General features: G+C 54.5%; 3 protein-coding genes across 19 annotated transcripts; 2 read left to right on the top strand and 1 right to left on the bottom strand.

Moving 5' to 3' along the window:
- Positions 1-28119: 28119 nt before the first annotated feature.
- IL2RB (interleukin 2 receptor subunit beta) lies at positions 28120-52354 on the top strand. Of its 2 annotated transcripts, XM_016938807.4 has the most exons (10): positions 28120-28371; positions 34008-34128; positions 34575-34689; positions 35671-35749; positions 38968-39073; positions 40441-40589; positions 41782-41947; positions 42733-42847; positions 45739-45823; positions 49344-52354. In XM_016938807.4, exons 2-10 carry the CDS (start codon positions 34041-34043, stop codon positions 50094-50096), a joined length of 1656 nt encoding a protein of 551 aa, XP_016794296.2. In that variant the 5' UTR covers positions 28120-28371; positions 34008-34040; the 3' UTR covers positions 50097-52354.
- Positions 52355-68456: 16102 nt separating this feature from the next.
- Positions 68457-112558, top strand: TMPRSS6 (transmembrane serine protease 6). Of its 2 annotated transcripts, none has more exons than XM_016939109.3 (18): positions 68457-68667; positions 74747-74949; positions 79616-79749; positions 81167-81234; positions 81791-81975; positions 82286-82327; positions 88101-88305; positions 91980-92116; positions 93560-93672; positions 93995-94104; positions 102978-103123; positions 103550-103648; positions 104613-104726; positions 106967-107083; positions 107359-107527; positions 108658-108929; positions 111037-111173; positions 111761-112558. In XM_016939109.3, the coding sequence occupies exons 2-18, from the start codon at positions 74748-74750 to the stop codon at positions 111917-111919; spliced, it is 2409 nt and encodes an 802-aa protein (XP_016794598.1). In that variant the 5' UTR covers positions 68457-68667; position 74747; the 3' UTR covers positions 111920-112558. The 2 variants fall into 2 exon arrangements, with proteins under 2 accessions (XP_016794598.1, XP_016794599.1); XM_016939110.3 differs by lacking the exon at positions 68457-68667 and adding an exon at positions 68733-68831.
- On the bottom strand, positions 110496-126247 carry KCTD17 (potassium channel tetramerization domain containing 17). 15 transcript variants are annotated; one of them, XM_016939111.4, is made up of 9 exons: positions 126001-126247; positions 124742-124850; positions 121578-121669; positions 120496-120591; positions 118556-118681; positions 117072-117171; positions 116819-116890; positions 116231-116455; positions 114604-115469 (listed from the first exon to the last, which is right to left on the bottom strand). In XM_016939111.4, the coding sequence occupies exons 1-9, from the start codon at positions 126208-126210 to the stop codon at positions 115255-115257; spliced, it is 1245 nt and encodes a 414-aa protein (XP_016794600.1). In that variant the 5' UTR covers positions 126211-126247; the 3' UTR covers positions 114604-115254. The 15 variants fall into 15 exon arrangements, 12 of the variants coding, with proteins under 12 accessions (XP_016794602.1, XP_016794600.1, XP_063664104.1 ...); XM_063808034.1 differs by having other exon boundaries at positions 116365-116455; positions 116610-116890; positions 126001-126245; XM_001160046.6 differs by having other exon boundaries at positions 116365-116455; positions 126001-126244.
- Positions 126248-139399: the final 13152 nt, after the last annotated feature.

The raw sequence follows: 139399 nt of genomic DNA, 5'->3' as shown, positions 1-139399 counted from the left end.
GGTGACCTGCTGTCTGGATAGATGGGCTGGATCCATTTCATGGGCTAGGTTAGGTTGTGTCTGGAAGTGTTCAGCCTTCCTGGGGAGATTTGCACAGGAGCTCCTCTGCCACATAGGAGTGTGGGGAAGGGAGTAGATAATTCTTATGTGGTGATCTGGGAAGGCTTCTTAGTGGAGGGGACATGTGGGAAGGGCCTTGGAGGGTCAATAGGAGTCTCAAAGGCACTTGACATGGGGCAAGGAGCTGATGAGAGGAAAGGGTTGCAGGCGGACCAATGTAGTCTATGCTCTGGGCAGTGGGAGAGACCAGTAGGTTGGATAAATGTCTGGAAAGGAGGCAAGGAGAGCAGAATGGGGTTTGAGACAGGAAAGGCATGGAATGTCAGGCTAAGTCTAGGATTGACCTCTTAGGTGCTGGGGTGCCTTTAAGAGGCAGATCACTCCGCAGCCAGGTGGAGCATAGGCTGCAGAGGGTGAAGCTGGAGGCAGTGAGGGGGCCTGTGCCGTGGTCCAGGGGAGGACATAGAACGCCTAGAAACTGGGTGAATCATGATGTCATCCTGGAGGGGGAGGCATGTCCCCAATTGACTTTGAAGTTGGTGAGAGATTCAACAGCAGAGAGGAGGCAGGAGGGCAGCTGGGGGGTGTTGGGGGGGCGGGGTCCAGCTTGGATTAAGGGTCTACCAGGGTGTTTCTCCCACAAGGCTTTCGTTAGCCAGTGGGAAGCCAGCAGGCTGGGGTGCCAGGAGCTGGGCTCCTGTGGCAGCTCTGCCCTGGAGAGTCCCTTGTTTGGCTGGAGGACTGGAGGGTGCTGGGTAAATCGTTTAGCCTTTTTGGGCCCCCATATTGTCCTTATCTGTAATATCAGATGCAGAAGCCCTTCTCTCTTACCCCACTGAGGACTTCAGGGTATCCAAGGCTGCAGGGGCATGGCTATTTTCAGAACCCCAAATCAGGACCCATGGAGAAGTGGCAGTGGGACAGAAAACGTGAAATTAGCAGCAGTTGTCCCAGAGAATACTAAGTGTACGGGACAGGGCTGGGGAAGCCTGAGAGAGGTGGTGAGTGCTCAGACGCTGGCATGTATGGAATCTGGAGCCAGGCTGCGGGTTCTGACCCCAGCACACCCTTTCCTTAGACCAGCTCCTGGTTCAGGGCGCACAACATTATTTTTCCTATAGTATGACCTGGGCTTGTCACTTCCTCTCTGTGAGTCTTGGCTTTGTTCCGATAGAGGACTCCACGTGACGATGTATCTCGGTATTAGCAGTGTCTGGCACACAGCCGTGCTCAAATGGCATGGGTTCGATGAGTGACCTCTCTGAGCATCGTGGGAAAGGTGCGGGGCGAAGTGAGAAGCAACAGTCCCTGGCGAGGGAGGAGGCCCTGCAGCCCCCCTGTCCTCTCCCCGCCTCCTCCTCCACTTGGCAGGCCCGTCACAGTAGCCACATACTGCCACGTGTGCGTCTGGAGGAAAGGAGAAACACAGGCAGAAACTTAACATGACCAGAAACAGATGTCAAGAACATTATGGGTGAGGCCAGCGGGTGGCCGCAGGAGCCAGAGAGGAAGGAGGGATTTCCAGGACACGAGTCAAGGGTGCGCGGGGCTAAGCTGGCGTGGCTTTGGAGCAGCTGGCCTTCAGACCCAGGAGGACAGGAGGCGGTGGTGACCAGCACCTGGGGGCTGGGGTCGTAGCATACAGTCAGGTGGGCTGTGGAGTTGCAGCCTGGAGGTGGTGGCATTGGCGGCAGAAGTAGGGTTGCTTTGCGGGAGGAAGGAGTCATTGGAGAGGGCTGGCTGTAGGCACGTAGAGGAAAGAGGTGACCCTCTGCAGGTCAGCAGTAGAGTGGGAGGGTGGGGCGGTTCCTGCAGGTGGCTGGCTGCTCTTCGCTTCTGGTCGGAAGGAATGGATGCCACAAATGCAGATGTATACAAAACAGGCCGTGCTTTAGTTCTCTGAGTAAATTTCACTGCCATTAGGCATTTCCGTGGGCTGAAGTCAAAGAAATGTGATTTTGGCAGCTGGGATTCCTCCCCGCCCCCCGATATTTCCCTGCGGCTGCATCTAAGTGCCCCTCCCTGCCAGCAGGGAGGAGCTGGGGCACTCCATGTCCACGTTTCCTCTGCGAGTTTGGCAATGTCCCATCTGCTCTGGGCTCCGGGTCCCACTCCCATACCTCCTGATTCATGCTCACTCCCACAGCGCCTCCCGGGTCCTCATCTCTCTTGGGACACCTGGGTGCTTCCTGTACGCAAGTTCCTTGCCTCTCTGAGGGCTGTCTCACCCAGCCCTATCTGCCCGGATATACCCTGGGGCCATTTCTTCCCTGGGGTCTCAGCCGCCTTCCTAGGGTTCTGCCCAGGAAGAGAAGAATGGCTCCTCTGAAGCTCGGATGTCCCAAACCTGTCGGGGGTCTGCCTGGGAAGGAGGAGACAGGATCACTTTGGCCAGGAATCCCAATCCTAACTCATTTCTTGTTTCCCCTCTGCACCTCCCCACCCCGTCACCCGGGGATGACGCTCCTTGAGCTCACCTGAGCTCCTCTGAGTGTCGGGAGAGGCACTCAAGGCAACCTCTCCCAAAGCTTCTGGTGGGGCTCTCCTTGTTCTGAAACCTAAGAACGTGCAGAAGTCTCCCTTTCCCCCTCTGCTTTTTGCTTCGTAGCCTCTGTATTTGTTAAGATGCTTTTGGGTGCAAGGTACACATATTCAACCCAAAGCAGCAAGAGAGAAAAGTAACCCTAAGTCCCAGGTAGGGCGGCTCAGGGTCCGTCAATTCAGCAGCTCAGCAGCTCAGCAGCTCGCTAAGGACCTGGGTCTGCCCCATATCTCCACTCTCAGCACAACAGCTTTGCCCTTAGGCCAATGATATATGATCTGGCTCTGTGTCCCCACCCAAATCTCATCTTGAATTGTAATCCAAATTGCAATCCCCACATGTTGGGGAAGGCACCCGGTGAGAGGCGATTAGATCATGAAGGCGGTTACCCTCATGCTGTTCTCGTGATAGTGAGTGAGTTCTCGCGAGTTTTGATGGTTGTATAAAGGACCCTTCCCCCTTCACTCTGCACTTCGCTCTCCTGCCAGCATGTGAAGGTGCCTTGCTTCCCCTTCGCCTTCCACCATGATTGTAAGTTTCCTGAGGCCTCCCCAGCCATGTGGAACTGTGAGTCAATTAAACCTCTTTCCTTTCTAAATTATCCAGCCTCGGGCAGTTCTTCATAGCAGTGTGAGAACGAACTAATACAGCCAGCTTCCCTCGGGGCCACAGGATGGCAGTCCCAAGATGGTGGCCATGAGATTTCTGTTCTGGGTCCAGGTGTCTTATCTGGGTATCACCCGCCAGGTCCCAATCTGTTCTGCCAGTGTGCAGCCAATCACTGTGACTTGGGATTTGCAAAAGAGAAAAGATTGATTCACAAGCCTGCCAAGCAAGGAGGTGGGAGAACAGCGTTCAAATCTGCCTCCCCAAAGACAAGGTTTAGGGATATGAATGGGTTAGAGAAGTGGGGTGGTCTAAGGTTGGGGGACAGGTGATTGGCAGTGGGGAACAATGATGTAACCGGTTTGTTCTGTACAAGCATAGTTGGGGTTCATGGCATTTCATAGGACACATACAGAAAACGGATGCTTTGGCCTGATCTGAGGGTGGTGCTTTTGGTCCTCCAATATCAAATGGCCATCTCTTGGGCACATATACGGGCCCAGCCGAAGGGTCTCAACTGGTTTCAGCTGGCCCAATTCCTGAAAAACAACCGAAGCCACCATTACCATGGTGACCTATGAATGTTATCTCTAAAGTAGCCAGTGAAGGTTGTTTCAGCATTCAGTGGCAAGGCTTTCAGCTCCCTTGGCCTTCAGCTTTATGGAAAAAAGTCTCAAAACCCAGCGACGAACCCTTCCGTTTCATGGATGTGGCAAGGGTGGGTGAAAGAGAATCAGAGATCCTTCTGTCCAAAAGCCTCTTCTCGCTTCTCATTGGCCGCAGCTGGTCACATAACCATACTTAACCCAACCTCGGGGAAGCGAGATTTACCCCTGAACCCTGAGGGGCTGGGCTGGAGCCCCAGGCAAGATCAGAGTCCCACTCACAGGTTGGGGTGGGGTGGGGAGAAGCTGTTGAGAGTCCAGTTGGTTCACATTTCGTAAAAGCTCTCTGGCCATATTGTCAGATGCGGGTACCTGACTCAGCCAGGGTGTCTTGGTTCCAGGAAATCTTCCCAGATGTGAGAGGCAGCTGGATCCCTGAGCGTCCCCTGGTTATAGTGTTTAGCAATAGTTGGCTCTGCTCACGAGGCTTCAAGCTCTTGGGGCAGCAGGGCTACAGCAGCGCCAATGCTACCACCTCCAGGACCCCTCCCCAACCACCCCGGCAGTTTAGTGTGTGGTTAATGCTGAGGCTGCTGGAGGCACTGCCTGGGTTCAAATCTGAGTAAATGAGGGGAGGTCACTGAACCTCTCCGTGCCTCAGTTTTGTCACCTGTAAAATGGGGATGATATTAACACTATCTGGGCTGTTGTGAGGATTAAAGGAGTAAGTATATGTAAAATACTGGTACGTAGGAGGTGCTCTATAAATGTTAAAAATTATTTTAAGGTAGACACTTTCTTATATTTATTTTACAGTAGAAGAAACCGTGAAGTACAGAGAAACTGATTAATTTCCTTCCTTCATGTGTCATTTGTTTACCCAATCAATAATTCTGGATTGATTCCTATTCTATAGGCTTGGCCCTGTGCTAAGCACAGGGGACAGTGTGGTGAGCCAAAACCCCACACGGTCCCTGCCCTCATGCGGCTTCCAGTCTAATAGGGGAGAGAGACATTACACAGTCACAGCAGGGCTTCAGCATGGGGTAAGTGCTGTCAAGGGAGAAGCAAATTTGGGAGGGAGAAGTGGTCAGGGAAGGCCTCTCTGAGGAAGAGGTGGTTCAGCTGAGACCCAAAGATGAGAGACACAGCACAGCTGGTGGAGGGGCCAATATGGGTCAAGGCCAGGAGGTAGGAGGCTGCTCAGCCCCTCCCAGGAACTGAAAGAAAGACCCAGAGGCCGGAAGAAGCCAGGTTTTGCAGGACCTGGGATATTCGATCTTGTCCAGTGGGCCACACCAGAAGGAAGGGATGGTTCCTGGGAAAGAGGGGAGGCTCATCCAGGACCTGAGCTATGACTTCTCAGAGGATGGCTGGAGGATGGGAAACACTCTCAAGCTCTTTCAGTGGTTCTCAAGACAGGGCAGGGCTCCTTACAGGAGTCTATGAGGAGGCTTGTGCCCTCAGCCCCACAGCCAATGGTGGCTGGAGCCAGCTTGCACCAGAGCCGACTGCATGCATGTCTTCCCGATCGCAGGTTCAGAGACATCACGATGCTAGCTTGAAATGGGTCATGGTGGCAGGATATATACTGCTAGAAATGGGCAGATGTTGCAGTTTGCCAATTTCTAGTTAAAGCATTAAAAAATTCTTACAAAACAAAGCCTTCATTAGAAATGCGGCTTGGGTGGGGGCTGGGACCAGTGAAGGAGGCACTTTGGGTGTGGCCCCAGGCTCACAAGTTCCCCTCTTCTCCAGGGACCTCTCGCCACTGCCCACCCCCAAAACCTCAGCCCCTTACCCCACCCTTGGGCCCATCTCTCTACCTCATTCTGGGCCCTATTGGATGGTTGACGGCTCCAAGGGAGGCCCCAACCCTAGCAGGGCCAGCTTGAGTCCTGCTCTGCAGATTTGGGAAGCAGAACCACAGCCAGGAGCTGATGGAGCTGAGTGCACTAGGAGGTGCAGCCAGGGATCCCAAGCACAGCGGGCGCCAAGGTACTGGGGCTACCCTGGCTTTTCCTTCCTGCGGGTTTGGTTGGGGCTCTAGCCCCTTGCCTCCATCCCCAACATCACTTTTTTTTTTTTTTTTTAACTTTACCTTTAGTTAATAGGAGTTGAGTTTTCTTGCTCACAACCAGAGAGCCTCAACTGAGGTGCCAAAGGTCCCAGAAATGCAAACCACCTACTTGAGAGGGAGCATTAAAACAGTAACAGGTCATTTCAATCCTGACAACGTTAACCGAGCATCTGTCCCAGGAGCTCTGGGGATCCATAAATAGCTCAAACAGGTCAGATCCCCTTGCGGGTTCTCAACCCAGGGGAAAGCTCTGACCCACAGTAAAACGAGGGAAACACAGTGTATTGGGGCTATAAAAGAGGTTTATATAAGGTGCAAGAGTAGCGAGCTCAAAGGAGGAGCAACCAACTCTGCCCATATGTGTTTGGGTCTTGAAGGCTGTGTAGGAGTTTTCTAGGAGGAAAGGTGAAGAAGAGGATTGTGAGCAGCATTCTATTCTGTACAGTTGCATCTATAAATCCCATAAATACTTTCTGAGAACAAGTCAAGCAGTCTCTTCTCACGTGGAGCTTGCAGTCTAGCGTAGGCAAAGGCATGCATTGGGAATCATGTGGCACATTTCAGGGAGTTATAAATTGCCTCGCATATTCAGGAAGCATTCCATAGTTTTCATCCTTCCTCCAGTTCTGCCTGGCTCCCTCCTTCCTTCAGATTTTCCCATCGCCTTCTGGTGAGGTCCATCTACCCTGACTGCCTTGTTTAAAATTGTGCTCCTGATTCTCTGTCTCCCATTTTTTCTCTTCTGATAGCGTTTTTCATCTTTTAACCTCCTATGAAACTTACTTAGTCCTTATGTTTATTGTCTGTTTCTCACCCCACTCCCCACTAGACTGTAAGCGTCACAATGGCAGGTGTCTTTGTTTTGTTCACTGTTGTGTCCTAAGCCTCTAGAAAAAGGGTTTGGCACATAGGGGCTCCTCAATAAATATTATTTGAATGAAAGAGCGTGAGGCCAAGTGTGATGACTCACAACTGTAATCCCAGCACTTTGAGAGGCCGAGGTGGGTGGATCACCTGCAGTCAGGAGTTTGAGACCAGCCTGGCCAACATGGTGAAACCCTGTCTTTACTAAAAACACAAAAATTAGCCAGGCATGGTGGCCGCGCCTGTAGTCCCAGCTACTTGGGAGGCTGAGACAGGAGAATTGCTTGAACCCGGGAGGCAGAGGTTGCAGGGAGCTGAGATTGTGCCACTGCACTCCAGCCTGGGCAACAGAGCGAGCCTCTGTCCCGCCCCCCCAAAAAAGAGCATGAGTCCTAGAATTTGGGAGGTAGTAAAATCCACCCTCATCCATAATATCGGAAGTTCCACAGGCTGGCAGGATCATCCCACCACGTGCCCAGCTTCCAACCACAGAAAGGCGCTCCCAGGATTTTGCAGGATTTCTTTGGATTTGCTTCATGTTTATCTTTGAGATTCCTTCATCTCTTTGGAGATCAGCAGTAAAGTCTTAAAGGCAGCAGGAATCTGTGTGTTTGCGGAGACAATGAGGAAAGGAACTGAGGGAAGTGTGTGTGGCCCGTGCAGTGAGGCTGGGAGGCCATGAGCCACGTCAAGCAGTGACTGCGTGGTGGAGAACCCCAAATGTGGCACCCTTGGGACTGAGAGGTGGCCAGAAGGGGCAAGTCGACTCCCATGATGCCTCCACAGAGAGGGATGGAGGCTTGGGTTCTAGACTCTCCACCCCCAAGAGGCCACGCTTGTCATTCCCCCAGCCCCTGGGTGGCGCTGCTTCCCCTGTGGCAGACACGCATCTCTCCACGGCTGGGGGCAGCGGGGACAGTGCAGAGTCTGCCCCCGCTGCTGGCCTAGCTTGTCCATCCCTGTCTATGAGGAGCTGTTGCTCTTCTCAGCTGCTCTCCTGTTAGGTCTTGGGACCTGCATCTTCTGTGATGTCAGCTGCTAAAACACACCCCATCTCTTCTGCAAAACAGGTAGCTCATTTCACCCCCAACCTTGGCAAACACCAAACTTCCTGCAGCTGCTTTGGTTTTCTTCAGGGCCTTTCTGCTGTGTTCTGGTCTGCCTGAAAGAGTCTTGTTATTCTGTCCATCCATATCCACTGTCTGTTCATCCATCTGTCTGTCTGTTCATCCCTTCATCCATCCATCCATCCATCCATCCATCCATCCATCCATCCATCCACCCACCCTTCCTTCCTTCCTTCTCCCCCATCATTCCTTCTCTCCCTCCATCATTCCCTCCATGATCCCCCTATTCATCCTTCCTCTGTTCATCCATCAGTCCATTTTCCATTCACCCATTAACCACCCTTCTATCCACATCACAATGACTAAGCACCTCCTATGCTCCAGGCACATACCAGGCAGCATAAAGAAATATAGAATGAATGGGATTCAGTTCCTGCCCTTGGGGAGCACCCACTTTAGTTGGGGAGAGAAGGAAGGCCTCTGGCAGGTACCTAGCCCCATCAGAAAGCAAGGGTAAAGGCCTGGGAGGCTTCACGGAGGATGTGAACCCGGGGCCTGAAGGATGATGAGTCCGCGGGATAAGAAGGCAAAGGAAGGATGCCATATGCAGGGCAGGGAGGGGGCAAACCCTTGGAGGAGGGGGAGGCATGCAAGTGATTCTGCGTTCTGTGTGGCCAGATGATTGGATGCAAAGGGGGATCTTCAAGAGGGGGCCCAGTTAGGGACGGCCTTGAAGCCAGACTCAGGATGCTTGGATAGGGTCTTGAGGGCAGTGGGGAGCCCCTGAAGAGTTGTGTGCAAGGATGCTCTGGATGCAGAGTGAAGGATGACATGGCAGGGTCCCGCTAACAAATATGAACCCCTCTGTAAACAGAACCCCTGTGTAAGCAAGAACCCTCTGTAAACAGAATCCCTCTGTAAACAGAACCCCTGCGTAAGCAAGAACCCCTCTGTAAACATGTAAACAAGAACCCCTCTGTAAACAGAATCCATCTATAAGCAAGAACCCCTCTGTAAACAGAACCCCTCTGTAAGCAAGAACCCGTCTGAAAACAAGAACCCCTCTGTAAACAGAACCCCTCTGTAAGCAAGAACCCCTCTGTAAACAGAATCCATCTGTAAGCAAGAACCCCTCTGAAAACAAGAATCCTTCTATAAACAGAACCCCTCTGTAAGCAAGAACCCCTCTGAAAACAAGAACCCTTCTGTAAACAGAACTCCTCTGTAAACAAGAACCCCTCTGTAAACAGCATCCCTCTGTAAACAAGGACCCCTCTGTAAGCGAGAACCCCTCTGTAAGCAATAACCCCTCTGTAAACAGCATCCCTCTGTAAACAGAACCCCTCTGTAAGCAAGAACCCCTCTGTAAGCAGAACCCCTCTATAAGCAGTGCCCCTCTGGCACTGGGCATGGAGGGAAGGAGATGGAGCTGGGGAAATATTAGGCTCTGGTGATAATTGTTGTTCCCCAACTGCCTTCAGCCACCTAGTCTGTGCCTTGGCTCTTGCAGCTCCCTCTGTCTTGGGCCCTTTCTCTCGACCCATTCCGGCCTATGGAACACTCATCCCCATCCTCCCAGAGAAGAGGAAGAACCTAGCCTTCCTCAGGTGCCTCCTGCATGCCAGGAACTGTGGGTGATGGCTTCTCTGTGTGCACAATCTCATGCCATCCCCATGAACCTAAGAGGTGGGGAGTAGTCCCATGTTTCAGATGCAGAAACAGGCTCAGAGAGGTAAAGGAACTTATCCAAGATCACACAGCTAGGAAGTGGCCAAGGTGGGATGGGGACCCAGCCCTCACTGCCTTTGCACAATGACCCACTGCCCACAGCACCGATGCCACATCCTCTGGAGCCTCCCCTATGGCTCCAGCCAAGCCACGTTCTATTTTTGGGTTTGTGTTTTTGTGTTTTGTCATTTGCAGGCGTTTCAAACTGGGCATGCTCTATGCCTCTCATACTCATTATGACCACATTTTCTAAAGACAAAATTGCACAGACAGCCTGAAAAAGTATTTTTTCTGTCTTGTTACTTTCTTTAATAACATCTTAGCCAGTTTAGAATCAAATCACATGTATTTACTCTTCTCACGTGATACCAGGACTGTTCTGAAAGTTCAGGCCAAGGGTCACCACATTGACACGATTTCCTTAGTTATAATCATTTGCATATTTGTCCTACCTCCATACCAAGAGAAGGTACTCTAAGTTAGAGTTCAAATCCCACACATCCTTGTCATTCCCACAGTGCCCAGCATGGTGCTGCCAGCAGGTGCTCAGTAAATCCTTACTGAACTCATGCAAGGGGGACAGACACCACCTCAGCCCGACACCAAGATTGTCCTCCCTCCCTCCCGCACCCCTTCCCTTCCTCCCTTCCTTCCCATCTTTCAACAAATGCAGTTTGAATGCATTTGTCACACAAAGCTTTAGGCTCAGAGAAGCTGTGGGACTCCATGCACTTCACCTGTGGCCTTGAGGCACCGCAGTCCAGCCAAGAAGACAGACACCAGGCAAATCCTCCCACCTATGCCCAGTCAATTAGGAATATGAGCACCTGATCCAGTGATGGGCAGGGCAGCATCCACTTTAGATGTGCGGGGTGCTGGGAAGGCTGCCCTGAGAAAGTGACCGCAGGCTGAGGCCTGGGGCAGAGAGAATGTGGGCAGGGGCTCGAGGCAGGGAAGAGCTTGGAGACTTCCAGGAACTGCCAGACAGCGAGGGGCAGTGGGGCAAGGGAGAGAAGAAGCCAGAGAGGCCGCAGGCCTGGGCTTTCCATGGCGAGGAGGCCTGGATACTGCATAAGTGCAGCAGGAAATGTTGGGTGGGGTCTGATTTTCACTTTACAAGGGCAGTCGCTGGGACAGAGGGCATGGGACTCAGGGAGGGACTCAGGAGGCAGAGAGATGGTGGGACGAGACTGAGGGTGCCGGCCGGGGCTGGGGGTAGAGGACTGTGAGTGCTTGGCACTTGGAGGGAGTCAGAGCTGGTCTGGGCAGGGGTGCTGTCACCCAGGGCCGAGGAAAGGGATACAGGAGGGGCAGAGGGTGGGTCGGAGGCTGTCCTGGGAACCCTAAACGTGGGGGCCAGGAGAAGGAGGTGCTCCCGTTTCTGATCTGTACCAATTAAGGGGAAGGTGAGAAACTGCTTGGGTGGAGTGTCCTTCTCTGAGTCTGGGGGTTAGGTGGGATGAGGGGACCTGGGAGGCTGGAGGCCAGAGTTCACACTCCTGCCCTGCTGTGTGACCTAAGGCTGAGAGCTGCCTCTCTCTGGGCCCAGATGCAACATTACCTATTCAGCAAGCAGCTGAGCCTGAGAGCCTCCGAGATCCCTTGCAGATCTGCTGGTCTCGGCTGTCTTTCCTTGGTCTGCCCTCATGCTGTCTTCCCAGAAGCCAGGGGCCCAGTTTGCTTCCCGTGCTTGTCCTGTGGGCACTTGCGACTCCCAGGGAGGCAGCAGACACGGTCCAGCGTGGCCACGCTCCTGGCCGCGACTTCACCTCCCTCCTGCAGCACAAGTCTCGAGGAGGCTGGGGAGGTGCGCGCACTGCCCTCTGGTGGCAACTTCTGGGCCCACCTGTCATTGTGCCCTGCTGTTTTCTAACTCAATTATTCTTGAAGGGATGATTGAGCGCCTTTTGCATGCAAAGTCCCGAGGTAGGCATGAAGTAGTTGGGCAGTCCAGATGGGGGAGAAGGCGTCCTGGATGTGGAGCCCAGGGTGTGACTCTACGCGCTCCCGATCCCTCCCAAGGCCTAGGCGTCCTCCCTCCACCGTGGGAACGGAGCAGGGGTGGCACAGAACTCCGGTGGCTGCAATGAGGGTTCAACGGTTGAATGCGTGGAGTGCATCTTAGCTTCACTTCTGGCCCAGGAAGCGCAGGCTCCGTGTACAGCACACGCAGCGGCGCGGTGCCTTCAAAGGGGGTGTGTGGCTGTGTGTGTGGATGTGCCAGTTTTGGGCTTCCTCTCGGCAGGAGGTGGGGGGGCGGGGAGGCTCTGGCGCTGAGTGCCCCCTTTCCATTGCGGTCCTTTGGTGCAGTGGAGGGTCCCCCTAGTAGCAGGGGCATTTCCAAGGAGCCAGGACTTCAAGGGCCTAAGGCTGGAGGGGCCCTGTCCAGTGCAACAGAGAGACCTTGAGCATGGGCGGTGAGGTCACCTCTCCCGGCCCAGCTATCAGCTGAGCTGGATGTGCATGGCTCAGGTTTGCACAAAGGAGGCCCACCTGTTCACAGGAGTTCTGGAAAGAACACACCTGTGGCAAAGACACACACACGTGCACACCAGACAGGCCATGATCTCGCTCCCCTGGCAAGGAATGACTTCCTTGCCGTAGGGAGAATTCAGGGGAGTCTGGCCCTCTTGAGGAGATGCTGTGGAGCGGAGTTGTGGACGGTTGGATTCAGGATGTTTTCAGCTCCAAGTGTCTGCTTTAGGCCGGTCTGCACCTGTGTCCTCCCCGCCTCTGTCCTTCTGGCACTTGCCCTGGGTAGGCCTGGCTCAAAGCCCTCTTCTCCCCTCCTCCCCCAACCCCACAAATAATTAAAATAAAATAAAATAAAATAAAATTAAATAAAAAAAAAAAAAGCCCTCTTCTCCATGAAGCCTGCCCTGAAGAGGCAGCTGCCCAGGAGCATCTGCACATCTCATACAAACTTTAGCTGTGATTATATTGCATTCGTTCCCATGCCTATTTCCTGTCCCTGCAGCTAAACTCTGGGCTCCTTGAAGGCTGGGTGGAGTCTTGGGCATCTTTTGTGGCTGCCATAACTCCCAGCCCTGAGCCAGGATAATACAGACGCTTGACAAACGCTCCATGCTGACTGGCAGGTGTTCCTACCTTCCATGCCTGGGAAAATCATGATTCAGACTCTCCCTGGAGAGGCCACAGTCAGAGAAACAGTAGGAAGGACAGAGTGGGTTCTGGAAGGCCAGAGGCGCACAGCCAGAGCAGGCACAGATGCAGCCAGCCATAGCTCAAATTCTCATGGCTCTCTTCTTCCAAAGGTGGCGGCAGCCTGGCAGTTAGGAGCATGTGCTTAGGAGCCAGCTGGCCCAGGCCCACATCCCATCTCTGACACTTATCACCTACCTGTGTGTGGCCCTGGGCGAGTTATTTAACCTCCCCGTGCCTCAGTTTTTTCATCTGCAAAATAGGATAAGAGTCCTAGTCTGCAAGTGCTGTTGTCAGGATTCACTGAGGTAACATGCGGCCTCTCAAACTTCTGTGCACACTCAAGTTGCTTGGGGACGTGGTGAAAATGCAGATTCTGGCTCGGGAGGGCTGGGCTGGGGCCTGAGCATCTGCATTTCTGACCAGCTCTCAGGGAACGCTGATGCTCTTGAACCTGAAACTGCCCTCAGCATAGTCGGGAATCAACATGTGTACTTAGAATAGGGCCTGGTGCATAGTAAGGGCTAGAGGAGTTACCTAGTACCTCCCTGGGAAGGCTATGCTTCTAGAACTTTCTGCCCTGTAGCATTCTGCCCTCTGCATCCCTGGTGGCCCTCTGCTCTCTGGAGCCTCAGTGATGCTGGAGCCTCTGATGTCTCTGAGGTGGGCTGATCAGAGCCTCCTTGGTGCTCTGCATTCTGGGCCTGAGGAGGGACAGACAGGAGGTGACTTCAAGAGAGAGAGAAACAGGAAGAAGGCCCAGTGGGGAGAGGTGGCTTGCCCGGCCCACTCACCTGAATGTCCAGGCTTGATGTGAGCTTCACAACTTAAACCACACATCTTGCAGCTTCCACCATCCCCCCTGCCCACCCCCCCCACCACCCGGCCCCTCACCCCTCACTCCTGCCACACTGCTTCATGCAGGAACGGCACAGATGACTTCAGCCAGAGTGTCAGCAGCACCTCTGGGCTCAAACCACAGGCCTGAAGCCGCTGACCACATCCTCCCGATCAAAGCACCCCCACGCCCCCTCCTCACTCTGCTCCCCTCCTCTGACCCCTTGTGCACTGGCCAGGTCTCTTCTGGGCCCTGATGCCTGGCTTAGGGAGGAGTGAGGCTGGGGTTCTCGGGTACTTTTGGAGAGGTGGAGGAGGTTGGGGGTGAAGTAGTGGGGCCGAGGGGCAGGTAGCGCAGAGGGAGAACCCTGTGTTGACAGGCGACATGGCTGACTGTTGCTTTCCGCTCTGCTCTGCAGGCCGCCTCTCCTCACGCACCCTCACGTGTGATACAGGTGATGGTCTCCGGGCTGTTTCCAGAGGTCCCATGTGCAACCCACAGAAATGGTGTGGGAACAGCAAAGCACCTTCATGCATGAGCAGCAGCCATGGCACTCTCGGCCTGTGCTGCTGGCTGCCACCTGAGCTCCACTTTGGGGCCGTTTCTCACAGAGCAGCTCCACGCACTGAGGAATGAGCTGGTCTCAGTTTCCTCCAGCCTGGCCCAGTAAGAGGGTGACAAGCCTGGGGCCCTTCGTCCCCTGCTGCTTTCAGGTTTGCTCATGAGTTCCCGGAGGCCCATGAAATCAAGGTCACAGGCTCAAGCCCATGTGGGTGGTGGAGACGAACATCCCTCTGCTCCACTCAGGTAGCAGCCCCGACCCTTCCTGGCTTTCTCCCGAATGGGGGGCCTCAGGGCGGGGGTATAAGGCATCCTCATGCCAGGAGCCCCTCCCAAGGGCCGACAAGAGTCCCTCCTCCCTCGAGGGAGGCAAGGTGCCCAGTTTGGATTCCTCCAATCAGAGGATGACTTTCCTGGAAGAGCTTCTGGGATCATCCAACCCAAGCCAGTCCTTGTGGGGCATCTTTGGTTCCTGCTTGCTCAGTAGGCATCAGGCCTCCTGCTTCTAGAAGCGGCCCCCCCATTTCTCTTTGGGGTATCTACCTTCCTGCATTTGGTGAAGTCTTGGTTGAGCTCTCAATCAAAGTACCCCACCCTTTCCAGCTGGAGGGTGGGCATTTGACGTGATCTTAGCCAATGAGACTCTTTGAATTCTAGTGAATGAAGCCAGCAAACAGCTGGAGGTTGGTGCCTCAAAGGGGTCTCTGCAGCTGGACCACACTCAGCTGCAGGTGCGGCTGGTCTGGAGTCTGCCCGTCCCTGAGGTCTGGGTCTTCAGCTCCCTCCAGAACCTGAGAACCACTCCAGATCCTTTAACTAGTTCTGTTTGGCTCAGGTTAGCTACAGCCTGTTCCTGCGGTCTGTAGCTCCAGAGCAGTGATGACTGCAGGGAGCGACCCTAGTGAGTTGGAGGCACTGCTGGGGCTCAAACTTAGGTCTCCAAACCCTCAGTCCAGTGCTCATGCCCCTGGGGAGAAGCCTCTGGCCTGGGGACAGGGGTGGGACTGAAATGAAGTGGAACTGAAGGGAAGAAATGAGTGTTCTCATCTCATGGTCTGGTGCTGGGGTGTGGGTGTTGGTGGTTTGGCTGCTGGGCAGAGTGTGAGGAGGTGTATAGAACTAGGCAGGCAGGGGTAGGATGCGGTCAATCAGACAGGTAGCCTTTGGCCCTCACAATCCCCTGCCTCTTCCCCAGTACCCCTGGCATGTGGTAGGATCTCTGATCTGGGGTAGAGGGGTGGGGTGGGGGTCAGGGATGCAGGGCCCTCCAGGGAACAGGGATTTGGTAAACAGAGCCTGTGCCTGACCTGATTCAGACTAACCAGAATGGGTTTGTGACTCCGTGTGGTAGAGGGTTCACAGTGGGACTGTCTCTAACTCACTTTGAAAGTGAAACCAGCCACTCACCAAACATGGGGGCCCCTGCTGGTTCTGAAAGCTCTGGCAGCCTCTTTATTCACCAGTCACCCAAAGTATAAACCAGTTAGCAAGACAGCTTCAAGGTCAGCCAGCCAACTGGTGTGTGCATGGGCCTCACCAGGCCTTCCAAGTGCGCATTTAGGTAGCCTTCCAGCAAGTCGGTGGGCTGTGAGCTCAGGGTCAGCTCTCCCCCATATTTGGGTCACCTACCCCACCAGTACATTAGGCAGAGGAGGTTTTTATCAAAGACCTCCTGTACTGTCCTTGAGCATCCAATGCTCACACTGGCACCAGGGCCTGTGGTACAACACTGGTCCTACTCCAAGGCCCCGCAGACAGAAAACCGTGGGGGCGGGCACTCTTCCCCTCGCTGCCCTCTCACTCGATCGCCATCACCCAACGTGGTCAGTCATTGCTGTAATTAAAGACGATTTCAAATCTGAGATCTGTACTAAATATATGCATGCCCCTGTACTTGGCTAAGGCACCTGTGTCAGCCAGGAACTTCAGTTGCAAAAACTCTACTGGCTACTGTCATTAGAAAAGGAATCATTCAGGATATTCTGAAGCTCAGGAATCTCTGGCAGGACCCGCAAATCAGGCTTGGAGAAGCTTGGAGAGGCTTGGAGAATTGCTGCGTCCTGGACACGATGTTCCAACACCACCCTCGCCAGCCTCCAGGTCCTGGAGTTGAGGCTTCTGATTGGGGGAGCCTAATTACACGCGCACACTTCAGGACTGAGGTCTGGAGCTTAGGCTTCTGATTGGGTGAGCCTGGTCACATGATCATATTCCCAGCCTGTGGTCTGGAACCCAGGCTTCTGACTGGGGGAACCTGGTCACATGCTCTCCCAGTCAGCAGTCTGGAGCTGGCTTCTGATTGGGGGAGCCTGGTCACATGCTCACTTTCCCAGCCTGTGGTCTGGAACTGAGGCTTCTGATTGGGGGAACCTGGTCACATGCTCTCCCCGCCTGAGGTCTGGAGCTGAGGCTTCTGATTGGGGGAACCTGGTCACACGCTCTCCCCGCCTGAGGTCTGGAGCTGAGGCTTCTGATTGAAGGAACCTGGTCACATGCTCACTTTCCCAGCCTGAGGTCTGGAATGGAGGCTTCTGATTGGGCAGCCTGGTCACATGCCTATGTCCCAGCTGCAAGGGAGGCTGGAAACGCAGTTTCAGCTTACTGGTTAGGGTAGGAGACTCCTAAAAAAGGAGATAACTCCAACACAAGAAAGATTTGCAAAGATGCAGCGCACCCAGATGTAAACTAAATATCCAGGACAGCACCTGAGAAGAAACAGGGCTGGCAGATGGTCCCTTTGTCAATGCCACCCTCAGCTGCACTCCTCCCTCTGAAAGTGGCACTTCCTCACATATGGGCCGGCTGTGGTGGTGGAGTTTTGTTGCATGTTTAAGTTAGAATTAATGGCAAGTATTTTAAATGGGAGGTTTTCACGTTTTTTTGTTTTGGTTTCTTTGAGATGGAGTCTTGCCTGTGGCCCAGGCTGGAGTGCAGTGGCACGATCTTGGCTCACTGCAACCTCCACCTCCTGGGGTTCAAGCAGTTCTCCTGCCTCAGCCTCCCAAGTAGCTGGGACTAAAGGCATGTGCCACCATGCCCAGCTAATTTTGTATTTTTAGTAGAGACGGGGTTTCACCACGTTGGTCAGACTGGTCTCAAACTGGTGACCTCAGGTGATCCACCTGCCTTGGCCTCCCAAAATGCTGGGATTACAGGTGTGAGCCACCGCATCCAGTCTTTTGTTTGTTTGTTTTTTTGAGACTGAGTCTCGCTCTGTCACCCAGTCTTGCTCTGTCACCACGATCTCACTGCAACCTCTGCTTCCCAGGCTCAAGCGATCCTCCCACCTTAGCCTCCCGAGTAGCTGGGATTACAGGCATGCACCACCATGCCCGGCTAAATTTTTTTTTTTTTTTTTTTTTTTGGTATAGACAGGGTTTCGGCATGTTGGCCAGGCTGGTCTCGAATTCCTGAGCTCAAGCAATCCACCCACCTTGGCCTTTCACGTTTTTAAAAATACCAATTTTAGCTTCTTTTGGAAATTGAGTTTCCTGGTAGTATGGTGCAGACATCTCCATCTGCCATTTCTCCTGTAGCTGGAGTCTCCAATGTGCCATGGTCCCCACCTGTCCACCTGATGTAACTTCACTTCCTACCTGGCCCCCATGGGCATCTCAGTTCCCTGCCCAAACCCTCCCAGAAGGAGAGACTAGGCTTCCTTAGTGATCATGCTGCGTGGTACTGGTTCTTTTAGCCCCCACCTTCTCCTGTACCCACTGGGCCTGCCTGGAGAAAGAGCGAGGCCCCGCTGAATCTCATGCACTCCAGTGATGCTCCCTTAGCCACGGATAGGCTGCCATCCCTCTGCTCCCCACAGGGAGCTGCCGTCACTGCATCAGCCAATCAGTGTCCTGGCCAGTCAGACACTGGGTTGTGTTGTGTTGTGTTGTTAATCAGTAAGGGTGTGCCTGGTTACCTCTGGCCACAGATGTGAAGAGTCTTTGATGTTGGGAGGTCAACAGTAGGATATATTTTAGCTAACTGTTGATTGTCCAAAAATGCTATTTACTCAAGGAGGTCTTTACAATGCATGAGGTCTTTACAATGCAGTGGCCCTCGCAATGTGCCCACAAACCTGTATACGCAGAAATGATATCAAGAGAATCATGTTTTAAACTTGGCTGGGAACAAGGCTGGGCACTATGTGAGCACACAGGTGGAGAAGGCTTTGGGCTGCAGATGCAGGGACCATGGGAATAACAACGGGTGGCCCCCACGCCAGCATCCCTGAGTGCCAACCAAAGTGGGGGGTCCTTCTCCATGAATCCTTGTCACTGGTCAGGCACTTTTGGGGGCTTTGCCCTAGTCCAGAACTTCCCTTCTGCAGGCTCAGTTCAGCCCCTTCGTTCTGGGGAGGTCTTCCTCTGCATCCTCACTGTGGCGTGTTTCAGGATCTGCCAAAATGCACCTGCCTCTGTCCCCTCGGCCTCACCTTGTTTAGATTCTTGAAGTGGTAATGGAACACAAATGCTAGGACTCCAAGAGGCAGAGACCAAGAGGCAGAGGTTTTACAGTTTCTCTCTCTATATGTTGTAGGGCCAGGTGATACCCAGATCTAGCCTGCCTTGCTCCTTCCCCCTTCCTGAAATGGGCATCTTTCCCGCTCAGAGGAGTTCAGGGTCCCCTGTTCTCAGCGAGCCCAGGGTGGCCGCTTCTGGTGCCAGGCCTGACGGAGGGCATCGTCACTCTTGAGTGAGAGCATGTTTCTGACCCCATTTTTTGCTTTTCCCCAAGCAGATTTTGCAGGCAACGGTGACAGCCAGGCATAACCTTCTTAGAGGGACATTTTAATTTTTTCCGATTCTTTAATAAAAACACTAAGAAAAAAAAAAGCAAGCAAGTGTTACTTCTTGATAGAGAGGAACTTCTCACAGACACTTTTCAAACATCACACGTCCTTTTTCCTCACAGCAACACCTAGATTGTCTTCTGAGAAAGATCGCAGATTTTGGTGAAACCTGCCCAAGAATAAGAAAAAGCAAAGAGAATGTTTTCACTCTACCTGTTTCCCACGGGAAAAGCGGAAACCGTTGTGGGTACTGGCTTTCCTGACTGTCCCCATCACAGGACACTGGCCTGGCTGTGAAGAGACCTGGGTTAGGAGTCCGCCTTTTTGCCAACCAGCGTTGTGGCTGTGGACAAAATGCTTTCCTCCCTGGGTGCTCTCAGCATAGTGAAGATGGCGGAGGATGGGTGGTTCCACAGGCCTGGTGACTCAGGGACAGTTTCAGGTAGGAAACTGGCTGGAGGACTTGGCTGCTAGCAGTCTCCAGGGATTCCTGCCTGAGTGGCTCAGTGCAGGTACATGCTAGTTCACAGACATGCTCCCACGCACCTTCACAGACATATGCCACACTCATGCCTTCGAACACAGGGCTTACTGCCTTTATGTTTACCTGAGCAGTGGTGCACTCACATGTATTCTGAACTTCGTTTTTTGTCTCTTCTCCGTACATCCTGGAGATTGCTCCATATCAGGACCCAGAGAGCCTCCCCTTCCTATGTTTTTTAGATGGAGTCTTGCTCAGTCACCCAGGCTTGAGTGCAGTGGTGCAATCTTGGCTCACTGCAACCTCTGCCTCCTGGGTTCAAGTGATTCTTCTGCCTCAGCCTCCTGAATAGCTGGGACTACAGGTGCCCACCACCGTGCCCGGCTAACTTTTTTTTAATTTTTATTTTTGGTAGAGACGTGGTTTTGCCATGTTGGCCAGGCTGGTCTCGATCTCCTGACCTCGTGATCTGCCCGCCTCAGCCTCCCAAAGTGCTGGGATTACAGACATAAGCCACCGCGCCCAGCCCTCTCCTTCCTATTTTGGCGTAGCTACGTGGCATTCCACTGGATGGAAGTTCCCTAATTTGCTTATCACCTGTCCCCTATGGATGCGCATTTTGTTGGCCTTGGGTCCCGTGACTGCAGGAGTTACTTCATACACACATGTTCAACATGGGTCACTCTGTTGATGAGTTTTAGGTGTGGAATTGCTGGGTCATGTGTCAGAGATGTTGGTAGATGTCAGATTGCCTTCCAGGGAGGTGCTTGAAGCCCACGCCAGCAGGGTGACTCGACTTTTCAACCTGCCTTTGATGGCAAAGCTTTTGAAACTTCAAATATGCTATCCTGGTGTTTTTAATGTGTATTCTCAGGACTCTTCAGGGTATTAGAGACTTAGCACTTTTGATTCTTTCTCTCTTCCTTTTTTCCTTCCTCCCCCTCATATTGACACTGTCCGTATGTCAGGTAATTTTCTGGGTTCTGGAGTGGTGTGGATGAATCCCACACTGTTCCTGTTGTCCAAGAGCTCCTGGTGTAGACTCATAAGCAAGGCTCTGACATGAGATACGGTAACTGGCTTGTGCCCAGAATCTGCCTTGGCCAGAATGGGAGATCAGGGAAGGACTGGTTTTAAATCGGGGAGCTGATTAGTCTGAGTAAGTAGGGTGGGAATATGGTGACCAACTTTGTCCTAGGAATATCACTGTAAATCTCATGTTCTGGAAACCCCCCTCAGTCCCAGGCACAGTGGGACAGCTGGTCACCTTGGCGCGATCCTGGTAAGGAATGGCATGGTTTGCACGAGATAGGAGCTGCTCAGGGCGCTGGTGCTGGTGTGGCTATGAAGCAGGCAGCTCCCGGATGAACAGGGAAGAACGTGGGGCTTCAGGTCTGGAGCCTGGGGGGCTGGCGTGGAGGTGGCTGCTGTGGCAAAGCAGAAGTAAGGGTGATGGCTTGGAAGGAGGGGGTGAGGGAGGGAAGGAGTCAGGGAGAATGGCCACAGTCTGTCTTGGGGACTGGTGGGTGGGGCGCCTCCAGTGAAGAGCAGGTGTCAGCAGAGGGGCATGCTCGGAGGACAGCCCTCAGGGAGTCGGCCGCTAGCCTGCTCTTTCTCCTTGTTCTGCTCTGGCCCCTCTGTGGGCCCCTCCAGCTTTGTGATCCTCATTTGTCATGAGCGGTACCCCACAATCTGATGGCGACTGGGCGGAGGGTCAGACACCAAATTATGTATACCATAGTCCTCCTGACCAGGGACCAGGACTCAAAACCAGGTCACTGGTGAGGCCTGGCACTGTGGGGGCAGGACTTTTTTTCCAGTTGGGGACTCGGCTACCTGCTGACTTTCCAGAAGACAGGTCACAGCACCGAGCAGGGGTGGGCGGAACACAAGGACTTGAGGGTGGGTGACAGTGTCAGCTGGCTGGGCCAGGGAGGGCAGGAAGGGAGGTGGCCCTGGAGATACTGGAGGTCTTCACAATGGCAGAGGACAGGCGGTGGCAGAGACAGTGAATGGCACCCCCAAACCTGCTCTCCCCTGCCCGTGTGCCCTCTACTTATAGCCGGCTACATCTCCCAGCCTCCTCTGCAGCTTGGTTGGCTATGTGACTCAGGCGTAGCCAATGGGATGTACATTAGAAGTGGCTACGGCAGCTTTGGGGAAGGGTCCTTAACAGACAGAGGCAAGCCCTCCCTCTCTCCTTCCTTTCCCTTCCATCTGCAGGAACGCAGAGGTGATGGGTGGAGCTTGAATAGCTCTCTTGGTCTATGAGGAGATGGGAGAAGGATATTGAAGAGACCCTAGTAGCAAGACAGATTTAGCTCAGGATCCTGACATCATAAAGCCACCCCACCTAGCCTGGGTGGCCTCCCTTTGGACTTCTTTTATGTAAGAGAGAAATAAAGCCCTCTCTTATTTTAGGTCACTGTTTTCTTCTTCTGTTCTCTTTGGACACACGCAGCTGAACTTCATCCTAACTGGGACACTGTTGTACAGTGGAGGCGGTGATGGCAGCAAGGGGGTGAGCTGAGGTGGAAGTTCAAGGGGTCTCGGTTAACACAGGTCAGAATGATGGCAGGGTGCAAGTGCGGGCCTGGGCGTGGGACTGGTATGGAGCAGGTCAGAGGGAACAGGAGGCTGGAGGCTGCAGTGCGGACCCTGACATCTCCTGGGAGGTGGAGTGGAGAGGGAGGCTGAGCGCAAGGGCCAAGCACTCCAGTGAGCAGAGGGAGGACGGGTAGGGCGTTTGGTAGATACCAGGACTGAGGAGGATGCAGTCTGGCTTGGCCCCAAAAAAGACAGCCCAAGGACATCAGGGCTGGAAGACCCCAATATGCCCTTGTCCCATGGCCCCTGTGAAAGAGGGGTCTGGGTCCAGTGGTGGGAGGGCTGTGGGACTGGGTGCATGGAGACAGAGGGTATGAGGCGGTTTGTTCCCAGTGGGACCCATGAAGACGCAGCACAGAGGGTCAGGTGGGGATGTGGAAGACGTAAGAGAAGTAGTTATAGGAGCAAGGCGTGGGGCCTCCTGGAGGAGGCTGGGTCCAAACCCCAGCACTCCTGAGACCCAGGTCTGGGTAGGCCCGAGTGGGCTCTGTCAGGGCCCTGCCATCAGAGAAGCTTCTGGATTACATCTCAGGTTGCCTCAGAGAGAATCGGATGTCCTCTGGGACAGACCTAGGTTCTAATCCTGGCTCTGCCACATTCTGGTAGGATGACTCATGAGCCCCGGTTTCCTGGCCTATAAAATGGCAAGGGAAGAGCAGGCTCAGCATGCACAAAGCCCTGACAGAGTGAGAAAGCACAGGAGGCAGGGTCAGAGATGAAGATGGGGCAGTCCCTGTAGGACGTGTGGGTCAAGACTGAGAGTTTGGATTTTACTGTGAATGCACTGGGAAGGTTTGAGTGTGTATGATGGGGAGTGGCTGGGGGGTGAAATGACGTGATTTGAGTTTGGGAAAGGTTGCTCTGGCCACTGAGTGGAGAACAGACCAGAGAGTCAGGAGTATTAATAGAAACAGGGAGACCAGGGCGGAGGCCACCATGGGCCTGCTGAGGTGGGAGATGACACGGCTCTGAGCAGGGCAGGGGCTGAAGAAAGCAGGTGCACCTCTCTGCACACCCCTGCTGGCCACCCATGCCTCTGGGCTTCTCCTGGCGTCCTGTCTCACCCCTCCTCACCTGGTTTTATGTTCAGCTGTAGCACCTGGGGGACAGACTGTATGAGTCAGAGAAAACAGAAACAGCAGTCCCCAGGTCTCAGAGGCCCAACAATAGAGGTTTATTTTTCATTCAAGTTATAGCCCAGTGTGAATTGTCTGAGGAGGGGTGAGGGCCTGTCCTTCAAGGGACTCCAGCCCCTCTACCCAAAACTTCACTGGATTCTGGCAGGGGAGGGGAGAGAGAGAAAGAAATAGAGGGATGGCCGGGCGTGGTGGCTAACGTCTGTAATCCCAGCACTTAGGGAGGCCAAGGCAGGCAGATCACGAGGTCAGGAGAACGAGACCGTCCTGGCCAACATGGTGAAACCCCATCTCTACTGAAAATACAAAAATTAGCTGGGTGTGGTGGTGTGTGCCTGTAATCCCAGCTACTCGGGAAGCTGAGGCAGGAGAATTGTTTGAACCAGGGAGGCGGAGCTTGCAATGAGCCGAGATCGCGCCACTGCACTCCAGCCTGGCTACAGAGCAAGACTCCGTCTAAAAAACAAAAACAAAAACAAAAAAAAAAAAAAAAAGAGAGAGATAGAGGGATTAAGAGACACAGGAGATCATAGGTGAGATTTTTTTTAGGCCTAGAAGTAGAATAAATCACTTCCTCCCACATCCCATTAGCCAGACTTGGCTCTGGAGCCCTAGCTCACTGCAAGGGAGGCTGGGAAGCAGACCCTAGCTGATGCCGGGAGGAGGGTGCACGCCATGGCCTGGGGACCCATTCCACCAGGTTTCCCTCCTACGTGCTCCCACATGCCATGAGGTGTTACATAGAGGATGTGAAGGAGAATCATTCTCTGCGTAGCCCCCTCCCTGCCTCTCCATCTGAGGTGTTCTGGGCTAGGACCCTTGACAAAAGAACGAACCGGCTCCATCCCCTGTCTCCTGGGGTGGGAGACTCTGTATGTGGGGGCTGCACCGTCCCCCATTCTGCTCCCCACTTTCCTGGCTGCTGCACATCTCGAGGCACGAGGGTGGAGAGTGGCCTACCTCCCTCCCTTCGTCCTACCCCGCTGGCCTGGGCTGCGCGCCTCAGGCTTCCTGTGTCTGACCTGGTCTTTGGGGCATCTGGGGTGCTCAGTAAATGTTTGTTGAATAAATAAAAGAAGGAAAGCAGGATGAGGAGGAAGAAGAGTCTTGGGCAGTATGTGCCAGGCAGACTGATGCTGTCTCATGGATGAAATAGCTGTACGTAGCTGCTCCTTGCAAGCTGGGTCTGTGGCTTCTGGCTTTGGCTGCGGATGCATTTTTCTTTTCTTTGTATGTGTGTGCTTTTAAAGTTTTAACTGAATTCATTTATTTGGGGGCAGGAAATATGTTCATGCCATACAAAAGGGTCTACAGAGAAAAGCGTCTTTCCTAACCCTTCCTCACCTGGCTCTCCTCCCTGAGACAACCGGCGTTCCTAATTTCTTGCAAAGCTTCTGGGAATATTTGAGGCTTAATAAATGTTGGCTGTTATTCTCATGGTTGTGGCTGTTGTGTTTAGTATCCTCTCCTGCCGCCAGACAGCCTTACTCTAGAGGAGAGGGAAGGGCAGTGTGGAAGGAACTGGCCCTTACAGCAAGCCTGCAGTGCGTGGTCACATTAAATGCTTTATACACACCTTCTTGTCCAGTTCTCCCTTCATTTGGTAGGTCTGCACACGGAAGCACAGGGAGGCCTAAGTCACAGCCTCAATCTCCAGTCCTGCCCCTCCTGGGCAGCAGTGCTCCACGCTTCTTCTTTTCCAGCACCGGGCTTCGCACATGGGAGTTGGGCCTGATTCTCTTTTTGGAGTCTTGAATTCCACTTTCTCACATTTGCAGAGCTGCCGTCTCTGCTCTTCTCTCTCTTCTTCTCAGAAGAGGTGGCAGGTTGGGCGCAGTGGCTCACACCTGTAATCCCAGCACTTTGGGAGGCCGAGGGAGGTGGATCACCTGAGGTCAGGAGTTCAAGATCAGCCTGGCCAACATGGGGAAACCCCGTCTCTACTGAAAATACAAAGATTAGCCGGGCATGGTAGCACGTGCCTGTAATCCCAGCTACTCGGGAAGCCGAGGCAGGAGAATCACTTGAACTTTGTGGGCAGAGGTTGCAGTGAGCCGGGATTGTGCCACTGCACTCCAGCCTGGGTGACAGAGCTAGACTATGTCTCAAAAAAAAAAAAAAAAAAAAAAAAAAAAGAGGCCGCAGCTTGCAATAAAACCCCTCTGAAGCAGGGAATCAGGAAAGGGAAGAAGCAGAGCTTCTGCTTCTGGGCTCTGAGGATGGAACTTCACAGGGTCTATGGGGCTGTGATGTAGCACGTAAATAGATGTGCATTTTTCTGAAGACCAATCCATAAGTTTCCATCATTTAAAAAAAAGAGCCCTGAGCTGAGCTCCCACACCACCCTTCTCCCCCGCCAAAAAAGGGGGAAAAGGGTTAGGAAGCATGACTTGAGAGGAAGAGGAAGGTTCTAGAATGTTCAGTAAGTGACCATCAAATTGTTCACAAAGACCTGATAGTCATCTCTGGGAAGTGCTAGCTAGAACAAACAGACAAGAGAAAGAGTAAAGGGCATCCAAATTGGAAAGGAAGAAGTCAAATTATCCTTGTTTGTAGACGATATTATCTTATATTTCAAAAAGCCTAAAAACGCCACCAGAAAACTATGAGAACTGATAAACAAATTCAATTAAGCTGCAGAATACAAAATCAACATACAAAAATTAGTAGTATTTCTATGTACCAACAGCAAACAATCTGAAAAAGAAATCAAGAAAATAACTCTATTTGGAATAGCTACAAATAAAATAAAATACCTAGGAATAAACGTAACCAAAAAAGTGAAAGATCTCTATAATGAAAACTATAAAACATTGGTGCAAGAAACTGAAGAGGACACAAAAAATAAAAAGATATTCTATGTTTATGGATTGGAAGAATCAATATTGTTAAAATGTCCACACCACCCAAAGAAATATACAGATTCAATGTAATCCCTATCAAAATACGAATGACATTCTTCACAGAAGTAGAAAAAATAATCGTCAAATTTATATGGAACCACAAAAGATGCAGAGTAGCCAAAGCTATCCTAAGCAAAAAGAGTGAAACTGGACAAATCACATTATCTGACTTCAAATTATACCACAGAGCTACAGTAACCAAAACAGCGTGGCACTAGCGTAAAAACAGATGCATTGACCAATGAACCATTGGTCAGAATAGGGAACCCAGAAACAAATCCACACACCTACAGTGAACTTATTTTCAACAAAGTTGCCAAAAACATACCTTTGGGGAAAGGCCAGTCTTTTCAATAAATGTTGCTGGGAAAACTGGATATCCATATGCAGCAGAATGAAACTAGACCCTCATCTCTCTTCATATACAAAAATCAAATCCAAATGGATTAAAGACTTAAATCTGAGACCTCAAACTATGAAACTACTAAAAGGAACATTGGGGAAACTCTTTAGGACATGGGACTAGGCAAAGATTTCTTGAGCAATACCCCACCAGCACATGCAACCAAAGCAGAAATGATAGATGAGATCACATCAAGTTAAAAGGCTTCTACACAGCAAAGGATGCAATCAGCAAAGTGAAGAGACAACCCACAGAATGGGAGAAAATATTTGCAAACTATCTGACAAGGGATTAATAACTGGAATAGATAAGGAGCTCAAACATCTTTATAGAAAAAAATTATAGAAATCCCATCAAAAATTGGGCAAATGATCTGAATAGACAGTTCTCAAAAGAAAACATATAAGTTTATGAAAAGGTGCTCAACATCATTGATCATCAGAGAAATGCATGTCAAAACTACAATGAGATATTATCTCACCTCAGTTAAAATGACTTTTATCCAAAAGGCAGGCAATAATGAATGCTGGTGAGGGTGGGGAGAAAAGGGAACTCTCGTACACTGTTGGTGGGAATGTAAGTTAGTACAACCACTATAAAGAACAGTTTGAAGAGTCCTCAAAACACTACAAATAGAACTACTATATGATCCAGCAATCCCACTGCTGAGTATATACCCAGAAGAAAGGAAATCAGTATATGGAAGAGACATCTGCATTCCCACATTTGTTGCAGCACTGTTCACAATACCCAGGATTTGGAAGCAACCTAAGTGCCCATCAACAGATGAATGAATAAAGAAAATGTGGTACATATATGCAATGGAGTACTATTCAGCCATGAAAAAGAATGAGATCCTGTCTTTGCAACCACATGTTTGAAACTGGAGGTCATTATGTTAAGTGAAACAGGTCAGGCACAAAAAGACAAAGCTCACATGTTCTCACTTATTTGTGGGAGCTAAAAATTAAAACAATTGAATTCATGGAAATGGGAAGGGCAGTGATGGAGATGGGAAGGGCAGTGGGGGTTGGAGGGGTGGGGATTGTTGTTGGGTACGAAAACAGAATTAGATCGAATGAATAAGATCTAGTATTTGATAGCATAACAGGGTGACTTTAGTCAACAATAATTTATTGTACATTTAAAAATAACTAAGAGTATAATTGGATTTTAACACAAAGAAAGGATAAATACTTGAGGTGATGGATACCCCATTTACCCTGATGTGATTATTATACATTGTATGCCTGTATCAAAATAGCTCATGTGCCTCATGAATATAGACACCTACCACATGCCCACAAAATTAAAAACTAAAAAAAACAGTCATCTCTGAATGCTAAACGGAGTAAGGGGCTTCCTGGAAGGCTGGGTGAAATGGGAGTCTCGGAAAGATGGTGTGTTGCAGGCTGGGAGGCGGGTGAGACGCTGGGGTCACCTAGAGGGACCTGCTTGTGGGAAGCCTCCGTATTAGTGGGTATGTGTGTGACCGGATGGAGGCGTCAGAGGTGTTGGGTAGCCTGTGTGAGTTGGCGTGGGGGTGATGTAGAAGGGGAGAGAGGGAGGGCCTGCGTTCCCTTGGCTCCTGTGTGCAGCTAGGCCCCTATTTGACAATGTGTGTGTGTGTGTGTGTGTGTGTGTGTGTGTGTGTGTGTGCCGCCCCCAGCGTAGGAGGCAGATCTTTATCTGGCCCTGGGTGCTTGAGGAGTTTCAGGCTTTCTCATAAGCCTCGTCTCCCCGCCTCTCCACCCCAGGCCTTGCCCCTCTATCCTCTGCACAGGAAGTGGGCTGGCTCTGGGCTTTTAGTCTTTGCGGCCCCAGCAGCCGCAGCCGTCTCCTGGGCCAGAGCTGAGCAGGGCCCTGGAGAGATGGCCACGGTCCCAGCACCGGGGAGGACTGCAGAGCGCGCGCTGCCACCGCCCCATGTCTCAGCCAGGTGATGTCCCCCTGCCTCCCTCCCGGCCCCTGTGGACCAGCCAGAGGGCTGGGAGTGAAAGTCACAGAGAAGACTTTCAGCTCTGACTCAGTTCCCCCAGCAGTTTCTGCCTGAACTCCCATCCCCCAACTTTATCTTAGAATTCCCCTAGGGAGGGGGTGGGCCCAGCTCTCATGGCTCCCGGCTGGAGGAAAAAGCGGTCCCCAGTCCCAGGTCAGCTCTCCTTCCCAACCCATTCAGGGGAGGCTGGGGACTGCTGTGGGATGAGGGGCTTCCCTGGGCCCTGTGTGCTGGGCCCCCAACCCGGAGAGGTGGAGAAGGGATGGGTGGATAGCCTGGGTGCCCGGAGAGGGTACGGGATATGGGGTGGGACAGGCGGGAGCCCCCTCCTGACCTCTGTGGAGTGGGGCCCATATACCGGGGGAGGCAGCCCTGTGTTGCGTGCTCATCAGGAGGCTTGCAGAGTAAGTGGGGAGAGAAGGGTCCCCTTGGAGAGCCATCTATGAAGTGAAGTTGCTGCGAGGCCTCTGGGAGCCCCAGGCTGGAGGCAGAGCCCTGGGTTTGAGTCTGGGTTTGTCCTTCCCTTGGCTGCATGACTGGACAGGTCAGAAGCATCCCCAGACATTGGGGATGGGACCCTATCTTTGGGGCTGCCTGGAGCTCATGCTCTCTCCTCTCCTGGGGGCCGAAGCCTCCCACTCTTAACTGTGTTTGTAGCACCTCGGGGGAGGGAGGTGGAGTGAGGAGCTGAGCTATCCCCAAGGGTCCCCTTCCTTCCCCCACAGCCAGGGTCCCGCACCCAGCTGGAGAAGCCCCTGAAGTTAAATAGCAAGAGACAAGCACTGGGTATGGGAGCAGGGGGGTGGCAGGTGGAGGTGGCCAGAGAGGACGAGGGGACATAGGCCCCATTGAGTTCAGAGGTCAGGTTGGATGCACCATGGGCTCCCGAGCTCCTGCTTTACCACCCTGCCCCAGCCACCATATACCCCTGATGGCAGCAGGGGCCCCGAACTGCACCTGACCAGGTTCAAATCCCAGCTCTATGCCCTTCTCGCCTGGGTGAGAGGTTGACCCGTTTCTTAGTCTCCTCATTTGGCAAAAAGGAGGCATACTAGAGCCTCCTCATGGGGCTGTAGCGAGGGCTAAAAGCTGAACTACCCCCGAGCGCTCAGGGCAGGCAGTGTAGGCAGAGAGAGAGCAGGCACCAGTCCCTGTCCCCAGCAGCATCTCTCTGAAAATCAGATGGCTGGGGTCAGCCGCTCCGGGCTTCAGTTCTGGCATGGATCAAATGGGGCAGCAAGACCCACGTTGCAGGGCTGTGGTGGGGACGTAGGCATCCGTGGGTGTGACCAGTTTCAGAGTCATGAACGACAGGGCACGTGTGGGTGTGCCTGAGGACCCAGGAGGGGGTGCTCAAGCTCGAGGTCCTGGGCTCCACTTGCTGTCACCCGAGGCTGGGCTTCTCCTCACTGTGCAACCTTAAGTGGGTTCCTTGGCCTCCCTGAGGCACAGCTTCCCCGTTGCAGAATGAGGGTGCAGCCTCAGTGACTGCCAGGCGCTCCCTCAGCTCTGTGCCCCTCTGGCACCCCCACACCATCCTCCCATGGACTCTGCCCTCTCTGAGCATCGCTGCACCTCTGAGCTCCAGGCGGCGGGAAGCAGACTCCAGATGGCGCTTTCTCCTCCTGCCTGGCTGCCTCTAGGCTGGGCCTGTGGTTTGCCCCTAACCTTCCTTTGACCTTGCACCCCTTTGTCCCCCAGCACCTTCCTCACACACTGGGGTTCTCTGCAGTTCCTGTCCTGGGCATGGGGTCATCCTGAGGCTGGGCCCGACCTGGGGTGACACCCACACAAAACATTGATGGTCCCCTTGCCCCAGGGCCAGGTTGGCATGATTGAGCGTGAAGGGGCACAGGGGCTATGGGAGTCCCCTGGTTGGGCTATGCACTCTTTGGGGTCCCAACCCTGTGCCCTCTGCTATTGGGGGATCCCAAGAAAGAGGTGAGCAGCCCCCACCCTGGGGAGCTCACCCTCCTGTGGAGACGGTGGGCCAGGCAAAGGGGAGCCCATGGTACCCCGAATAAGCACCTGCCAGTCTGTCTGTGAGCTGCTGGGTCCTGACTCCCAGGACAGAGAGGGTGGCAGCCTTACCTCTGGGACCACTGTTACCTCTGGGACCAGTGTCTGGCAGGGTGGGACAGCATGAGAGAGTGAGCCTGGAGCCCTAGCTCCACCTCTTACTGTGTATATGACCCTGGGCAAGTTAGGGACTTGGAGCCTTAGTTTCCTCATCTGTAGAATGGGATAATAAAGCCGTTGGGCAGCTTAGACGAGCTGGCATATGTGAGGCACTTGGCCCCAGGCCTAGCATAGAGTATGTGCTCAGTACGCAGAACGAGTATTATTAGTTCACCAGTGCATATTTACCGTCGTGTGAGCTGTCGTGGTGGGAAGATGCGTCTGGGGAGTTCCAGGAGGGGAGGATCCCTGCCTGGGCACTGGGCAGTCTGCCCTGACTCAGATTCCAGAAAGGCCTCTTATCCACTGCATGACCTTAGGCAACACACTTCACCTCTGTGTGCCTCCGTTTCCTCATTGGAAAATGGGGATAATAAGAGTATCCCCGCCAGAGGCCCTGATTGCTGCATTTAAAGAGTTTTAAATGGAGCCTGGCTTACAGTAACCTGTCAGCTGATGGTTTTGGTGTGATTAAGGGGGTGGCAGAGCGGCGTGGAGGTGGGTTCTGATCCCAGCTCTGTGCTGGGCTCCTGATGTAACCTTCAGCAAGTCTTTCCCACTTCGGGACCTCAGTGTTCTCAAATGTAGAACAAGTGACTGTGCTTGCTCAGAGAGTCTTTGCAGCTTTGACAATGCGTGGGCCTCTGACTCTCAATCCTGTGACATCTGCCTTCGGAGATGGAACCCATGGCTCTTGGGGCCAGGGCGTGGGTCCCTGCTCCATGCTGGCTCTGATGTAAGCCACGAGACAATCCAGGGCCACCTAAAGAGCTCTGCTTTTTTTTTTGCCGTACTGAGGCCTCTGACCACACTCATTCATTTCACTACATTTATTGAGCACCGACTGTGTGCCCGGCCCTGTGCTCAGCAGTCCCTGGAGCGAGTGTGCTGGTGGGCCAGCCCCTGGTCAACGCCGGCCCTGCTGCTGCCAGCCTAGAGGGAGGAGCAAGGCGCTCAGAAGAGGAAGCCCTCGCCCTCCATCACGGAAATCAGGGAAGGCTTCATGGAAAAAGGCATGAGGGCCCATTTGAAATGGGCTTGAAGGATGGCAGGATCTGTAGGGGACCCAGGGAAAGGATAGACTTGGGAAGGACCTTTGGAGGGTGAGTGTCGGTTTCCTGGTCACCTGGAGCCACTGGCTTGTGCAGGCAGGTAGGTGCGGTGTGTGTGTGCTTTGGCCTGGGTACATGCACCTGCTCCTGTGAGGGCAGGGTCTGGAAGGGTGGGCTGACCTCATTCCGGTCCCAGAAAGCCTCGAAAATGGGAATTTAGGCTTTGATTGCAACAGGGCCACTGCAGGTTCCTGGGCAGGGATGTGGGAGGTTGGAGGCGGGCTTCAGGGAAGGCAGGTGAGAGCCTGCAGATGGGGTGGTGCCATTGTCTGGGCTGGAACGGCACGAGGCTGGCCTGGTGAGGGTGGGGAAGAGACAACAAGTAGTCATTGGAGTGTCCGGCTGTCTGAGGAGTGTCCTGACTGGCTAGGTATGGGGGCAAAGGTCACCTGGAATAGGAAGGGTACAGTTGTCCCAGAACTGAAAGTCAGACAGGAGAAGAGCTGGGGATGAGCTGGGTTTTTGCCGGGTCCAGGAGCATCCCCTGTGAGGGGGTCCTGCAGACCATCGGGAGGGACGTGGAGGCTTGGGGCTGAGCTGGAGAAAGACCCTTGGAAGCTGAGGTCTGGAGCCAGTGAGAGGCTCAAGAGAGAGAAGGGAAGGGGAGTGAGAGCTCGAGTTTGGAGCTGCTGGAGAAGGGGGAACAGCGGGGGAAAAGCCCAACGCTCAGGAGCCTTGGAAGCTCTCGAGATGGAAGAGCAGGAGGGAGGGAAGGATGCTCCACCTCCTCCACATCTCTTGACTCACCTGCTCCTCTCCTCTCTCCCCCTGCCCCTCTGACTGAGGCTACCCTCATCTTTCCCTGGAAGCTCCCTCCTCATCTCCCTGCCTCCCCCTTTGCCTGCTCCAAACACCTCTCCTGGAAGCAGTCCCCTTATCTTCCCGAGGTGACCATGTGCTCACTTTCTCATTCCCCTCCGCACACCCAGCCCCTGCAGAGGGTGGGGGCAGCTACTTTTCTTTCCCATTTCCACTGCGACAGTTGTGGTCTTGCCTCACGGGAGCTTCCACGGTTGGCTAGAGGTTCCCTGAGAAGCAAGGCTTTGTCTCAAAAATAAAGAAATAAATAAATAAAGCACTGGCCAGTGGCCAGTGCATAATAGGCGCTCCGGGAAAACTTTTGAGCCTCCCTCTGACAGGGCTGGCTTAGAGATTTCATGTCTCTTTCCTCCCTGGTGTATAATCTGGGTGACCAACCTGGCCCTGCCTCCAGGGAGCTTCCAGGCAGGTAGGGGAGTACGAGCGTGGACAAGGTTCTCCGTAAAGGCTACTGCAGCCCTCTGTGCCTCAGTTTCCCCTGTCCTCTAGGGCTCTTCAGTGTTGGGGTCAGAGCTCCTATCTGCTTTTCTGCTTTTCCGAGTTCACGTCCTGATGCCTTCACACCATCGCCTCAACTCCCTCGAGGGACAGTGAGGGGCAGAGGCAGGGGCTAGCCTCAGAGCCCTCTGGAAGCCCCTCTACCTGCTGACTTTAGCTCTGTCTATATTTATTCCATCACTTGTTTGTTCAAGAATTTTTTTTGGCCAGATGCCTACTATGTGCCAGGCACTGTTCTAGGAATTGTGGACCTAGCAATGAACAAAACACAAAAATACCTGTCCTTAGTGAGCTTACGTGACTCTGTGTGTGTTTGTGAAGAGAGATAGAGGAAAACATGAATCAGTCAATAAACGATGAATAAATAATGCTATGATGAAAATGTAGGGGGGTGGTGAGTAACAAAGGGTGCTTCTTTTATTTTTTTCTTTGAGACAGAGTCTTACTCTATCGTCCAGGCTGGAGTGCAGTGGCGCCATCTCGGTTCACTGCAAACTCCACCTCCAGGTTCAAGCAATTCTCCTGTCTTAGACTCCCGAGTAGCTGGGACTACAGGCACCCACCACCTTGCCCGGCTAATTTTTGTATTTTTAGTAGAGACAGGGTTTCACCATGTTGGTCAGGCTGGTCTCAAACTCCTGACCTCAGGTGATTCGTCTGCCTCGACCTCCCAAAGTGCTGGGATTACAGGCATGAGCCACACGCCTGGCCACGACGGGTGCTTCTTTATGTAGTCTAGTCAAAGAAGACCTCTCAAAGGAGGCTGCAGTTGAGCAGAAACTTGAAGGAAGGGTATGAGCATGTGTGGGGTGGTGGGATTAGCAGGTGCAAAGGCCCTGGGGCTGGACTGAGCTGGCACTGAGGAGTGCAGACCATGCACACTGAGGGGGCGGGCCCAGCCTGCCTCTAGGGGCAGCGAGGCCTGGGATGTGTATTTACGTGTGCTCTCTCTTTCTCCTCTCCCACCAGGGCTTCCTTCCTCGGCTCCACCCTGTGGATGTAATGGCGGCCCCTGCTCTGTCCTGGCGTCTGCCCCTCCTCATCCTCCTCCTGCCCCTGGCTACCCCTTGGGCATCTGCAACGGTGAATGGTAAGGACCCTGACATCTGAACAGTTCCGCTTTCCCTACGGAGAGATGGCTAAGGCCCTGCTAAAGCCTATTCCCAGAAGGGGACGGGGCCAGAGACCAGGTGTCCACCTCCCGCCTCACCCTCTGTCCTGGACCCCTGCCCTGGCATGCATGCATGAATGCGCGCGCACACACACACACACACACACACACACACGCCTCTCCAAGCCACAGGCTTGTGCTACTTTCTGTCCCTGCCTTGCCTTAGTTTGCCTGTAGGAACTTGCAGGCTCTGGAGCTCCATTTCCTCCTCTCTGAAGTGGGTCCATGAATCCCTTCTCTGCTTGCCAGAGTTACCCACCTCCTCCTCTGGCAGGTGTGGGTGCCAGGTGCAGGGGCAGTGGGCGTGTCTTGGGGGGGGCTGTGGGCACCTACAGTCAGCACTCACACCTCATCTTGCCCGGCAGGCACCTCCCAGTTCACATGCTTCTACAACTCGAGAGCCAACATCTCCTGTGTCTGGAGCCAAGATGGGGCTCTGCAGGACACTTCCTGCCAAGTCCATGCCTGGCCGGACAGACGGTGAGTCCACGGGCCACACTGCAGAATCTTAGGATGGTGGGATCTCATATTCTGGATCCTATGCATTGGACTCCAAGGAGTCAACGTTTACAGAATCTTGGACTAATGGGACCCACAGACTCTTTGAATCACAGGAGTTGGGGCCCAGGCCTGGAATCAAGGGATCATTTAAGAGAATTTGGAAGTCAGCTATTTAGACTTCTAGAACCTGGGTGGAGTCCAGGCTGCAGTGGAGGGGCTGGGGATGAACTGGACAGGGTAGTTTGGGGACACTGAGCTGCAAGCCTGCTATGCCAAGGCTGCACTCCACTCTAGAGGCAAGCAGAGAGGAAGTGGAGAGAAAGGAGGGTCCCCAAGCTTTTTGGATAAGCTCGGATTTTGAGAGACCCTGTAGGCAGCTGTGGGGACAGGGAACCTGGGAGTGGTTGGGGTGCCTGGTGGATGGGAGAGAGATGTCACTGTGATGTAAACATCCAGGTGTCCAGTGAGTGAGGGACTGACCCCAGGTAGGCTTGATGGGGTCAGGGAGAAGAGGAAGACCACAGATAGGGTGTGGGGTGGGGGAAAATGGGGAGGGAGATGGAGGGGCAAGGCAGGTTCGGGCCCTGGCTTCTGGGTGGGTGGCGATTCCACATGGCTCTGAAGGCCTAATTAAGGATCTATCTTCATCCTAAGCCTCATGGAGCTTTGGAGGGCTCTAGGTGGGGAGGACTGCCTGTCTTGAAGTGGTTTGTGTTTCTAGATCACTCCAGCTGCCGTGGGACCAGGCTGGGATGAGGGAGCAGGACAAGGTGCCCATGAGGGAGGAATGCCATGGAGGCAGTGGGGGAGGCAGTGCCCCTCACAGTGGTTGGCACAGGGGCCCCAGCCTGGCCTTGCTGCCTGGTGCCATCCTGGCAGCAGAGAGATCTGAGAAGAGTCCCTTGGGCCAGCTGTGTGGGTCCTTCCTGTTCTTCTAAAGAGGGTCTTTTGCCATGAAAGGCGGTGGAACCAAACCTGTGAGCTGCTCCCCGTGAGTCAAGCATCCTGGGCCTGCAACCTGATCCTCGGAGCCCCAGATGTGAGTAGCCCACCCAGGGAGAGAGTGCAGGGAGAGGGTGGTCTCCCAGCTCCGGGCTGCGATCTCAGGGTGGGCCGGATGCCAGGGGAAGAGCTGAGGCCCAATTGCTGGGGCTGTGGCTAAGCAGGATGCCCAGGGCTGAGCAGGAGGCAGAGAAAAACAGGTGACACCCCAGGGAGTGGACTCAGGCCTGCCCCAGGGCCGACGGACCCTCTGTATGTGAGGCATCTGCCATTCTGCCTCTGCTCCTGCTGTCTCCCCTGCGCTTTGTGGGTCCTGTGACACTTGTGTTCCTTATCAAGTAAGACAGCACTCCAGTAACTGTAATGACCACACCCAGCTCTTCCCGGGGTCTTGGCAGTGCAGTGCAGTGTGGGGGGTGAAGGGTGTAGACTCCGGAGCTGGATGCTCCAGCCCTGGCTCACCAGCTGGGTGACATTGGGCAACCCCTGTGCCCCAGTCTCCCCTTCTGTAAAATGGGCATAATAATGGCACCTACCTTGTTGGGTCAAGGCCCAACAAGGGCCTTGTTTTTCAGGCCCTCCCCAGCCTGAAGGTGGGACCTCACCAGGGACCTGCCTCCTTCTGCCCAGGCTGCTCGGGCCAAGGGGCACCTGCAGGCCAGTGCCAAGCTGTCCCCTGCACCCCCGTGGCTTCCCATCCCCCTGTGCTCATTGGTGCCTAAAGTCCAGAGGGGGCCGAGGCAGCTGGGGCCAGTGAGTCAGTGCTGCCTCGAGCGTGCCAGGCTGTGGTAGTGCCTGGGCTTGGTCCTGCTCTGAGATTGGAGTGGGCACTGGAGCAGGAGGAGGCCAGAGAGTGGGAGCAGACACCCCTGAGCTTGCGGGGGCAGTAGAGATGCCTGGGTCCTGGCTTGGGCAGCTGCAGCTGCCCCAGGAGAGCTCCTGGCTACCTCGGAAGGGGCAGGGGTCCCGCTTGTCCCCGACTCACACTGGATCCATGGAGTGCGTAGCCCCGACTGTGCCTCCAGGATCAGATCGGGTGCCAGAAGCAGGGGAGAGGCCAAGCAGTGGGAACAGACAGCTCCGAGCCTGCGGAGGCAAGGGGGGACATTCCCAGTCCCTGAGAGTGCAGGGATGCCTGGGTCCACAGCCACAACTTGGGTAGCTGCAGCTGTGCCCGGGAGGGTGGGTCTCCTGCGTGCTCTCTGCTTGCAAGGTCACCTGGAGGCTTGGGTTTGGACCAGGGCCCCCGAGAGTGCAGGGACACCTGGCTCTGTGGCCGTGACTTGGGTGGCTGCAGCTTCACCCAGGAGAGCGGGGCTCTTGCCTGATCCCAGCCCCCAACAGCACCAGGAGGCCTGGGTCCACAGCCAAGACTTAGGCAGCTGCAGCCCTGCCTGGGAGGGCAGGGCTCCTACCTGCTCCGTGGAGCAGGAGACCCCAGCTACGCCTCCCTGCTGCAGCCAGAGTTTTAGCAGCGGCCACTCCGGATGGGCAGCTGCCGCCTTCACCTACAGCCCCATGGGTCAACATCAGCACTGTCCCCTTCTTACCAATGAAGACACTGAGGCTCAGAGAGGTATGGTCCCTGCCCAAGTCACACAGCCAGGAAGTACACAGCTGGGATTGAACCCAGGCCTGCGGGCTCCCAGTTCAGGCTTCTCACCGTTGCATTAGGCTGCCTCTTGCAGGGCATATGGCCATGTCCATATGAGTGTACATCAAATTATTGTCTGTCAAAGCCTCCTGGGCAGCAGCGGGCTCCAGGGACACCCGGACCACATCTTCCAACCATGATCAGGTTATATGTCTTCTTGAGGGGCAGGAGAGTGTGAAGATGGAGTCACACAGTGTAGCTGATAAAATCACAGCCTCTGGAACCAGATGCTGTTCCCCTTGCAGGGAGCTCTGTCGGTGGCCTGGTTTCTGATCCTGGCTCCACCATTTCTTAGCTGTGTGACCTCAGGCAAGTCCCTAAGGCTCTCTGTGCTTCAGTCTCCTCAGCTATAGAATGGAAATAGTGACAGTGCCTGTACCCAAGGGAGTTGAGAGAATTAAATGAGACAATATATGTAAAGTGCTCTCAAGAGTGCCCGGCACAGTGTGAGTGATCACGCGAATGTATGATTGGCAATATTTTTATAACAATAATAGTAATAATAATAATAATAATAATAATAATAATAATAATAATGAGACTACTATCATCGGGGAAAACCTAGCCCCCATAGCAGCTATAAGAAGGCTAGGACAGGGTCTATAGGGTGGAGAGGAACTGGCCAGTTTGGGGAATTCCAACCATCAGGTTTAAGGTTTGCTCATAGTGGGTCTTATGCAGACCAGAGGGACTGTGCCCAAGGTCCTGGCCCTGAAATCAGCATCCTGGACCCCAGATCCTAAGAGGCCTGCACTAGAGCTTCCTCCCGCAGGGCTGCCGGGCTGTAGGGTTGGCACCTGCACAGTGGGAGGATGCCTTAAGCTGCTCACTCGGCAGCCCTCTGTCAGGCATGACAAGCCAGGACTCGGAGATGCAGTCACCCTGTAGGGGGACACACAGGGCCTGGGTTTAAACCTGGGCTCCCCTGCTGTTCATCTGCATGACCTGGCGCAGGTTCCTTGACCAGCCCAAGCCTCAGGCTTCCCACCCATACCATGGGATGGATGCTGTGTGCATTGAGGGGCTAAGGCATCTGAGCAGTGACTGCTCATAGGAAAATGCTCAATACCTGGCCATTTTCTTCCAGAAAATTCAAGGCGTAGGGATGGGGAGAGATAGGGGAGGGGAGGGCCTCTCACACTAAAAAATGTTAAACAGGTATAGTTCCAGAACTGTACCTTTGTGGGGGCTTACCAGCTTGCATGCCTCCCGTAACAGGGAGCTCATTCCCTCTCAAGGTAGCTCACTTCATTTTAGATCAAGTGTTGGTAAACTACCTTGACCCACAGGCCATATCCAGCCCACTGCCTGTGTTTCTAAATAAAGTTTTACTGAAACATGGCCCTGATATTCATTTACATGTTGCCTATGTCTGCTTCATACTACAGTGGCGGAGTTGAGTCATCGTGACAGAGACCGTGTGGCCCCGTAAAGCCAAAAATAGTTACTATGTGGCCTTTTACAGAAAACGTTTGCTGCCCCTGCCTTGGGTGGCGGGGCATATGGAGAGGCTGCCATCCTGCCCGGGTCATCCCGGTGGCCTCCCCCTTCCCCTGCCCCCAGCTGCTAGAAGTTTCACCCCTGCCCTTCTTCCCTTGCAGTCTCAGAAACTGACCGCAGTGGACATCGTCACCCTGAGGGTGCTGTGCCGTGAGGGGGTGCGATGGAGGGTGATGGCCATCCAGGACTTCAAGCCCTTTGAGAACCGTGAGTGAGGAAGCCAGGGTGGGGCTGGGGCAGGGCTGGGCACCTCCTTCCTTCCACCTCCTCTGGGATCTTCCCTGCTCCAGCCTCTCTCCCCCGCAGCTTCCACACCCACATCTGACCACCTCACCGCCCGCTGTTCTCGGGATGACGTCCTGGCTCCTTCCTCTGGCATTCAAGGCCGCTCAGGATCCAGCCCTGGGCCTCCTCCCTGGCACTCCTCCTCTTGAGGCCTATATTTCTGCTACAGCCAAAGGCCAGCTCTCCAAACCCACCTTGCCTATCCCTGCCTCTGAGCCCTTGCACATGCCAATCCCACTGCCTGGAAGGCCCTTTACACCTGGAAAATTCCCACTCACGTTTCGAGGCTTAGTTGAGAGTCACTTCCTCCAGGAGGCCTTCCTAGACTCCCCTAGCCCTTGGTACCTCCTCTTTCTGGGAATGTATGTCCTGGGTTGTTACTGCCTGATTGTAGGTCTGTCTCTTTCACTGGGCTGTGAGCACCCTGAAGGCAGAGTCTCTGCCACCCCTGTGTCTCCTTGCCACGCAGCCAGCACTAGGTCTCATCAGGACAGTGGTCTGGGAAGGTTTGTTTAATGCCTGAGCGACTGCCTGCTGACCTTGGGGGCCATCTCCAGGGAAGCAGTGGGGTGGAAAGTGAGAGTCAGGCCTGAACTGGATGTGATCTGACTGGCAGACCATCGAAACTTTCTGAGCCTGAGTTTTGGGGAGAATCGGAGTCACCTACCTACCAGGCTTGTAAGGCATCTTTGAACTGAGACACAGAAACTGCTTACCATGTAGTCAGCACTCAGCATCTGCTTATCACTTATGTGGTTCTATAGAGTCTTAGAAGTATAGAAACTGAGATTCATTTAACTTCAGCATCACAGTGTTATAATCATCACACTTAAAATAAATGAGATGATCCATGGAAAGCTCTCAGGTCAATTGTAAGTGCAGAGAAAAGCTGCCATGACTCATTCATCCAGCAGCTACTGAATCAAGTGCCAGGTAATCTTCCAGGCACCAAGGACACAGCAGACAACCAAGTCCCTGCCCTCAAGGAGCTCACAGTCTGCTGGGGGAGGCAGAAAATGAGTAAAGAAACCAAACCATATATTTCGTAGGTCAGGTGATGATAAGCACTGGGAATAAAAGTGAAACAGGCAAGGGGGATGCAGAGTGGTGAGTGGTCAGGGAAGGCTTCTCTGAAGAGGTGAAGGAGGCAGCGAGGGAGCGGGTCCTGGGGCTTTGGGTCGGGGGGGTAGGGGAGGTGGTAGCATGTGCCAGGAGGGAGGAGTGGCAGGTACAAAGTGGGAGGTGGAGGTCATGGCTGACTGCTCTCCCGTACCCCCTCTTGTCTCCAGTTCGCCTGATGGCCCCCATCTCCCTCCAAGTTGTCCACGTGGAGACCCACAGATGCAACATAAGCTGGGAAATCTCCCAAGCCTCTCACTACTTTGAAAGGCACCTGGAGTTCGAGGCCCGGACGCTGTCCCCAGGCCATACCTGGGAGGTGAGAATGTGGCTCAGTCCCCACCTGCCCTGGTTCCTCCTTCCTGTCCTGGTCCATGTCCTGTCCCTTTTTCATTGTGTCGAGGTCCCTTCAGCCCCAGGTGGATGGTGGGTGGCTGAGTCCAGTGCTCTTTCTGCACTGCCTGGGGCTGCCTCCCCGACTTCCACGTCCTTATCTAGCCCCCTTAACCCTGGGGATCCGGCTGGCAGCAGGTTCCAGGCTGACACCAGGGAAAGAATCAGAAAGCCAGGAGACAGGCAGCTGCCCAGCCCCATGGGCTTTCAGAGGCCAGGGAAGCCACCCCTCCACGTGTCAAAGCCCATCTGCTCCACATCCGTGCGGGCCTGTTGCTTATTCATTCACTTACACTCATTTCTTCATTCACTCAACTGCTCACTCAACAAATATTTGCTGAGCACCTACTATGCGCTGGATGATGGGGAGAGAGCGGAGGGTGAGCTCAGCAAACTTCCACTCTCAGGAATCTCAGACTGGGGCAGGGCAGGCAGGCAGTCAGTCAGCAGATGTAGCGACAGGGTCTGGGATAGTGAGGCACCCGGATAGTGATAAGTTCCATCAAGAAAACCCAACGGGGCAAGGAATTTGACAGTGACTGGCACAGGCTACTTCAGACTCAGGTGACCAGGGAAGGCCCCTTGGACACCTGGGTGTCCAGAAGGAGCTGACCTGCAAAGATCTGGGGAGAAGTTTTACAAAATTAGAAAGACCTGCCACGGCAAAGGCAGGATGCTGCTATGTGTCTGGGGAGCAGGAGGAGGCAAAAAGAGTGACCCAGGGTGGGAGAGGTGTGCGGAGGCGTCCCACTTTCTGGTCCTGTGGAGACTAGACTGCAGCGGGGCATGGGTGGGAACCAGAGACCAGCTGCAGGCTTGGGAGAGGGCGGCAGCTCAGGCCTGGGGTGAGTGCAGCGGGGAGAGAGGGGGATGGTTCTGGAATGGCTGTGGAGGTGGAACCAGGTTCTGGAGGTGGAACCAGCTGATTAGCTGATGACTTGGGCTTTAGGGGATGACCCTGGGGTTTGAGGCCCCAGCAACTGGGTAGTGAGGGAGCTTTGGGTGGCAAGGAAGTGGGGGTGCAGCTGGTGGGGGTTGACGGGGGTGCTGTGGTGCTCAGCCTCCTGGCCCTGCCATGGGAGGTGAGGTGGGCGCTGAAAGTCCTGTCTCTGACCCAGGAGGCCCCCCTGCTGACTCTCAAGCAGAAGCAGGAATGGATCTGCCTGGAGACGCTCACCCCAGACACCCAGTATGAGTTTCAGGTGCGGGTCAAGCCTCTGCAAGGCGAGTTCACGACCTGGAGCCCCTGGAGCCAGCCCCTGGCCTTCAGGACAAAGCCTGCAGGTACTGGTGGGCGGCAAGGGTGGGAGGGGTCTCAGGCAGGAGGGGGCGGCTGGGGGAGGAGCTGCTCCATTCTCTCCCTGCCTGGGGTGAGGGTACAGCAGTCAGCTCCATCCCTCACTTGCTGTAACCCTCCAGGGGGCTCGCTTTTCAGACAGGAACAGGGGTTCAGTGAGGGGACGGGGCTTGCCATGGGCCTTGTGAGTTGGGGAGGGGTCGAAAGGCTGTTTTCACTTTTCTCCACCCTGAAATCTCCAACTCCTGGTTTCTTCTGGGGCTGCGGGTGGCTGCTTTCACCTCTCGGCCTGATCTGTGAAATGGGTACAGTGACCGCGAGGCAGAGCTGCTGTGAGGAAGGCGTGTGATGTCCCGGCAGCCTGGCCCTCAGCAGGTCTGCTGGGCGCCTGTCCCTCATCGCATCACAGTTTGAGTTCAAGCCCAAGCAAGACCTGGGGTCCCCTAAGTGGTGCTTGGAGGGAGGTAGAGAGAGGGGTGCAGCCAGCTGGAGCCCAGGCTGCTGTGGGGGTGGTGGGGGGCTGTAGGCTCACCAGGGGGGCCCATGGGATCTGTCTGGAGCTGGAGGAGCTCTTAGAATGCCACCGTGTCATTTCTTTTTAGCATGAAATCTGGCTTCCCAGAGGATGGGCTTAGCAGAACCCTGTCCCCAGCCCCCCAGACGCAGGCCTGCGTGGCAGGGCCCTGGATGGGGGTGTTGGGGTGACCGACCCAGGGTGAGTGAGGGCACTTCTCTAACCCCTCTCCTTGCTGTTTCTCCCACCCCTGGGCAGCCCTTGGGAAGGACACCATTCCGTGGCTCGGCCACCTCCTCGTGGGCCTCAGCGGGGCTTTTGGCTTCATCATCTTAGTGTACTTGCTGATCAACTGCAGGAACACCGGGCCATGGTAAGAAGGTTCTCCTCCCCTTCCTTCATGCTCCCACCCCTCCAATGTGCACACACATACGTACATGCACATGCACACACATGCACACACATGTACATGCACACACATGCACACAAGCACACATACACACACACACACACACACTTACATGCACACATGCCACCTTGCCAGGTCAGATTCTGGACCGAACCCCCTGCTCTGATACACCCGTGCTTTGTCTACCCTCCAAAGAGTCCTCCCTGTCCAAAACCTGGCCTTTCCCTGTGTCGCATCCCCACAGGGGGAGCCTGTGGAACCAACCCGAGGGGAAGGTGTGAGGTGCAGCCCTCCAGGGAGAGCCCCGGGACCCTGTCCAGAACACTGCTCTCAGGACTGGGGATGCCCGTGTGCACATGTCAGCTGTCTCTGTGTCTGGGTCCCCGCCGGTCCATCTAGGTCTGTCATTCGCTTATTCCCATATTCACTGAGTATGAGCTGCATGCCAGGTACAGCTCAAAGAGCTGGGAACACAGTGGCAGGCCGCATGCATGCGCCCCAGCTCCAGGCAGCTCACGGCCCAGTGGGGGAAGGCAGACAATCATGCAGGTGTGTAATGACACACCGGGATCAGGATGGCAGAGGAGGATGTCGACGTATTGCCATTCCTTAGGATCCATGGAAACCAGTTCCAGGACCCTCCCTACCCCCTACAGATACCAAAGCTGGTGGATACTCAAGTCTCTGATTTTTATTTTATTTTATTTATTTATTTTTTGTGAGACAGAGTCTCACTCTGTCACCTAGGCTGGAGTACAGTGGCGCAATCTCGACTCACTGCAACCTCCACCTCCAGGGTTCAAGCGATTCTCCTGCGTCATCCTCCCGAGTAGCTGGGACTACAGGCACATGCCACCGTGCTCTGCTAAGTTTTTGTATTTTTAGTGCAGACGGGGTTTCACCATGTTGGCCAAGCTGGTTTCAAACTCCTGACCTCAGGTGATCCACTCGCCTTGGCCTCCCAAAATGCTAAGATTACAGGTGTGAACCCCCACGCCCGGCCTCAAGTCCCTGATTTAACGCAGCAGAGTATTTGCGTGTAACCTACACACACCCTCCCAGAGACTTTAGGTCATCTCCTAGATTACTTATAATACCTAATACTATGTAAATGCTATGTAAATAGTTGCTATGCTGTATTTTAAAAATTTGTATTATTTTTTATTGTTGTATTGCTATGAGGGTTTTTTTTTCCTGAATATTTTTGATCAGAGATTGGCTGAATCTGTGAGTGCAGAACCCACGGATCCTGAGTGCTGACTGTATCAGGAGCAGAAAACAGGGAGGGGAACCTTGGCTGGGGCATGGCCAGGGCTGGTTTCCCTGAGGAAGGGATGATTCTGTTGAAATCTGTAGCAGGAGCCCATGGGGGGTGTGGAGGGGATGGGGAGAGTGTCCCAGGCAGAGGAAACAGCATGTGCAAAGGCCCTGGGCAGGGAGGAGGGAAGAAACTTCCAGGAACAGAGTGCAGGGGCACTGGTGTGGCTGGAGACAGAAGTGGGTGGGGCAGGAGGCTGAACTTGAGCCTGGGCATGTGGCGGCAGTGACGCTTCCTGGGGCCTCAGGCCGTGGTGAGGACCTGGGCCGTGTGCCGAGCAGTCATGGAGGGTTTCCCCAGAAGTGGGACAGGATCCACTTTGCCCTCTGTAGCCCTGGCTGCTGTGTGGAGTGCGGCCTGGTGGAGGGCAAAGCGGTGAGGAGGTGACACTTCTGACCAGGGGTTGTGGTCCCCTGATGAGAGCCCTGCTTCTCCCAAGAGGTTTGCAAAGCGTGCCTAGCTGTGTCACCTCACTCGACTTTCCCCAGCACTGGGAAGATGGTGAGTCAGGGGCTACCATTGCCTTTTAACTGATGCCAGGACTGGCCAGAGAAGTCAGCTGACTTGCCCAAGGTCACATAGCCAGTTAGGAGTGAGTGCCGCTCTCCTGACCCTCGTCCTGGAGCAGTGGTTCTTGGCAGTGTTCGGAGCCCCGTTTCCTCTTTCCTCCCAAGAAGACAAGCATTCCTCCACCCACCCGTCCCCTCCGCCCACAGCTCCCTGCAGGCCTTCAGGGAAACCATGTCCCTGTAGAGGGAGAGGTCCTCTCCCAGGCATGGGTTCGGTGGCCTCCAGACTGCCCTCCTCCTTGTCTTTCTTGCGCCCCTGCAGTCCTTTCTCCACCATGTCATTCTCCTGTTTAACGCTCTTCAGAGGCCGCTCACTGCGCTGCAGTACACCCTGGCCCTTGAGGGCCTCCACCAGCTGTGTGGAACCTTTGGGCAAATCAAAAATGGTGCCTCTCTCTTCAGGGCAATGTACACAGCTTCCAGGCACTCAGCTTAGCAAGCAGAACATGGGCTGGAATTCAGCCTCACTCACCACCACCTTTCCCACTCCCTGCCCAAGCCTAATGCCCTTGGGCAGTGTACAACCTGAACCACCATCCATGGCAGCCCTGACAAGAAAGCCCATCTCCTCTCCCTCCTCCTGGTTCATTCCACTTTTTCTAGCCATCTCCATCGCTGACCACTCTGGCTTGTGTGTTAACCCCCATTGACCCCCACCTCCCCGTCTTGTGTAGCACTGTGCTCTCTGTCTCCACAGAATGAATGGTGATGTTGCAACATGCTTTGTGTCCATCTCCCCATGAGAATGTCAGCTCCTTGAGAGCAGGGACCTCCTTTGTTGGCCATTCTTGTCTCCCCAGTGCCCAACACAGCGTCCTCCCACAGTGAACACTTAGTATCGGCAGAATAAATACATAAGTAAATGTGGTGTGGCTCCGTGCCCGGCATCCAGAGCTGTGGCGCTGATGGCATAACACCATGGTCCTTCCCTTTCTCACCCTCCTCCTTCCCTCCTCTCCTCTGTCCAGGCTGAAGAAGGTCCTGAAGTGTCACACCCCAGACCCCTCGAAGTTCTTTTCCCAGCTGAGCTCAGAGCATGGAGGAGACGTCCAGGTAGGAGGCCGGGGCGGGGAGACAGAGGTGGGCAGGGGTGTGAGTGGGATGAGGGGGTGGCAGGTTAGTAGCTAATTTTGTGTTTCGTGAGAGGAGACAAAACGCCGAAGTGAGCAGCCTCCGGGGTGGGCATGGGTCTCTTCTCCAGCTCTGGCACTTTCCATCTGAGCCAGACTGCCTGGGTTCTAATCCCAGCTCCACCACATTCTGGCTGTGTGACCTTGGGCCTATAGAGCCTCCCTGGGCCTCAGTTTCCCCACCTGTTAGATGAGGAGAAAAACAGTGTTACTATGTGTCCTGCCCTGAGTACATTGCCTGGCATGCAGTTAGTGTTCAAAAGAACCCTATCAGGCTGGGTGCAGTGGTTCATGCCTGTAATCCCAGCACTTTGGGAGGCTGTGGCAGGTAGATCACGAGGTCAGGAGTTCGAGACCAGCCTGACCAACATGGTGAAACCCTGTCTCTACTAAAAATACAAAAATTAGCCGGGCTGGTGGCGCATGCCTGTAATCCCAGCTACTCAGGAGGCTGAGACAGGGGAATCGCTTGAACCCAGGAGGCGGAGGTTACAGTGAGCTGAGATGGTACCACTGCACTCCAGCCTGGGCGACAGAGTGAGACTCCATCTCAAAAAAAAAAAAAAAGTACCCTATCTGGTATTACCGTTGCCGGTGTGCTGAACGAACAGGACCTGCCAGCACAAGCTCTCTCCACCCCACTGTCTGTGCAGACATGCTCTGTGCTTCTCCTGTCCCTGCTCAAAATTCCTGAGCAGGCTCCATAACTTAGCATGGATACTAACAAGTCTTCCCGTCACTTTGAGTCACAAAACACCGATTCATTTTTAAAGTGCCGGCCCGCAGATCAGTAATGCTCTAAACTCCATCTCAGATTCCGTCGTCTCCTCTTCCCCAGCCCATGCCCCCTTCAGGCAGGAAGCTTCAAGAATGAAGGGGGGACATGGGGGGTACTTTTTACCACCCTAGCCCCACTCTAGGCTCCCAAGATTGGGGGGTGGGGATGAGGTAGGGGCAGAGGGAGGTCAAGAAGAGTGGTGGAGGAGGAAAGCCATGCCGGACCAGAGCTGTCATGACCTGGCTTTGGAGTTCTCTATCAGGGCTGATCAAGGGCCCCTTCTGGAACTCCTTGGAAAACTCCCAAGATGAGAATATCTTAGTTGCAGTGCTTTTATTATTTATTTATTTATTTTTTGAGACGGAGTCTTGCTCTGTCGTCCAGGCTAGAGTGCAATGGCACGACCTCAGCTCACTGCAAACTCTGCCTCCTGGGTTCAACCGATGCTCCTGCCTCAGTCTCCCGAGTAGCTGGGACTACAGGCACACACCACCACACTTGGCTAATTCTTGTACTTTTAATAGAGACGGGGTTTTGCCATGTTGGCCAGGCTGGTCTTGAACTCCTGATCTCAGGTGATCTGCCCACCTCGGCCTCCCAAAGTGCTGGGATTACAGGCGTGCGCCACCGTGCCTGGCCATTAGTTGCAGTACTCTTAATGTGCGGGAATGTATTTCCTTAAAATTCTTCCCTCAGCCTTGAGGGTAGCAAGATTCCCATCTATAAAGGTATTCAAGCAAGCCATGGTTGCCTATGTGTCAGAAGCATAGAGATTCTCCCATTGAACTGGTTGGAGGCTGCGGTAGATTAGCTGCATGCTCAGATACCTTCCAGCTTCAAGTCCTGATTCTATGAGCCTACAACATCGTGAGGTGGGAGCTGCAAACCATTCCAGCTTCCCATGAGGGTATCCTTGGGTCTAGTGTGTGGAGCGGGGTCCTGAGGAAGAAGGCATGATGTGGCTGGGGGTTGGGGATGGCAAAGCAGGCCCCACCTTTTCTGCATCTGGGTGAGAGACCTACCCCTCCACCCTAGGACCCACAGGGGCCACAAGGCCCACCCCCACTTCCCAGGGGATCGTGGAATGTGTGTGTGAGTGTGGGAGTATGTGTGAGGGGCATGAGTGTCTCCTGAAGCCCCTTTCAGGGCATTGTGGGCAGAGGCTCAGGCCCAGGAAGTAGCTGGCCACAGGCAGTGGGCCCCTGGCTCACCGGCACTGGCCACAGGCCTGGCCGCTCCCTCTCTGGCTGCACATGCGGGGCTGCTGTCTGGCCCCGCCCTTGCCCTGGGTATCATGAATCTCACCCGACCAGTGCTTCTTCCTCTCTGCCCAGCCAGCGACCCTCTTTGCCATCCTCAGTTTATCCTTTCTGCCTCTCTCAGCCTTTTCTTTTGTGACATAACTCCTGGTTGCGGAAAGGGGACGGATTTAATTGAGTGGTGTGTGCACGTGTGCATGCATGTAAGCGTGTGTGTGTGTGTGTCTGCGGAGCAGCTGGCTCAGCCTCAGGGACTCTCCCTGGAGAGGAGAACTGGGCATTTGTTGCTGGTTCATTAATTCATCTGAAATAGATCCATGAGACCCGCCATGCTGGGCACAGAGGCCTGGGGAGCCCATTGGGCCTGGCCCCTGTGCTTAGGGGGCCATAGTCCAGCTGCTGAGGGTTCCCGGGACAGAGGGTTGTCAGGGCTCCCAAACTCACCCACCCGAGGCCCCTGCCACACCACCAGGAGGGCCTGCTGTCCCCCACTCTGCTGTGCAGTCTGTGTCTTACCCGTTTTGGGTGTTTACATCTCCATTTGCTTACCTGATGTCTCCCTGGTGACCTGATGGGTGACAGCAAGGAAGTCAGGAGAGACGTGGCTAACTGTTGTGGAAACTGAGGCCCAGAGAGGTGCAGGGGCCTGCCCAGGGTCACACAGTTAGTGAGTGCCAGGGCCAGGGCTAGAACCCGGGTCTTCCCACTCCTTGCCAGGGCTCTCTGGAATCCCAAGCAACTGAGAAGTGCTCTGATGGGCACTTTCCTCTCTCTGGGGATGGGAGGCGGAGGGGGTGGGGGTGGGGACTGCAGGGAACTGGGGGAAAGGTGAATCAGGAAACCATCAGCTCCCCCAAGAGACGTTCCCACCACAGTGTAAGCGGAGACCCTGGGTCCCAGCTCTGCCGCCTGCTGGTCTGTGATCGGGGCCAGGGCATGTCCCTTCTCTGGGCATCTGTAGGGTGAACAGGCTGTGCTCTCAGTGCCCTCTGCTTTGGCATGGGTGGATCGATTCCCACACTTGTGCTAGTGCCCACTAGACAGTCTGAGGATTCTCTCCTTTCCTGGGTTCCCAGCATCTAGAACAGTGCCAGGCTCATAGCAGGTGTCCAATAAACAGTCACTCTTGAGCAATCAAACATTCCTGGGCACTACTGGGAGCCAGGCAGGCCTGTGCTGGGCTGTGGGTCAGGCAGTCTCCCTGGGCTGGTGGCCCAGAGGGCCCCCAAGCCAGTGGGTGGGTTGGGGGAGTGCGGGGCTATAATCAGGGAGGGCTTCCTGGATGGGGCAGCCCTGGGCCAACTGCTTCAGGAGGAGGAGGAGTTAGGAGCTGTTGAGAGTCCAGAGGAAGGGGTGGAGGGTGAAGGAAGCCCCCACTCACCCACCCCTGGCCTTTCTCCCACCAGAAGTGGCTCTCTTCGCCCTTCCCCTCATCGTCCTTCAGCCCTGGCGGCCTGGCACCTGAGATCTCGCCACTAGAAGTGCTGGAGAGGGACAAGGTGATGCAGCTGCTCCTGCAGCAGGACAAGGTGCCTGAGCCCGCCTCCTTAAGCAGCAACCACTCGCTGACCAGCTGCTTCACCAACCAGGGTTACTTCTTCTTCCACCTCCCGGATGCCTTGGAGATAGAGGCCTGCCAGGTGTACTTTACTTACGACCCCTACGCAGAGGAAGACGCTGATGAGGGTGTGGCCGGGGCACCCACAGGGTCTTCCCCCCAACCCCTGCAGCCTCTGTCAGGGGAGGATGACACCTACTGCACCTTCCCCTCCAGGGATGGCCTGCTGCTCTTCTCCCCCAGTCTCCTCGGTGGCCCCAGCCCCCCAAGCACTGCCCCTGGGGGCAGCGGGGCCGGTGAAGAGAGGATGCCCCCTTCTTTGCAAGAAAGAGTCCCCAGAGACTGGGACCCCCAGCCCCTGGGGCCTCCCACCCCAGGAGTCCCAGACCTGGTGGATTTTCAGCCACCCCCTGAGCTGGTGCTGCGAGAGGCTGGGGAGGAGGTCCCTGACGCTGGCCCCAGGGAGGGGGTCAGTTTCCCCTGGTCCAGGCCTCCTGGGCAGGGGGAGTTCAGGGCCCTTAATGCTCGCCTGCCCCTGAACACTGATGCCTACTTGTCCCTCCAAGAACTCCAGGGTCAGGACCCAACTCACTTGGTGTAGACAGATGGCCAGGGTGGGAGGCAGGCAGCTGCCTGCTCTGCGCCGAGCCTGAGAAGGACCCTGTTGAGGGTCCTCAGTCCACTGCTGAGGACACTCAGTGTCCAGTTGCAGCTGGACTTCTCCACCCAGATGGCCCCCACCCAGTCCTGCACACTTGGTCCATCCATTTCCAAACCTCCACTGCTGCTCCCGGGTCCTGCTGCCCGAGCCAGGAACTGTGTGTGTTGCAGGGGGGCAGTAACTCCCCAACTCCCTCGTTAATCACAGGGTCCCACGAATTTAGGCTCAGAAGCATCGCTCCTCTCCACCCTGCAGCTATTCACCAATATCAGTCCTCGCGGCTCTCCAGGGCTCCTTGCCCTGACCTCTTCCCTGGGTTTTCTGCCCCAGCCTCCTCCTCCCCTCCCCTCCCCCTCCACAGGGCAGCCTGAGTGTGCTTTCCAAAACCCAAATATGGCCACGCTCCCCCTCGGTTCAAAACCTTGCACAGGTCCCACTGCCCTCAGCCCCACTTCTCAGCCTGGTACTTGTACCTCCGGTGTCGTGTGGGGACATCCCCTTCTGCAATCCTCCCTACCGTCCTCCTGAGCCACTCAGAGCTCCCTCACACCCCCTCTGTTGCACATGCTATTCCCTGGGGCTGCTGTGCCCTCCCCCTCATCTAGGTGACAAACTTCCCTGACTCTTCAAGTGCCGGTTTTGCTTCTCCTGGAGGGAAGCACTGCCTCCCTTAATCTGCCAGAAACTTCTAGCGTCAGTGCTGGAGGGAGAAGCTGTCAGGGACCCAGGGCGCCTGGAGAAAGAGGCCCTGTTACTATTCCTTTGGGATCTCTGAGGCCTCAGAGTGCTTGGCTGCTGTATCCTTAATGCTGGGGCCCAAGTAAGGGCACAGATCCCCCCGCAAAGTGGATGCCTGCTGCATCTTCCCACAGTGGCTTCACAGACCCACAAGAGAAGCTGATGGCGAGTGAACCCTGGAGTCCGAGGCCCAGGCAGCAGCCCCGCCTAGTGGTGGGCCCTGATGCTGCCAGGCCTGGGATCTCCCACTGCCCCCTCCACTGGAGGGGTCTCCTCTGCAGCTCAGGGGCTGGCACACTGGCCTCCAGAAGGGCAGCTCCATAGGGCATGGCCTCATTATCTTTTCACTGCCCCAGACACAGTGCCCAACACCCCGTCGTATACCCTGGATGAATGAATTAATTACCTGGCACCACCTCGTCTGGGCTCCCTGCGCCTGACATTCACACAGAGAGGCAGAGTCCCGTGCCCATTAGGTCTGGCATGCCCCCTCCTGCAAAGGGCTCAACCCCCTACCCCGACCCCTCCACGTATCTTTCCTAGGCAGATCACGTTGCAATGGCTCAAACAACCTTCCACCCCAGCAGGACAGTGACCCCAGTCCCAGCTAACTCTGACCTGGGAGCCCTCAGGCACCTGCACTTACAGGCCTTGCTCACAGCTGATTGGGCACCTGACCACACGCCCCCACAGGCTCTGACCAGCAGCCTATGAGGGGGTTTGGCACCAAGCTCTGTCCAGTCAGGTAGGCTGGGCCTGAACTAGCCAATCAGATCAACTCTGTCTTGGGCGTTTGAACTCAGGGAGGGAGGCCCTTGGGAGCAGGTGCTTGTGGACAAGGCTCCACAAGCGTTGAGGCTTGGAAAGGTAGACAAGCGTTGAGCCACTAAGCAGAGGACCTTGGGTTCCCAATACAAAAATACCTACTGCTGAGAGGGCTGCTGACCATTTGGTCAGGATTCCTGTTGCCTTTATATCCAAAATAAACTCCCCTTTCTTGAGGTTGTCTGAGTCTTGGGTCTATGCCTTGAAAAAAGCTGAATTATTGGACAGTCTCACCTCCTGCCATAGGGTCCTGAATGTTTCAGACCACAAGGGGCTCCACACCTTTGCTGTGTGTTCTGGGGCAACCTACTAATCCTCTCTGCAAGTCGGTCTCCTTATCCCCCCAAATGGAAATTGTATTTGCCTTCTCCACTTTGGGAGGCTCCCACTTCTTGGGAGGGTTGCATTTTTTAAGTCTTAATCATTTGTGACATATGTATCTATACATCCGTATCTTTTAATGATCCGTGTGTACCATCTTTGTGATTATTTCCTTAATATTTTTTCTTTAAGTCAGTTCATTTTCGTTGAAATACATTTATTTAAAGAAAAATCTTTGTTACTCTGTAAATGAAAAAACCCATTTTCGCTATAAATAAAAGGTAACTGTACAAAATAAGTACAATGCAACAAAATAGTGTTGATATTCATTGCCTGCGGTAAACCTGTTGTCTCTTAAAGGGGAAATGAGAAGCTGCTGGGGAGCTGTCGAAGACATCCCAGGGCCAAATGCAAACTTCCTCCTTGAGAGAAAGGAAAAGGATTGTAAAGGGAATATCTTTTTCACTAATAGGAGTCAGGACTGTCTGTCTTATTCTGTGTCCAGGTATCAGCTCAAGGCCATATCCCACAAGTCTATGCCTGGGGAAATATTGCACTTGATGACGAATCTCTCTCTCTCTCTCTCTCTCTCTCTGTCTCTCTGTCTCTCTCTCTCTCTCTCTCTCTCTCTCTCTCTCCCCCTCTCCCTCTCTATCCCCCTCCCTCCAGATAGGTAGATAGATGATAGATAGACAGTGTCCTGATAAAAGTTGGACCAGACCAGGGATGGCAATTCCTGGCATTCATAAAGCCACACTCATGGCAGACATTACTAATCAATTGCACCCATGCACGGCAGACATTTCTAATTGAACACAGCTCTCCTCCTGCAGAGCCTGGGTGCAGCTTCAGATTCTGCAATGCTGCGCTATAGGCAGCCCCCAGTTGGTCACAGCTGATAGCTGATGACATCTCTGGACCGCATAATTCCTCAGGTTCCTAACACAAAAGGAGCTCTTAGGATTCCCAACTCCGATTTCCCAGGCAGGGAAAACTGAAGCTGAGAGGATGGAGACTGGAAAGCTGAGAGGGACCTGTGAGAGGCAAGCCCAGGGAGCCCAGCTGTCCCCACCATGTCTGGTGAGAGACTTGAGCTGGCAGGGAGCAGAGTCAGGGTCACCTTATACCGGGTGCAGATGAAGGGATGGGCCAGCGGTCACTGTGTGTCATGCCCAGTGTGGATCCGAGTGTGGATCTTGGGAGAGGAGACAAAGAGGAAGCAGCTGGCGGCAGGGGTGGTGGTCAGATTGCAGGAGGGGCCTGGGTCAGATTCAGGAGACGGGAGCGGCACCAGCTGGGGACCGGGCAGCCGCTGGGGCCCTGGAGAACCGTCAGGTACAGAGCGGGAAGCAGGAGGCAGCCAGGGCAGATCTTGGGGGTAAGAGAAAAAGGAGGAGAGGTGGGGGGAGGGGGGGCCTTCCAGCCTCTCATGTTTCCTCTTTGTTGAACTAGGTTTGTTATTTTGCTTCCTCCGTTCCCCCACCTGCCATCTCTCATTCGAAGCAACTTCAGGTGCCTGCATTTCCCAAGTAAATTATGGTGGAAACTGTAGGCCCAGGTCCAGGATGAAGCACCCACCACTGTCCTCCTCATTACTGACAGCTGAAAAAAACAGACCAAAGTAAGAAGGGGCAAGAGAACCAATACTTCCACTCTACACATTGTGACAGCATGGCCTGGGCGTCATCTCTCATCATCTGGAAACAACCTTGAGAAGCAGGTGCTTTATTCCCCATTTTGCTGATTAGGAAACAGGCCCAGGGAGGTGGAGCAACGCAGCTGATGGTTGGTAGCATCAGGATTCAAACTCAGGTACATCTGACTCCGGAGCTTTTGGCCCTTAGCATATAGAAGGCTACATAGGAGATAATTATACTAATGGGAAAATACCTAGTAAAATTTCATTCTAAGCTTCCTGGCAGTCAACTTTGGGGGGAAAATAAGATGCCATGATCCATTAGTGTGATTGTGGGAGAAAAAGCAAAGCCCTTTGATAGTTTGGCAGGTAGATGGGGCTGAACGGTGGCCAGGAGAGAAGGCTGAGGGCGATGCTGGTTGGTCAGGCCGAGGTGGTCTTACCTCCTCCTCCTCCGTAACTGCTGAGCCCCTACTACTGCCTCCACCCTCCAAGCTGGTCCAGTGTCCCTCTGGGCCAGCATTTCACTGGCTTCTCCCACCCCCACCCTGGTGACCTCCGTGCCACAGACCTGACGCCATCACCTCTCACTCGTATGCCTGCTCAGCCTCCTCCTCAGTCTGCCTGTCCCCACAGCCGCCTGCCCCTCTGATCCTTCCACCTCTGAGCCCTGCCAGGCTGATCTGGTTAAGGGTCGTATCTGGCCACGCCACATCCTTGCTAAACCTCCAGTGACCCACTGTCATTTTCAGGATAATGGCTGAGGTCCTTAATGTGATCGTCCATGGCTTGGGGGACTTTGGGGAGGTCCCATCTGCTCTTATGCCTCAGTTGCCCCATCTGTGAATTGGGCAGGCAGATTGGATGATTTCTAAGTGCTCTCCTAGCCCTGACATTCTGTGGTTCCAGGTGCCACATGGAATATGGCTTAAGGCCTGGACTACATGTATTTTACGTCAAGAGTTCACGCTGGGGTTGGGGGGTGGGGATGAGAGTAGGGATTGCAACTGACTCATTTGCCTGGCACCTGCTGATCCCTGGGTTTGAAGTAGCCCTGACCTGCCACCCAAGCTATATCTACCTTCAGGTTCCTATGCATCCCTCAGAACCCCACTCAAGCATCTCTGCTTCTGGCAGGCCCTCTGATTTGCCCCCAAGTAGAGTAGATTACTTCCTCCTACTGTCCCCCTCCTGAGCTACCTCTGTTGTAACCAACTGTTGTGCCGTGGGTCAGACCCTGGGCTAGATTCTGGGGATCTATGGGTGATACTAATAGCTTTGGAAGAACATCAGGTAGAGCCCCGTTAGCTCAAGACTTTAGTCAGAAAAGCCAGGCACAAGAAGACTCTGAAAGGACCTTCTAATTGGGGAAGGAGGGTGGAATGTTGGGTGGAGCTTTAGCAAGGGGGCTCAACTGGAACTCAGCTAGTTTTGGATATAGTTGATTGAGGATGGTGCTTGGAAGAGGGAGGAATTGTTCTTGCAGATTAGCAGCCACTATTTGACAATTTGGGCTTTATCAACAGGCAGTGGGGGAGGGACAGCTTTGGGGTCAAGGATCTGTGAGAGCCACTGTGGAATGTTCTCGGTCCTTCAAAGTCTTCGAGAACTGCAGGTATTGAGCACTTAGATGCGTCAGACTCTGTTCTGAGCACATTGATCCTTCCACTCGCTGGAAGCATCCTTAACTCACTGGATCCTTAAGCAAATGCCATGAGAGAGGTACTATTCTTAGCCCATTTTATAGCTGAGCCTATGGCTCAGAGTGGCCAAGTGACTTACCCATGATCACACAGCTAGAATGCAGTGGAGCAAGGAGTTGAACCCAGGCAATATTTAGCACCCACATGGCACAGCTCCTTACAGCTTCTAAAGTGTGTGCACCCCTGGTATCCCATACAAACACACAGTGACCTAGCAAGACAGGAATGACAGAGGTTCTAAGTCTTGTTCCTCAGTAGAGGCCCAGAGGCCCTGAGGGGATGGCGGTGCCGTGTCCCGGGCCACACAGTGCGTTCGGTAGTGGGGGAGGGAGTGTTGATTAAATGTGAGCTCACCACCAGCACCTGTGACAGGCCTGGGACATCCCCTAGGCTGACTTGCTTAGAGACATTTTCCACCACCAGGGCTATGACACACTCGAGGCTCCCATCACAGAGCCTGGCAGAAAGTGAGGCAGGAAGCGCTGAGTGGTGAGAGACGCAGGTCGGGTAGTGGAGGGGGAGTGCCCAGTCTACGATTCCAGGAAGCCAGGATGCAGACAGAGGGAGGAGCAGAGCTGGCAGACAATGTCTCATCTCCCATTCCTCTATTTACCTGGCCTCATGCTGGGCACTGGCCACAGAGAGGAGGCCGGCTACTGCTCTGTCCACAAAGAGTCTCCAACCTTGTCTGGGAGGGAGTGACTCTGGAGGACACACAGAAGTAGACCAGCTGATCACAGCCCTCCTTCGGTGTGGAAGAAAATCAACCCGGTCCTGTGAGCACAAGCCTTGATCAGGAAATGGTGCCAGTGAACACTCTGGTGGAGGCTTCTAACCTGGGGAGGAATTGTGGAATGCCGTGCGGGGCTTCAGCAAGAGAGGCTGAGCCAGAGTTCAGCTAGTTTTGGATAGCTGGTTGAGGATGGTTCTTAGAAGAGGAAGGAATTGTTCATTCATTCATTTATTCATTCAACAGACATTTAGGAGGGCCTAGTATCTGCAAGTCACGGTGTTGGGGGTCCAGCAGCAAACAAACCCCCTTCATTCTACACTTTCAGCCTTTGTGGCCACCTTGGGGCAGTGTGGCATAGTGGTTATAGCCCTAACTCTGGAGCTCCGCAGCCGGGTTAAGTACTGGCCCCCTCACTCTGGAGCCCCGCAGCCTGGGTTAAGTACTGGCCCTGCTGCCTATCAGCTGTGACTTTGGACAAATACCTAAGCTTCTCCGTGCCTCAGTTTTCTCATCTGTAAAAGGGGACAATACCAGGACTGTTGTGAGGATGAAAGAAATAATTGAATGTGGCAGGGTGCTGTGGCTTGCACCTGTAATCCAGCACTTAGGGAGGTCCAGGTGGGAGGATCCCTTGAGCCCAGGAGTCCAAGACCAGCCTGGCTAACATGGTGAGACCCTGTGTCTACAAAAAATATATACAGAAAATTAGCCTGGCATGGTGGTACATACGTGTAGTCCTAGCTACTAGGGAGGCTGAGGTGGGAAGATCCCTTGAGCATAGGAGATTGAGGCTGCAGTGAGCATTGATTGTGCCACTGCACTCCAGCCTGGGCAACAGAGTGAGGCCCTGTTACAAAAAAAGAAGTAAGTTAATGTAAAGTACTTAGGAGAGAAGAGCTAGCCGTGGGAGAGACAGACAGAGACAGGGCTGTGACCAGGGCAGCCCAGGGGCCAGAGATGTGGAAGCTGCTGACTTGCTGGCTGGCCTTTTGGATACTCTGTTGCTGTGTTGGTGATGGCTGTTTGGGGCAGGGGATGAGCTGGACACCTGCAGGCTCGGTGTCTCCTGCCACCTCCCTGCCCTTTCCAACCTCCTATCCCTGACAGCTCATCTCCCTCAAGCACCTGGGTAGGTCTTGGGGGATGATGGTTTGAGATAAGGCCCAAATCTATGATGACAAGATTCTAGGAGGTGTGACAAATGCTGAAGGAAACCTATGAGGTCTTCTTCCTACCTCTCAAATCCAGCCGTGCTGGCTGCCACCCGCCTAGCTCAGGGCCGAGGACATTTTGTCCCTCCCAATTCTGTACCACTTGGCCCCTTTGAGCCTCAGTCTCTTCATCTAAAATGGGGTGAAGAAGTGAAATTTCAAAGGCCGGGTGCGGTAGCTCACTCCTGTAATCCCAGCACTTTGGGAGGCCGAGGTGGGTGGATCACCTGAGGTCAGGAGTTTGAGACCGGCCTGACCAACATGGTGAAACCCCATCTCTACTAAAAATACAAAAAAATTAGCTGGGCATGGTGGCCTGCACCTGTAGCCCCATCTACTCAGGAAGCTGAGACAGGAGAATCACTTGAACCCAGGAGGCGGAGGCTGCAGTGAGCTGAGATCGCGCCACTGCACTCCAGCCTGGACAACAGAGTGAGACTCTGTCTCAAAAAAAAAAAAAAAAAAAAAAAGATAGCCCACCCTGTGCCCACTAACTACTACTCATTCATTGTAATCTATTTATTGAGCTTCTACTATGTGCACTGGACTGTTCAAATTGGACATTTCGGTTTGAGAGAGCTCGGATTGCTTGGAACGGGCTTGATGGTGGGTGGCTGGCCGTCCCCGGCCAACGGTCCAGTGATTCTCGTAACAGTGGGTGTAGGAGAGCACCCGTTACACTGTCAGTCCGAGCAATCAGCCAGGAACGGTACATGTTGGCGAGAGAATTCTATCGCTTGTAATTTATGCAAATATGAAACTAACAATGAAACCTTTGCTGCTGGGATCCCAAACTCAGATGCTGACAGGGACTGGGGTTTGGGTAGATATTAGCTGCAGTGATGAAATGCTGACGGTGTACACCCAGTAGATGCGGGCCCCGTTCTAAGTTCCTCACACAGGTTCTCTCAATCTTCACAACACTTAGGCTTACTGTCTCATTTTCTATATGAGGAAATGAAGGCCCAGTAAAATCAAATACCTTGTAGCTCAAGGGCATGTGGCTAAATAAGTGGTGGAGCCAGGACTCAAACTCAGGCTCCTGACTCTAGTAACTCTTTTTAACCCATGCAGTGTGATACAATAGGGAGTGGTGAGGTCTGTGTCAAACCGAAATTGCTCCAGGGCAGCCATCGCTGATTGTTGCCATGTTGGGGATCAGCTAGATCATCTACTTTTTTTTTTTTTTTTTTTTTTTTTTTTTTTTTTAAGACAGAGTTTCACTCTTGTTGCCTAGGCTGGAGTGCAATGGCATGATCTCAGCTCACCGCAACCTCAGCCTCCCGGGTTCAAGCGATTCTCCTGCCTCAGCCTCCCGAGTAGCTGAAACTACAGGCACGCACCACCACGCCTGGCTAATTTTGTATTTTCAGTAGAGACGGGGTTTCTCCACGTTGGTCAGGCTGGTCTTGAATTCCCGACCTCAGGTGATCCGCCCGCCTCCACCTCCCAAAGTGCTGGGATTACAGGCCTGAGCCACTGCGCAGGCCTGATCTTCTACATTTTTAAGAGAAGCTGAAAATTCAGTTTTTCCTGCAAAGTGTCCTTATTTTTAAATATTGGCCACTCATCTTTTAAAAACAGAAAACAAGCAAGCCAAGCAAAATGTGTCTGCACGGTAGAGAGGGAGGGAGAAAGGAAGAGCATCCTGCGGGATTTATTGTAAAGATCGCTTTTTCCTGACCCCAGCTGTGCTGGCTGCTCCGTGCCCCCACCCCCTGCTCGCTGAGCTCAGCTGCAACTCTCTCCAGTTAACGATCCTCGATCCTCGGCGATCCATCCATTATTGAATCCCAGCACCTGCCACAGGTTGTTCGTTGAATGGATGTGTAGGTTGGTAAATGGGCAAAGGGGAGGAGGGAAAAAGGAAAAGGAGAAAGGAAGGAAGGAAAGGTGGGAGGGGAAGTTACTTAGAGGCTTTGAAAACCTGGAATGACCAAGGTTCTGAGAAACCAACGTGGAGGGAAGAGGCAACAGAGCCGACTGGTATCAGGAGCTCTCTCGGGCCCACCAAGTCAACAGCTGTCTGACACAGATGACCAAGGAGAACAGAGGTACTCGGGGAACCTGAGTGAGTGCTGGGGTCTTCCCATGAAAGGGCAGCAGGAAAGAGCCTCCTTGGGGAAATTTAGGTGTCTGTGACCTTGGACAGGGCCCCCTTCAAGGGCAAGAGCTAGTCCCACAAACCGGACTGTCTTTAGAGGAGGCTCTGCCTGCAACGTTTTGAGGCCAAAAAAAAAAAGTTGAAAATTGCAATTTTGTGTCCTTTGGAAATTTTTGTTGACTCTCTGCCTAAAGCCTTATGTATATGGAAATAAGTAATATTGTTCTTTTGTTTTAGTTTTTAGAATTCATTTTTGGACAGTATACTGGGAAGAGTACAGGCTGGGAATCAGGTCACCTGGGTTCCAGTCCCAGCCCTGCCTCAGCATTGCTGTGCAACCTTGGGTAGTCTCCACCCACTCTCTGGGTCTGGCTCCCTGATGTGGTTTGGCTGTGTCCCCACCCAAATCTCATTTCAAATTGTAGCTTCCATCATCCCCACGTGTAGTGGGAAGGACCAGGTGGGAGGTAATTGAATCATGGGGGCAGGTTTTTCCCATGCCGTTCTCGTGATAGTGAATAAGTCTCATGAGATCTAATGGTTTTACAAAGGACAGTTCCCCTGCACACACTCTTGCCTGCCACCACGTAAGACGTGCCCTTACTCCTCCTTTGCCTTCTGCCATGATTTTGAGGCCTCCGCAGCCATGTGGAACTGCGAGGCCATTAAACCTCTTTTTCTTTATAAATTACCCAGTCTTGGGTATTTTTTCATAACAGCATGAAAATGGACTAATATAGTCCCCCTATCTGTTCTGGGAGCCCCACCTGCTACAATCCCACAGTGGAGGAGAAGGTCAGGCTGAGTGATGCATGCAGAGTTTCCATTCTGTGTCCCCAAGGTGGCTTGAAGCAGCCCCTCCCAAACCCCAAACCCCTGATCAGCATCTGTACCCCAACTGCCCATCTGGGAAAGAAGCCACTGGGCATGCCAGGGCCTGGTGGTGAGTTTGTCCTAGCAGCATCTTCAGACAGAGGCCAGAGGCCAGGACCCAGGGCTGAGACAGAGGGCGAGGGCTCAGGAGTGGTGGTGTGGGCAGTGGGAAGGAACACAGAGACAGGAGAAGGTGTCACTGGGAAGGACAACTGGCTCTGAAGCCAGAGGGTCCTGGGTTTGAATCCAGCTCCTAGCACTTCCTGACTGTGTGACATCAAGCAAATCACTGCTCTGAAACTCCACTTTCTCACCTCAGATGGGTGAAGTGACCATTTTTCTTATTGGAGATCAGGCCTATCCTGGGTCTGGTTAGCTGTATTGTAAGCCATAGATTATTCTAAGCCTTAGGACCCTTAAATCCCTGTACAGATGGAGGAAGACAAGCCACAGAGATGGGGACTCCTGAGAGGTCCCACACCTGTTGGTGACAGGCCATTCTGGTGGATTCTTATTCCTCCAAGCACATAAGAAGCATCTCCATGTACTGCTGAGGGTCCTGTCCTCCACCGGGTGCTGTCACGTGGTGGGCGGGGGGCAGGAAGCGCCATGGCCAAGTGCCTGCCAAGCTTCTGTCCCACTGTCTGTTTCCCTAGGCTTGGCAGCTTTCTTCAAGGGCAGCAACTGAGACTTGTTCTATTTCTTTTACATCTTTGTTCTTGTTCTTTCTTTTTTCTTTTTTTGAGATGGAGTCTTGCTCTGTCGTCTAGGCTGGAGTGCAGTGGTGGATTTCGGCTCACTGCAACCTCTGCCTCCTAGGTTCAAGAGATTCTCCTGCCTCAGCCTCCCAAGTAGCTGGGACTATAGGCGCCTGCTACCACTCCCAGCTAATTTTTTTGTATGTTTAGTAGAGATGGAGTTTCACTGTGTTAGCCAGGATGGTCTTGATCTCCTGACCTCGTAATCCACCTGCCTCGGCTTCCCAAAGTGCTGGGATTACAGGCGTGAGCCACTGTGCCCAGCCCCCCTCTCTTTTTATTCTTGTCTAAAATCAAAGTGTTGGCAGGCTCATTCTCTCCCTGAAGGCTCTAGAAAAAAAATCTTCCTTGCTGCTTCCTAACCTCCTTACATTTTTATTTTTTTAGAGACAGGGTCTTGCCCAGGTTGGAGTGCAGTGGCAGGAGCATGGCTCACTGCAGCCTCAACTTCCTGGGCTCAAGTGATCCTCTCCCCTCAGCCTCCCAAGTAGTTGGGACTACAGGTACATGCTGCCACACTTGGCTAATGTTTGTATTTTTGTAGAGACTGGGTCTTGCTATGTTGCCCAGGCTGATCTTGAACTCCTGGGCTCAAATATTCCTCCCACCTTGGCCTCCCAAAGTGCTGGGATTACAGGCATGAGCCACCTTGCCCAGACTCCTTATCCTTTTTATGTTATTTTTCTTGTTCTCTTTTGTGGCTGTGTTGAGGCTCAACACCAGTCAAATGAACGAACAAGTGAATTGCAGTAGGGACACCGTGCATTGGAAAGAGATGGCAGAGATGGCCTCTGGGGACCCTGCCTGGGTGGCCTCAGAAAAGTTGCATCTATTGAGCAGTTCAGGCTTTAGAGGCCTGTGGGAGGTGGAAGGAAGCAGGTCATAACTGTGATTTTGGGGGAGGAGAGTAAGGATGGTGGTAGCTCAGGTGTAGAGAGAGGACACACTTCAGAAGTGACTTGAGGACTCATGGTCATGTGGAACCTTCGGGACACTTGTCCACAGCATTGTCAACAGCCAGCCTCCCCTGCCTGCCTCACCCTGCTTAATATGGGCTGGATTGTGTCACCCCAAAAGATACATTGAAGGCCTGACCCTTTAACCTATGAATGTGACCTCATTTGGAAATAGGGTCTTTGCAGATGTGAAGAAGATGAAGTCCTTAGGGTGGACCCTAATCCAGCATGGCTGGTGTCCTTTTAAGCAGAGAAGAGGCATGGAGCCACACACAGGGAGAAAGCCATGAGATGGCAGAGGCAGAGTTTGGAGTGACGCTGTCACAAGCCAAGGCACACCAGGGATCACTAGCAACCACCAAAGCCAGGAAGAGGCAAGAAAGACCCTCCCTTGGAGACTTCAGGGAGGGCGTGTGGCCCTGCTGCCACCTTGAGTTTGGACTGCCCACCTCCAGAACTGGGAGAGAATAAGTGTCTTTTTTTCTTTTTGTTGTTGTTGTTTTTGAGATAGAGTCTCACTCCGTCACCCGGGCTGGAGTGCAGTGGCTTGATCTCAGCTCACTGCAACCTCTGCCTCCCGGGTTAAAGCGATTCTCCTGCCTCAGCCTCCTGAGTAGCTGGGATTACAGGTGCCCACCACTACGCCCAGCTAATTTTTTGTATTTTTAGTAGAGATGGGGTTTCACCATGTTGGCCAGGCTGGTCTCGAACTCCTGACCTCCTGATTCGCCCACCTCAGCCTCCCAAAGTACTGGGATTACAGGCGTGAGCCGCCGCGCCTGGCCGTGTCTGTTGTTTTGAGCAGTTGTATTGGTGGCAGTTTGTTTTGGCAGCACTGGGAAGCTCATACCCTGCCCTGGAGCCCAGAGGAGCCCCATGCTTCCAGCCACCATCTAGACAGCATCTGGCTGGAGCACACAGAGCCCGCCCCTCACCTCCTCACCACAGACCCTGGGCCTCCCCTGTAGGTTTCAGAGAGAGGCTTGGCTCAGCAAAGAGTTGAGAAGGTGGTAAGGTATTTCCCACAGCAGCCTCCTTGAGCTCTGAGACGTGGCTAGCCCACAGGACAGGAGGATGAGGAGAGGGTGGCCCTCCTGCTATCTGATCCTTTCCTCCCACCCAGAATAGTACCATCAGTTCTTGTACTAGGACTGAACAGTGTCCCCTCAAAATTCACGCCTACACATAACCTGTGAATATGACCTTATTTGGAAATAGGGTCTTTGCAGATGGAAGCAAGTTAAAATGGGGTCCTGCTGGTTTCGGGTGGGGCACAAATCCATGATGACTGATGTCTTTATAAAGTGTGTGCAGTTGAACACCGAGACACACACACAAGGAAGAAGCTCGTGCTATGATGGAGGCAGAGATTGGAGCGTTGCCCCTCCAAGCCAGGAAACACCAAGAATTGCCAGAGGACCGAAAGCTAGGAAGAGACAAGGAGGGATTTCTTTTCTAGAGCCTCTGGAGAGGCAATGAGCCTACCAACACTTTGATTTCAGACATCTGGCCTCAGAGCTGTGAAGGAACAAATCCCTGTTGTTTTAAGCCACCCAGTTTGGGGTCATCTGTTATGGCAGCCCCTGGAAACAGCGACACCCCCCATCAAAGAGACCAGGCTGGAGTCCATGTTCCACCTGCAGTGGGTGGCGGGACCTGGGGCAGGTGAACTTCTCCTCTCAGATCCTCAGTCTCCTCTTCTGCTCAGTGGAGACCCATATTCCCACTCTGAAGCCTAGATTTGTGGCATCATTGTGATCGACTGTGTGGAGGGCCCAGCTGTCAAAATCCTTACTGTGTTATCATCAAAGGAGTTAACAGTAACTGTCATTTGTTCACTCAACAAATGTTTATTCCTCCTGTGTGCCAGGCACTGTTCTAGGCTAAGAGTGTCGAGGGAGTGGGACCGACAACTTGCAAGATTGAGAAATCTTCATGGGACTCACAGTCAAAAGGGGGTGGGGAGAATAGGGAAAGAAACAAGTAGACCCCAAACTGGAAAATTTCGGAGAACAAGTGCTGTGACTCGGGGGTTTGTATATGAGAGCTGGGTTGTTGTGTTCTTGCTTCTAGGGCTTTCTCTGAGCTCAGACAAGGTTACCCCCAACTCCGCTCTGCCTGAGCGTCCACTCCATGGCTTAAGGCATCACATGGCCTGAAGGCTCCTGATAAAAATACAGATATCTTGGCTCTTCAGTCTCTTCAGTGGACAATGAGTGAGCGTCTGCTGTGTGCAGGAGCCCGGGAGGAAGCTAGACACAGGAACAGGCTTTGCATAGCATTTACGCAATACTAGTGCAATGGGCATTGTATTCGTTGGCTAGGGCTGCCTTCACATGACCCCACACCTGAGGGGCTTGAACGACAGAAATGTGTCTCACAGTTCTGGGGGCTGGAGTCCAAGATCCAGGTGTCGGCCGGCTTGGTTCCTTCTGAAGGTATGAGGAAGAGTGTTCCAGGCCTCTCTCTTGGCGTCTGATGTCTTGCTGGCAATCAGTGGGGTTCCTTGGCTTATAGAAGCATCACCACGTTCTCTGCCTTTACCTTCACGGCATTCCCTCTGTAGGCGTGTGTCTCTGTCTCTAAATTTCCCTTTTGGATAAGGACACCAATCATACGGACGAGGAGCCCACCCTACATTTTTTTTTTTTTTTTGGCCTACAACAACCAGCTTTATCACCCACCGTCCGTAGGCCATGAAGTGGTAGCTTGGGGACATCTTGTGGGTCACCAACACGTGGAGGGACTGGGATTTTGGCTGGGTCTGCCCACTCTCCAGCACCCCGCTGGATCTTGGTCACCTGAGTGTGGTGGGCACACCGAGGCCTGCTCTGCCCTGTCCTGCTGGGTCAGGCCTGTGTTCCTCGCTGTCCGGCCCCCACCATGCCCAGCCTCCAAGCCTCCCCTCATCCCCTCACCAGGCCTCCCGGAGGCTTCTTTTTCCTTCCGGACCAAGGAGGCTGAGGCTCAGTGTTAGGAATGCAGATTCCCAGAGCAACAAGGCTTCCGTGTCATCTGTGTGAACGTGTCTCTTTGCTGCAAGGACAAGAGTGTCCCTTGTTGACAGAGGAAATCCCTGACTCCTTGGCAGGCTGTCCCCTACCCCCACGGCTTTCTGGGACCCTTGTCTGTGCTTTTCTCTTCTCTTCTTTCCTCTCCTTTTCTCTTTCTTTTCAAGGCAGGGTCTTGCTCTGTCACCCAGGCTGGAGTGCAGCAGCACAGTCATGGCTCACTGCAGCCTCCAACTCCAGGGCTCAAGTGATCCTCCCACCTCAGCCTCCCTAGTAGTGGGATCTGCAGGTGTGCACCACCATGCCCAGCTAATTAAAAAAAATTTTTTTTTGTACAAACAGGGTCTCACTATGTTGACTAGGCTGGTCTCAAACTCCTGGGCTGAAGGGATCCTCCCTCCTTGGCATCCCAAAGTGCTGGGATTACAGGTGTGGGGGTAAGCCACTGCACCCAGCCATGTCTGTGCTTTCAAACACCTCTCTCAGCATTTTGCTGCTGCTTGCTCATTGCCAGCCCCTCCCCCCAGGCCATGTCGGATCGATGGCCAGGTGGCCGCCAGGTCTAGATGACGTCGATTGTGCAAGATCGGCTTTTCAGACTGTCAGGCTGGCAGCCTGGGCTGGGGGCCTGGGCCTCTTGACCTTCCAAAGGACAGGATGGGGTACAGAGGCTGGGATCGGGGTGTCTTCACCCCCTACACACACACTATCCCTGCTCTGTCTCAAGCATCTGTCCCTCAGGAAGTTTGCAAGGTGGGGGCCAGGGCCTGGGAAGAGGGGAGTTTATGGGGAGGAGGCAGAGTTGTTGGGGCTGGGGCGAGGGACAGTGGGCAGGCCTATGGTGTTCGGTCTCAGGGTCAGGGTCAGGCCCATGGGCAGGGGCCAGGACTCTGGGGAGGGCCACAGGAGAAGGTGAGGGAAGGTACCCCCTAACCCAGAATCCTAACCAGCCTGACAGTGCGCCCTCCTGCCCTGGCCCAGCCCTGGCTCTGCCTGGAGATGGTGCTGTACTGAGCTCATGTCCAGCCCCCATGGGCAGGGGCCTTCACACCTTAGGACACAGGGGTGCCCCCCACGCACATGTCAGGGAGGTACCTGCCTACTGCTACAGGCCCCCTTAGGGAGCACACGCCAGAGAGCATGGGGCATCTACGTGCTTGAGACATGCGTGAGGGGCCACACAGGTAGGCACCACACACATGCCACCTGTCATTGCCTGGACTTCAGTGCACAAGCAGACCTGGCCCCGACACACCAGCGTGTCACCATGAGAAGGGGAGAACCCCGCTCTTGGCGCCCCCCACAGTGCTGGGCCTTCGCACACGTTGTTTCCCGTTCATCAAGAAGGGGCGAATTTTTTTCGTTCAACAGATGGAAGAAGCACCGCTCAGAAGTCAGGGAATCTGCCCAGGTTCCTACAACTAAAAGGGAGCCAGGTAGGGCTGAAAACCGGCGGTCACGGCAAAGCCCGGGCGCGGGGCCCTGTCCCATCCCAGCCAATCCATAAGCATCTCACACTTCACACCCACTGCACACTCCACACACACGCCTCACACTCCACACATGCCTCACACTCCACACACACCTCACACTCCACACACATCTCACACTACACACACGCTTCACACTCCACACATGCTTCACACTACATACACCTTACACTACACACACACCTCACACTATGCACACACCTCACACTAAACACATGCCTCATATTCCACACATACTGTGAGCATGCACACACACACACACACAGCTGCACACACCTCTCATGCTCCATACACACCTCACACCATACGTACCTCAAAGACACACACACCTTACACTGCACATTCCCAGCACCCACACTGCACACACATGCACAGTCCATACGCCCACACAACACACTTCACACACCCCCCACCCCACACCATACAAACCTCACAGACACACCCCTCACACAAATCTTATACCCCACACACAATCCCTACCCTCCACACATACACACACACACACACACATGCACATTCTACACATACATAATCTACACACACAAATTCCAGACTGTCTCTCTTACACACATACTCTGGGACCCATATGCCCACAGCACACAGCATCTCAGGCGTGCACCCCGCATTCTGGCCTCAGGATGTAGACTCTCTGAAAGTCAGCCTTGTCTGAGACAGACGCCCGCTGCCCTGCACGCACCCTAGAAAGCCCTGGCTCCCATCCGGCACTTCGGCACACATATGGCTCAAACCCATCTCCACAGCAACGCTGTTCCATAGAACAACAACGCAGGTAACACTTGTGACTTAACCTGTCTAATACCCACATGCAACAAGAGGTGTGGTGGCCCACGCCTGTAATCCCAGCTACTTGGGAGGCTGAAGCAGGAGGATCATGTGGGCCCAGGAGCTCCAGACCAGCCTGGCAACCCAATGAGACCCTGTCTCTGAAAAAAAAAAAACAAGAGAGGCAGATGAAAATTGATTTTAATAATACATTTTATTTATCCCATGATCGCCAGTGTTATTTCAACATAAAATCAATATAAAAATTGTTATCATGTTGGTTGACATCCTGTTTGCACTTGGCCTTGGAAACCTGGTGTGCGTCTCCCCTGTGCAGCTTTTCTCAGTTCAGACTGACTCAAGAGCCACGGGTGACCAGCGGCTACCGTCATGGACAGCACAGCACTACGGAACCAGGTAGGAATTCATGCTGCTTGCGGTCGCTCATGCCTGTAATCCTAGCATTTTGGGAGGTCGAGGTGGGTGGAATCACTTGAGGTCAGGAGTTCGAGACCAGCCTGGCTAACATGGTGAAACCCCATCTCTTCTAAAATTATGAAAATTAGCCGGGCATGGTGGTGGGCGCTGTAATCCCAGCTACTCGGGAGGCTGAGGCAGGAGAATTGCTTGAACCCGGGAGGCGGAGGTTGCAGTGACCCGAAATCACACCACTGCACTCTAGCCTGGGTGACGGAGTGAGACTCCATCTCAAAAAAAAAAAAAAAAAAAAAAAAGAACGAGGTAGGAATTCAAATAATTCCCAGCTAAACAGAAAATAGCATCAAACCCCACCCCTGCCTCCCCTTTCTCCTCTCCAGTCCCCAGAGTATATGGGCCCAGCCTCCTTTTCTCTCTCTCAGGCCAGCAGCTCCTTTAGTCTTGCCTGTCCAGATAAGCACCTGGACTCACCCTTGTGAGCCCCTGCATTCACCTGCACCGGCCTCTGCACAATCCCCAGTCCTTGGCCGTCCCTACCTCATGCTCTCGGGGACCAGGGGCTGTAACCAGGCAGGCATGTCACCAGGCAACGGGCCTCGGGGGAGAGCTCAGATCTCCCGCACCTGCCTGCCAGCCTCTGGGGTGCCCATGCGAGGGTGGGGGAAGATGGGGCGGGGCAGGCACTGCCTTCTCCTACCTCCTGCCTGTTTACCTGTACTTAGTCACAGTGCCGTCCAGGACCCAGCAGGAGGAGCTCCATGGAGCCTGGGGCCACAGGCCACAGGGGACAAGGGCCAGACACCCTGGTCATGGCTCTAGGCCATTGATCCAGCCTGGGCTGGCTGGGTGGGGGTGGGGAGGCCTTGGCCTGGACAAACAGAGGCTCCTGAGGCCTGCGTGCAGGCCCGGCACCTATCCGCCACTCCCAAAGGTAAGCGGGGGCCTCCAGGACAGGGGACTGGGATCTATAAATGACCTAGTGACAGTGTCCACCCTAAGAGCTGGGCCTGGCTCCCTGTGGCCTGAGCCACCTACCCTGCTCCGAGGCCAGGCCTGCAGGGCCTCATCGGCCAGAGGGTGATCAGTGAGCAGAAGGTGAGGGGCCCACAGAGCTGGGGAGGGGAGGGACCACGCAGGGTGACACCAGGTGTGTGGACAGGCACAGCATCAGTGCTGGGTGGTTGGTGGCCTGGGATTCAGGTGGCAGGGACAGGAGGAAGGGAGAGGCCACCCTACCCCTGCCTCGCAGGACTGGACATGCTGCCCCCTCCATACCCAGTACCCCACCTGGGCCTTCTGGTGTGGGAGACAGGCCCGGAGCCCCACATTGCACCTGTGTACTGACTTAAGCCCAGGACCCTGGGCTCACAGGCTCAGAGTTGGCATGTATGTGTGTGTGTGTGCGTGTGTGTGTCTGTGTAGGAAGAGCGTGCATCTGTGAATTTTTGTGTCATGAATAGATGTGTGTATATCCCTCCGCGTGTCTCCATCTGTGTACATCTGTGGGTCTGTGAGTGTGTTTATATGTGTGGAAGGGACCCCCACCCAGTCCCCCACACTCTCAGGACTCTAGGGCCTAATGGTTTCACTGAAAGATGCCCCTATGGCCCTAGCCCAGAGTCCCTGCTCTGCTCTGCTCTGCCCTGGCTGAGGGACCTCAGGTAAGTCATGTTACCTCTCTCTACCTCAGTTTCCCCAGCCATTAAATAGAGTCAGCAAAGTATGCACCCCAGGCTGTTGGAGGCTGCAGTGGAGTTTGCAGCACTGCCCAGCACAGGGCTGGCACATGGTAGGAGTTCATACGCAGCAGTTGAATCCGGATCTGCATTGCCGGGGGAGTCGCGGCCCCACCCCAAGGAGCTCAGCCTCCAGCAGGCAGACCTGAGACCCTCCAATGGCCAGAAGGGCAGGAGGGAGTGAGGAGCAGGTGCCAGGGTGGGGTCCATGGTGCTCAGAGCTGGGGGACTGCTTCAGGCCCCTGTGGCAATTGGAGCACAGTCCCCGCTTCCAGGAGCTCAATGTGAGGGACAGAGAGAGTGCCCACAGGTGAGCTGCACATCGCGAGGGGCAGCCGCCCCTTCTAGGGCACTCTGGCAGAGCTGCGAAGAGGTGAGGTCTGAGCTGAGGTGACAGGGGCTGCATAAGAACTGGCCAGGTTGGGAGGTGGGGGCCCAGGCAGAAGGAAGAGTGTGGGGACGCCTGGCCGTGAACAAGCACTGACAGGGCTCAAGGTCCACGAGAGCTCTTGGTGCCGGCTGGCTGCTCTTAATCCATAAATGTTTGCTACCATCCCGTTGTTAAAATTTCTCACCAAGGGAAGTCCAGTGTCCTTGGGGTGCGACGGGGAAAAGAGAGGGTGGGAAAAAAGGAGGCAGGAGAAGTTGGCCAGGCCACATATGCACACAGCACCTTGGACTTCTGTAAGGAGGAAGGAGCTGGGACCTTGTCATTCATTCATTTAACAATTACTGAGTGTCCGCTGAGTACCAGACTCTGCTCTCATGCAGCTTACAGACAGGGAGGAGGCAGATAAATGACATATTTGCATATCAGGCAATTTAGGCCTCTGTAATTGCTATAAAGAAAAATGCAGGAGAGACGGGAGTGCCCAGGGAAGGCCTCTCTGGAGAGGTGACATCTGACCCTTTGGAGGAGGTAAAGGAGGGAGCCACGAGGCCAGCAGAAAGGAAAACATCCCAGGCCCAGCAAGGAGCAAACCTCCCATTCAGCAAAGAGGACAGGAAAACTGAGACCCTGGGTCTTTAGGGACTGTGTTCTAGGTGGATGGAAGCCGTGCGAGGCTCGTGGGCAGGGCACATGGTGACAACACGCAGTGGCCATTGTGTGAGAACTCACTGGGTAGGGGGGTGCATGATTGGCTATTGCAGGAGTCGAGGTGACAGATGATGGTGGCCTGGATGATGGTGGGAGTCATGGGATGCCAAGAAGGGGCTGGGTTTTGGGGGCATTTGGAAGGTAGGGCCACAGGCTTTTCCAAAGGTGCTGGACCCTGGGAACGGGGGAGCCGTTGTATTACATGATAGTAAAGACAAGAGTGGCACCGTCATCTTCACAACTGTCCACTGCCCCTCCTCCTGCTGGGCAGGAAACCCAAGAGGATGGGAATGGGGTCTCTTAGAGTCACCATGTGCCACCCTGTCACTACCACAAAGCCTGGCACCAAGCAGGTGCTAGACAAAGATAGGGTGACTGAGCATTGAACCTGGGACCCCACAGGCCCACACCATTGTCCATGCCCCAGTGCCAGGCCTCATAAGTCCTCCTTCCTGGAGGCAGCAAGATAGAGAGAGAGCCCTGTACCAGGGGCCTAGAGACTTGGCAGTTTCATTCACTCATTCTTTCTGATCCTTCACTCATGTGACGGGCTGCGTGGCGTTCCATGGGGAACCCCAGGGGTGAGCAAGATGCTGGCCCTGCCTGTTCTGTAGGGGACAGAGGCAAGACCCAAAGCCAAGGCATATTCTTGATCTGATCAAGGGCTGCCCAGGGGAGGGGGCAGCTTAACTAGCCCGGGGCCCAGAACCCAGTGCCCGGCAGGTGGCCTGGTAAGAGTTCCCCACAGTCCAGGCAGGGGGACTCAGCTGCACAAAGGCAGGGTCTCGTGGGCCTGGGGCACCATGTGCATGATGGAAGTTATAGCCACGAGGAGGGTGGACAACAGCCTGGCCATGGAGGGTCTTGGATGTCGCAGCAAGGGGTTTGGATGATAAGTGGCTGGGAGCTGTGAAAGGATCCTGAGCAGGTGAGCGATTGAGCTGGGGAGGGAGGATGCGCTGGAAGACGCAATGGAGGCAGGGGACCTAGTGCGGAGGCCGCCCCAGGGGTTTGGGTGGGAAGTTATGACGAGCCCGGGGGAATTAATTTCCCACTACCGCCATTTGGACCATGGCTTGGGTTTTTACAGAGGGTTTCCTGAAAATGAGCCTCTCTGTGCTGCTCAAAGTCCTCCCAGATGGATGTGAGGGGCATTTAGAGGGAGGCAAAATCCGCATAGAGAAGGATGCCTGGCTTGGAGGATGAGAGGGGAGGGGAGGCCCACCAAGCACCCCACCATGAGCTGCCCCTCTTCGGGCTTCCTCTAATGGACCCACGACCTGCTCCGAGCCTCAGTTTCCCTCTCTTTACACTGATTATCTGAGAGGTAGTAGGGCTCAGTGATCAGGGCGTCACTCTGAAGTCAATCTGCTTGACTTTGCAGCCTGGCTGTGCTGCTGACCAGCTGTGTGACCTTAGCCAAGCTGCTCAACCTCTCTGTGCCTTGACTCTCCCATCTGTAAAGTAGGAGTGATCAGAGTACCTGTCCCCACAGGATCTGTGTAAGGCTTACATGAGAAAGTGCACATAAAGCAACAGAGACAATTGAAATAAATGTCACCTGTTATCACCTCTATGCCCCCGAGTCCCCATGGCTCTATGACTCATCCCAAAATAGCTCCTTTGTGATCCAGACTCAAGAGTAAAACAGGGCCAGGTATGGTGGCTCACATCTGTAATCTCAACACTTCAGGAGGCCAAGGTGAGGGGATCGCTTGAGGCCAGGGGTTTGAGACCTGGTCTCTACAAAAAATAAAACTATAAAATTAGCCAGGTGTGCTGGTGCACCTGTAGTCCCAGCTACTTGGGAGGCTGAGGTGGGAGGATCACTCGAACCCAGGAGTTGGAGGCTGGGGTGAGCTATGATCGTGCTACCATGCTCCAGCCTGGGTGACAGAGTGAGATCGTGTCCCTTAAACAAAAGGGGTGCGACGGGAATATGGTGTCCTCCTCTGGCAGAGGGAGGGGACGAGGGACTGAAAGAAGGGCAAGGAGCCAACCCATCACCTGGGATCTTCCCAATCCAGCAAACCTTCTCAGATTTTGAGGACAGCCACCTCAGTCAGAGGTGGCCAGCCCAGGACAGACAGGCAGCTCTGCGCTGGGGACTCAAACCTGCCATGTGGCCTCATGCAAGAGTCTCAGCGCCCTGTTACTGGTCTGTTTCTTGCCTGTTTCTCACTAGGGATGCTGTGAACATTTGAGGAAGTGGGCGGGGCTGTCCCACCCATTGCCGGACATTTACCATTTACCATTTACCATTCCCTGGCCTTGGCCCCATAAAAGCCAGTAGGGCCCACTCCACATGCAGGAATGTCCTAGCTTAGTTGTGGAGGGGGATGTCATGCCCAGTGAGGGTCCCCTGCAGTCCCTCCCTTCCTTGTATCTGATGGGGGCCGCTCAACAGAGTCACTGTGGCTTGACACCAAAGACCCTTAGCTGGGAACGATGCCAAGGGGAGCTGGAGGGAGCCAGGAAGCTGGGAGAAGGGCCAGGGCCCTTCACATCCACCTGGGAGGACTTTGAGCATTACTAAAGAGCCCCGTTTTTGGAAACCCACTGTGTAAAATCCCAAGACACAGCCCAAAGGAAGCCCCGCCTGCATCTGGGGTGCATTTTATTTATTTTTTTATGTTTTTTTTTTTCTCGAGCAGAGTCTTGCTCTGTCACCCAGGCTGGAGTACAATGGCATGATCTCAGCTCACTGCAACCTCCCCTGACCAGGTTCAAGTGATTCTCCTGCCTCAGCCTCCCGAGTAGCTGGGATTACAGGTGCCCACCACCACGGCCGGCTAATTTTTGTATTTTTCATAGTGACAGGGTTTCACCATATTGGCCAGGCTGATCTCGAACTCCTGACCTTAGGTGATCCACTCACCTCAGCCTCCCAAAGTGTTGGGATTACAGGCGTGAGCCACTGCACCCGGCCCTGGGGTGCATTTTAAAGCTACACGGTATTTATGGATATAGTAAGAGGAGATGAACTTCGCAGTAGTCTGGAGCCCTTGCTCTCCTGGTGGGTGGGTCAAAGGCTTTCTCTGTACTGTGGGGAAACCTGCCTCAAAGGCCAAATACATTGGGATGTTTGCTTGAAAGGGTCTCAAAATAGAGTTGGAACCCTGGAGCGTGGAGAGGGGTGACATTCAGTTGCTATTTAATCATGATTTGTTAATTAACAGCTCATTTATGGGAGGCATCTTAGATTCGTGGAAAAAGCAGGGAGTCAGACATCTAGACTCAACCTCTACTTCCCTGCTGTGTGATCTTGGGCAAGCGGCTTAGCCTCTCTGGGCTTCAGGGTTTTTTTAATCTGTAAAATGCGTCTGGGAGTGAATGTCAGGTATTCAAATCACATTGGGAAAATGGGGCTAGGAAAAGCCCTAGACTGAGTTAGTGCTAGAACACTCTGGGTCTCAGTTTCCTTATCTGTTCAATGGGTGCAGAACTGGAGGTTTAAGTGAGATAAAGCAGGTGAAGTACCCACGTGGTGTGGGCTGGAGGAAGAAAACATGGGACAATGGTTCCACATCCCTGGGTGACCTGAAAATTAAGTGTGAAATGTCTCATGAGGGCACGAAATGAATATTAGTTTTTGTTCCCTTCCTCTGCCACAAGACTTTGAGAGCAGAAAGGTGAGACAGACGGTACTCTGTGAAGGAAGGCAGGTCCCCGGCCCAGCGCAGTGCCTGCTTAGGGGATTCTGGGGTGGGGGCTAAGTTCATGGACTGTGTGGACGTGGTGGGAAGCTCCGTGAACCAGAACCAGGAGCAAGAAACAGCATTCCTTGCGTGGATGGGAAATGAGGGCAAGAGGTCAGATGTCTACAGAAGTCTGCACCCCATGTACTTCAGTTCTGTCTGTGGGTGCAGCCTCTAGGGAGGTGGGTGTTTAGGTACTGAGACCTCCGTCTGTCCTCTGACCATAGGGCAGCCAGTGGGAAGCAAAGGTGGGGTTCTTGAGCCAGACCCAGTCCAGCTCTGGTGCGAGCTGACCTGAGATGCACTTCCCTCCTCTGCGAGCTGTCTCGGCACCCACTTGCAGTCACTGCCGCCTGATGTTGTTACTCTTCCACTCCAAAAGGCAGGGAAGTCCTGCTTCTGTGCCCCACCGGTGCTCAGCAGAGGCTCCCTTGCAAATGCGAGGCTGTTTCCAACTTTGGTCTGTTTCCCTGGCAGGATGCCCGTGGCCGAGGCCCCCCAGGTGGCTGGCGGGCAGGGGGACGGAGGTGATGGCGAGGAAGCGGAGCCGGAGGGGATGTTCAAGGCCTGTGAGGACTCCAAGAGAAAAGCCCGGGGCTACCTCCGCCTGGTGCCCCTGTTTGTGCTGCTGGCCCTGCTCGTGCTGGCTTCGGCGGGGGTGCTACTCTGGTATTTCCTAGGTAACGTTGTGGGACCGCCTGGGAGAGGCACCTGGGGAGGACTTGGGGTGACTGCAGCAGGCACAGCAGGACAGGACTGGGTTCCAGGCTCAGCTGTGCTTAGCATGTTGCTGTGTGACCTTGAGCAAGTCACTTCTGCTCTCTGGGTCTCCCTCCCTGTCCTGCCAGCTGGAGATGCTGTCACACCCTGACTCCAGGTCCTATGGCTCAGGTCTGCTTCCTGCTTGGGCAAAGTGCCCCAAAGCTCCCCACCAGGTGGGGAAAGTGGGCCCTCCTAGCACCCAGTTCTTGTGAGCCAGCCAGCCCACAGAGCATAAACGTTGCCTTCCCTTGCCTGCAGTCCTCCTGGGTTGCCCCTGAGGCTTGGAGCCAACCCAGCCCTAAAGAAGGAGGCCCAGAGGCACCGATGGTACCTGGTACCAATTAGTGCCTCTGCTCACTTGAGTCTAGCCTAGGTTCTCCTCTAGGGTGGGGACCACAGCTCTATCCCCTCTGGGTCTCCAGGGTCCAGCATGAATGGGGGACGGAGCAGGCAGCTGGAGAGCAGCCAGCCTTGGGGCCCTCTGCCACGTCCTTAATTATGGCTGGCCCCTCCCTGATGTCACAGCCCTCAGTCAGTCCCCTGGTGCCCGGGGAGCAATTGGCCTGTGCTCTGGGCCCATTCATCCAGGCCTCCGTTCATTCATTCATTGAATAAATGCTCTTGAGCATCTATTATCTTTCTCTAAGATTGATGGAGTCTCTCCTCTTCCTTCTGCCTTTGACAGTGGGAAGTAATGGAGAAACCAAATCGGACTGTGCCTCTACACTGTACACTGTAGAAGGCCCATTCATTTGTTCATTTACTCAGTGCCAAGCACCTCCTGTGTGCCAGGTTCTGGGGATAGCCCCTGTCCTTGTGATTTAGCCAAGGCATCAGACCTGACACTTACGCTAAAGCATAGCATTGTGCTGGCACAGAGGAAGCTGAGGGCTGGGAAGCCACGGGAGGGACAACCCAGATGCCTGCGTGATCAGAAGCATCCCATTAAACATCCTGCAAAGGATAGCTAGTGCTCTTACTGGCTGAATCTCCTGGTGGAATTCCAGGCCTGTTGAAAGCAACCTGGGGACCAACTTTGTAGCAGTGGAGAGAAATCCACGTAGGCCTAGATCCAAGGGGGTCAGGGTTGGGAGTGTCTGGAACCAGCATCTGGGAGTGACACTATTGGGAACCCCAGGTCTGACACTGGCCTGCTTGCAATGACTTATAGTGATTCTACCCAGAGTTGAGCAACGCAGGCAGTAGACGCCATGTGCATTTCACCACCAGCAGGAAGCCAGTGCCCCAGATAGCACAGGGCTGTGGGGGCCTCCTCAGGTAGCGGGCTAATTAGTCTACAGGGTAAACCATGGGGCACTGGGCTGGAGGGCCAGGAACTCACCTGCCAATTATTTCTCTTTGCAGAGGAGTTTAATTCTCCCTGATTATGCTCCTGGGGTAAATCACCCCCACCCCAGGAGAGGTGCTCCATGGGGCTGAGGACCCAAGGGGTGAGTGCTCCCAAGCCTCTGCTGGGGGAAGCCAACTCCCCCACAGAGGGATTAAGGGTTGAAGGAGGCACTTTGGGAGCTGTTTGAAAGACTCCTCCCGCCTTGACCAGGCTGTGCTCCTGGGACTGGGTGCTGGGCAAGGAAGTGGATCAGAGACACGCCCTGCCCTGTCTGGAAGAGGAGGTGCACAAGTGACCAGTGACACTGGAGCAGGACAGGCCCCAAGCGAGGAGGACAGCCTGGCCCGAGGAGAGGGTGTGGCTGGCTTCCTAAGGATGGTAGCAGGACCCTTAATACCACCAACCATATTTCCTGGGTCCTTTCCCTTTCCTGCTCTCCCAGGCAAGAGTTTTATGTGTTCTCAAGCCCCCAGCACCCGCCTGCCCCTGTCTCCTGCTTCAGTGAGAAAATAAAACAGCTTAGAAGAGAAGCCCCATATATGTTGGCCCACCTGCCCTCCCGGCTGCATCACATGCACTCCTCCTGGGACCCCGATCCCGCCCCCTCTGCCCACACAATGGCCCAGCACCAGCAAGGACGCCCTCTCTCCCCCAATGTCCCCTGGGGTGCCTCCCCCATTTCTCTGCTCCTTGAAGGAGCTGTCAGTCCACACACCCAGTCTCTCTGTGCCCTTTCCAACCTGGCTCCCTCTGCCCCCCAACTCCAATGGCCATTGTCAAGCTCGCCAACATGCCAGGTTGCTAAATCCAATGTCCACTTCTCAGTCATCATTGCACTTGACCCGGGGGCTCACCCCCACCTCCAGAAGCCCTTTCCTCCCTAGACTTTGGGCCGCCACCGGGTCCTTTCCGCTCAGCAGGTTGCTTTTTCTGTGTCCCTGCTGATGGGGGGGACTCTCCTTTCTCTCTCCACCCACTTCTTTCGTGATCTCATCTGCTACCCTTAGCTTCAAGTGCCCTTTATACCCTGATAACACCCACATTTGCATTTCTAGCCTGGGCCTCTCCCTTGAGCTTGTCTCTAGAGCTGCCCCTGCTCTTCCTCTTAATGTCTAAGGAGCATCTCAGACCCCATGCTTTCAGACCATGAGGTCTCTGCATAATTTCCCCCAGACCTGTACCTCCTACCTCCCAGTCCAAGACCACTTCTTTCTGGCACCTTCCCCTTACTCCTTTCTTTCTTTTCCACCCAGCCCCACTTTGCCAGCAAACCCGGTCATCTCTAACTCCAAAACACATCAAAAGCAGCTGACACCAATCACTTCCCACCCTCTCCTCTGCCACAGCTGGGGCCAGGCTCTGTCCCCCTGGACATCTCTCCCCTGGAGCCCTGCAGGCGTGTCCTCGATGCTCTCCCTGCCACTGCCCTGCCTCCTTAGAGCCTTTCTCAACAGCAGAGGGACCATTTGATAAAGCAAACGAAATCCTCTAACTTCGCTGCTTAAAACCTCGCTTGGGGCCAGGCGCGTGGCTCACGCCCGTAATCCCAGCACTTTGGGAGGCCGAGGCAGATGGATCACCTGAGGTCAGGAGTTCGAGACCAGCCTGACCAATATGCAGAAACCCTGTCTCTACTAAAAATACAAAATTAACTGGGCGTGGTGGTGCATGCCTGTAATCCCAGCTACTCGTGAGGCTGAGGCAGGAGAATCGCTTGAACCCTGGAGGCAGAGGTTGTGGTGAGCCGAGATTGAGCCATTGCACTCCAAGCTAGGCAACAAGAGCGAAACTCTGTCTCAAAAACAAAACAAAACAAAAACAAAAACAAAACAAAAAAACCACCTCCCATTCCTCCCATCTTACCCAGGGTGAAAGCCGGCGTCTTCCCAGGCCTGGCAAGCCCTACCCAGCCTCTCCCCTTCCCCATCTCATACCCTCCTGCTGTCCTGTTGCTCACTCTTTGCTGCTCCTGAAACACACCAGGGCTTTGCACTTGCCCCCGCCTGGGACATTCTTTCCACAGATGTACATCACCTTCTTCCCTGACCTCCATACTGCAGCCCGCCCCATGCCCTGATTTCCACCGCACTCACCACCTCTAACCTGCTATACACGATGTGTGGTTTACCGTCTGATTCCTTGCTAGTCTACAAGCTATTAAGGGCAGTTTCTTCTTGATAGTTCTGTTCGTTGTTTTGCTCATATAGTCCCAAGTACTTTGGCTCAGTTCCTACACATAGCAGGCTCTCAAGAAGTATTTACTGAGTAAATGAATAGGGGTGTAAACCAGGGCTGTGAGTCTACCCTCTTCACTTCAGCCAAAATAGCCTTTGCAAAACAGAAGTCTGATGACATCATTCCTGATTTTAAACCTTTCATGGTTACCCTTGTTCATCGGGTAACGACCCAATGGGCCCTGCCCTGCGGAGGCCACAGCTCCTTGCTGCCCCTCCCCGTCTCTGACTGCTCCAGCCAAACAGGCTTTCAGCCCGGGTCCTCACCATGGTCCCCGTGCTACCGGCCCCGTGCCCCATGCTGCTCCCTCTGCTGGAAGGTACTTCCCTCCCTCTTCTCTTACCAATTTACAGTTTCCCCATCCCTACATCTCAGCTGGAGGGTCACTCCACTCTGGCCTAGGCTGAGTGTCCTCGTCACATCCCCTCAACAGCACCGTGTGGCACTGCTCCCTGATGGCACTGCCCACAGACAGATGCCACATGCTGTGTGGTTGCCAGAGCCACGCCTTTCTTACCCACCACTGTCAGCTTCACGAGGGGAGGCACATCTGTCTGGGTTAACTGGCGTACCCCATGTAGTAGGTGGTTAGCACACGCTGTGGGATCCCTGGGTGACCTCATGAGTGGAAGGATGCCTAGTGGTGGTGACCCATGACCTTGGCCTCCTGGGCCTATGTGGATTTCCTGGCCTTCATGTCACTGGTGTCCTGGACTGGTCACTGTGTCAGCCTCTCCCTGGGAACCTGTAGGACACCATCCATCTGGGAGCCTCTCACCTCCCTGGTACCTTGCAGACAGTTTGTCATCCAATAAACTTTAGATGACCATGATGACAATGGGAGTGACAAAGATGATGATGATGACGTTGATGGTGCCGTGGAGACCCAAGACACTGAGGCTGAGCTGAGGGTGTGGGTGGCAGGAGAAGGCATGGAAGAGACAGGAGCCTTTCCCACCCGCTTCCTCCACTAACCCTGATGGTTCCTTCCTGGGCAGGGTACGAGGCGGAGGTGACGGTCAGCCAGGTGTACTCAGGCAGTCTGCGTGTGCTCAATCGCCACTTCTCCCAGGATCTTACCCGCCGGGAATCTAGTGCCTTCCGCAGTGAAACCGCCAAAGCCCAGAAGATGGTAGGAAAGGATTTGGGGGCTGAGAGGGAGGGAATGTGGGGGTGAAAAGAGAGGGGTGGGGTCTGATCACATGGAGCCAGTTGGTCAACCCATCTGGAGCATTCACGGGGACCACAGCCCTGCTCCAGGCACCATGGAAGCAGATGAGGTTGAGGGTCATGGGAAAGTTAGTGGACGCTTGGGTCAATCGCACTCGGATTAGATCCTGATCATGCCTCTTACCAGGGGTGGAGCATGACCTTGGGAAAGGTCCCGCAGTGCAGCTGACACTATTGAGGGCCCAATCCTGCCCTTCTGTTACAGGATGGTGGCCCACTCCTGCCCCTCCGTTACAGGACGGTGGCCCGCTCCTGCCCCTCCGTTACAGGACGGTGGCCCGCTCCTGCCCCTCCGTTACAGGACGGTGGCCCGCTCCTGCCCCTCCGTTACAGGACGGTGGCCCGCTCCTGCCCCTCCGTTACAGGACGGTGGCCCGCTCCTGCCCCTCTGTTACAGGATGGTGGCTCACTGCACGGAGGCTGGTCTACTGCCTGCCACTCTCAGGCTACAGGACCACTGCCCAGCAAGGCAGGCCAGAAGTGCCAGGGAGTTATTCCCAGGAGCAACCCTGAACCATGAGCACTGGAGTGGGTGGATCAATACTGCAGCTTCTTTGGCCCTGGCAGGAGGAATAGTTCACAGAATGTTCCAGGCTGTCTCCCAGAGATGCCCTATTCGGCTGAGCTCAGATGCTCTCAGCTCTACACTGCGCATTCATGGCCCTGTGTTGGTTGCCCAGTTTCCAGTCTCTCCCTCCCAACTACTGTTTCCCAGAATCACCTCCAAATAAACCACTTGCCCCACCTTGTCAATGGAGGGTCTGCTTCTGAGGGACCCAGCCTGAGGCTGCCCGTTTCCTCCTCCATGAGGTAGGGGTGATAACAACAGGACCCGGCTGCAGATTTGTTGTGGGTTGCAGTGAAGTTGAGATAACATGAACACTATTCCCACGCTGTGCAAATGCTTAAGACCCTGTAATCCTGCCAGCAGCGCTGTAGTTGGAGATGTGCAAAAACTACCCATCAGAGCTGCTGGCTTGTCCCAGGCCATGAGAGGAGGTGCAGAGGGGACCCAGGAGCTGAGTGGGGTTTCTCAGAGTTGAGGAGTGACTTTTGGCAAGGGGCAGAGGGGTCATCAGCAGTGCAGGTGGAGGTGAGAGTCGGGTGTAGTGGAAACAGAAAGAAGGGGATGGGGTGTGAGATTCATGCATGCCCCGGCCCGGCCACTCAGCACTGTGTGACCGTGATCAAGCCTGTCCACCTTGGAGAATCATGCACGGCGCGGGGCTGCCAGTAGGAGCAAAGGGCACCTCCAGGTAGGAAGTGGGCCTGTCTGCCCTGCAGAGGGTCCCAGGGGCTATTGTCTTCCCTTCTCACAGCTCAAGGAGCTCATCACCAGCACCCGCCTGGGAACTTACTACAACTCCAGCTCCGTCTATTCCTTTGGGTGAGTTGTCCTTGCCCCGACCAGCTCCTGCAAGAAGCTGAGATTCAAAGAATGGGAGGGGCCTCTGTAGGCTTCTGATGCAATGCCTTCATGTTTCAAATGGGGAAACTAAGGCATAGAGAGGGAACTTGGCTTCCTGCATGTCACCCTCCCTTCACTGGGCTCATCTGTAGAATGGAAACACGGGTGTGATAGGTTTGCACCAGACAATGACTGTGATGGCTGATCAAGGGCCTGACACCATCAGGCGAGGCGATGTTGGAGGGGCATGGGGTTAAAAGCATTGGCTCCAGGGCCCAACTGCCCCGTCCACATCTGGTTCTGCTACTTGCGGCATAGTTTATGAGACACAAGTTCACCTCTCATGCCTCAGTTTTCTCATTCGTAAAATAAGGATTATGAGAGCGCCTCCTTCAGAGGTCGCTAGGAGGCTTCTGCGTGAAGACGGACAGCAATGGCTGGGGTGCGGAAAGTGCTCGATGTGCATGAGCAGGGGTGGAGCTGGGGCCAGACCTCAGAATCCTTCCCTGGCCTCTCTCACTTCTGCCTGCCTTAGGGAGGGACCCCTCACCTGCTTCTTCTGGTTCATTCTCCAAATCCCCGAGCACCGCCGTCTGATGCTGAGCCCCGAGGTGGTGCAGGCACTGCTGGTGGAGGAGCTGCTGTCCACAGTCAACAGCTCGGCTGCCATCCCCTACAGGGCCGAGTACGAAGTGGACCCCGAGGGCCTAGTGATCCTGGGTCAGTACTGGGAGCGGAAACGTGGGGTTGGCCTCATGAGGTTGGGGGAAACAAGCTGTGGTGTGGCCCGGGGAGGCTGCCTGCCAGGGCTGGGGTGCTGTCAGGGCGGGCCCCCCAGGAGAGCCCCCCAGGTGAGGTAGCAGTGCCATTGCATTCAAGGAGCCAGGACGGAAGGGTGGGATGGGGGCATTTAGGGTAAATCTCAGACAAGGCTGGCTCCAAGGGTCTCCTCTAATTTTATTTTCATTGTATTTTCCTTTCTTTTTTTTTTTTGTTCTTGTTTATTTGTTTGTTCATTTCCTTTTATCAGAAGCCAGTGTGAAAGACATAGCTGCACTGAATTCCACGCTGGGTACGCTATTTTTTTTTCCCCTCCCCACTTTCCTTTTGAGTTGGCGTTTGTCTTGACTTTGTTGTGTATCAGGGGGACACATGGCTTCTGTTGTGTGTGCAGGGAGCCCTGGCCAAGAGTCATCCAGGGGATGCCATGGTGGACTCAGCGATGTGTCCCAAGCAAGTCTTGGAGCCTGTAGGGGGAGAGGAGGTGGCGATGTGCATGCGTGTATTTGTGTGTGTCTTGTAGACGGGTGTGCATGCGTTCCTGTGTGGGTGTGAGGATGAGTCAGGTTTAGTGGTCCACGAAGGTGACTCTCCTCTATCATTGACTTCAACCTGCCCACAAGCTAGTTTCCACTGATGGTAGAAAATCATCTTGCCAATTCACGGTTTGTCAGTCACGTTGGTTTTAAAACTTGGTCTTTTGGAGGTAGCGGTGCCATTGCATTCAAGAACACTCCTTCCCCCTTTTCCTTTCCTTCCCAGTCAGGCTCATCAGCCCTCCCTCCCTACCTGGTGCCATATTGCTAGAGTCACCTTGCGTTTCTCCAAGCGGACCCACAATCTTTCAGCTGACCAGCACAGTCACCATGCTGCACAAGGCAGAAGGTGCTGTCCAAGTTGTAGTTTGTGTGAGTTATGCAGTGCACCAACTGGCTGCTGGACTCTATGGCCCCTAAATTCTCAGATTCCTCCCACACTATCTAGCGTTGTCACCCAGAGCCAAGGTGGGGGTGAGCGTCTCAACCCCTTCTCAGGGAGGGAGGCAGAGTTTAAATCCTTGTTATACCTTTCCTTACCTTCCCGTCTTCCCATCCTGCTGCTCAAATGCTTGCTTCTTTGTTGGATGGAGGTGATGAGGTCAAAGTACAGTTTTCAAAGAGGTGAAATCATGATTCTCATACAAGATAGAGCGACCATGTGTCAAATATTTATTTAGCTGATTAATGGGGGAAAGAGAAGAATGGTAAAGAATGCAAGAAACTGATCTATTTGTCTATCATCTATCTATCTATCTATCTATCATCTATCTATCTATCTATCTATCATCTATCATCTCTCTATTGATATCTGTCTGCTTGTCTATCTAGTTATCTAGCTAGCTAGCTGTCTATTATCTATCTGTCTGTCTCTCTGTCTCTGTCTGTCTAGCTAGCTAGCTGTCTGTTTATCTCTACCTATCTATCTATCTATCATCAATCATTAATGGAAAAAGAGAACTGCTAGAATAAGATTACCTAGTTAGATACAAACCTAGTTAAGGTCCTACCAGGCAAGAAAACTCAAACCTTTGGAGTTGTCTTTTCTAGTGTATTAAAATCATTGACAGCTTATTACAGTCTTCTGAAAGTTAACATCTACCTCTACAGAGTCTGAGGTTGATAATCTACAACCAATAGTAAGTCAGAGATATTACTCCTGAGAGCCTCAGGGGGACTTAATCAGATGATGCTTGGAGATCAGAGACTGGCTCACTGCAGCCTGGACACCGAGTCTGGTCCATTGCTGCCTGATTTTGTACAGCCCATGAGCCAAGAATGACATATATATATATAACAGAGTCTCACTCTGTCATCCAGGCTGGAGTGCAGTGGCGCGATCTTGGCTCACTGCAACCTCCACCTCCCAGGTTCAAGCAATTCTCCTGCTTCAGCCTCCTGAGTAGCTGGGACTACAGGTGGCTGCCACCATGTCTGGCTAATTTGTATATTTTTAGAAGAGATGAGGTTTTGCCATGTTGGCCAGGCTGGTCTCGAGCTCCTGACCTCAGGTGATCCACCTGCCTCCACCTCCCAAAGTGCTGGGATTATAGGTGTGAGCCACCATGCCTGGCCCCATAGGACAGTTTTCAATTATTAAAAAATATAAAAGTCAGCCAGGCATGGTGGCTCATGCCTGTAACCCAGCACTTCAGGAGGCAGAGGCAGGCAGATCACCTGAGGTCAGGAGTTTGAGACCAGCCTGGCCAACGAGCCGAAACCCCGTCTCTTCTAAAAATATAAAAATTAGCTGGGCATGGTGGTGCGCACCTGTAGTCCTAACCAGTCAGGAGGCTGAGGCAGGAGAATCACTTGAACCCGGAAGATGGAGCTTGCAGTGAGCTGAGATTGTGAGATTGTGCCACTGCACTCCAGCCTGGGCGACAGAGTGAGACTCCATCTCAAAAAAAAAAAAAAAGAAAGAAAAAGAAAGAAAGAAAGGAAAGGAAAAGGCCCTATGGAAAGTTATTTTTTCTCCTGTAATAGAAGTGCTATGTAATAGCCTCATGTTGCCTCATGCCTCTGTGTCCCCATGTTCCTGGCAGTTGTTCTGTAATTATCTGTGCTCAGTGGGTGTTCATTTCATGAATGAATGATTGAACAAATGAATGAAAGCATGAATGAGGAGACTGGTTCTGTGCATGTCCAGAGCACAGAGTCTCAGGGGGCAGAGATAACAACTCAAATCCTTGAAGTCGACTTTCTGAGCACTTCCTTCATGCCAGGCCCCATTCCTGCGCTGAGGACACCAGGATGACCGTGTCCTCACCCCTGCCCTCGGAGGAGCTTTAAGCCCCATGAGGGAGACAGACACATAAACAGATTCTCATAACACCAACTGCCAGTGTGAGAATAGAGGCCCCAGAGGCAGCAGAGAGAGGGAATTGTTCGTTCCAAAGCAGAAGAGGGGGCAAATCAAGAGCCTCACACAGAGTCCCAGATCTACAGGAGGGAGGGGTTGCTCCTGACTGGGGGATCCTGGAAGACTTCATGGAGGGGGCATCAGATTTGGGCATGGGCCGGGCGTGGTGGCACAAGCCTGTAATCCCAGCACTTTGGGAGGCCAAGTTGAGCGGATCACCTGAGGTCAGGAGTTCGAGGCCAGCCTGGCCAACATGGCAAAACCCCATCTCTACTGAAAATACAAAATTAGCTGGTCATGGTGGCCCATGCCTGTAATCCCAGCTACTTGGGAGGCTGAGGCAGGAGAATTGCTTGAACCCAGGAGGTGGAGGTTGCAGTGAGCCAAGATTGCACCATTGCACTCCAGCCTGGGCAACAAGAGCAAATTCCATTAAAAAAAAAAATTAGCTGGACATGGTGGTGTGCACCTGTAGTCCTAGCTACTCGGGGGTGGGGGGGGGCTAAGGTGGGAGGATCACCCGAGCTCAGGAGGTCAAGGCTGCAATGAGCTGTTGTGATCGCATCACTGCACTCCAGCCTGAGTGACAGGCTGTCTCAACAATAAAATAAAATAATTTTCAAAAGAAAAAGAAATTCAGGCATGGGGGTAGGCAGGAATTTGTCAGGGCGAGAAGAAGAAAGGGTTCCCTGAGCAGAGGGAATGGCAGGGGCAAAGGCTGGGGGAGGGGAACACCCAAGTCGTGTTCAGTTAATTCCTCCCAGCCCCGAGAGGTGCCAGGCTCCCTGAAGGTGTTTCTGATTAACAAGAGGTTAGCACACACCTCTCCACGGAATTCGTCTCAAAAAAAAAAAAAAGGGTAATTATTAAAGTGGCAAGAGCAAAGAATCTGCTTGGAGCAAGATTTAAAGAACACAAAACCCTAGGAAGAGCCAGCCATCTTTCCCCAGCTGCTGGTGGAGGCCCTGTCCCTTCCCTAGGCAGACATTGTTGTTCTCTCTCTGGGGAGGTCAGCTCCCCACTGCAGTCAGCACGGCCAGGGGTCAGGGAGAAGGGGCTGAGCCACAGGTGGCAGCATCAGAGCAAAGTGTATTCACCTCCATTCCCTTCCTGGTCCTCAGCACTGCCCAGAGGAGGTCATAGGACAGGGATTATTATTACATCCATTTGACAGAACTCGGAATGGCTAAGCCACTGGCCCAGACTCAGTTAACTACCCAGAGGTAGTGAACATCTACCTCTACAGAGTCTGAGGTTGATAATCTGCAACCAATAGTAAGTCAGAGTTATTACTCCAGAGAGCCTCAAGGGGACTTAATCAGACAATGATTGGGGACAGAGACTGGCTCACTGCAGCCTGGACACCGAATCTGGTCCACTGCTGCCTGATTTTGTATGGCCCATGAGCCAAGAATGACATCATCACACAGCTGATGAGTGTTGGTGCTAGGTGGGGAGGGTAGTGCCCCTCCCTCCCTCTCTCCAGTTCCCTCCCCATATACCCCCTCCCCTGGGGGCCCAGCAGATGGCACTAGCCTGGGGGGCCTGCCCTCAGGCTGACCAAGCTGACAGGGGGACCTTTGCTTGCCTGTGGCCTTCCAAAGAAGACAATTTAAAGCAGAGAAAATAGACTGAAAACTCAGGTTTTATAATTTCATGTCACCAGGCTGCTTCCCACATCCCAGGTTCATTCCTAAATCCCCACGGGCTCCTGGAAGAACATCAGGCTTCTGGTGAGGTTTAAATGAGACACTGGATGCTCCACGGGAGAGAATATGTTCACTGGCAGACCCTGGTGCCTAGATCGAACACACAGTCGGTGCACAGTCACTGTTTTGAATGAATGAATGAATGAATGAATGATGCAGGTGGTACTGCTTTGTAAGTTCTAGCAGTGCATCAGAACTTACGGATTAGATGGAAGAGCAGAGGCTCACTGGTGTGTGGGATAGGGGGGTGGGGTATGATGGTGAAACAGTTGTGAAGTGAGGCAGCCGTGAGATGGGCTAGGTCTGAGCCTCAGGCGGGGACCAGCTGCAGGATGAAAAGTCACAGGCCTTTCTCCCCAGCCCTACCTGCTCCGTCTCCCTCACACCCACCTGAGGAACCAGGCACTGCCTTTACTGAGCCCCTACCGTGCAAGGTGCTGTGCTGGGCATTCAAACGTGTATCATCCTACAGCCTCTGCTGGCGGCCCTGCAAGGGTGGTGTTATCGTCCCATTCTATAGATGAGGAAAGCAAGGCCCAGGAAAGATTAGGTGGTGGCTGGGCAAACCCAGATGTGTCTGGCCCAGGTCTGTGCAATGGACACAATCATTGAAAGTATCTCATAGAGCTGTCGTGGGCATTGAGTGAGACAGTGAGGGAAGGCATTCAGTTCAGTTTCTGGCCTGTAGCAAATGCTTGATAAGCACCTGTTTTATTCTGATGGCTTCACCATCATTAGCTCAAAGCTCATGTCCTCCCCCCAGGGCAGCCTACCAGACTCCTCCTTAGGGCACTCCCTTCTCTCTGCCGGAAGTGAAGCCCTCATCCCTTCTTCTCCTCATTGCTTGTGGCCTCGCTGGTCTCCAAAGCAGCCAGAGGAATGTGTGGTCCAAGCCAGCCCATGTCCAGCCTTGGCCAACCTTCTGTGGCTCCCTATGGCTGCAGGAGAAAGCAGCGCCCATCCTGGGAATGGCCTGGGCCCGGCCTCCCTGCCTTCAGCTTGTCCTCTAGATACACGTGCCCTGTGTGTACTTTTCTCAAAGCTGCCCGGCTCGTCCCAGCCTCTTTGCTCACGCGGGGACCCCCAGGATGCCCCCAACCCACAGGCCGGGTTTGGAGCCGTCACCTCCTGAGCTATTCTTGCCTGTTCTGTGTCTGTCTGTCCCCGCTGTCATCCATGTCCCCAGACAGCGACTGGATCTTTACCTGGGCACTGAGAAGGCATGAAGCTCAGTGTGTGTCCATTCCATGAGTGAATGACTGAACCAATGAACAAATGCATGAATGAGGATACTGAGATGGAAAGAGAAGGATGGGGTAGAGCGTGTCTGGTTATCCCCACCCGGCTCCCCTGCCCAGCCCATCCTGCCTGGTGGAGGACCTTGAGGGACCTGGCTCCCCAGGGTCCCCTCCTTCTGGCTCACAGGAATCAGGGGCTGTGCCCCTCTCCCCGCTCCAGGTTGTTACCGCTACAGCTACGTGGGCCAGGGCCAGGTCCTCCGGCTGAAGGGGCCTGACCACCTGGCCTCCAGCTGCCTGTGGCACCTGCAGGGCCCCAAGGACCTCATGCTCAAACTCCGGCTGGAGTGGACGCTGGCAGAGTGCCGGGACCGACTGGCCATGTATGACGTGGCCGGGCCCCTGGAGAAGAGGCTCATCACCTCGTGAGTCCCTGGGAAGGAGGGCGGGAGGGAGGGCTGGAAAAGGGAGTGGTTGATGGGGGTGTTGAAAGTCACACACAGCATTCTTAGACCAGGGAGGGTAGGACCTTGGGCCTGTGTATCTGGGAGACAGGACGGCTAGCCTAGAGGGGATAGGGGAGAGGAGGCAGGAGATGGTTGTGTACTGGGGGCGCTTCCCCTCCGTGAGCCTCAGTTTCCCCATCTGTAACAAAGCCGTTGTTGTAGATGACTCCTGAAGTCAGCTCTGGGAGGCACCGTGGCTTGTTGGGATGTTTCAGAGTCTGGCTGCAGCCTGGACTTTCAACCTCTGGGCTCGTTCCTAAATCCTGACTGCTTCCTGGTAGAACACCCACCCTCTCTGCTTCCCAGGCTTCTGGTGGGGTTTAAATGAGATACTAGATTCCCCATGGGAGGGGCTGTCTTCACTGCCGGGCCCTCGTGCCTAGACCAAATGCACAGTAGGTGTGCAGTATCTATTTTGAGTGAACGAATGAATGATGTAGGTGGTACTGCTTTGCAAGTTCTAGCAATGCATCAGAGCTCACGGATTAAATGTAAGAGCAGAGAGGCTTACTGGTGTGTGGGGCGGGGGTGTGGGGATGTGACGGGGAACCCCCTGTCTCCTAGCTGCGTGCCCTAAGGCAAGTTACTTTGCCTCTTAGAACCTGCTTACCTTGCCGGATCATTGGAGGATTTAAATCAGACTATCTGTGCCATGATCCTTACACATAGTGAGTGCTCAGTAAATGCTAGCCATTATTATTATCATTATATAGAGTCTAACTGGGACTGGGCCGCAAAAGGCATTGAGTGACAGGAACCATTTGGATTTTGATAAGTGGGGAGCTATTGAAAGTTCTGAGAGGCAAAGTAACTTGCCTTAGGGCACGCAGCTAGGAGGCAGGGGGTTCCCCATCACACCCCCACACTCCCACCCCACACACCAGTAAGCCTCTCTGCTCTTACATTTAATCCGTGAGCTCTGATGCATTGTTAGAACTTGCAAAGCAGTACCACCTACATCATTCATTCATTCACTCAAAATAGATACTGCACACCTACTATGCGTTTGATCTAGGCACCAGGGCCCGGCAGTGAAGACATCCCCTCCCATGGAGAATCTAGTATCTCATTTAAACCCCACCAGAAGCCTGGGAAGCAGGGAGGGTGGGTTCACAATCATGCTTACCTTGCAGGATCATTGGAGGATTTAAACCAGACTACCTGTGCCATGATCCTTACACATAGTGAGTGCCTAGCACTTACACGCTAGCCATGATTGTTATCATTATACATACTCTAACTGGGACTGGGCCACAAAAGGCATTGAGTGCCAGGAGCCGTTTGGACTTTCATATTTGGTAAGTGGGGAGCTATTGAAAGTTCTTGAGCACAGAAGTAGGGCTTTAGGGCATAAGATATGGTGTGGAGTACAGAAGTGATCAGGATCAGAGGGCAGGTGGTTGGGGGTGGGGAGGAGGGACTGGAAATGGCCTTGACCTCTGGGAGCCTGGTCCTCACACAGGATGGGGAGATGGGTGTTAGCCTACAAAGCACTGCAGGAGGTGGGGAAGATGCTCTGGGCTGGGCAGTTCTCAGCGATTGTTTATTGAGCACTTACTTTGTGCTGGGCGTCAGGCTGATGCCTCTTCTGTCTCACTTGGGCTGTGGACAGCCTCCAGGCGGATGGGGATGGGACCAGTGTGTTCAGATCAAGCGCAGTCTTTGAATGTGAGCTGGCAGAGGTTCTTGCCACACCCCTCCCCCAGGGCCTCTCCGAGCTGCTCTCTCCTTGTCACCCCTCCTGTTGTCTTGCTGGGTGTGACCTCGATCTGCGGCATGTGCGTGGGCTGAGTTTCTGGAGGGCTCTGGGAAGTGCAGAGAAGCCAGACACCATCTGACTTCCAGGTCCAAAAAGGGTGGGGACACTTAGGGGTTTCCCCTGGGGCTTCTCCAGGTGCCTCTCAGCCTGGGAGGGGACCTGACTGCCAGGCCCAGCTCTGTTCCTACTCACTGCGGCTCCTGGTGGCTCTCTCATCCCAGACCCTTGGAGAAGCTCTAAAATGACAGGTCAGACAACATTTGGGGTTCTCAAGCTTGTACCCCAGACACCTGCTAGGGAATGGGGGTGAGGGGGACTTTGGTGGTGATGGGAAGACAGAGCAGGTGGCCCCTTGCTCAGTTTCAACCATGTGCTTTGATTCTGCATTCCATATTTCATTTACAAGAAGGGCTCTGCCGCTAGGTAAATAAAATAAAACCCCCCAACAATGAAAGCTAAAGCCCCCATTAAAGGTGACCTCCAGGTCTCTTCCATCCTAATATCGTATCTCCCACCTCCCAGGGAAGATGAGCCGGTAAGGCCAAAAAGGACGTGGCTGTATGGGAGGGTGGGGGGCACCGGTGTGGTTGGGGAGACTTGGGCGCTGCAGCAGGAAGATCAAGCTGGAATGGTAGGAAGAAGGGACGAGGGCCTGGGGGGTGAGGGGGGTGGTGCCTACTACTGGAGGCCACCTCTCTCTCCTGGCAAGAGGCCAGGGGAAATGCCCCATCCCCGGACCCTGGGCACCAAGACCCTCCCAGGGAGACCCTTGGGGTTATGCCCACCATGCCTCCAGCTGGCTGCAGGCTGCTCGGGTGCCATGTGTAGTGATTTTGAGGCTATGCTTGGAGGAGCTCAGGTACTCGCTTGCCAAGGTGCCTGAAATCCCTCCAGCAGCACCCCTTCCTCCTGTCAAGGCCCAGGTGCCCACGCACAGTCGGCAGGCAGGGAGGCTATTGGGTTGCCCATTCAGAGGGAGGTGGGGCCGTTAGTTTCTTATAAATTGACCCATCAGATGCGCTGGACTCCAGAGAGTGTTGCCATTGACACTGGGAAGTTTGATGGAGGTTGGTGAGAGGGTGAAGGGGAGCTGGGGAACCCCTGTCTGAGACAGGCAGACCAGGGGCACCTACATATGTGGGAGGGTACCAGCCATCACAGGCAGTGCCTAGCGCAGGCCTATCTCTGCCATGGACTGCCGATAGGGCCTCAGTTTCCCTATCTGGAAATCGAGCAGCTGACCCCAACAGTGTCACCAGTCTTTTCAGGGCTGACATTCCAGATTTCTAAAAGCCTAGAAGTCTAAGATATGGTTATTTGTTCCGAGCCTCCCAGGCACCAAGCTCTGGGCAGATTTCTGGGGCACCCTGGGGGTCACGAGACCACACCTGCCTTCTCCCTGCCCATCCTTGAGCACAGCCAGGAGTCGCGGTGCCAGAAGCGGTGGTCCCTGCAGATGCCAGTCTAGTCTTCCTGCCAGGGACGCTAGGGGTCACAGATGATTCTGTAGCAGGGTGGAGGGGTCTGGGGAGAGAGCATGGGACTCGAGCCAGCCATCATCATCAAACTGTAAGCTCCAGAAGTCTGGGGAACCTCCTGGCCTCTCTCACCCGAGGAGCTAGCCTGGTCCTTGGAGGGCCTTCAGTCTGTCCTCTGGGGCTGGGGAGACACAGAATTCTCCCCACAGACACGCAGTGGTCTCTGGTAGCAGACCCGGACCCAGAACCCAGATGTCCAGACTCCCGTCCACCCTCCCCCAGCAGCCGCCTGCCGCCCTCCCTGCCACTCCCCTCCCAGACCCCAGCCCAGCCTTGCCACCTTTCTGTTCTGCCAGGGTGTACGGCTGCAGCCGCCAGGAGCCCGTGGTGGAGGTTCTGGCGTCGGGGGCCATCATGGCGGTCGTCTGGAAGAAGGGCCTGCACAGCTACTACGACCCCTTCGTGCTCTCCGTGCAGCCGGTGGTCTTCCAGGGTGAGAGGTCAGGGGTCCCTGGGGCAGGGGAGGGGTGGTGGTAGAATCCAAGGGCCCTCCACTGGGCTCACTGCTCACCTTTTTTGCCCAAATTGAGGATGGGATGGGGAGAGGGAAGATTCTGGAAGCTCCTGCTGCTCTCCACTCCCCACCCTGGCCCCCCTCTTCCTTCCGTCATTTGCACTTCCACCCCCCTCTTCCCCTTGACCGTCCTACCATTCGCAGTCTCTGTCTTCCTGGCATCGCTCCCTCGCTTCCCTCCTCTTTCTCTGTCCTTCCTTCTCTCTCCTTTTCTCTTTTCTGTGCTGACCGCCTCTCCTCCCTCCTCACTCTCCTGGACCTGTGTCCCCTCCCCTCTGCACCTCACCCCCTCCCTGCCCTCTCCCCTTGGCACCCACCAGTGGCTGGGCCTGGAACACGGGTCTGTTTGCAGCAGGACTAAGAACTCCTTGGATTCCGCCCTAGACAGTCCGCTTACAGCCAAGAGGGCGCAGGGAGCTTGGGGAGGTGTGATGGCAGCACAGCCAGGCCACGGCCACTGGTGTGGCAGGTCTCCCACTGCCTTCCCAGCCCCCACCCTCCTCCTGCTTCGGGACCTCCCTCCTTGCCCCCTTCCCAGGAAGGGCACGTCCCACCCCACATGGGACAGCTGTCCTGGGCCTGGGCCAGCCATACTTCTGTGCAGGAGGCCCAAACTTTGCCATTTCTGGAGCTCAGGAGGGGAGGATGGCAGAGAGGAGGCCACAGAGTGTTGGCAGCTGCTTCTGCCTCACCCCTCTCCCCACTCTTCTCCCTCCCACTCAGGGTCCCAGCCCTCTTCTCGGTTTATCCCCAAACTGTCTGGCATAGACCTGGGTCCCCAGCTGGCCAAACTGGAGCGCTAAATGGGTAGCAGAGCTGTTCCCTTGGGAGTCTGACACAGGCTCGAGGCGGGAGGGAACAAAGGGCTTTGGGGGCCCTGGCCCAATGGAGAGATGGCCAGGGCAGGTGAGCATGCTCCTGTCCTGACCCCTGGACCCCTCAGTCTCTCACGGTGTAGCCTCAACCAAGCCACTCCTTTTCTCCGAACCTCATCTTGGAAAAGGGGAACAGCTCTCTCTCCCCCAGCCACCACCGTGAGGCCTGTGCAGGTGTGAATGCATTTTGTAAACTGGCGAGTGCTGTCCCGCAAATGTCAATAACTAACACGGATCGAGCACTTACTACATGCCAGGCCGTTTCAATGTTTATGTCTTTTTAATCCACTCTACTACCCTATGAGGTGTGTGCTATTACTGTCCTCATTTTACAGATGAGGAAACTGAGACCCAGGTTCACACAGTCACATTCAACCACAGCACTTTGCTGGCAGAGGTGGTAGGGGTGGCGGGGTTACAAGCTGCGCCAGCCTGCTGGGAGGTGGAGCCAGGGGACCCCTGTGTAACGGCTGCTCTCCTGGTCCAGCCTGTGAAGTGAACCTGACGCTGGACAACAGGCTCGACTCCCAGGGTGTCCTCAGCACCCCGTACTTCCCCAGCTACTACTCGCCCCAAACCCACTGCTCCTGGCACCTCACGGTGAGACCCCACCCTGCCTGCCCACCTGCCCTCTGCCCCAAGCACACTACAGGTCCCTGGTGACCCGGGATGAGAGGGGGCTGTGTCCCGCCTCTGCTGAAGCGCCCACAGGCTGAGCCCTGGGTACACATCCTGCCAGGGTGGAGAGGGCTGTGGGCGAGGTCTCCCTCTGTGGGTCACAGCAATGCCTGTTTGTTGAGTGACTGACAGACTTTAGCCCCACCTGGGATTCTGTGTTTCCTTCTCTTTGTTGTTAGGGAGGTGGGTTCACCAACCTGGCCACACCCCATGGGCCACCTGATGGCCCGCTCCTCCCTCCCAGGTGCCCTCTCTGGACTACGGCTTGGCCCTCTGGTTTGATGCCTATGCACTGAGGAGGCAGAAGTATGATTTGCCGTGCACCCAGGGCCAGTGGACGATCCAGAACAGGAGGTACCATTTCCTCTCCTCCCTCTGGCTTCCTTTCCTCCCTCCCCCTCCCTCTCTTCCCTCCTCAACAGTGACCCCCTCATTGGAAGCCCAAGTCCCCAATCTCAGAGGGGCAGCAAGGGGAGCGAGCAGAGGCTGGGGCTGGTGTCGGGCCTGTTGCCCTTGACCTTGTCCTCGTCCCGTACTCCGCCCTGGCCCCGGCTTCCCCTCTGGCTTCCCCAGAGGTCTCAGACACGTTTGGTCATCAGACACCTTGGATGTTGATTCTAATTACAGCAAAATGGTCCCATCTTCTTGGGTGCTGTAACCCCCTCTGGCACCCTCCATCCTTCAATAAAATGTTTCCAGAGCCAAAGGACTCATGGGCACTTTGGTGCCTTCCCTCTAAACCCATGGCGTACCATCAGAGGCGCCTCTCCCTTATCATGAACCCCTGCTGCACAGCCAGGCCCAATCCCATTGCACAGGGTAACATGGAAATCACGGGTGCCCTGGATCCCCCGAATCCCCAACGGGGCACTTGCCCTCTTCCCTGCTCTTGCCCTTGCCCCCTCTGGTAACTAAGTTTCTGACAAAGAAGTGAGTCCTTCCAGAGATGTGAGCAAGAGACAGTGGGGTTAGGCTAAGCGACTACCGTTGCCAGGGTCACTATGGCATGAGGCCAGTAAGTGCCCACTGGGCCTGGCCACCAGGAAGCCGTGGGTGGTGCCGATAGCTTCAGAGGCCTGGGCTGGGCAAGGAGGCAGGGAAACAGAGACAGGGTGTACGGACAGGTTTTCATTTGGGAAGAAAAGAGAACTAGGAAATTCAAGGAAGGGGACATTTAAGACGGGAGAGGTTCCATATCTCAAATGTGTGGATCATCCCAGCATCCCCAGAGGGAGAGAGAAGGAGGCTCAGGTGCAGGTAATATTGTTTAGAGCGGGGAGGGTGGGCAAGGGGAGAGGAAGGCCCTCCCATGGCTCCATTGTTGGGGAGCAGAGGTTTGGGGAGAGAGAAGAGGAATATTGAAGCAGCGATGGCAGAGCCAGGGAGACCCTTTCCCTGGGAATCCGGGGTGAAAACGGTCATCGTGTCAGCGTCAGGAAAGAGGAGACTCTATCCTTCATCGCAGGTTGGGCCTCTGCCCTCCCTTCCAACCTCGGAATTCTGGGGGCCTAATGGGTTCAGGGTCTAGTATGAAAGATTTGTCATTTCTTGATTTCACAGAGTTTGAATATCTAAGATGCCAGTCTTGGAAGATGCCAAAATTGGAAGGCTCTGGGGCTCTAGAATTCTTGGATTTCTGGGGTCTGTGTTCCCAATCACCAACACTTGTAATTTGCTTGTTGGCTGATCCTATTCAAAAGGATCATCCAGACAAAAGGTGATGAAGAATGACAAGGTTTGCTTGACTCCTTTTTGCAATTTATCTGGGACTAGGATTAAAAGAAAGGAGAAGAAATACTCATGGTATGATTTAGGGCTATGCTGTTGGGGCTAACATGGGGAGTGACTTTGGGCCTGTGCTGTTGGGGGTGATATGGCGAAGCAGTGCCTTCAGGGCTTTGCATTTGGTGGTGATATGCTGATGGAGTGTGACATCAGGCCTGTGCTGCTGGGGTGACATGCTGGTTCAGTGATGTCAGGCCTATGCTGTCTGGAGAGCAGAAGGCTTCTGTAGCATGATGGGGGCACCTCTGGGAACGGCTGCCCTGACCCCTCGTGGAGCTCGCTTGAGGCCTCCTTGCTACTCACCTAGGCTGGGGATGGCTGGCTTCACCCCCGCTCACAGGAACCCGCAGGGTGACCCTGAGATGGATCCATGATTCACAGTTCTGCGAATGATGAGAACATGTTTTCCTGCCTCCCTCCCTACCCCAGAGCTGAACTTTATGTCTTAGGGAGGCCCAGAAAGGAGAAGGAACAGTCTTGGGTCTGACACTCCCTGTCTCATCCCTCACCCCCTTGGCGACTCCATTTGCCAGAGGCGGGGCCCCAGCATACAGGGGTTGTGGGGGGTTCGGTGGCCTGGAGTTAGGTGCTAAGACAGGCGTTCAGTGCATTGGCCCAACAACTTGTGTGGTCATTGGCGCCGTTCCCATTTCCCAGAGAAGGAAATCAAGGCTCAGCAGGATTAGGTGGCACGCAGATGGGTCCACAGATGGGGTCTCTCCCATACCCCCAACAGCCACAAACAGCAGGCCAAAGGATGCTCCACCCCATGCTTCCTGTGGGAAGGCCCTCCTCCCTCCCTGATGCAGTTGGGCAAGGGTCTGGGTACTGGGGAGACATGGACTTCGTGAGCTACCTTTGGGTGTGGACAGAGAGAGTGTGGAACACGGATGTGAGAGTCTTTTCCCTAATCCAAAGGAATGATGCCTCGATGGTGAATTTGAGGCACGAGAACAGCTTCCAACAGGGTGGAGGGATCTCACCAGAGTCTGAGCACCATCGAGCTATAGAATGTGTGGGCTGAACTGGTCCTAGCACCCAACCTATGGTACAGGTGGGGAAACTGGGACCAGCGAGGGCTAAGGACTTGGCCTCTTGTCCCTGTCTTTTCTGCCTTTCAGTGGTGGAGATGGGCTTCAGGGTGTAGCCAAGCGGTGGCTGGGTGGTGAAGATGAGGCCTGACAGCTCCCTGTGCCCCCACAGCTCCCCCTCTCTCTGTTCAGTCCTCCCTTGCCACACGGGGGTGGAAGTGCTCAGCAGGGGCTGGCATCAGGGTTTGCATGGATCCCTAGATGCACCCCCTTCCTTGTCTGTGAAACAAGGGGTTCAGGCCAGCCCAGGGCCCCAATCTTTGATTGCTTACCCATCAGGAAGCTATTGTCTCCCATACAAGTTGGTTTATTAATTCCTGGCCAAACGCCATTCCAAGTCAGGCTGGTGAGGTGGAAAGCGCTTAAGTGTCGAAGCCACACAGGCCAGGGCTCAGCACCTGTCTCCTCTGCTTCCTACCTGGGCGAGGACTTACATCTCCCAGCCTCAGGTAACTCATCTGAAAAATGGGCATGAAAGAGACCCCCGCCCTGGGAAGACTAAGTGAGACAATGCGTGGAGAACATTGCACACGCGGGCTTAGGTCAAGCGCAACAAACCTGCGTTGATCACCGGCTGTCACTCCGCTCTGCGCAGGCACAAGCTGAGGGGTTTATGGTGCTGGCTCTTTCAGCCTCAACAACCCAACGAGGAAGCAGGTGCCTGTACTGCCTTCACAGACCAGTGAGACACCCAAGACACAGAGAGGCGAAGTAATTTGCACAAAGTCACCCAGCTCTTTGAGCCAGAGTTAAGACCAGGCAGCCTGATCTGGAGTGCACGTGGGTGCACAGATGCATGTCTGTGTGTGTGCGTGCATCCATGCATGTCTGTGCACATGTACGTGCATGTGTGTGTGGTCCACGTGTGCGATTCTTCCCTCTGAGCCTCTAGCGGCCCATGCCAGCTGGTGACTCCCTCAGCCAAGGCATCCCCAGCCAACCCACTGGCATCTGGGTGGGGGGATCGACAGTTTCTGTGGCTGTCCCACCAGTTCCAGAGCGGCCTGGGAAGTCCCAGCCCTTTCTTCTCAGACTTTCATTAAGGGTCCAGGGTCCCCAGGGGCAGACTCTTGTCCCCTCCCCGCAGACTCCTCCTGTGTGAATGAATGTGGAAGGGAAGGCAGAGGTGGCACCTGCGAACCATCCGCACTGGGCCACTGTGCCCTCTAGTTATGATCATGGGCGATAGTGATCATCCCATGTAGATGCTGAGAAATTCTTAGAATGAGCATTTGTTGGAAATCTGCTTGTGTGGGTGGCAAAGACATGAGAGGTCTAGGGAAGAGCAGATTTTCAGACAAGGCACTTTAGGGAGGGGGAGGTACAGCCCTTGGGCCCAGAATGCCCATTGATGGAGAGGGCGGGTCAGGGGAGAGGGTATCTTAACCCTCAAGTGCCAGCGTAGTGATGAGGAAAGGCTGGCCTGGTGGGCCCCCCATGGACTAAGCATCCTTAGGCACTTCACCTGACTCCTCTGAGACTGTGTTGCCTCCTTCACCCCTGACCTGCCTGCTTTCTACCTAGCTTCTCCCGGTGCCCACTTGAGCCCAGCTGAGGCCTCAGGCCCTTGAGTGGCCTGGGAGTGGTAGAGGGACTTGGCCCGTGAGATCTGGCTACGGCTGCTCCATTTCGCCGAAGCCACTCTCACGGGCTGCCACCGAAGCACAGGCTTCCCCCTTTCCGGGAACCTGCCTCCTGCCAGCTTCCTCTCCTGTGACATCACTTCTCTTGTGATTCGCCCCACCATTTCCACTCACTCCCAGCCAGTGGGGACAGGCAGAACCATGGGTTCCCTAGGCCAGCTGGAGCCACCCCCGACCCGGCCTGGCCTGGCTATGGGGTGGCCCTTGTGTTCTCCGGAGCGCTAGTGGCCAGCACAGGCGGCAGCCACAGACACTTAGTAGGAACTTCAGTGTGGCTGACCTGAGCTGGGCTGGCCGTGCAGGAGAGCGCAAGCTGCTTCCTCCATGAGCTCACAGCCTGACGTCAGCAAGTGCTTCAAAGAAGTCATTTCCTATGCATGCCTTAAACCATGCCACAAGGGAGATACGATCACCCCTGTTTTACAAATGTGAAAACTAAAGCTTGCTGAGGGTGACCCAAGGTCACACAGCTTGTTCCTGGGGCAAAGCCAGGCTGCCAATTCAGCTCTGCAGCCCCAGGTCTAGAGCTCTGGCAATGCCAGGTGCTGCTCTCCTCCCCTCTTCAGCACTTGCCTTCTGTGACCCTCCTTCCCCTTTAACCTGTCTGTAGGTAAGGGCACGGGGGTGTGCATTCATCCACCCACGCACCCTTCTTTCCTTCTTCCTTCTTGTGTTCTCCCCACCCTTCCATCCATCCACCCATCCATGCATCTATCCCTCCAGGCAGTACATCCTGACAGGGTCCCTGTCTACCTCCTGGATGAGGCAAGAAGGAAATATTCCCCATATCCAGAGAGGTGAGGAAGCAAGGCAGGCCACACGGTGCAAAAATGTGCCTTCAGACACTCAGTACTTTGTAGCCAAGATGAACTGGCAGGCATCGCAGCAGTCAGGCTTCTGGTGCTTCTTGGAGGGGGCTAGAGGGGAGCACTTGTTGGACGGGAGGCACTGGAGAGCCAGAGAATGTGCACCCTCCCCCAGAGAGTTCTGCAGCAGAAACAGAAAACTCAGATGGGCCAAGGGGCCAGGCCAGGGCTAGAGTCTATGATGGGGGGTAGGGTAGTCCAGTGGTGTTTTCGGGGCCTTTCTTTCTTTCTTTCTTTTCTCCTTCTCCTTCTCCTTCTTCTTCTTCCTCTTCTTTCTCTTTCTTCTTTCTTCTTCCTTATTCTCCTTTTCCCTTCTTCTCCCTTCCTCCTCCTCTTCTTCTCCTTCTCTTCCTTCTCCTCCTCCTTCTTCTTCTCCTCCTCCTTCTCCTCATTCTCTTTCTCCTTTCTTCCTCTTCATCTTTTCTTCTCCTCCTCCTCCTCCTTCCTCTTCCTCTTCCTCTTCTCCTTCTAGAGGAGCAGGAATCTGGATTATTATGTGAAATTAGCTCGTGACTTAATGAAGTAATTTCTACATGGTGCATAAACAGATTGTCTTTACGCTGAGTGACTCCGCTTGGGCCACTAGATTTCAGCCGCTGCCTTGAATTCCTCTCTGGCGCTTTCTAAGCAGACGCTTGTTCCAGGGATTCCACCACCTCTACCCGTGCTCCAGGCCTCCAGAGTGAGAACCAAACACCGCCCAGACAGACAGGTTCCCGGGTACACGGTGAGGCCCTGGGGAAAGGTTGCTGCCAGCTACAGACTGGTTCTAGGACTCTCCCTGGAGGTTGAGAGAACTTCCTTTAGCAGGCACAGGTGTTTTTGCCTTACAGCCCCTGCCCAAGGCTTGGGTGACACTACAGGTCCTCAACGCAGTTGCTTCTAGGGTGAAACGTTCCACTCCCCTCCAACCCTGGCTTGGGTTCCTTCTCTGTCTCTCCACAATCTCCCTGTGACTGTGGGAGGGACATCCCAAGGCCCATGGGATGCGCTTGACTCCTCATTCCCCGCACTAGTCCTTCCCAACCCCTGGCTCCCCTGTCTACTTCCTGAGGTCCTTCTGTGAGGAAAACAATCCATGATAACTTTATAGACAAACAGACATCAAAACCTGCGTTTCCTGGGTTTTACGAGGGCAAGAGGGCCAGGCTTGCTCAGGGGCGCCCCCTGGTGGTGCCTCGTCCCCCACCGGCCCTGCTGGGCTGGGGGAACCATGGTGGGGGGTGGCGGCTCCCAACCTGTTCTGCCTCAGGACCCAGTCACTCTCCGCAAAATGACTGAGTACCCTAAAGAGTTTTTGCTTATACAGGTTATAGATCTATACTTGCAGCATTAGAAATTGAAACAAAATTTTAAAATGTTTATTAATTCTTTTAATATAATTATAAGCCCATTACACATTTGAATATAAATAACATTCTATGAAAATTAGTTGCATCCTCCAAAAGTAAAAACATTTAGTGACAAGAGTGCTGTCATTTTACATTTTTGTACATTTCTTTAACAACTGGCTTCACAGACCACAGGCGGGACCTTCGAATCTGCCTCCGAGTTCAATCAGTCCCGATGTCACACATCAGTCTCTGGAAAACTCGCCTGTCACCTTACGAGAGAATGAGGGCAAAAAAGGCAAATGACATCTGAGTGTTACTATAAAAATGACTTTTGGACCCCCAGGGGTCCCCTGACTGTGCTTTGAGAACTGCTGGTTGGTGTAAGGGTAAGATCGTGGTCACTGTGGCCAGATAGACTTAGGGGGGTGCCAGAGTCTAGGCCAGGCGTGTGGAGGACATGGGGCATGTAAGGGGCTCAGACCTCAGAGCTCCTGTTGCGGTGGGAATTCGGAGCCCTCCCCTTAAGCAAGCTAGGTGAGCTCTTCTGGGTCCTGAGGCAAGATTCTGGCTCTACCTTGGCTCCTGCACTCTTGAGCCTCATCTGTAAAATGGGATGAGAGCAATTCCTCCCTCCCTAGGTGGAGGTGCTGCTTGAACCTCAGAATCCCCGTGCAACGAGGCCTTGTGATGCCATAGCCAATGAGGCTCAGCCCCAGCCACACACCTGGAGATGTTAAAACAGCCTCAAAGCTCATCTTCAGCTGTTCGGTGGCTAAGGAATTGATTAACTTATTGAACGGTTAAGTGCTTACCACATTCTAGAAGTTCTGGGGAAGTGCCTGGCCCTTGGGAATCATGGCCGGCTCCGCAAGGTGTTGGATTTGCTGTGGGATGTCCCCACTGGCCTTCAGGGGCATTCCTGATGCTCTCTGGATTTCCATCTGCTTTCTCTGCCAGGGGCATTTTCAGCTCTCCCTGCAGATTTTCAACCTGCGCCCTGAGTGTGTTTCCCCCATCTGCAAAGCACTCTGATTTGCTCTGTGGAGGGCATTTCTATGAGCTGATGAAGCTGTCCCCATCTGTTCTGCAAGGGTGTCCCACCTGGGATGAAAAGGAACCCCCGGCTGCTGTGGAGGGAGGGTCCCACTGTCCTGGGGGAGTGGCTGCACCCACTCTGTGAAGTCATGCCGCTGCCCACTTGCTCTGTGGGGTGAGGTGCACCGGACTCTCTGCAGGAGGAACCCCTGGGCCCGTGCCCTGGAGATGGGAGGGCTCCTACCTGTTCTCTGGTAGGAGAGAAAGACTCAGCCTCTCTGGAGATTCCCCCACCTGCTCTGTTTGAACAACGGTATCTTCTTGGTGGTGGTGTGGCAGGGGTGCAGGGGCGGTGTTGTCCAGCAGGGATGTGAGGGTGCTCCCACAGCTGGGGGTGGTCCCACCCCGTGTGGCCATGCACAGAGAAGGTGCTGCCCATCAGCACTAAGCTACTGGTCATGGGAGAAGGACTGGTCCTTCCCTCAAGCCCACAGTGTCACAGGGAGGCAGGAGGGTTGGTGCCTAAATGGGGAGCACTGCTGCCCCCTCGTCCCACACCAAGCTCAAGGCAAATGACCGTGGACATCTGTGGACAGTGGGGCAGTCAAGGGCTTTTGCCTCAACTGACACATTGAAGGCTTTTGTCAGATTCAAGGTCAACAGAAATAATTTTTCCTTTCTTTCTTTCTCTTTCTTTCTTTTCTTTTCTTTTTTCTTTCCCTCCCTCCCTCCCTTTCTTTCTCTTTCTTCTTTCTTTTCTTTCTTTCTTTCTCTTTCTTTCTTTTTCCCTCCCTCCCTTCCTTCTTTCCCTCCTTCCTTCCTTCCTTCCTTCTGTCTCTTTCTTTCTTTTTTTGATGTACTTTCGTTCTTATTGCCCAGGCTGGAGTGCAATGGCACGATCTCGGCTCACCGCAACCTCTGCCTCCTGGGTTCAAGCGATTCTCCTGCTTCAGCCTCCTGAGTAGCTGGGATTACAAGCATGTGCCACCATGCCTGGCTAATTTTGTATTTTTAGTAGCAACGGGGTTTCTCCATGTTGGTCAGGCTGGTCTCGAACTCCCGACCTCAGGTGATCCACCCACCTCAGCCTCCCAAAGTGCTGGGATTATAGGTGTGAGCCACTGCGCCCAGCCAATTTTTCTTGTTTTATAAGGGAGGAAGGTGAGGCTCAAAGAAGGACCCTGACTTGCTAGAACCTCACAGTTCACAGGTGACTGTGACTAGAATTGAGTTTTATCTGGCAGGCAATGGGGAGCCATTGAAGATTTTTGAGCAGGGCAGTGACATAGCCAGGCTACTTTCTAGAATATGACTCTGGGGGTGAGCACTCATCTAAGGGAGAAATTAGGGCAGAGGAGGCACAGCGAGCGTGCAGCTCCCCCTGCCCCTCTGGCTGCCTGTCCTTGCTCTGTCTGTGCACGGGACCCAGGAGACCAGCCAGTGCAGCCCTGAGTCATCTCTGATTCCCCCCAGGCTGTGTGGCTTGCGCATCCTGCAGCCCTACGCCGAGAGGATCCCCGTGGTGGCCACGGCCGGGATCACCATCAACTTCACCTCCCAGATCTCCCTCACTGGGCCCGGTGTGCGGGTGCACTATGGCTTGTACAACCAGTCGGACCGTGAGTATGGGCAGCTGGGGGAACCCCCTGCAGCAACTCGCTGCCTCTTAGCCATCCCTGGAACCACCAAGGGGGCTGTGGGCAGCTGCTTATGAGGCTGAACAAAAGGAGAGAGAGAGAGAGTGTGTGTGTGTGTGTGCTTGCACAAATTTATGCAGCTTTGTGTGCCCACGTGTGCAAGGCAGCCACAAGGGTTTGCAGGAATACACACTCATACATATCCACGTGTGTGTTGTGTATTCTGTGTGTGTGTCTGGATATGTATGTCTGCTTGGACTGTGTACACAGGTGCCCAGGACCACGTCTGTGGGTGCCTGTCCATGCGCGTGTGAGTGAACAGGTGCACGCGTGTCTTTGTGCGCCTTCGCGGCTACGCATGGCCTAATGGCACCCTGCCTGCCTCCACGGTCCCCTGTGGTTTTGCAGCCTGCCCTGGAGAGTTCCTCTGTTCTGTGAATGGACTCTGTGTCCCTGCCTGTGATGGGGTCAAGGACTGCCCCAACGGCCTGGATGAGAGAAACTGCGGTGAGTAACCCGCTCGCGCATCCCTCCTCTCCCTGCCCATCCCTTCTCCTTCCTCACCTTTCCTGCTCTGAGCTGAGTGGAGACCCCACTTCTACATGCAGCTTCCATTATGAGCACCCAGGAAGTGGGGTTCTCTCACTGTGCCGGGGTGGCAAAATGAGACAGACCAGCAATGCAGCCTCCCCGAGACCACCTCGTGGGACAGTGGCAGGGAGAAGTGGGGAGCCAGGTCTCCTGACTTCCAGCTCAGGGCCATCACCCCCAGCCCCTGTCCCAGCCAGCCTTCCAGGAAGGAACAGAATGGGTGAGGGAGATGTCCCCCTCCTCTGCCCTGTCAAAGGTTTAAATATGTGGGAAGAGGGAAGCGAGATGTTCATGGCGGGGGGATGATCCTGCCATGGTGCTGGGGGAGGTACCTCATATTCGGAAACTGAACATCTGGCTTCAAGTTCTGGCTCAGCCAAGTGACCTTGGACGAGTCACCTCATCTGTTTCCACCAGTGAAATGGGGTATCTCACAGGGTTGCTGTGAAACTTTGGGTGTAAAATAGCAGAGAAAGAGGCCGGGCGCAGTGGCTCATGCCTGTAATCCTAGCACTTTGGGAGGCTTAGTCGAGCGGATCACCTGAGGTCAGGAGTTCAAGATCAGCCTGGCCAACATGGTGAAACCCCATCTCTACTAAAAATACAATAATTAGCTGGGCGTGGTAGCAGGAGCCTGTAATTAATCTCAGCTACTCGGGAGTCTGAGGCAGGAGAATCGCTTGGACCTGGGAGGTTGCAGTGAGATCATGCCATTGCACTCCAGCCTTCGTGACAAGAGCGAGACATAAAAATAAAGTAGCAGAGAAAGAGATTTGTGATTGGTAACGTGCAATACAGCACACCTTCTACAGGCATCGCCAAGCCCCGTCTGGCTCCTCTGGCTTCCTCCCACCTCTCCCCTCTCTGTGTCCCCACACAGTTTGCAGAGCCACATTCCAGTGCAAAGAGGACAGCACATGCATCTCACTGCTCAAGGTCTGTGATGGGCAGCCTGATTGTCTCAACGGCAGCGATGAGGAGCAGTGCCAGGAAGGTAGGGCAGGGCCTGGCCGAGTGTCTGGAGGGACACCAAAGGCAGTCTAGGCCTGCTACATGCTTCAGCAAAGGTTTCTAGCTTCTCCTCTCAACACCCACCAACCCCTCTATATTTACATCTGTATGTCTGTCCATCCATCCATCCATCCATCCATCTTCTGGTCTCCTATCACCGTCTGTCCATTGATTCATACAGCTACCCATTTATCTATGCATCTACTGACCTGTGCAACCATCAATCTCCCTATCATCAAACTGTCAATCTACCCATTTATTGGTTTGGCTGACTACCGGTCTGTATGGCCACTGTTCCATCCATCCATCCATCCATCCATCCATCCATCCATCCATCCATCATCCATCCACCCACCCACCCATCCACCCATCCATCATCCATCCGTCCATCATCCATCCATCCATCATCCATCTATCCATCCATCCACCCATCATCCATCCATCCATCATCCATCCATCCATCCATCATCCATCCATCATCCATCTATCCATCCATCATCCATCCACCCATCCATCATCCACCCATCGATCATCCGTCCATCATCCATCCATCCATCATCCATCTATCCATCCATTCATCCATCCATCATCCATGCATCATCCATCCATCCATCATCCATCTATCCATCCATCCATCCTTCATCCATCCATCCATCATCTGTCCGTCCATCATCCATCCATCCATCATCTGTCCGTCCATCATCCATCCATCCATCCATCCATCCATCCATCATCCATCCATCCATCATCCATCCGTCCATCACCCATCCATCCATCCATCCATCATCCATCCATCCATCCATCCATCATCCATCCATCATCCATCCGTCCATCATCCATCCATCCATCCATCCATCATCCATCTATCCATCCATCCATCATCCATCCGTCCATCATCCATCCATCCATCATCCATCCATTCATCCATCATCCATTCATCCATCATCCATCTGTCCATCGTCTATCCATCCATCATCCATCACCCATCCATCCATCCATCATCCATCCATCCATCATCCATCCATCCATGCACCCATCCATCATCCATCCATCCATCCATCCATCATCCATCCATCCATCCATCCATCATCCATCCATCCATCATCCGTTCATCCATCATCCATCCATTCATCCATCATCCATCCATCCATCATCCATCCATCATCCATCCATTCATCCATCATCCATCCATCCATCATCCAACCATCCATCATCCATCCATCCACCATCCATCCATTCATCCATCAGCCATCCATCCATCCATGCACCCATCCATCATCCATCCATCCATCATCCATCCATCATCCATCCATCATCCACCCATCATCCACCCATCCATCATCCATCCATCCATCTACCCATCCATCCACCCATCCACTGATCTCCCTAGCCCCGTCTGTCCACTGGTCCTTACATCCACGCGTTTATCCAACCTTCTAGCTGTCTGTCAGTCTCCCTAATGGACCACCACTCCACCCATTGGCTTGTCTTCTCAGTCTTCTGTCTGGGTCTATTTATCCATCCATCCATCTACCCATCCAACTGACCAACTGACCAACACTTGCAGGCTACCCAGTGATAGGCAAGGTGCAGTAAGGAAGTGAGAATAAAACAGCAGAGATGCAGGCCCTGCCTTCCAAGCCTCATCTGTTAGTAGGAGGATATGATGGGTGACTCTCCTGCCTTGTAGGAAGATTGGAGGGCAGGGAGGAGGTCAGACATGAAAAGCTTCCTGGAGGAGGTAGGCGTTTGGCCCTTGGTGAGAGCTAAAACTTAAATAGGCAGGAGGAAAGGAGAGAGCAAAGACCAAGGGGTGGAGTGGAAAGTTCTTTACAGTGAAGAGCAGGGAGGAAAAGGTGGACAACCGGGCAGGGCCAGAGCCTGGGAGATTGCCAGGCTAGGTGGGGACCCTGGTCTAAAAGTGGAGGCACAGTTCTGCCTTGAAGTTCCACACTGGAGGGGGAGGCATGATCTTGTGGTCAGGATCTCCAGTCTGAGAATGGAGACACCACTTTGTGCTCAATAGGCCAGTCTGAGTGGAGGGGCTGTGGGGGCGGGGGGACATGGCCTGCTTTTAGGAGACCCTAAAGGAGACTCAGGAAAAGACTCTCTAGTCACCTCCTGGCTCTTCTGGCTCCATCGTTCCTGCACCCCACTTTGGAAGGTTTCCTTGGGGCTCAGAGACCCACCTTCTGTGCCCTGTCCCCATCCCTTCTGTCCCAGGGGTGCCATGTGGGACATTCACCTTCCAGTGTGAGGACCGGAGCTGCGTGAAGAAGCCCAACCCGCAATGTGATGGGCGGCCCGACTGCAGGGACGGCTCGGATGAGGAGCACTGTGGTGAGCACTGTGGTGAGCCCTGCCCGGCTGCCGGGGCCCTGGAGCTTGGGAGGGAGGGGGTGCCCACAGCAGGAAGCTGGAGGGAAATCTCACTGTTGTCCCCTGGTCTCTCTCTATCCCATCCTCTGCCCCCTTGCCTGGGTCCTGATGGTCTCTCCCCCTCCATCATTCTCCTGTTCTCTGTCTCTCCATCTCTTTCCTTTGCCCTTCCTCTCTGTCTGCTTCTCCCCTTCCCCTACTCCTCTGTCCACCCCACCACCTGCCCCCATCCCCAGACTGTGGCCTCCAGGGCCCCTCCAGCCGCATTGTTGGTGGAGCTGTGTCCTCCGAGGGTGAGTGGCCATGGCAGGCCAGCCTCCAGGTTCGGGGTCGACACATCTGTGGGGGGGCCCTCATCGCTGACCGCTGGGTGATAACAGCTGCCCACTGCTTCCAGGAGGACAGGTGAGCGGGAGGGTGTGGGGGCCTAGGCAGTAAGAGACAAGGGCAGGGAAGGCCTGGTGGGAGGTGCACTGTGTCTGAGCTTTTTGCAGATAGAGGGAAGGGTGGTGGACCCCCCAGACAGGCTACTGTGACGTGAGTTCTAGTCCTGGCTCCACCAGGACCTTCTGGGTCCCCGGACACATTGTTCCACCTCTCTGCCATCTACTTTTGGTATCTTGCTTTAAGTTGGGCCAGTAATTCATTCATTCATCTCATTCACTCATTCAGCAACACTTGTGCTCCTACTATGTGCCAGGGGCTGTGCTAGACGCTGGGGATGCAGCAAAGGACAGAACTGCCCAACCTGGTCATAAGCTATGACACTCCCCGAGGTGTGACACGAGGAAGCAGGTGGGGCTGGGGAGCCCCCAGGGGACATCTCATCAGGCCTCATGGCCATCTTTCCCATCTGCTTGGTGGGCTGAAACCTCCCCCAATCCACCCCCAGACAGATCTGGGCTCCAGATCCCGCCCCCAGGCCCTGCACAGGGATCCCCTTTTGTATCCTCTCTGGGACGCAGGGCGCTCTGACCACCTAGCTCTCTTTAACCCCATCTCAGGCTCCCCACTGCCCTCAGGTAGAGGGTAGAGACCCGAAGGCTGCCCATCTGCCACCCAGGCAGCTGACTGCCGCAGTCCAATTCCTCCACGCTCAACTCCCACCCGCTCCCCACTAGGACCCACCAGCCTCAGGGAATTCAGAGCAGCCTGGGTCTGTAAAGCGCACAGGAAAAAAGAAATCTGTGTCGGGGGCCTGGCACTGTGCTACATTTTTTAGATACACGGTCTTATTGGATTCTCTCAAGAACATTCGAGTAGAAAATGCCATTCCCATTTGCAGATGAGGTGGCAGAGGCTTAGAGAGGCACACCCATGTCTAGGGAGGGATGAAGCTGGGGCGTGGAACCCAGGCAGGCCGAGTGGGTGAAGGCTGAACGCTGTACCACCAGCTAGGCGACCTTCAGGGAGGGAAGGGAGGGCTGGGTGTGGAGGGCACTGTCCCGGGCGGGGATCTGGCTATCTTGAGGGTCCCTGGATGGGGAGAGGCAGCTTCCTCCCACCTCACCCCACCCCACCCCACCCCACCCCAGCATGGCCTCCACGGTGCTGTGGACCGTGTTCCTGGGCAAAGTGTGGCAGAACTCGCGCTGGCCTGGAGAGGTGTCCTTCAAGGTGAGCCGCCTGCTCCTGCACCCGTACCACGAAGAGGACAGCCATGACTACGACGTGGCGCTGCTGCAGCTCGACCACCCGGTGGTGCGCTCGGCCGCCGTGCGCCCCGTCTGCCTGCCCGCGCGCTCCCACTTCTTCGAGCCCGGCCTGCACTGCTGGATTACGGGCTGGGGCGCCTTGCGCGAGGGCGGTGAGCAGCGGGGACTTGTGGCGGGAGGCGGAGGGAGACCGTGCGGATATGCGCCGTAACACCTGGCCTGGAGAAGGGCGGGGCTGGGGGTCCCGGGGCTCCACCTCATAAGCCCTCTAGTGCTGGGATTCAAATTGGGCTGAATTTTACGGTAGAAAACCACCATTTAATGCGGCCCGTAGGCCCCTGCCCCTCCCCTCCTAGCTCTTCCCTTCCTTCTGGAAGGGCGTTATGTGTGGGGCAAAGGGGCAGGTCTGGGACGCCACTGCCCACGTGCAAGCTCCACCTGCTGCTCCTTGGGCTGCAAGGGTGGAAGGCTCTTAATTACTAGCACTTTCCACATCCAGGCTGGATTTTAGGGGAACTTGACTTCATATAATCCACCCAACAGCCCTATGGGCGGATGCTGTGGCCCTATTTTATGGATGGAGAAACCAAGGCTCAGAGACATGTTGCTGTAAGTCACACAGCCAGAGAGGACTGGAGCAGAGATTAGAACCCAGGGCTGGCTGCCTCCAGAGCCCCTGCTCTTCCTGCTACTGCTCTCAGAAACAGGGTCTCTCCCCTTTCTACGTTCACTGACCAGAGTCCCTGGCGGCCACCGCACAGTTTTGGGGGGACAGACCCAGCTGGCAAACCTACAGACATGCCCTGCAGCGTTAGTGTTGGTGGCTTCAAAAATGTGTACAGTGACTTACAATCTGGAAGCAGGCGGGGCCGCAGAGATATTTTAAGGATGGGGAAACTGAGGCTCAGAGGAACAGTGACTTACCCAAGGGGATGGCAGTGGTCATGGCAAAGCAAAGGCTGGTTCATTCACTATTCCTTCACTCATTCAGTCACTCAATGACACTTTCTGAGCACCAAGTACGTACCAGGCATGGGGTTAGGGGAAGGGTACATAAGGATGAAGAGAGAACATTCTCAGGGGAGACAGACAGTGGTAAGAGCTGACATGGATGGGGAGATGCAGGAACAGTGGAGACACAGAGGAGGCTCCTGCCCAGCTAGGGTCAGGGGAGGCTTCCAGGGGAGGGTTATTTAAGCTGAGGCCTGGAAGATGAGTTGGCAACATTCAGACAAAGGGGAAAGACATTCAGGTGAAGACACAGGTGCCAAGACAGGAAGATGTGAGAACATCCGCAGCCTGCCAGAGGGGCTGAGGTGGGGGGCAGGCGTGCCTGGGTGAGGAGCAACCAGAATGGCAGACAGGGCCTTGGGCGAGGAGCAACCAGAATGGCAGACAGGGCCTTGCCGGCCAGCGTAAGGATCTTGGGCCAGGAGTTCTCCCTCCTACCTGCACCTTAGAACCATACGGGGAGTTTCAAGAAAAACTGCGTATCAAGGCTCCCCGGGGGACTGTGATATGCAGCCCTCGTGGAGAAGCGCTAGGGCAGACTGCAGAGTTGGGGCACTGCAGAGTTCTAAGGAAACCATGAAGGGGTCAGATGTGGGCTTCGGAGACATCCGCAGGTGCTGTAACAGAGCAGCGAGGAGCCAGCCAGAGCCCAGAGGTGCCTCAGCAGACAGAGGTGGGGGACAAGAAGCTGGAGGAAGACACTCATCCACACGGGCTTTTTTCTTTTTTTTTTGTTTTTTTGAGACGGAGTTTCGCTCTTGTTGCCCAGGCTGGAGTGCAATGGCGCGATCTCGGCTCGGATCCCCCTCCTCTCGGGTTCAAGCGGTTCTCCTGCCTCAGCCTCCTGAGTAACTGGGATTACAGGCATGTGCCACCACACCCAGCTAATTTTGTATTTTTAGTACAGACAGGGTTTCTCCATGTTGGTCAAGCTGGTCTCAAACTCTTGACCTCAGGTGATCCGTACGCCTCAGCCTCCCAAAGTGCTGGGATTACAGGCATGAGCCACCGTGCCCGGCCCTCCACATGGGCTTTGGTTGGGGGCTCTGTCACCATGAACCCCACAGAGAAAGAGCTAGAATAAAGTGACAGGGAGGCAGAGGGGCAGGTGCGACCCCAGCAGGGGTAAGGGTGGGCAGAGCAGGAGAGAAGTAGGCTCCTGAGATGCAAAGGGAATAATGTTAGGGAGAATAGAGAACAGGGGCTCCAGGCTCCTGAGATCTCACTTCTGCCCTTGACCACGGACAGGCCCCATCAGCAACGCTCTGCAGAAAGTGGATGTGCAGTTGATCCCACAGGACCTGTGCAGCGAGGCCTATCGCTACCAGGTGACGCCACGCATGCTGTGTGCCGGCTACCGCAAGGGCAAGAAGGATGCCTGTCAGGTGAGTCCCCCGGGCGTGGGAGGGAGAGAGGAGGGAGAAAGGATGCTGCCCACATCACCAGGGTCTGGCCCTTTGCTCACATCAGCCTGCTGAAGCCTCCCATCCTCCCAGCAAGGTGGTGATGGCCACCCCTACTTTACAGAAGAGGAGACTGGGGCTTAGAAAGGTTGAGGAGCTTGCCCAAGGTTGCAGAGCCACAGATCAGAAGAGATGCTGTGACGGGCAGGTGTTAGGCTCAAACCCAGTTCTGCTCCTTGCCCACCACAAGGCACTAGGCCCAGGGTCCCACAGTGGGGTGGATGCATGGAAGAAGAAAGGGGTGTCAGCCACAGAAGGGAGGCGGAGGCAGAGTGGGGGCGTGGGGACACAGCCACAGTTCCAGGAGGTCCCAGGCTGGCTGGAGGCCGGGGAGGGCTGGCTTGGGCTCTCTCCATTTAGCAGGCGAGGGGAAAGCAGAGCTTTAAGACTGAACGTGACTCTGGCACCCAGTCAATTCCCAACAATCAGGACTTAATCCCTATGGCTCTTCACCTGGAAAAGGGGGTGCCCTTACCCTGCTTCAGTCCTTTCTCCTTTCCCCCTTTCAGGGTGACTCAGGTGGTCCGCTGGTGTGCAAGGCACTCAGTGGCCGCTGGTTCCTGGCGGGGCTGGTCAGCTGGGGCCTGGGCTGTGGCCGGCCTAACTACTTCGGCGTCTACACCCGCATCACAGGTGTGATCAGCTGGATCCAGCAAGTGGTGACCTGAGGAACTGCCCCCCTGCAAAGCGGGGCCCACCTCCTGGACTCAGAGAGCCCAGGGCAACTGCCAAGCAGGGGGACAAGTATTCTGGCGGGGGGGGGAGAGCGGGCCCTGTGGTGGCAGGAGGTGGCATCTTGTCTTGTCCCTGATGTCTGCTCCAGTGATGGCAGGAGGATGGAGAAGTGCCAGCAGCTGGGGGTCAAGACGTCCCCTGAGGACCCAGGCCCACACCCAGCCCTTCTGCCTCCCGATTCTCTCTCCTCCGTCCCCTTCCTCCACTGCTGCCTAATGCAAGGAAGTGGCTCAGCAGCAAGAATGCTGGTTCTACATCCCCAGGAGTGTCTGAGGTGCGCCCCACTCTGTACAGAGGCTGTTTGGGCAGCCTTGCCTCCAGAGAGCAGATTCCAGCTTCCGAAGCCCCTGGTCTAACTTGGGATCTGGGAATGGAAGGTGCTTCCATAGGAGGGGGCCCTCAGAGCCCTGGAGACTGCCAGGTGGGCCCGCTGCCACTGTAAGCCAAAAGGTGGGGAAGTCCTGACTCCAGGGTCCTTGCCCCACCCCTGCCTGCCACCTGGGCCCTCACAGCCCAGACCCTCACTGGGAGGTGAGCTCAGCTGCCCTTCGGAATAAAGCTGCCTGATCCAAGCCCCGCTGCTGGAGTTTGAATGGGACCCAGGCACCAGCCTCATGCCCTTGACTGGAGCAGCCCCTGCTTCCTGCTCAGCCTGTTTGACAAGTGTCCAGAAGGCCAAGGTGGGCTCAGTGGCAGTGGGCGTGGCCACTGAGGGCTGGGGCCTCCAGGGCAGCTGCCCAGGTCCCAGAAGAAATGCCAGGAAGGCAATCATTTGGGGACCCTCAGGTCAGAGGGATGTGAGGAGCAATCGTCTCCTTTTGGAACCTTAGGAGGAAACTGAGGCTCAGAGAGGCGGTTAAGACATCCTCATAGTGGCACTGGGGGTTAGGAGTGGAGGTGGCATAGACTCCTGTCTCCCAGCTCCCTGTCTGCCAAGGCCCCCTCCAGTGCGACACTCACTGCCTTTGCATTCTTTGAGCCACTGAATAAAGCCTCGGGCTCCAACCATGTGCCAGCACTATGCTGGGGCCACAGGGGTGAAGGACCTGGCTCCTGACCCCAGGAGCAGTGGGGATGATCCAGTGGGAAGGGGCCAGAGGGGAGCGTGGACTGGGCAAGTCAAGGCAAGCTGCCTGGAGGCTGTGAGACTTGAGCTGGGGTTCAGAGGTGGTCCAGGTGGGAATATCCGGGAAGGATATTCCAGGCAGGGAAGAGCATGTGCAAAGGCACAGTCCCGGAAGAATGAGGCACACTAGGACCCAGCAAGCCGAGTGAGTGTTAGAACAGAGCTCGAGAGGATGACTCAAGAATTCAGAGGGGCGAACTGAGGTGGGATAGCAGAGCCTGGGGTTGAGCCAAGGATTTGATCCTGAAAGCTCTGGGGAGCCACGGTGGGCTCTATAGCATAGGAGTGACATGAGAGGATTCACATTTTGGAACCAGCCTTGGCACCAGTGTGCAGGGAGCGGCAGGCAGGGAGGCTGGTTAGGAGGCCACTGCAGGATTCCAGCATGGAGAGGATGGGCCGGGACTGAGCAGCGCCATGGGATGGACTGGAGGATGATTTTAGACCCCTGGGGGCAGTTGTGAGGGAGGCAGGGGACCCGCTGGAGGTGAGGGTGGACGGTCAAGTGTGGACAACTCTTTCTAGACGCCTAACTGGGAGCCGAAGGGAGAGAGGGAGCTTCAGAGGGGCCCCAGACTGAAGAGGGGTTTTTCCAACATGGGCGCTGCTGCCAGGTCTGTGGGTGAATGAGGCAGAAGGGGAACCAGGGACGGGGAGCACCCACCTGGGTCCTGCCAGGACGAGCCGGAGCAGCTGGGTGGGCAGGGAGCGTCTCCAGAGCAGGTGGGCAGAACACACGCAGAATACTTTGGGTGATGTGGAATCACCCTGGGCCCTACCTCAGTCTTCATCGGAATCCTGGAGGGCGGGGGACGTGTCATCTGTTCTCCTAACAAGCCTCCTGGTGACTCTTTTGCAAGGATAGTTGGACCCTAAAAATGAGTTCAGCTTTGGAGTGGAGTGTCCTCAGGGGAAGTGGCGAGGCCCTTCAGGCTTGAGCTGGCAAGAGGGTGCCCCCGCCCCAGCCTGTGGAAGGCCTGCGCCTTAGGGGCTCACTGCCCGGCAGGATTTCCTCGAGCAGCGGGGAGGACTGAGGAGTTGAAGGAACTGGCCAGGGTGGGTGGAGGGTCTGGGGTCTGGGCTGGGTCCAGCAGGGTCAGAGAAGGAAGAGGGCGGGGTGTTTATATTTCCTAGGATTTTGGGCAGAGGGGTGGCAGCAATAGGGAGGGATGGGGGTGGCCCAGGTGTCAGAGTAGAAGTGGAGGGGGCGCCCTGAGAGGTTTAGGATGTGGCAGAGGCAGCCCAGGGCTCTCCCTAGAGTTCTGTTTTCTGGCTCCCGGCCAGGTAGGGCAGGTGCTCTGGTATCCGGCCCCAGGGCAAAGGATACAGCCAGTTCCCCAAGCCCTCCCTGCAACACACACAGGAAAATGACAACAGGGCAGCGTCCCTGGGCTTTTGGGACAAAGCCGCGTTCCTTTGGACCAGTCTACCACACCTTTAGTTTAGCCCCGTCCCCAAAAGTGGCCCAGAGAAAGAGGGCAACAGCCAGGCTGGGCTGTTCCTTTGGGTTTTATTACATGGTGGGGTTGGACACAGCTGAGAAGCAAGGACCCATCCCGGGAAGTCAAACACAGGAGGGCCCCTGGCTCAGCCGCCATACCCACTCTCCCCGGGCAGTTCCTGAGTCCTCCACCGCCCCTGCCCAGCCCCTTCTGCTGCCTCTCCCCGCCCCCCAGGCCAGGCGCTGGGCCAGCAATGCAAATGGCTGGGGGTGGGATCACCAAAGAGAAGGCCAAGCCAACTACCCCTACTCTGCCAGGCCAGCTCCCCACAACCTGCATCCCCAATACCTGAATCTCCATTTGCAAACACAGTGTTACACCCAGGGGTCGGGCTGGGTCCTTCCCATCCCAGGGCAGCTGAAGGTGGGCGGCCCCTATATACTGCCTGAGGGCCTTCAGGGACTTTGCTCCTCTGTGCACCCTCACAACAACCCTGTGAGGTAGGTGGGGTGGGAGGAGTGACCCCCTGGACTAAGGCTCAAGGAGGCAATGTGACCGGGCCAGGAAGGAGCACATCCACCATGCAGCAGGGGAGCCCGGGAGAGGGGACGCGGGTGCCGGAGAGACACAGCCAGACATTGCCACACATCTGCCATGAGCAGTCCACTCTGCCCAGAGGTCCTGGGGCCCACCTTGGGCCTTAAGAGGTCCCAGGGGGCCCCCGCCCTGCCCCTGGAGGCAGGAGTAAGTCACAGCCCCACGGGTGCAGACAGAGGAGGCCGGGGAGAGGGCGCTTCTTCCTTCTCAGGCCCGGGGCCCACCCCATGGTACAAAAATAAAGGATTTCAGATGGGAACCCCAAGTCCCTGGAGGTGATCTGGGGCCTCACATCCGGGTGCCTCTGGCTTGTAACAGCTAGAAAAAAAAGAGGGGAAGGGCAGGAGGATGGGAGGGGCGGAGGTGGGGCCGGTAAGGAGGGGGTGATGCAGGGCAAGGGGGCGGAGAGGAGATTGACGGGTGGGGGAGAGGGAGAGAGAGAGAGGCAGTTGAGTCACAGGCTTCCTTCTGGAGGAGGGGGTGGGGCTGAGGCCCAAAGAAGGTGGATTCAGAACTGAGTTGGGGGGAGCAGCAAGGGCTCCCCAACTAACCCATCCAGGAGCCCCATGCCCCGTCTTGGGCTCGGTGGCAGCCACCTACAGAGGCCAGATTCTGCCAAGACTCTGAAGGGGGTGGGATGGGGGTTGCTCAGGGCTGGGAGAGGCACTGATGCCCCAGGCGAAAGGAGCCACAGGGAGCAGGTGTCTGTCCCCATTTTAGAGGCAATTGTGGCCCAGAGAGGGACAGTGACTTGCCCAAGGTCACAGAGCAGGCAGAAAAGAGTGGGGTAGGGGGCTTGTGGGCACATGGCCAGGGCTTTTTCCGCCACTCTGCAATCCTTAAGCCACTCTGGCTGACACTTCATAGGCCAAGGGTATCCAAAAGTGGCCTGTCCTCCCCATCCCCACAGAAATAGGGGATGCCACAAGGCAGTGACACAGGAGCTCCTGGATGTGCAGGGACTCGGCCAGGGCCTCTGGCTTCAGCGGTCCCTCCCTCCCCACCAGCCTGGCTCTGGTGCTGATGGGCTGGTAGGAAAGTTCCCACTCCCTAACTTTCTTCTCCTCTCAGAGCCTCACCCCCAAGGCCAAGGTCGGATGAGAAACTTTGGTGGGTGGAGATAATCAGCCGAAAGCTCAGCTCAAGTCCAAGGATCAAGAGATGAGCACCCTCCTCGCTCCACCCCTCCCTCCAGCACCGCCAAGCTACAAACCAGGGATGGCAGCTCTGGGGGCGGGCGAGGGGCCGAGGAGAAGCCCTCACTGCAAGCTCAGCCTCAGGTCTGAGAGGGTGCGGACGGGAACCTGCAAGGAGGAAACGTGAGGAGGAGGCCGGGAGGAGAGGAGGGGGGGCAGGGCCTGCAGCCAGGGCCCAGCCTCAGAGGTGCCCGGCAGGGTTAGTGGGCACAGAGGAGGTGCAGCTGCGCCCCTCCTCCCCAGGCTGGGAGGCAGGAGGTACCAGAAGGGGCGCAGGAGGCGGCAGGCAGGACGCTCTGGGATGCAGGGCCAGGGGGCCTGGGTGGAGGGCACGGGAGGCTGGGACCAGGGCAGACCCGGGATGGAGGCGTGAGCAGGCAGAGAGAAAACCCGGACAGGGGCAGAGAGGGAAGAGGCAGGGTGCAGATGAGATCCAGGAGGAAGAAGAGGTGGATGAAGATGAGGCAGGACCTCCAGCGGGAAGCGGAGGAGGAGGCAGTGGTGGGAGGGAGAAAAGGTTAGCGGGATCCTGAGATGACTGGGCTGCAAAGAGAAAGTGAGAGAAGGGATGGTTATGCGGGTGAGGCGCCAGGCAAGTGGCTGAGCTAACCCTGGTGCCCCCCCAGCAGCCCCGGGGCCCCCGGTTCTGCAGCTGGCTCCAGCAAGGAGTGGGCGGGAGGCTCCGGCTTTGCTTAGCAATCATCCTCCTGGGGGTTGGCTGCACCTTTCTCCTGTGCATCTGCCTCCACCTGCACCTGTTCCACCTCCACCTCCTCCACCTCCTCCTCCTGCTGCTGCTGCTCCTCCAGCTGCTCCTCCGTGCTCTGTGAACCAGCCGGCGGACCCAGGGAAGAAAGAGTGGAGACACTAACAGAGGGGCCAGGGCCTGCTGGCTATCCCCAAAGACCCAGTCTCAGGCAAGGTGAAAGGGACCTCAGGAGAGGGGAGGGCTCCAGCCACAGAAGCTGGGGGCATCTTCTCCAGTCGCCTGGGCAGCTTGGGGAGGGCCTGGGGAAAGCAGCTGAGGATGGGGTGCTGTGGGCATGCTCCGGGGTCAGCCTGGCTGCTGTTACATAGAGCGAGGCTGGAGGGAAGGGATGAAGCAGAACAGGGAGGGTGTGGGACTGGGGTATCCCTGATGGGTGCCTGGGAAGGCCTTGTTTGGAAAGACTGCTCCTCAGTAGAAATGTGGCCAAGGAAGCCCCAGGGCAGACACCACCCAGATCTGGGATGCCAGCCAGTCTCTGACACCCCAGGTCCAGGGGCTTTGGCCCAAAGAGGCAGAAGGAGCAGTCTCGCTCTGCACCCTTGCAGGGCAGCGTCAGCCCTGGCAGTGATGGGGGTGGGTGGGCAGGCAGGGTGCATCACAGCAGGACAGGGAGGCAGACAGACAGACAGGAAGCCAGAGGTAAGCCTCCACTGTGCAGGGGTGGGCCCCAGGAGGAGCAGCCTGCCTTCTTCCCAGCCTGGTTCACGCCTGCTCTGTGGCTCTGCGAAGGCCCTTGGGACTTCCCACAGCACTGGGTCCAGGATGGCAGGACCCCCGCTCAGCCCTCTCCCCACAGTGGTACAGTGGATGCTGCCAGGGCGCTCTCAGGAGGCTGCCTCAACAGGCCAGGCGGACACACAGGACTGGCGGCCACCAGGCTGCCCCCATCCTGCAGAGCAGCCAAGGAGGGGGCCTGGGAAAGGGGCAGGATTTACAGCGGTGGCTTCCTCATCCTGGCTCAGGCCAGCTGGGGACATGCACCTGTCCCTGGGGAATAAACGGCCATTTGGGATCCCAGAAGTTCCAGACCCCAAGGCACTACAAAGAGTATGTGATCCTCCCCTCTCACTTCAGAGAGTGCAGCAAAGGTGCTGGGAGGGGACAAGCCCTGTCCTAAGTCACACAGAGAGTGCCACACTGTGCCCTGACCCCTAGTCCATGCCACAGTGCCCGGTGGCCACTAAGTGGCCCCCTTCATGTAGCCTCTGACTCCACGCCGGCTGCACCCTGGGGATGCTCTCATTTCACTGCTCCCAGCCTGGGCCCGGGTAACGGCAGGTGGCATGGGATGGATGGCGGTGGCTGTGAGCATGGGGTTGTGCATGGGCGGTGGCGGGAGAGAGGTGGAGGGATGGTGCAGGCGCAGGGGCGGGACAGGCGGGGAGTGTGGAGGGAGACAGGAGCCTTCTCCGGACACAGGCTGAGGCGGGTGGGCTCACCTTGGTTTTGCGGCTGGACTCTGAGCTCAGCCCGTTTGGGGTGCTGTGGAGCTCCTTGGACACCACACACAGGAACTCTGCCTGGTCCTCACTGCCGTAGTTGTAGGAGGAGCCGATGTTCACCAGCTAGAGGGGCGGAGTATGGGGAGAAAAATGCAGGTTAGTGTTGGGGGCCGTGGGGCAGGATACGACAGACCTCGGCACTCAAATCAAGATACCAGCTCAGGTCCTAATCTTGCGGCTTGTCGGGCCCACTCCTGGGTTTGTAGAGGGCACCTCTGGGCAGGAAGGTGGAGTCTTCCCCCTTGCAACCTGTGCCTGTGGTCTGTGCCCCAGGACCAGCCCCTCCGCCTGGCTTGGCTGGCCCGATCCCTGGTGGAGGGTGGCAGCATTACCACCGTCCCCACCACCACCTCCAGCCTAGCCCCAGAGCCAGGGGGCCCTTTTCTAAATGCAGGCGGAGGCCTCTAAAGGGCGGCTGTCCCCCATTCCAGATGTGGCTGACACAGCCCCAGGACAAGGTTGCAGGGTGGCATTGGCAAGGTGGAGCCCCACAGAATATTCCCTTCACTCCTGGAAGCAGAAGTGGGACAGGTGGCCCACTCCTGAGACCAAAGGGCAAATGACCAATGGTCCCTGGCCTGCTTGCTCAGCCTCTGAGAGCCTGTGCAATTGCCAAAGACACCCAGAGGCTCTCAGAGTGGCCCTGCCCTTGTTCCAGGGTCCCTAGAATAACCACGCCCACAGAGCCCTTCTGGCTAAGAAATAAGAAAGTTCTTCCAGGTGATGAGTCTCATTCAGCTCTCAGGGACCCTGAAGAGAATCTCAGGCCTGCTGAAGGCCTCACAGCTAGGAAGGGGTGGAGCAGGGAATGGCATCGGGGATCCCAAGTCCTCTCTGAGTGTTGCAGACTTCAATATGGATTTCTAATGATTTGCATGACACTAATGCCAACATAGGGAGTCCTACGGAGGGCTGTAAGCTTTACTGATGGCCCTTCTAATCTCACAAGAGTCCTACAGAGGAGGTACTGTTAGCCCACTTCACCGATGAGGGAACTGGGGCCCGCACAGGAGATGTAACTTGCCCAAGGTGGCAGGCATGTCTGTGGCAAGGCCTAGAGGTGAAGCCAGGCCTCTGGCTCTGCACTAGGCCCATTCTTCCATCCCTCCAGGCCATCCTGGGGGCTCCGACCTTCTGCCTTGCAGTCTCCATGTGCCAGGGAACGTGTGGGTGGGCGTGGAGAAAGGCTAGCCAACCCCCTCTCCTTCTCTAAAGGCACTTTTGACCCTGGGCTCACTTTCTGGCTCTGCTCCTCTGGAAACCTGAGAGGTGGGAGGTCAGCTGTATGACTAGGGATAAAGTCCCTCGGGATAAGGATCTCCCGATGGGTAAACTGCATCTGGACTGGGAGGAACCACCGTTCACCATAAAGACCTCACGGGAAGGCACTGCTTTGGGCTCCCCTACATGTTGCAATGCTGGCCACTGGGCATGTCCCCTGCGGAGACCCTGAAAACTGTGTCAGGAACTGCTATGATCGCATGATGCTGACTCTGAGTTCTAAGAGGTACTGACTCAACGTGGACTCCACTCACCTATGTGGATCTGGTCTCCTTGCACCTGAGCTGTCCTTCGGGGGCCACAGACTCACTCATGCCACTCACTCATCACCACCCAGTTGCTGTGAGGACTCCCACCAACAAGGACACCCCGTGCTGTCCTGTGGCCACTGGGGCTCCTATCCTCTCTCTCGGTCAACCTGCCACCAAGTGTGGTCTCTCCTAACCTTGTTTAGTTTGATTTCAGAAGAACCCTGGGGTGGGGGAGACTGTGGTGGGGAACCCAAGGCTGGGGCTGCAGGAAGGGAGGGGCCTGCTTGGTCAGAGGCTAGGAGGTCCCAGGGTTGTTCTGGTGGCACGCCCCTGTCCCCAGCGCACCTGCTCGAAGCGCCAGCCATCAGACATGGTGGAGACCATTTGCGTGAGCTCCTCCTCCTGGCACTGCAGCACGCGGTACACGTGCTTGGGTGGGACCTGTGGGCAGAAGGGTCACATAGAGGGCACCTGTGGGAGCACCAGGCACCCCAGGAGGGGCATGAGCACCTGCTGCCACCACCCCCGCAACATACCCAAAGAAGAAGAGAGGGAGAGAAAGAAGAGGTGGTTGGGGGGAGGCAGCCATGCTCTGAGCACCTGCTCCTCACCAGGCATTCACCAGGCACCATCGCACTTAATCCTTCCAAGAATCCTAGGCATTACGGGACTTTCCATTGAGGCTCAGAGAGGTCCAGTTACTTGCCCAAGGTCACCCAGCTCAAGGGTGAAGGAGACAGAACCGGAACACGGGTAATTCAAGAAAGAACATGGGTGGGGCTTAGGGAACATTCTGGGTCACCCTCAAGGAGTCAGGCCCTCAAGGAGACACGGAGCCTCCCCTCTTTAATCCCCTGGGCCTGAGAAATGGTTCCTCACTACCTGTCCCCCAACCCTCACACATCCCCCAGAGTAGGCGGAAAATCTCTTTCCCTCCTCCTGCAGACTGGCCAGGGAGGCCCGGGCTCCAAGGTCACAAACGCCAGCCCCAACAGTCTGTGCCGAGCCCACCAGGCGACCATCTGATGCCACAAAATGCACAATTTGCTAATCCTGCATTGCCCTCTGCAGGGCACCCTGTACCTCCACACTGACCCCCTTCTGCCTATGAGGAAGGGATGGGTGTGCCATTCCCACCCCTCTCTATCCCATAAGAGAAAATCAAGGTCCAGAGAGGGCGAGCCTGGCCCAACACACAGCAAATGGGGCTGAGACAGGGACTGAACCCCAGTGTCCGTCTCCGAGTCTGGGGCCGTGCTGGGCAGCCTGTCAGCCCAACCATGCCTCTCCTTACAGGCCAGCTCGGCCTCCCCATGACAAACACTGGTCCTGTCTCTCCCAACCTCCTCTGCTTCCCGCCCCGTCTCTCAGCCTCTCTCTCCCCACTGGCCCCTGCCCTGGCCGTGTGTGCTGCCCCTGCTCCCGACCTGGGTGACCGTGTAGTCCTTCTCTTCCATCCGGTCTTTGATGATGCGGATCAGCGGGCCGATGTTGTAGAACTCGGCTTCCTCCAGGACCCCTGGCACAGACAGAACAGATCCCAGGTCACTCCTTCTGCCTCCATGCCCCATTCTCCTCTTGTTCCCTCCACCCCAAAACCCACCTCGCGCTCTGATCACCCGCCCTGAGGGTGAGCTGAGTGTCTGTGAGTTCAGGGGTCAAGTAAGAGGGAGCATTTCTTTCCTTGGATCCCACACTTCCTGTGGAAGGGGCTGAGAGGCTGCCACACAGCTCTGCCATGCTGAGTGCAGTGACCCAGGGGTACCTGCCAGGCCACCGTCTGGGGCAGCTTTAGGGCTATCAAGAGACAGCAGGGTCATTGGGACTGATCCCCAGAATGTCACCATGAGCAGGGCCTTGCCTGACCCCTGATTATGTGCTCCTATTTATTAAGCACATTCTAAGTGCCAGGTGCATTACATTTTTGAATTCTCAGAACTAGAAGGAGGTACTTTCATCATCTGCATTGAACAACTGGGAAAACTGAGGCTCCCAAAGAGAAGCAGCTTGTCCAAGGTCACACAGCTGGTAAGTGCCAGAGGGAACTCAAGCGCCGCAGACTCCAGAGCCCATGTCTCCCCACTGTAAGCACATACCCTTGTGTCCATGCATTCCCCCAACTGCCTCACCTTACGGTTTGCAACACCCCACACGAGCTCATCACAAGTCCAGGGATATGAGGAGAGCAGGAATTACTGTCCCCATCTTACAGTTAAGTTAATCTGGGAGATGAAGAAGTCAGCCCACCAGTGAAGCGATGAGCTTGCAGCTGTTTCGACTCCCCTAGGCTCCCAGAAGGCAGGGGACCTTTGGGCCCTTTCCTTGACTGGCCTCTGGGCTCCCTGGGGACAGAGCTCATTATGAGCGGAATGTGTGTGTTCCCCAAAAATCCACCTGCTGAAAACTGTGATGGGATTAGGAGGGGAGGTAATGAGATCATGGGGGTAGAGTCCCCAGGGTGGGATCAGTCTTCTTATAAGAAAGGCTAATTGGATGTGAGGGCGATCTGGCGGGGACATCTGTCACTCCACTGATCACCAGGGTTGATTTAGCTGATCTGGCTGGCTAGATGCGTGTCCCCTTCCTCCCTCACTGCTCCAGGTGTGTCCCTCCCGAAGCTGTGAGCTCCATCGAAGGGGGCGACCACCCCCGATAGAGGAGGACTGGACTTTGGTCAAGGGTATGTGAGTAGCTGCGCTCCCCTGCTAGAACCTCCAAACAAGCTCTCGAGAAGGGGCAGGTGGGGGCTAGCTCCCTCTCTTTCTGCCATGTGAGGACACAACGAGAAGTCAGCAGTCTGCAATCCAGAAGAAAGTCCTCACCAGAACCTGCCACAGTGCCCCGATCTCGGGTTTCTAGCCTCTAGGACCAAGAGAAATAAATTTCTGATTTTCATAAGCCACCCAATCTATGTTACTTCATGATTGCAGCCTGAAATGGCTAAGATGGGGCTCACATTTCTGATCTGCCCTCTGTCCCCGGTGCCCACAAAGGACCAAACACAGAGCAGGAGGTCAGGGAGTGCAGCTGCCTGATTATGAGAATTATCCCCAGTGTCCTGGGCGGAGCCCTGCAGGTGACAGACAGCTAGCACTGCATCCCACATCCTCCGGCCAGGCACTGAGCTCCATGTTGCACTATTAACTCCTTTTATCCTCATGACAGCTCAGTGAGGTGGGTGCTATGGTCCCCCATTTCACAGACGGGGGCATGCAGACACAGAGGGGTTAGGTCACTTTCTCAGTGTCACACAGCTAGTAAGTCTCCTCTCAGATCCCCTATTCCCTGGATGAGCCCTAGCCCTGTGTGATCCCCTAGCCCCCGGATAGCCCTGTGTGATCCCCTAGCCCCCGGATAGCCCTATGTGATCCCCTAGCCCCCAGATAACCCTGTCTGATCCTCTAGCCCCCAGACAGCGCTGTCTGACGGTGTGGGAATAGCAGGGCTTTGAGAATGCAGGGCGTGTAAACAGGTGCTGGCTGCGACGCAGCTGGGGTGTTTACTTCCCTCCCGATGGGGCCTGTTCCTGAGCCTAGGCCACGCCCATGGTATCTGTGCTCCCCTAGGGATTAACAGGCAAGCTGTGGGGCTCTGCAGGGCCAGGCACCTACAGTGGACTCTGGTGTTGTGGCCCTGACCTATTAGAGAGTTGCTGGGCCTCCAGACCACTGTGTCCCATAGGGCTCAGGGAGGGCAGACCATGGCCCAGAGCAGGAAGGCACACACAGGTGCAGGATTTATGACATCTCCCTCCAGAAGGCAGATCACTGCCCCCATTTAATAGATACCAGTGGAGACGCAGTGAGGAGAAGTGACATATTCAAGCTGGTCTGGCTGGATCAGCTGACCCAGAGCCACACCCTGTGTCCCAAAGAAGAGTTAACTTGGCACTGACTGTAGTCCTTGCCCCTGGCTGCGGCTCTGCTAACAGGTCGTTCTCCCAGACATGGCCTCCCCACTGTTTGTTAGGCCCAGATATGGGCATATCCAGGGCCTCAGCCACCTAGGCCTGGGGATAACCAAAGCCCCACTGGGAAGCAGACTCCCCCCTCCCCTGCCTCCACCCACAGCCAGCACTGTGCCGCACAGGCTGCCAGACTTAGTGAACAGTCACCCGCTCCACCCACTTACAAGCCCTCACCAGGCAGAATTTGAGATACTGGATCAGCCAGAGAAAGAGAGACAGAGCTCTCCCCATGCCTGTCAACACTGCATTCCTGTCACCCCAGCCTCCGGATGTGATCGTCCACACCTGGCTTCCTAGGAGGCCAGAGAGAAAGGGCATCACAGCCCACAGCAGAGGCCACAGGGCCTCGCTGACTTCCTCTATCCCCTGCACATGTGTCTCTTCACCTCCCTGACAGTACCCAGGGAAAGCTTGAGCCCGTCCGTTTGGCAGAGCCCCAGGCTCAGCACAGGCAGATGCTTGGGAATCAGCCCCGTCCCATTGGGAAGAGGCAGGAAACAACCAAGCAGGCAGATGGCCGTCCTGGTTGTCCAAATGGCTTGGGGCCTCCACAGAGGGCCCTGGCAGACTGCATAAGGCCAGGCTAGGATGTGGGCCCCAGGCCAGCCCCCTGGACCAACTCACCCTCCTCAGCCATGTCCTTGTCCAGCACCAGCTTGCCATGCCGGAGGAAGTTCAGGATGGGCCCGAAGTAGGTGGGGTCACGGTCAATGAGGTAGGCCCCGGTCTCATCCTATGGAGGTGAGGGATGCTCGGTGAGAGAAGAGTGAGGCTTCTCCCCAGCCAACCCCGCACACGCACAGGGAGGGAAGGAGAGTGGAGGGAGAGCTCTTCCCTGGATGGAGCAGGCACAAAGTAGCAAAAAGGCACTGGGGTCAGATGGACCTGAGTTCAAGCCCTGCTTCTGACTTTTCCTGAATGTGTGACCTTAGGCTAATAATTTGGCCTCTTTGAAACTCACTCCTCTCCCCCTAATCAGGGTTTGCTGTGAGCATCCGGTGAGAGGATGTCTGAGTGGCAACTGGCCCAGCACAGGGCTCGAAGAATGTCCCTCTTAGAGGCTGTCCCCTGAAGCCAGCCCCACTGTCGCCCCCAGGTCCCTAGGCTTTCAGGGGATGTTTACAAGTTTCCAAAGGAGTCACTATCTCACTGGACACTCGGGCGGGCAGGGAGGCAGGGTGGGCTTCCATGCGACTCTACAGAGAGATCGGAGACATTGAGAGGTGAGGCGACTTGCCAAAGGCCACAGCATCGGAGGGTCACGGATGGGGGACAGGAGACCTTAGAGGTCATCTTCAGACCAGCCCTTCGTGTTACAGATGAGGAAGGAGGCTGAGCGCAGTGCAGGGAAGGGTCCGACTCAAGGTCGCGGCAGGCAGTGTGCAGCAGAGTCAGGGTGGGTGCTCAGAAATAGTGCCCGCTGGGCCAACGCTCCTTCTAGATTCAGCCCGCTCAGAAGGCGCCCCAGGGCTCCTCCATCCAGCTAGCTCCCTGCACCCCTCCGCCACCCACATCCCAAAGAGCGGGAGAAGTAGCCTCGTCGACTCCTTCCCCAGAGCAGGAGTCCCCTTTGGGAGGGAGGAAAGGTCCCAGGTCTCTCCCTGTCCACAGCCCCAAAGGAGAAGGAGAGGCCCCGATTCAGGGCGGCTGGAGAGCTTCTAATGGCCGCGGCCTGCGTTGTCCTGTTGCCACGGCAATGGGTACATCCCTCACTACCAGACCCACCTCCCCCTCCCCTCCTCCTGCCGCTTCTTCCCGCCTCCAGTTCCTCGGAAATGAACCCGGCCGGTTCCCCAGCCTGGCGGGCGAGCCAGGCCCGAAAGCCCCGCGTCGGGCGAGCGGAGGACCCACCGCCCGCTCGCCGCCCACCCCGGGGGCCTCACCCGGTCCGACTGCAGCTCTTCCCCCTGGCACAGGCGGCTGAGGAAGGACTTCTGCTCGCGGCACAGCGTCTGCCGGGTGGTCAGGAACACCGTGCCCCCCACGTTGAGCCGCACCCACTTGCCCCAGCCGCCTGCGGCGCGGCCGCCCGCCCCCGCCGGAGGCGCTGCCTCCCCGGCCTCCATCCTCATCGCCGGCCACGGCGTCTGCATCCTCCTCCCGGGCGCTGGGGGCGGGCGGGGACCGCACGCGGGGCAGGCCGGGAGCTGTAGTCCGCGCCTCCTGGCTCCGCGTGGGCCGCGGGTAGGGTCCCGCCCCGCGCTGCTCCCGCCCCGCGCTGCTCCCGCCCCCGGTCCCGCCCCGCTTCGCCCTTCCCCGCAGGCCCGCAGTCTGGGGTGGTGAAGATGCCCTCTGGCCAAATCACTGTGTATGGGGAAGGTCGAACTCCCGGCCTCTGGGAAAAGAATGAGGGCTTCCCCAAATCTGCAGTCCTCCCATCGGTCCGAGCATTCTTGTTTTTCCTTTGTGCCGTCTCCGTCATCGAACAGCTGATAAGGGAAGAAACTTTCCCCTCCAGGAATCCCCATAGCATTGACCCGCATGTGTTTCGTCATATTTTTTCATTTGCCCTTTGTGTGTATAGGGGTGGGGGCGGGGTGGGTGGGAGTAGGTTCTTTCCCTCACCTGAGTTCTTGGAGAACGACATAGCTGGACTTGAGGTTGGCTGAGCACCTGTATGCCAGACACTTTGTGTATATGTGTTATGAATTTAAGCTCTCAGCAGCCCTGTGAGTCTGGTATTTTGGGCTATACCCATTTTACAGATGAAGCCACAGAAGCGAAGTGACCGCCCTACTCACATTGCTGGTGAGTGAGTACCCACCAAGGCCTCTTTCCTGCTCCCTGACCATGGAATGTCAGGGATCCTTGGGAAGGACTTCTAAGGAGGAAGAGTAGAGCAGGCCCTGGATCCGAGTCAGGAGAACTGAGTTTCCATTCTGGCTTTTGGCCGTTCTCAGTTTTTCCACGTCCTCCCTAAGAAGGAGGAGGGATTGGTTCTGCGGGTGGCTTTCTGAGTTATTCCCCAGTTAACTCGGAGGGGAACCGTCATTCTGTGGACCTCAGGATGGGGGAAGGGAGCAGTTCCTCATGTGGTCCGGGACCAGGGAGGGACAAGGGCTGACGAGGAAGCTGTCTCCTTAGCTTCCTCTCCTTACTGGTTTCAGTCCTGGTCCTGGCCTATGGGGGAGAGGTCTGGGGCTCCTCTCACTGATCCAATGTCACACGCAGCTGGCCCGAACACTGGGCAGCCTGGCCCTGTGCTGGGAGAAGTTTCCCTGTTACCACCCAATGCCCTGCTTTCTGCATAAAGCTTTTCTCCTTGGCAGGGAGTGGATCAAAGGTGTACTGGAATCCTGCTACTTAAAATTCACTAGGTGTGTCCTGAGCAACTTCCTCTCTGAGCTTTGGCTTTCTCTCTTGCCAAATGGGATTTACAACAGTTGTGACCCCAGAGCATTGTTGTGAAGATTAAGTTATGAAATGTCTATAAACACCTAGTGTAGGCTGGGTGCGGTGGCTCACACCTGTAATCCCAGCACTTTGGGAGGCCAAGGCTCGCTTGAGCCCAGGAGTTCAAGACCAGCCTGGACAGCATAGTGAGACCCCTATCTCTCTCTCTCTCTCTCTTTTTTTTCTTTTTTGAGATAGAGTCTCACTCTCTCACCCAGACTGGAGTGCAGTGGCACCATCTCGGCTCACTGCAACCTCTGCCTTCTGAGTTCAAGCAATTCTCATGCCTCAGCCTCCTGAGTAGCTGGGATGACAGGCATGCACCACCACGCCTGGCTAATTTTTGTATTTTTAGTAGAGATAGGGTTTCACCACGTTGGCCAGGCTGGTTTTGAACTCCTGAGCTCAAGTGATCCTCCTACTTTGGCCTCCCAAAGTGCTGGGATTACAGGTGCGAGCCACCGCGCCTGGCCCCCATCTCTATTTTAAAAAAATAAAACGATAGAAAACAAAAAAACAGCCGGTGGCTCACGCCTGTAATCCTAGCATTTTGGGAGGCCGAGGCAGGCAGATCACAAGGTCAGGAGTTCGAGACCAGCCTGGCCAACATGGTGAAACCCCTTCTCTACTAAAAATGCAAAAATTAGCCGGGCATGGTGGCTCACGCCTGTAGTTCCAGCTACTCAGGAAGCTAAGGCAGGAGAATCACTTGAACCCGGGAGGTAGAGGTTGCAGTGAGCCAAGATCGTGCCATTGCACTCCAACCTGGGTGACAGAGTGAGACTCCGTCAAAGAAAGAGAGAGAGAGAGGGAAGGAAGGAGGGAGGGAGGGAAAGAAAGAGGGAGGGAGGGAGGAAGGAAGGAAGGAAGGGAGGGAGGGAGGAAAGAAAGAAAACAAAAAAAACACCTAGCACAGTCCCTGGCATTTATTATGTTGAATGCACGAATGGGTGAATGAGATGGGATGTGAAGTGGCCTTGAAAGACTGGCAGGACTGCTGGCACTTAGTGAGGGCTTGACCATTGTCAGCTAAAGCAAAACTAGAGCAGGAGATACTTCTTCTTTCACGCAAGGGTGGCAGGCAGGGGAGTGACACGGTCAGATTTGCAGTGTGGATCACCCTTAGGTTGCAGGGAGGGTGGTTTGAAGCACCAGTTAGAAGAGAGACCAGTTAGAAGACCACCTACATCTGGGTCAAGAGTAGGGGGAGCCCAGGCCGGGCACAGTTACTCACACCTGTAATCTCAGCACTTTCGGAGGCCAAGGAGGATGGATCACCTGAGGTCAGAAGTTCGAGACCAGCCTGGCCAACATGATGAAACCCTGTCTCTACTAAAAATATAAAAAAAAAGCCGGGTGTGGTGGCGCACACCTGTAATCCCAGCTACTTGGGAGGCTGAGGCAGGAGAATTGCTGGAACCTGGGAGGCAGAGGTTGCGGTGAGCTGAGATTGCGGCATTGCACTCCAGCCTGGGCAACTAGAACGAAACTCCGTCTTAACAACAACAACAACAAAGTGTCAGAGAAAAGGGCCCAGGGAGGGTCTTGGGAGGTGGGGAGAGGGGAGGGTGGGGTGAGAGGGGAAAGAGGAAAGAGCAAAGCTGTATGGGGAAGAATGAGGGTATTCCAGAGGCCAGCTGTGGGCCAGTTGGAATGAAACAAGGAGTTCACCTGAGGAGAAGTTGGGAAGGTGTCAGATGCAGTGGCTCATGCCTGTAATCCCAGCACTTTGGGAGGCCGAGGTGGGAGGATCTCTTGAGCCTAGGAGTTCAAGACCACCCTGGACAACATAGCAAGACCCCCATCTGTACAGAAAATTTTAAAAAATTAGCCAGACTTGGTGGCATGTGCCTGTAGTCCTAGCTACTGGGAAGACTGGGGTGGGAGGATACCTTGAGTCCAGGAGATCGAGGCTGCAGTGAGCCATGATCGCACCACTGCACTTCAGCCTGCGTGACAGAGTGAAACCCTGTCTCAAAAAAAAAAAAAAAGAAAAAAAAAAAGTCAGAAAGGTGAGGAACAGCCCCCATGCTTCCTGGGCCAGCCGCTGCCCACCTAGGGTTGCCTCTCTCTACTGAAGCGTGTGGATGCTACAGCAGGACTTGGACAGCACCGAGTCTTTCAGCAAAGGAGGAGTGTCATCAGTGTGGCATTTGGGAAATCTTAACCTAGCGTTGGTGCCAAGATAGATAGTTGGGGTGGGGGACAGCCCAGGGGCACGGAGGGAGAAAGGGGGAGGGAAGGGTAAGAGCCAACATTTACATTGTGGGGGACCTACCCAGAGACCACCCCCACTTCCAGTAGCACCATTTTCTGGTCTGTTTCCCTCACTCTACAGTGTGAGCTCCCTGAGGACAGGCCCTGTCCCCACTCTGCAATATTGCAGTTGTCAAACACTGGGCCTGACTTTGGGAGGGGGATGAATGGAACAGAAACCCAAATACACTGGGAATATCTTTAGGGCAGAGATGGAGTCTTCTTCCTTCATGCTGTATTTGCATGTTATTTTATTTTTTTTCTATTTATTTATTTATTTAGAGACCGAGTCTCACTCTGTCAACCAGGCTGGAGTGCAGTGGTGCGATCTCAGCTCACTGCAACCTCCGCCTCCTGGGTTCAAGCGATTCTCCTGCCTCAGCCTCATGGGTAGCTGGGATTACAGATGTGCAACACCACACCTGGCTAATTTTTTTTTTTTTTGTATTTTTAGTAGAGATGGGGCTTCACCATGTTGGCCAGGCTGGTCTCAAACTCCTGACCTCAGGTGATCCACCTGCCTCGGCCTCCCAAAGTGTTGGGATTACACGCATGAGCCACTGCGCCCGGCCTACTTTTTTCTTGAGACAGAGTCTTGCTCTGTCGCCCAAGGTTCAAGAAATTCTCCTGCCTCAGCCTCCTGAGCAGCTGAGACTACAGGCACCCACCACCATGCCTGGCTAATTCATATATTTGTATTTTTTAGTAGAGATTGGGTTTCACCATATTGGCCAGGCTGGTTTGTAACTCCTGACCTCAAGTGATCCGCCAACCTTGGCCTCCCAAAGTGCTGGAATTACAGACGTGAACACCTGGCCCCATATTATTTTATTTCACTGCTTCATGCTTCCCATGTGCCAGACACTGACCTAAGTGCAACGCCACACGTACCATGTGTATCCAACGAAGACAAGTTTACCATCTGCTATGTGCCACAGACCGTGTTCCAGGCATCCTGTAACAGCAGGATCAGCAGCTGTCATTTATTGAGGGTTTGTTCTGGACCAAGTAGCGCCCATGTGTTTTTCTTGTAATCCTCACAGCAAGCCAATGAGATCCATCTTGTTCCCACCCCCATCTTACAGAGGGTGAGGTCATGGCTCAGAGACCAGAGGTCCCTACTAGGTCGTGCTGGAAATGGCTACTGAGAACTGCGCTGGCCTCAGAGCCTGGTCTTGCTGGATCTGAAGTCACAGCTGATAACCATTCTTCTCTCCAGCCTCCCATGGAACCCCACAGCACCCTTGCGGCAGGTGCTCTTGACTGCACATTACAGATGAGAAAACTGCAGTCCCACAGCTGGTCCAACACAGGCCTGTCTGAGCCCGGGGCAGGGCTGGTCTCCGCCGTCCCACAGGCACTGCCCTTTTAGATACAGCCCTGGAGTGCCAGGCGGGGACTTGGCCAGCACCTTTGGTCCCAAAGTGGAGGGAAAGGCTTTGTCTGGGCCAGTCTCACTCCCCCTCCTTTCCACAGAGACCCCAACCTATCCCTGGACACAGCGCTCTGCTCAGCAAGCTCCTAAAATGCTCCCATCTGAAGCCACAACCTCACTGGCAAGGGCCACAGCCAACAGCCAGGTGGCAAGACCTGGGACCCTTAAATAGAGCCGACAGATGCCACCATATCCCTGCCCGTGCCTGGGCTTTGTCCGGATGAAGCCATGTTTGGGTTGGGAAAAGGTGCACCCATCTCTGAAAAGGATGCTTGGCCCCTCCCCACAATCGGCCTGGCATTCAGGCCATCGCTGGGCTTGCTGGGTACCCACTATATAAGCCAGACATTGAAACACAGAGGTGAAGCTGCCAGAGGTGGCCTCTGCCCTAGGGAAGGCTTTGGTTTGGGGTAGGTGGGTTTGGGAGGCTTGGACAAAATATGGAATTCCGTATCAGCAGTCATGGACTGTCACTCTGCATAGATTTTTGCATGTCTTCCTCATTCAGAGGATAATGATAAAACTCCAGACATTCCTTAGCTGCTTTTCAGGGTGATGGTTAAACTGGAGGAGGGCCAGATTTCGAATGCCTGCTGGTTACACCGCCCCCTGATGTCTTCTTCTGGGAAGAGCAGCCTCAAGTACTTTTTTTTTTTTTCCTTTTCGTTCTTTTTCCCCCCCCAACCACAAGACCACTAGGGATCAGGTGCTTTGGTGCTTTTTATTTTTATTTTTTATTATCATTTTTTAAAGATGGGGGTCTCGCTGTGTTGGCCAGATTGGTCTTGAACTCCTGACCTCAAGCGATCATCCCACCTCAGCCTCCCAAAGTGCGGGGATTACAGGCATGAGCCACCACGCACGTCCCATTCAGTGCTTTTTAATATGGCTCTGGACTCCACTTGAAAGTGAAATAGAACAGAGGTATGATTAAGGGGTACAGGCCCCCAGACAAGGATGCTAGCCAAGGCTTCGTGGTTTATCAGTTGGGTAACTTTTGGAAAGTCATTTAACCTCTCTGAACCTCAGTTTCCCCATTTCTAAATTAAGAACAGTAATAGTGCTTACCTCTTGCAGCTGTTGTGAGGATTTAAAGAGCTAGCAGGTGGAGGGCACTCGCCAGGCCACCTGTGTGAAGACCAGGGAACGCTGGCTTTGGTGAAGCCAGTTCTGCCACCCTGTCTATCATTGCCTGGACCCAAGATCAGTGCCTGATGCAAAGGCTGCCCCTTAAACATCCATTTCTCTTTGGTCAGGGAAGAACCAAGCCCACCAACTCCCCCTTCCTGGGGTTGGAGGGAAAGGCAGAGAGAAAGGCCACCCTAGATGACCCCAGCTCCAGAGCAGGCTGGCTGTCATTTCCTCATGTCACCCCCCCCACCCCTCTGTGACCTGGAATGGCCCAGGGGTTTTTTTTTTTTTCTGCTCCAGATAGAGCTGAAAGAACACAAGATACATCCTGAAGTTCTCACCTGAGTGCATCACTGAGTCCTGTTTTGAACCTTCTCAGCTTAGCAGCAGTCTCTGCCTCACTTCTGAGTGGCCTGTTTCACAGCTCCTGTCAGTTCCATGACTAAGACGTCATTCATCCCTGCTGGGTTTTTGGTTTCAGTTCTCCTCTTCCCCAGATTGAGCACATCAGAACATTCTGATCAGCCATTTTCTGTTCTTTATGTCAAATCCAATCCTATCACTGCCTGGGGCCAATTCTGTTACTTATCCTTGATGTGGGGGTGTTTGGTTTTGAGCCTCTGCACCTTTTCAGGTCACTTGAGGAGAGAAACCGGCATATCCGATCAGAGAGAGTGTTTCCTGACCAGCCAGAGCTATGGGTGCATGAGATCAGGCTTCCAGAGGCCCACGGCCCAGGGTTTGAATCTCTACTCCGGGTTGGGACCCTGACTCATGACACCTTGTTAGTTAGTTATGCAACCTCTTCAAACCGTTTGCAATATTTACATTGTAATGTAATTCATGCTTATTAGTGCTATTGCACACAGTGAATATTAGCCATTATCACCGAGCATCTACTATGTGTTAGGTCCTGGGCTGGAAGCATCATTCTCAGAGAGGCTAGATATGGGTCCATAGACCTGAATATTTGACAGCCCTTTCATGATATGACGGTGACCCTGGAGTCTGCAGACATTACAGGCCCTCTCTGTGAGCTCTTCCAGGGGAGAGTCCCTGTCTCCTTCGTTTCTGAAAGTCTAAAGCTCAGCACTTGTGACAGGTTTGGAAATGTCTGGCCCCAGCCTCTCCTCCAGCTCCTTCTACCCTCCACCCCGTCTCTGTTTCCTCCCTGGTGGGAGTGGGGATGCAGGTAGAAGGAAGGGCAGGAATGTCTGGAGGAAAGGGTGCCTTCTCTAATTTGCACAAAGGTGCAGTGGGGGCAGCAGTGATGCTGGCCCCTTGGGTCCCTGCTGGACTACCTGGGCCCCGGGCTCGGCTCCCTTCAGCCAGCAGAGTGGGGCTCAGCGCACTCCCAGCCTGACTTGACTGGGCGGGAGAGTGGCTGGAGAATCCTTTTCACCAGCAGGGGGTGCGCCTGCCTGCTGAGGTCCTTGGGGAGTGTCTTGGACAGCAGCCCCAGGGTACCTGCCTGCCTATGTGTCTGCTACTGCTGATTCCTTTCGCAGAAGCTCAGCTCTTGGGACTGAGGCCATGGCAGCCGGCCTCTCACCAGCCTCCCCTCCCCAGGACTCCCCTCTCCTGCCTCAATGTCTGCTTGGCTCCAATGCATGTAATTCCACAGCTTGATGGCACAGAACCAGGGACCTACCGTCTGTCCCCCTGGGCCCCGTGGACTCTGCCCCTGCTGCCAGAGGGACGTTTATGAGTACTTCTGTGTGCCAGGCACTGCACCAAGCACTTTTGTGGATGATCTCTTTTAATCCTAACCCAACAGGGAGATGTGGCTGTGATCTCACTTTACAGAGGAGGAGCCCAAGGAGTGCTCTGTGCCGCTCTGGCCCCAGCCTTTCCTCCAGCTCCTTCTACTCTTCGATCCCCCCTCTGCTTCCTCCCTCGAGGGAGTGGGGATGCGGGTAGAAGGAAGGGCAGGAAAGGTTTTCCTTGCCTGGCGTCCTTTGTTCTCTGGTGTGGCTTTGCTGTGGCTGGAGCAGATGTTTCAAGCTGGCTCCTTGTTTTCTGGCAGGTTGTTTTGAGGGTTCTTTGGTGCCCCCATTGCTGGGAGTAGCTCCTACTACAGGTCTCTTCCTGGGCAGTGTCTTCTCTGGTTCGCCCCTTGGGATGCTCCCCAAGGATCAGCTTCCTGGGTTCCACCGTCCACCCACTCCCCAACCCCGCTTCCAGCCTCTGTGCACTCATGCACCAACTCCCCATCTGGACAGCTCCAAGCCATCTCCTTTCGGCCAGCTCTCAGCTGGGCCCAGAAAAGCCTGCAGGCAGGCCCCACCCTGACAAGACTCACAGCACATGTGCCTCCTGACCCCAGCAAGGAGCAGCTGGCAGGATGCAGGCTTTTCCAGGCAAGGGCCCACCCAGCCTCTGAGACCCCCAGAATCCAGGACACACAGGTGAAGCTCCGCAGATGGCCTCCTTGAAGCCCTCTCACTCAGCCTGTGGAGAGGGGAGGCACCCCATGCACCTCCTCCATGGGACAGCACCCCAACATCTGCCACCAGAGAAAGCATCCTCTACCTTCCTGCTGCTCCTGGTGGCAGCTCTCCTATCTCTGCTGGGGGCAGGAGAGGTGCGGGTCGGGGGGTGGTCCTAGGGTTCTACGACTAGCTCTTAACCACTTCAGTAGCAAGAAATGCTTTCGAGAGTCCAGCACTTCACCTTGTTTTAGAATGTGGGGTCAGCCGGGTGTAGTGGCTCATGCCTGTAATCCCAGCACTATGGGAGGCTGAGGTGGGCGGATCACTTGAGATCAGGAGTTCGAGACCAGCCTGGCCAATATGGTGAAACCCTGTCTCTACTAAAAATAGAAAAAGTAGCCAGGCCTGGTGGCGCCTGTAATCCCAGCACGAGAATCGCTTTAACCCAGGAGGTGGAGGTTGCAGTGACTGAGATCGGGCAACTGCACTCCAGCCTGGGCAACAGAGAGAGGCTCCATCTCAAAAAAAAAAAAAGAAAGTGGGGTCAGTGAGCAGCCCTAGCTGAAACTAAATCAGAAAAAACTGCATTAAAATAACAACAAAACATTTTGCTTTGAAAATAATTTTAGACTTAGAGAAAAGTTGCAAACATTATAGTAAAAAATCCCGTAGAGCCTTTACCAGACGCACCAAGTGTTCACACAGTCCTTCCTTTGTTCTCTCCCCACCTTCTTTGTTACTTTTCTGAACTGTTTTTGAAAGTAAACTACAGGCTGGGCATGGTGGCTCATGCCTGTAGTCCCAGGACTTTGGGAGGCTGAGGCCGACGGATCACTTGAGGTCAGGACTTCGAGAACAGCCTGGCCCGCATGATAAAACCCCATTTCTACTAAACATACAAAAATTAGCCGAGCGTGGTGGCACATGCCTGTAATCCCAGCTACTCAGGAGGCTGAGGCAGGAGAATTGTTTGAACCCAGGAGGTGGAGGTTGCAGTGAGCCAAGATTGCACCACTGTACTCCAGCCTGGGCGACAGAGCGAGACTCCATCTGAAAAAAAATAAAAATTAAAAATAAATAAATATGAAAGTAAACTGCAAAATTAATGACTTTTCATTCCTAAACTCTTCAGCGTGATTTCTGAAAAACAAGGACATTCTCTCCATAACCACAGGACAATGGTCAAAGTCAGGAAATTAATACTGTTACATACCATAGCTTATCTACAGATTTCTTCCAGTCTCCATTTGTCCCACTAATGTCCTTTATAGAAAAAGAAAGGAAAAAACTTTGCTAAAAGCCTCTGGGAGCCCATCTAGGACAATTGCATTCCCTTGTCATTTCTCTTTAGTTCTCCTTTGATCTGGGACAGTTTCTCTCGCTTTCATTTTTGGAGTATAGGTGATTTTTTTTTTTTTTTGGTAGAATTACCCTCAGTGTGGGTTTGCCTGATATTTCCTCATGATTGGATTCAGCGTATGCATTTTTGGCAGGACTCTCATAGAAATGAGGTTGTGTTCTTGCCAGTGCATCAGGTCTTGAAGGAATCTGATGTCCATGACTCCCATTACTGGTGAGATCAGGGCTGATCATTTTGTGCAGGTGGTGTCTGCCAGGTCTCTGAGCTGTACAGTTACTCCTTTCCCCCATTGATTTTTCTTTTTTTTTTTTTTGAGATGGAGGCTGGAGTGCAGTGGTGCGATCTCGGCTCATCACAACCTCTGCCTCCCGGGTTCAAGCGATTCTCCTGCCTCAGCCTCCTGAGTAGCTGGGACTACAGGCACGCGCCACCATGCCCTGCTAGTTTTTGTGTTTTTAGTAGAGTCGGGGTTTCACCATGTTGGCCAGGCTGGCCTCAAACTTCTGACCTCGTGTTCCGCTCCGCCTCGGCCTCCCAAAGCGCTGAGATTACAAGCATGAGCCACCATGCCGGGCCTGTGTCCTTTTTTAAAAACCGGTTCTTAAACACTGAATCTTTTTAAACATTGTAGTAAAATACACATAAAATGTACCATTTTAACCATTTTTAAGTGTCCAGTTTAGTGACATTACATACATTCGCATTGTTGTGATTCTATCACCAGCATCCATCCACAGAACTCTTTTCATCTTGCAAAATTGAAACTCTGTACTCATTAAACAGCAGGTCTCTATTCTCCTCTCCCAACTGGCTCCTGTATCCTTCTGACTCATCCCCATTATCATTTGAGCACTTCCTTCCTTTCTGGCCCAGCAAAACAGTCTGGGCTCATATTATACTTTTCCTGCCCCGGCAGCTCCAGTTCCTTTTGATGGATAATGGTATTTAAAACCAACACCAGGCTGGGTGTGGTGGCTCACGCCTATAATCCCAGCACTTTGGGAGGCCGAGGCAGGCGGATCACTTGAGGTCAGGAGTTTGACACCAATATGGTGAAACCCTGTCTTTACTGAAAATACAAAAATTAGCCAGGCGTGGTGTCAGGCACCTGTAATCCCAGCTACTCTGGAGACTGAGGCAGGAGAATCACTTGAACCTGAGAATTGGAGGTTGCAGTGAGCCGAGATTGTGCCATTGCACTTCAGCTTGGGCGACAGAGCAGGACTCCGTCTCAAAAAAAGAAAAGATAAAACCAACACCTGAGCATTTGGTGGCCTCAATGCACTAGGATGTCATTGCTTTCAGGAAATCTCAAGGAACAGAGCTAGAGCTGGGAAACACGTGCACACACACACACACACACACTTGTTTCTGCACCTGTCTATAGTAGAAATCCTGGGTTCACGCTGATATCTCCAACTTCAGTCCAGCACCACAGGCTTCATTTAAGTCTTCTCCCTTTCCATATTTGTTTGTCTTTTCTCCAATAGGGAAACAGTTTGTTCCTAGTATCTTTAATACATTTACTTACTTATTTGGCCAGTCCTAGTTTTATAATTGGTAACCTATAACATTGTGAAAAACAAACCTATTAACAAGAGTTCAATATTTGTTATCAGAAGTTTTTTTGTTTATTTTGTATTTTGCCTGAGTATGTATAGTCCAAACAGCCAAAATATCGCATTCAAGAGTTACTTGGAGCTGGGTGTGGTGGCATGCACCTGTAGTTCCAGCTACTTGGGAGGCCGAGGCAAGAGGATTGCTTGAGCCCAGGGATTCGAGGCTGCAGTGAGCCATAATCACACCACTGCACTCCAGCCTGCATGACAGAGCGAGACCCTGTCTCTTAAACAAAAGAGAAGTCCATCTTTGCCCCAGTGGTTTGAGATGCCTTTATCATACACTAAGTTTCCTGGAGTATTTGAGCCTATTTCTGGACTCACTATTCTAGTCCATTGGTCTGTCTATTCATGCACAAGCCACACACTGTTTTAATTACAGAGAGTCTTTAGAGTATTCTTGTAGGGTCAGACCCTTTGTAGCTTTTTCTCTTCAAAGTTTTCCTGCTATTCTTGCATGCTTGATTTTCCATGTGAACTTGGGTCAGCATTTTTAGCCCAATAAAGAAGCATATTGATATTTTTATTGTGGATGGGTCAAATGTTTAAATTATCTTAGGGAGAACTGACATTTTTATGATGTTGAGTTGTCCTATTCAAGGACGAGGGATGTCTTCCATTTGTTCGAACCTACTTTTGAGTCTTTTAGGAGGTTATTTTAAAGCTATCCTAAATAGGCTTTGCGCATTTCTTGTTAAGTTGCTTTTTTTGTCCTTTTGAATTTTTTTTGTTGCTATTGTAACTGAGGTTTTTCTCTACCATTAGAGTCTCTCTCTCTTTCTCTTTCTCTTTTTTAAAAAAGTAGAGACAGAGTCCCCCCTGCCCGTTGCCCAGGCTGGTCTTGAACTCATGGGCTCAAGCGATCCTCTCATGTTCCACCCACCTCGGCCTTCCAAAGTGTTGGAATTAATTACAGGTGTGAACCTCTGCACTCGGCCTACCATTATATTCTCTAACTGGCTATTGTTTGAGTATATGAAATCTACTGATTTCCGTATGTTAGTTGTTTTTTTTTTTTTTTTTTGAGATGGAGTCTGACTGTCACCCAGGCTGGAGTGCAGTGGCATGATCTTGGCTCACTGCAACCTCCACCTCCCAGGTTCAAGAGAGTCCTGTGCCTCAGCCTCCCGAGTAGCTGGGACTACAGGTGCATGCCACCACACCTGACTAATTTTTGTATTTTTAGTAGAGACGGGGTTTCGCCATGTTGGCCAGGCTGGTCTCGAACTCCTGACCTCATGATCCACCTGCCTCGGCCTCCCAAAGTGCTGGGATTACAAGCGTGAGCCATCGCACCTGGCCAATAATTTATTTTTTTAAAACCAGTTATTTAGAAATCATGAATTCACAGCTTTCTCTAATTGCCTATTCTGCTATTTTATTTTTGGGTCTTTAATAAATATTTCTTATGGCCAGTTTTTTTTTTAAAGGCAGCAGAATCGGTTGGAACATAAATGATTGAGTGTGATGATAATTCAGAGCCCAATTCCTGCAACTCCCGTTTGGACTCTGCTGTCCTCGAATGGCAAGCAGGTGACTTAGTGTAATGATACTCAGCCTCACTTTCTATTGCAGTCCGTTTCCCCAACGCTGAATCTGCCAGCCAGTCTAACATATTCGCAAATCCTGTGCAATGGCCAGGCCAGGACAGCTGCA

Source organism: Pan troglodytes, chromosome 23 (genome assembly GCF_028858775.2).
Source record: "Pan troglodytes isolate AG18354 chromosome 23, NHGRI_mPanTro3-v2.0_pri, whole genome shotgun sequence".
Classification (NCBI taxonomy): domain Eukaryota; kingdom Metazoa; phylum Chordata; class Mammalia; order Primates; family Hominidae; genus Pan; species Pan troglodytes.
This window is presented reverse-complemented; position numbering and strand designations above follow the sequence as displayed.

What these genes read in the sequence shown, in the direction of transcription:
- IL2RB (XM_016938807.4), top strand. Translation starts at nt 34,041, where the DNA reads ATGGCGGCCCCTGCTCTGTCCTGGCGTCTGCCCCTCCTCATCCTCCTC. An exon ending in CTTCAAGCCCTTTGAGAACC is followed by an intron (nt 39,074 to 40,440) that starts GTGAGTGAGGAA and finishes TCTTGTCTCCAG; the next exon opens with TTCGCCTGATGGCCCCCATC. An exon ending in AGCATGGAGGAGACGTCCAG is followed by an intron (nt 45,824 to 49,343) that starts GTAGGAGGCCGG and finishes TTCTCCCACCAG; the next exon opens with AAGTGGCTCTCTTCGCCCTT.
- TMPRSS6 (XM_016939109.3), top strand. Translation starts at nt 74,748, where the DNA reads ATGCCCGTGGCCGAGGCCCCCCAGGTGGCTGGCGGGCAGGGGGACGGA. An exon ending in GAGAAGAGGCTCATCACCTC is followed by an intron (nt 88,306 to 91,979) that starts GTGAGTCCCTGG and finishes CTGTTCTGCCAG; the next exon opens with GGTGTACGGCTGCAGCCGCC. An exon ending in GGGCGCCTTGCGCGAGGGCG is followed by an intron (nt 108,930 to 111,036) that starts GTGAGCAGCGGG and finishes GACCACGGACAG; the next exon opens with GCCCCATCAGCAACGCTCTG.
- KCTD17 (XM_016939111.4), bottom strand. Translation starts at nt 126,210, where the DNA reads ATGCAGACGCCGTGGCCGGCGATGAGGATGGAGGCCGGGGAGGCAGCG. An exon ending in CAAGGACATGGCTGAGGAGG is followed by an intron (nt 121,670 to 124,741) that starts GTGAGTTGGTCC and finishes TGTCTGTGCCAG; the next exon opens with GGGTCCTGGAGGAAGCCGAG. An exon ending in AGGACTACACGGTCACCCAG is followed by an intron (nt 120,592 to 121,577) that starts GTCGGGAGCAGG and finishes TTCTGCCCACAG; the next exon opens with GTCCCACCCAAGCACGTGTA.